Raw genomic sequence first — 144,179 nt, forward strand, 5'->3', positions numbered from 1 at the left:
TTTTCTTTCTGCAATCCCCTTAACTTTGAGTAAACAGTAGTAATTTTCTTTTGCATACTCAATGCAAATTTCCCCAAGACGACACAACACAAAAACAAAAGACCTGTTAGCTTCCTCAGAGCTGGGGGGAAGAATGGCAAGACGAGAGGGGCAAAGTTGATGAATTTCAGTTTCGCCTTATCCCGAGGTCCTGAACCCCCCGTCATCCTGATCTTGCAGAGGTTTACGGACTTTCAGACCCCTTTTGGGAAGGTTCCCTTGCCTCAAGTCCCCTGTCATTAAATCCTCATCACTTGCTTCCAGCTTTTTGGAGAAACTGGACCTCAGTTTAGGCGTGTTTTTCCAGTGGGTAGAAAAGAAGTACAGCTGCTGACGGGAGGATAAATAGTAAACAAATAGGCAGGGGCGTGGCGTGGGTTGTCTGCAACTGGCCCTCTCTTTTCCTTCCGCCACGTGCTCCTTAGTTGGGGTGCAGCGCTCCTGTATGGGGTGCTGAGAGGGGCGAGGGCGGGGTGAAGGGAGATGGACAGAGCAGGCTGTAAGGCAAGGAGGCCCTCTAAGAAAGATCGTCTCGACTGAACATTGACGAGAGAAAAAAAAAAATCAGTCCACATGCTCCTAGTGGGGAGCGATACACCCCACGCAGGCTAGGTTTGGGGGGGTGCGTCGCGGCCTCTCACCTGACTTCCTCCTCCGCTGGCACACACACTATAATCACCCCCTTACCTCCCTTTCTCAAAAAAAGAGCCCAGCCAAACAACGAACAACAAGAGGAAGCCGCAGGCGGCAAGAGGAGGGGTGCGCGAGGTGGGGGCCCTGGAGAGGTGAGGGGGTAGGGTTGGCGGGCGTCGAGAACCGCGCCGCGCACCCCCAAGCACACTCCCAGGAGCCCACACTTACCCCTCGCGGCTGAGGGTCCGGTCTTCGGCGCCAATCCCAGTGCGCGCCCCTCGCCCGCCCTCGTCCCTCCGGCCCGCCGCCCCCCACACCCCGGCCGGCGCGCTGGGAGGAAGCCTGGGAGCGGCGCGCGTCTGCGGCGGCGGCAGCGGCGGCTCGGGCTCGGCTCGGCTCGGGCTCCAGCGCGCTCAGTGTTACCGGCGGCCGCCGAGGCTCCACCGCCAGGGGGAGAAGCCGGGGCGGGAGCTGGGGAGGCGGGCCGGGCCCTTGCCGCCCCGCGGGCCAGCCCGCGCCGCACAAGCTCCGAAGCAGCAGTGACACAGGGTCCGCCGAGCCCTTAGGCGCAGAGTGTCGAGCCGGAGGAGCCGCGGCTGGATGCGCGCCGCGGGTGGCTGCGTGCTCCCGCGGGGGGCGCCCCGGCCGCACCGGTGCGCCTCCAGACTGCGGGCGCCGCGACCGCCGAGCCGAGAGCAGCTCCCGCCGGCCCCTTCCCCCTCCCGCCCCCGCCTCCGCCCCCTCCCTCTGCCCCCCCCGTTAACATCTCCTCCCTCCCCCTTCTCTTCCTTCCCTCGGCCCCGCGCGCTCGCTAGCTCGCTCCTCGCCTCGCTCTCCCCTTTAAACGCCCACTTCGGATGGGGAAAGAAGACAACTTGAAGTCAAGTTGCAATTAACTTCCGCGGCAGCCGCAGCTCCGGCGGCGGCGGCACAGGAGGCAGAAGCCGCCGCCTCGGAAGTCCGACGCCGGCGCTCCCGCACGGGGAGCCGTTCCTGGTCTTCGGCCCGCACTCGACAGCCACTGCCGCCCTCAACGCCCATGCCTGAGTGAGTTCTGCTCCTTTGCCTTTCCTCCCGCCACCCCACTTTTGCTCTCTTATCTCTTTTTTCGGAATCGATCCAAACTTCTTTGTAGCACCCACCCACGACGCCCCCTTGTTGGGGCGGTTCGGCTCCCCGCTCGTGGGCGCTCGGTGGCAAGGGTCTACCGAGCCCCTTCTCTCATGCGGGCAGCCGGATCCCAGAGGGGAGGGCCGGTAGAGTGAGGGAGAACACGCGGGATGGGGGACTTGAAGATGCCATTCGCTCTCTCTCGGGGTGTGGACACACCAACACACCTGCCTGACAGACCCTGACTGAACAAACTCCTTCAGGTCATCAGAGTTACCCCTTTTGGAAGGGGGAGTCGAAAAGACCGAAGGGAGCAAACAGGGAAAGGAAGAACCTTCTGTGCGCCTCGGAACCGGGCTGGCAGAAAGGTGCCGGGCGGCGTAGACTAGGGGAGTGGAAACGTTCCCCGGTCGCATCGCAAGTAAGCTCAGCATCCTTCCCGGGTCCATCTCCGCCTTCCTCCGCCTCCCCCCCCACCCCCCCACCCCCGCCCGCGCGGCTGGTTGGGAGCCGCGGCGGAGAGCGGCCTGGGAAGTTTGAGGCAACTTCTCCATCCCGGGAACGACTCGGGCGCCGGGGCGCCTAAGTTGGAGCCGGGAGTTTGAAAGCCGCGGCACACCGCGTTTCGACCCCTCGCCGGCTGTGTTGAGAACAGTCCTTAATGGGGTTCTGGAGTGAATGTGGGTTTGGAGTTGGGCTGAAGGCAGAAGAGGTGCTGCCCTCTTTGCAGGGACGGAGAATATCACAGAGACGGACTCGGGGTCTCCTTCCTGCGGTCCCGACCCAATCGTAGCGGCCTTCTCCGAGCGCTGCACTGTCGAGGCTCCTGGGGCGGCGGATCATGGGTTTAGGCAACCACGAGGAGAGGAACGAAGCAGGCAGGTGGCAGGTCCGGGGAGTGACACTCACTTACCGGGGAAATTCACTGAGCAGGCCTCTTGGGATGACCCCAAAAGACCGAGAGAGACTTAGGGCTCTTCCTGGAGGTTTTGGCCCGGACCTCCACTAGGGCGTTTACAAATTTCACTCACAAGTGTCAACCACAGGATCGCCTCTCAAAGTGCCCCGGTTGGCAACTTTGACCTCTGCGCCCTTCCTTAGTGAACTTTCTCAGCGGCATTCCGAATTTCCAGGCAAATATTGTACGACTTGCCCTCCACATGGTTGTAAAAGACAGGGAAAACAGAAAGACGTCCTAGTCTCAGAGGAAAACCTTTCCACTCTGACTGGCTGGGGTTCCATGCTTGCACCTTGGGAGGCCATGGGACCTACCTGACTTTCCCAAGAGGACAGAGGAAGGGGTAAGAATGAGTAAAACACAACTGCTGCGTGTCAGGTTTTGTCCTAAGCAGTCCCTGAAATCTGCAGTATTTGTGCTGCCGACTAACTCATCCCGTTGAAACTTTATTGAAATTTACACCCTGTCTAAAGTGAATTTTTTCTGAGACGTCAGGAATGCAAGATGTATTCTTTAGTCAATTGTAGCTGCAAAAAAACCCCCATATTTTAAGACTGAAGAAAGCCAAGGTTGAGGTGTTTGCTCTACAAACCTTTAATCTGCTGTGGGGTACTAGTGCTATGATTTAGCAGCAGTTCTTTATTTCTATTGCATATTATTTTAGTAGAACAGTAGTACATTCATATACTGGCTGCTCCAGTCTGCTGGCAAACATTAGCATTCAAGCTTACATTTTTGACAAATGTGCAGACAGGAATAGCATGAATAGGCATCTTAAATATTAACAACCTAAGCATCTGTTGTGAAACAAATTTAATATATTTACTCTGTTTTTCTCACATTGTTAGAAAAGGTTATAATAAGTGCATAATTTCAACTTTAGTTAGCAGAAGTAACTGGCTGTATCTTTCACTACCTCTCCAAGTGTTTAACACAATCACCAGACATAAATACTTTAATTAACTTGGTTAGGCACATTATTAAATACACTTTAAACAATGTATATACTATGCAACAGTAGCAAAATATGTATCCTCTTTGTGCACATTTTAAATGACTATGTATTTTATAAATATACCAAGCATGTTTATTCTTCATCTCCACTTGACACTTATTACTTCATAGTTTTTTTCTAATGGAAACAGTATTTTAAATGCAGTGTTCAGTCATATGTAATATGTAAACAGTAGCTATAAAATACAAAGCATTTTTAAATTTGAGTATGGCTACATGTAGCAAGATTATACAAGAGAAATAAAAATCACTGCTTAGTTTTGTATTCCTTTCTGAATAATGAATACAAATGATGGATGAAAAAGAACAAATAGGGATTTCCCTCCTAAAGTACTAATGCCTTAAAATGTGTGCGGCGTGGCAGAGAGGGAGCCTGGAGGAGAAGGGGAAAAAAAGAGAAAGAAGACCTAAAGAACTTCCAAAAGTCTGAATAGTTATTTCCAGAATCAATGCATTCCTCATTTTCCCACAAGCTGAAATATGTAATAAATAATAGTTCTTTGTATGTAAAAGTATTCAAAAGGAATGCCTTTTGTTCAGTTGTTGTAATAAATTAATATATTCTTTGGTTGATAATCTACAAAAGTAGTTCTTTTGTCTCCCAGCCTCTTTAACAAGAACAACAACAAAATGAATATTGGCTTATTTCTGCAAAGAAGTCTGTTGCCAGCTATATGAACCTGCAACTGAATAAGATATGATATGCTGAGTGATGGTTAAGAAAGACTACGCTAAATTAGCAAAGACTGAAATATGTGGAGATTTTCAATTATTTTTTTTATGTGACAGGTTGTGGATTGTAAATTAGGCCTAAAAGGTCAGGTGACAGGCACCTGTTCCTCATTATTGTAAAAATCTTTTGGTTACAAACACTATTAAGCCAAACACAACATGGATATACAGTAGGGACTCTATAAAGCACTCTAGTGGTTTTTCATCTGCTCTGTAAATTTCCAAAAGGGCCATACATAGATATGCCCTTTACGCAAACACATCATTTCTTCCAACATGTGTTATCTTGGATGATGCTTATTATATTAGTACTTGGGATTGATGAAGTCCATAAAATAAGTGCATATGACTAAATCAATCTTCAGACCATGTCTAGACATGTTGTAGTCGAATGCTAAAATATTTTAAACCCTTCTTTTCCCTTTACAATCCATTGATTATTAGAATTTGTTTATGTTTTAAATAGAAACCACCCCAAATTGCCTTTTATGCTTTTTAGATAAGATGAGGTCCCATTTTAAATGATGCCATGAAATATTTGCTCGCTACTTGTAAATAAGGAGAAATTTAGATGCCACATACTCTCATAGCTTTGTGGTACATAGAAAATGGGAAGAAAACCACATTTTGTATAAATGCTTTTAGGAAGGGTATCATCATTTGATCTTCAAACTTGCCACTTCTCTCAGGAGAACTCAGTAATATTTCTGTTAGAATTAAGGAGTGTGATTTGATTTTTTTGAATAGTTTACCTTTAGATATTTTAGAGAACAGCATAAGCATCCATATTGAACGGACTTTAAGTAGCACAGGGTTGAGAAATATTGAAGGTGTCAGCTGCTTTTAATTAGCAAAAGAGGACAATTTTGAGTAAATTCTGTAACTCAGATTATTAAATTCTATATTTAAATTTGTTCCTTTTCTGTTTTTGGTTTAGTATAGTTTATGCTTATTATGTTAAGTATTCATTTTTAGCATTTGTGATCAGATTACAGAACAGTCATTACTTTTGCTTTTCAAATTGATTTGGGTTTCAAACTCCGAAACTCTGGGATGATTTTAACAAATTGGTTTACATTTTGACAGAACAGAGTTAAGTTAATTAATAGATCAGGCACGAAAAATCATCCACGGTAGGGTGTACTTTCTGGTAAAATGAAAGTTATGTTTCAGCATGATGAGCATCAGGCTTCAGTAATCTGTTCCTCGTGTGGAATGAACACTTCCTACTTGGAGCTAGCAGGCACCTACTGTTTATTTACGCTGCATTAAACTGACAGCTCAGCAATCAGAGGAAAAATATTACTTACCTTCCTGAAGTAAATACCAGTTTATAGGTTAGTGCACGTATTTATATTCCTGTCACCACTAAATAACGGCTCTGTCTCCATTTTAATATCTACCTGTGCTATAATCCAGGGCTTCAGACTCTTCCTGGTTGGGGGTAGGGGTCGCAAGGAGTTTTTCTTATCATTTCCCAGAGGCAAAAACTTAAGAAGAGCAATTTCATCTTTTTCATTTCTGTCATGTGAGAACCAGTTGGAAGAAATGTTACTTTACATACCTCAACTATAACATCAAACCCCCTAAAGAATCTGCATGCCACTTAAAATAGTCATCTTAGAGCAACCTCAGGACAAATTCGTTCTAACACATTCAAGTGTGTGTTTGCTAAATTAACTTCCCACAAAGTTTCAAATAGATTATATAAATTCTTTGATTACGTAGATAATAACTTTGATAGTGTCTTCCTTTCCAAGTCTTAGATGGAGTATTACAGTTTTTAATGGAGATCTGCAAATATTGATACAAACTGGGACTCACTGATTACTTGGTACTGATGGCTTTCCTCTGAAAATATTCTTACCTCCTTTCTTGTTAATCTGCCAACCTTAAGATAAGGGAGATTTTAACTTTCCTATAATAATAAATGCATTTGTTGTTTTCTTTTTAAATTAAAAATCCCTTCTCTTTCAAACTCCTGGAATCATGAAAATTCTGTTACAATTGAATTCTAAAACTTACGATTAACTTTAGAAAATGCTTATTTTCACTTACATTCTATAGATAGCTCTTACACTCATTGTCTACACACAGTTGTCAATCTTGAATCACATATTCCATTGACATCAGAGCAGAATGTGGTCTTAATACAGCATATAAATCAAATCTGTTACACAAGATTCTTCTGCTTCACTATACCAAATAAAAAGTGTCTACTATGGTAATTTATATATCGTTCCTAAGTGCTATTTTCAATGGTAAGTCTATTTAAACTTGATGTCTTCATAGGGTGTGATCAACACATTAACACACATTATTTAGTACTTTTGAACATATGCCAATGGTACCTTTTGCTGTTTATTTCTTTAAAGTCTTTTTTAAGATCAGATATTTCATTTCTGAGTAAATAGATGCAGATTGTGTGTAGATATAGCCAAGGTGAGATGTAGTAGTGTAGCAATTCTCTAACATATTGGCTATTTTTGTTCTTTCCAGTTATTCTGTATCACTTCCACAGTTGTTGCTGTCTGAGAGTTCATAATAGGAATTGTAATCATCTGTTTCAATGGACTTTCAAGGACATAATTTAGTTTATGTAGTGATCTAGTTTAGTTATGAGATATGAAAAATAGTTAACTGGTAACCCAGCATTTGTGTCCCTAGATTCTGCTGAAATGTATTCAGTCCAGTTATTTGACATTTGGTAGTGAAGTGTCTTATAATTAGAAATTGAGTTGGTTCGGTTTCCAGTGGAGGAAAGATCTTGCTGGATAAAACCTTTAACTGTGCAATATTTTATTACACTTAATCACTCATTTCAGAACCCGCTTATGGTTGCACAAATTTTTTGGTACCTCGGGGTGCAGGTCCCCCAAATGAAGCTGAAATGCTTGCAGAAGAAGTAGATATCAGGCTGCACCTGGTTGTGCCTTTACTAGAATGTCAGTGGACCTGCTTTGGCCCTCCTCCTCTGCACCCCTTCCCCCCAGGTGTGCAGGAAGTGGAGGGCGTTGTACAGGGTGAAGTGGGTGGACTCTACCCAGAGCTATGACCTGATTTGTGACGCACCCTCAGAACTGCAGTAATGGTCCAGCTGCTTCACAGGCAACTGGTAACCACCTCATTTGGAGATGCTTCTGCCTTGCTAACAGTGCCAGAAAGAACTTCGTCATTGTCACCTCATCAAAGACTACTTTTTGAGAGCTCTCCTGTAGGGCTTGATTCAGAGAGCAGCCTCTGATTATTTAGAGGGTAAGTGCCAGAAAAGTTCCTATCAATTCCATATGGAGAATCAGGGCTACAGCCAGGGGGAGAGAGAGGCATTTAGTGTCCGGGAAAGGTCTCTGTGTTGGGATGTTGTTTTTTTCTCAGCTGTAGATGATTTGGGACTAGATACCAACAAAAATTCTTCAATGGGCGTTCTTTTTTGGGTAGTAAAATATGGTAAGAAGCTCCCATGGGAAGTTATTAGACGATCTTTCCTTAAGATATTTAAAGAAAAGGGAATTCTTTAGATGCAGTTTTCCAGGAAGCCAGGCATATAGTAAACTTGATTGCTAGAGGTTCCTTTCTAGTCTTACCTCCGTGGTTTCTGATATGCAGTTAAGAGCATGTAAATGAGAATTCGGCCTTTTAATGTTTATAATGTTAAGGACTTTAAGGTAAAAGAGGTTTTATGTTATAAATATTTTATTGTAATAATTATTATAAATAAAATAGAACCCAGTATACACAGATATCTTTTGAAATGGAAATAGTCTTGAATATAGCATATCCATAATTAGCTGTTTGATGTTGAATGCAATTGAGTTTTCCCTTTCCAGTGAACCAGACAATGGAAATCATTGGGGATTAACACCATGGCTATGTGGTTCTTGATATAGTCAACCTTTCTTTCCCCATTCAATTAGTTTATCAGTGAATGAGGTACTAAACTAAAATACTTACAGTTTTAAATTTTAAAAGAATCTGTAGAATTGATAAACTAATCCAAGTTTTACCCCCTTTGTATTTTCGCCAATTAAAATAATACCTAGATATCCTGTTTATGTTAGATTTCTCCAGACTATGGGAGGAAAGAAGATATTTTATAACTGTGCTTTATAAAACCAATCTTAGAGGTGGGCTCTCTTTTGGGTGGTTTAAGAAGACTCAAAAACAGTTTAGAACATTATCTTAAAAGTTAAAAAATGAGAGCCTTACTTTGTATGCAGTCATTGTATTTTAATAATACTGTACGCTTATTAGTGTTATTAGAGCAGTAGACAGTTAATTACAGCCTTTTCTGAGACACGTTAACTGTATGTTAACAATGTTAAAAAAAAGAATGATGTATATGCTTACATACAAGCTGCAGCTTGCTAGACTCTTAAGAATATTCTTTTAGAATCTATGGAGTCACATTTTGGTCCAGAATCATCAAAATGTTTTCTATTAAAACAACTTCATTTTAAAACTTTTCACTGGGATATAAAATTTTCAACCTTTTTTTCCGCTTTCTTTATAGTTAGTATTGGCTTGATCACTTTTGCCAGTAGCATTAGAAATTGTTGCCCCTCAGCAGTTTTAGCTTTCCCAGATTGTATTTTGAGAGGCCCACATTTTCTTGTTTTCTGATTATTTTGGCCAGCATCAGCCATTAAAAGCTTATTGAGTTGATTTAGCACCTCATCATACTTCTTTTTTGTGGAATAATTTTAGTCACTGTTCCTTTATCCAACTTATGTTTTCTTAAAATTTTCTATAATCTGATGTTTAAGATACATTTGAGCAGTTGATCACAGCAGTAGTTCTAAGACTATTTCATTTTCCAAATTTCAAATCTGGGTTTTTTGCTTTGGCTTTTGGCATGACAGAACAATGGATGACTGAAACTAGAGGAGTTTGAAGCTAAACTCAGCCTTACTTCGACAATTCTATCAAATTAGTTAACTCTTTGAATTCCCTTGGTTAATTTGGATATGTAGACCTTGTAACTTTGCAATAAAGCACTTAAAAATGCACAAATATTCCCATTTTATGAATTTTTAAGGTGCTGCTTATATTTATTTCTATAAGGTAATAAATTACAATAAATTCTGTGTCAGGTGCATGTGTCTGTTATATAAAATAAAAGTTCACAATTGGCATTGTGTGCCTTGCATAGTGAGTCCTCAGTAAAAGTCTGCTAAATGAATAATCACATTGTGAATTTACCTTGTGCTGATAATGATTTAAGGGGAAAAAAGACTTTTCTTTATAATTTTCTGTTTTTACTGGGGTTATCTGAATACTTAATCTTCACATGTCCCAGCTTTCTGGGTGATCGACTGTTTTTCTTCTTGAACTATGTGCTCTGTCATTTTTTGAGTGTAGCACTGGGGTCTGTTTTATCCTCATTGTCTGACCTCAAGGATGAGGTGACTATCTCTGCTCAGGTTCATGGTACTTTGGTGTTTGGTTGGGGAACAAACCGTATTAGAGTCAAAACAGAGCACTCCTTTAGGTCCCTGCAGTTAGGTCACCATGTAATGGTCTTTTTGATATTCTGGGGCCAAAATTCCTGTGGCCCATTGCTGATTGACCTCTTCCTACTCTTTCCTACAATAATGATTTTTTCAGGGTCCCCTGGAATACGTGTCAGCCACGATTACTGTATAAAAAGATACTGTTCATTGTAGCACTATGTTTTTTAAATGTTTTAAGATTTAGGGTCTTGATATTAATGAAGATTTCACTCCATTCCTTGAAATTAGTACTAGCGTTCCAGTAAGGCTGTGGCAGCTGCATCTAAAACATTCTGAAAAGTTCTGGGCATTCTATGAAAGTTATCTAAAAACATACTTCCTCTTTAAATTTATTTTCCTTTAAAAACATGCATGGTGCTATTTGCAAGACAGTCCTATTTAGTTACAGAGAGGAAAGTATTCTTAAGTGGTACACTGCTGTGTGACCTATCACATTCTCATGCACATTCTGTCTCTTTAAAAACAGTCTCCTCTATTTGCCCTATTAATTGTTGATATGTTGCCATCCACGAGACAAAAATTAGAGCTGTAATTAAATAATCATGTGATGCTCCTTAGTGCCAGTGAGAGCAAACTCATTTTTCCAGGCCCTGATGGTCACTGATTATTGTATTACTACTGGCTTGCTTTATTTTTTTAATGATTCTCTATCTGTAGGTTACCTAACTACTGTCCTTCTTTTCAAAATTAAAGAAAGTAGAGAACATTCAGCCAGTTAATCGGCTAGAGGTCCTCAGGGATGTAAGGTAGACATACCTTTTTTTTTGTTTTGGTCACCTGGTAGGTTCTTTGGGGAGGCTACATCAGTGGTGTGGTTGCCTGCCATTTAATTTACAGTGGTGTTTTGGCGGGGATGGAGGCCTATGGGGAATGCCAGGAGAATTACAAAAGGAGCCGGGTATTAAAATTCAGAAATGATTAAAATTGAAATAAAAGGATGCTGCTTCTTTGCCAGTACTCTGGCAGTCATAATGACACATAGAGATTAGTTTCCACCTTCATCTTTTCCTTCTTTCTCATTTCCTCTTGTTTATTGTTGACACGTTTTCCTTATGTCTGTCTCCTTCTCTGTGTCTTTTTGCACCATTATGCATTCCTACTTCTCCCTCTTTCCTTAAGCATGGAGAAGCCTACTTAACCTTATTATAACAATAACAGAATAGGTTATTAATATTTAATATGCACATGATTAAAATTTCTCTCCCTTAAACATAGGTCAGCTGTATTATTATTAACCAGCATGTAATTTTTCATTTAAAATATTCTTATTCTGCCCTTGCTGTTTCTGAAATGTGGTCTACTTTAGTAGTGATTTAATATATAATGTTTAGAAAACTGTGGTCGGCTAGTGAGAAAAGAACTTACCAGTCATGGATAATCAATTATGCATGAATTCAAATGTAACAGATGGAATCTGGTGAGTTAAAGTTTCTCTTTGCCTTAGTGGCTTTTTTTTTTTTTTTTACTATTTGTTTGTTTGACACCTGTCTCATATATAGATAAACATCTAATGTAGTATGTGAGAAATGCCCTTATATCTTGATATTCCCTTTAAATTGAACTTGGTTTTTTTCATTTAAGGGCAGAGAATTGTTTATGTGGTCTTAAAGTTGATCAGATTCTTTTCCTTCACTTTATAGATACTGCTTGATTTACGAAGGTTCACTCAGCCAGCTAGTAGAGGAAGAAGCAAAACCCAAAGCTAGGTTCCCTATTTGTTTTCTCCACTACTTTTCCCACTATGTCATTTATCCTCTTCTGTGGGAGTTGCTTAATAATAGAGGTATTACACTAACTCTGGGTTTTTAAGAACTTCTAATGAAAATTGTGATAAACTAGTTTTAAGTTGTGTAATATTCTCTTGTATGACATACAAATAGTATCTGTGAACATATATCATATTATGCTATATGTATATTATATACTTGGATGACAAATAATTGGATTTCCCAAATCTATAGAGAATGCCCCAAGATTTGGTTTATCTCCTCTACGGCAGCGTATGCGTTTACACTTGCTTGCAGTGTTGTAAATTCTTAGTGACAAAACCCCTATGTGCAAAGCAAAGCTAAAAAGTTATTTTTGAGAGCCTTTTTATCTTCATGAAGTCATAAGTTTAATTTTCATCAACAATAGTGTGAATATGTAGTGTTTTTTCAGGTGTAGCAGTAATAGGACAGAGGGTATTGTCCATCTTTAAAGCAATACAGTCTCAAAATTGTTACAAGTTGGTCCCCATCAGAATTTTTTATAAGTATGTTGTTTGTTTCTCCCCCAAGTGTATTTATGTATACTAAAAAAGACAATACAAATGAAAATAGTCTTTACAGAATAAATAAAAATAAGTGATTAAAAAACAGCCTCAAGGCTCACTAGTTCTGTTTTTAAAGTTATACAGTAGCATTCATTGTTTATCAACTTTTTGCTTCATATCAACTGGAAATTTGCATGTATATTTATAATTCATGTCAGTTTTTAATGAATTAAATTCCACAGTAAACACACTAATAAAGAAAGAGTCACCTGCAAAATAGGTAACTGGATATGCTCTAGCTACAGCTGTACTATGAAATTATTTTTAAGTATTCTATTTATGCTTTTATATGTAATAAATATGTAATTTTAACTTGGCTTCACTATGTATTCATATTTCTTAGTTATGCACCAGAACAAATATATATGTAGGTAAGAACTTCAGTAAGACATAATTTGTACATGAATATCCAATACATTAAAAACTCCATCACAAATATAAAAGTGTCTAATAAAAAATACAAAATCAGTAAGAATAGATGATAGGAAACAGAATATAGGAAATACAGAAAAAGCTGATTACAAACTATTGCATGCAGAAGTAAATATTTTAATCCTAATTGGTATTACTAAAAAGTGATTGATAAAATTAAATTTGAGAGTATTGGGCTTCGTATAACAAAAAATTATATATGTATTTAAAAACTAGAACCTAAAGTCTTTATACAGATATAATTTTATAAATTATTACACTGACTGCATTTATACAGTTTTTACACATCTTTGGCTGTACTGCATGTAAATGTCTGACACTCTAAGTACTGTTTGATCGAAAGGGTCTACTATTTCATGAGTATAGTTAATTTTCACTCATTTGAAAAACATTCAAAAAGAATTTTTGGACTTAAGGTATTCTTATGTATTTATTTTTGTTTCTGCTTTCTCTTCTTTTGCTAAGATACAATAGTATAGAATAAAATCTGAAAAGAGAACCATTTTCTTGCATCAGAGGACCATCAAATTATCTACTTTGGGTGGGATCTTGGTCTCTAATTACCAATCCATGTTAATTATGCTTGGGTCAGGTATTCATCATATGAATTAATCATCTAGCAGAGACTGGACTGTGTCTGTTGGCGGATAAGGACAAAGCAATGGACGGTTGGCTGTGAGGATGAAGTTGTTCAGTGTGTTGTAGCTCGTTTTTCTACTTGGCATAATATTTTCATGATAATATGTATCTGCTAATATTAAGAATAGGTGAGAGATTCTTTTGCTTTAGCTTCTTGTTTAAAAAAATTATTGTGATAAAAGATATATAACAGAAAATATGGCATTTTGACCATTTTAATTGTATAATTCAGTGGCATTAATTACATTCACACTGTTGTGCAACCATCACCACAGTCGGCTTCCACATCTTTTCCACCATCCCAAATAGAATGCACTTTACTTTTGCATTAAACTTCTCCTTTGCTTCAACACATTTCAAGCATTATAGTCATATTTAATCATTGTCCAGGCTTGATGTAGTTGTTGCTGGTGGTGGCTTTTCTTTCCTGATGGACAACTCCTGTCCAGTGCCTGTGGCGATGGACATAGCAGACAATATCAGATATTGCCTATGGCTGATATTCCCCCAAAATGATCTGGACGGGGATTCAGGTCCACTGTAACCTCAAACTGTTTTCCCCTCCAATTAAGCCAGGAAAGATTAGCAATAACACTCACAGCACTAAGAAGATTTGGTTGATATGTCCTGGCAAAAGGTTGATTGGGAACGGTTGCTGTTTGACTTTGTTGGAATTAATATTCCCTGAGCTTCCCGAGAGTATTGCAGAGCAGCTCAGGCTGTGATGCTCTGTCATGGGCTCTTTGGCATGGACAACGTGAATACTTCAGTTCTGCTTAAGTGCAGGGACTTAGTCTGGAAATAAGTTGAACAGTTCAACTGTTCAAGGAGGATCCCACTCAAGGTTGAAGTTTTCTGGGAGAAAAATCATGCTCAACTATGTTAACAAAAGAATTAGAGGAAATCAGGATGGTTCTGGCTCCAGTAATAGACTGGTTTTCGAACTTTACTTCCACGTGTAATTTTGTGGTTAGTTGCTTATGTCTGTGATGATAAATCATATACCTGCACAGGATTTCTGGCACCCTAGTAAATCTCAAGTAAGTGCCCAAATGCTAATTTATCATGGTTCCTCAAACAGCATTCCTTTAATTGACAAATCAATGATCTAATAACTTGTCCTCCACCTTTTTGTTTGTTTGTTTGAAACAATGGCTTTCCTGCATATATAATTCTTAAATTTGGGGTGAGTATTGGTTCCTAGAACGGCCTTAACTTTTCCAAGTGACCTCAGGATTGGGTTAAAAATTACTTGAAAATGTCCTAGCCTGTACATTTGATTTCCTGTATCCAAAACATTGCCTAAACTGGTGTATGCCAAACGTGGCTGTACATTGGAATCACCAAATGTCTGGCTCCCACCCTCAGCCATACTGATTTAATTGCTGTTTATATGCAGCACATTTGGGGAGCTAGTGAGTTATCCTCTGATCCCTAAGATTGCAAGGATCTTCCTAAAATTTCTTACAAGCACCCACTCATAAAAATAGTTCTTGGGTTCCTTTCCTTTTGAGGGCAGCCACTGTGAGAGACTCCAGGAATACAGACATAAATACACCCTCAAGATGCTTCCAGACTTAACAGTTCAGAGGGGCAGACACGCAAATATGGCATACCACACTGAAGGGACAGGTAGTGTGATGGAGCATCAAAAAGAAAATAACTAACAAGTTGAAGAAGGCTTTGGACAGAAGAGGTGTAATCAAACTGCATATGAAAAGATACAGCAGGTGAGAAGGAGGAAAGGTACTCCAGAAACAGTTCGGGGGTGGGGTGGGGGTAAAAATGAAGCAACCTGAAACTAAGTATTTTAGTGGCAGTATCTACCCTGGAAGACTCAACAGTCATCATAGGAATCCTTCTCCCTCCCCACTCAATTTTTGGATCTAGGTTTAGATAGAGATACCAATTTTGATGGAATTATTGCCATTGTGTATTTTCAAGGTTATGATCCATACTGATGATATGTATGGAAGAAAAAGGTGGCTTGTAGATTTTTTTGCCTAATATATTCTTGCTAAAAAAAAAAAAAAAAAGTAAAATTTCTGGGTAAAAGGCCTGGATATCCTGTCAGGTTCTAGAAGCCAACTATGGATATTCATTTTCCTTATCCATCTTTCCCCAAACTAGCATCAACATTGGCCTTTCTTTGCTCACCTTTCATAATGACCTTTGTCTATTAAAAGCATATCACAAATTACCAGTGGGTATTTACAGCCACTCCTATGTAATTAGGAAACAACTTTTGATCGTTATCAATCTGGCTATAACTGAAATCCAACTTACTAGGGAAAAAACAAAAACAAAAAGCCTTAAGCCCCATATTTAGAGTTTATTATCATTTCTCCTTTATCTCCCCTGAAACACATTCAAGGCTTTTGTTACTATTTTGTGCAGTACACCATTATTTGTTTGGTATCTGGATGCCCTCCCAGTTTGAATAGGTACCTACAGTAAAGCTTCCAAAAGAGCCATTTCTAATGGTAACTATGCTTATTTAATGTGGGGGTGGGAGTGAGGAGTGGGAATGGCTGGTTTTTAGCTTCACCTATGAGCTATTTAAATGCTCACGGAAAGCACCATTTGGGGTAGATGTGTGTTATTCCAGATGTAATACAGGACCTTTTCAAATACAGACATGTCTAGAAAGTTGTCCTAAATTTGTGTGCAGCAGTACACAAGCCTCATTGCATGCAACTTTACAGATCTATGGGCTACTTCTAAAATGGAAAATGATTTCAATTTGGACAATACTAGACTGTCTGAAAGCCATTCAGCACCTCTAAGACTCCTGGCCAGGTCTTGGATTTACTTTGTCATCTTTTATTAAAGTTCACTAGCTAAGTGCTGTCCAATAGAACTTTATGCAATGGTGGAAGGGTTCTATAATCTACACTGCCCAATACCCACACGGGGCTATTAAACACTTGAAATATGACTGAGGAACTCAATTATAAATTTTATTTCATTTCAATGAATTCAAATTTAACTGATACAACCACTGTTACCTCCTTCTCATTTCTGCAGGCTCTAAAAGGAATTGTCATTGCAATTAACTGTGGAACTTGGTTGCAAGTGACACTGAGCTTTTTGCTCTCATTTATTTATTCATGATGTAAATATTGCAAGGACAGTGTAGAGAGTCCTGGTAATATGGCAGTGAGAAAGACAGTCTGCTCTCATAGGGCTTACAGTCTAGTACGGGTGACATTTATTAAGCCAATAATTATCCAATTTGTTAATTGATGACTGTTACAAAAGAGATTCAGGAGGTTATGAGAGTATTAAAATGGTGGCCATACCTTCTCGTAAGATTAGTCAGAAAGTTTAATCAGAGTTTCGTTTATTCACTAAAACAAGAAAAGCATGAGGCAGCTTCCCTTCCCCAAGTTCAAGGCTGGGTCAGGCTGGCTGTAGCTCAGAGTAGGGCAGCTAAGTGTGCTGTGCCATGACCTCCAAAGATGTGGGGTCTGTCAGATTAAGCTGTGTGTAGACACATACTGCAAACTTCTATACTTGAGCAAGTAGGTTCTCTCCTAAACTATGCAGTTGTGATGATGTCAGCCACAGATAAGATGTGAGAAGAAGGGTGCAAATGTTTACAGGATATTGCATTTCCTCTCCGATATATGTTTTGACAAAGTTGTTTGGGCTCCAGCCCCAGCTTTTTCCTCTCTGCTCTTACAAATTTGTATTTGGTTTATTCAAGAGTCAGTCCTGACATCTCAGACAGACAAAATGAGACACATGACAGCAAAACATATGGCTCAAATAGGCATCCTTATATGGCCAACACAGACCATATTCCCAGAAATTCATATATGGAAAACACCACCTGCAGCTAAAGCCAAAAAACAAAGAGTTGACACGACAAAAGGAGCAAGATGCTACGTAAATTGTGCTGCTTTAAAAGTGTAGAGAGATAGCCAACTGTATTTGAATTTAAAAAGATGGAAAAAAAATGTCCTTAGAAAGTGCTATGGTGGTAAGCATTGCTTTGCTAACAGTCACTGGAGGAGTTGCCATGTCTTAAAAGCGTTTAAATTCTAAATGCTTTCTCTGTTTATTACAAATGTATGTGCTATTCAGAACTCTGAATATGTTTTAATGCTTTCGGATATCTGCCTGCATATTTATCTTAATATGGTGCCATCTAAGACATGCAGTAGTCCTTTCATTATTTTTTTTTTTAAATCTTGTATAACTGTTACAATATTTTATCTTTGCTACCCTTTTTGTAGCCAGTCTGAATGCCTTCTCAGGTGATAAAAGATTGATGCACTCTGTTTTAACTGTACATCCACATGTTAAATAGTTCATGGATTTGACTTGCAATATTTCATGTTACTGAAGTTTTCTATTTTGATATCTAGATTTATAAAGTTTATTTTGTTTTAACTTTTTAAAATACTTGCTTGCATCTTTATTGTCAAATATAAGATTCCTGTGTAGAATAAGTCGATGGTGTTTTTTTTCCCCCTTCACCATGCTAGTTCATCCTCACATATGCTCAGGAAGGTGGTATTTTCCTAATTATCTTTCTTTTCCTTCTTCTTTATTTTAACCTGCGTTTACAGTGACCAATGCTCAATGGTTATAATGAGTATTCTAAGGAGTAGATAATTTATAGTAATTAAGTTTATCAGTGTACTATATGACTTGGAGGGCATAAACCTCTGTGTGCCACTTTACTTATGTCATTTCTTATAATCATATACCGTAGTTCTGAAATAAAGGATGTGCTTGGGAGAAAATTAGTATGTATATGTGATTAACAGATTCATAATTATACTATATCATTAGTCTTTATAATAAAGTCATTATTAGGTGTCTTTATCTTCATTAATTGTTTATCATTTTCCCAAGGCCATGTCCATACTTATTATACAGTTTTATGTTTTGTATTTGAGAATTAGTTTGTAATTCCTGGATAAAAGGTGCTATTCAAATTTAAAGATTACTATTTTAATTCTCACATTATATCAGCATTAGCCCAGTCATTAGGAGGCTGAGGCAATCAGGAAGCTTTTTGTCTTATTTATTTGTGTAAATGAGGACATAAACATATTAACACTGTTATTCCAGTGTGTGTTAATATTGATATTTTCAGTAACCCTTTTTTAGTCTTTTTGCCCAAATGTTGTTTTGCCCAACAATTTTCTTTCCTCTTTTTACAAAAACATTCAACTTTGAAGTTGCATGGATAATTATTTTGTAGTCCACTATAATTTTTCTTAATTTTTATATTTTGCTATTTTTGTAAATTTATACAGTGTCACTAGAATACACAGTCCCTACTGAAAACCGGGCAGGTTTCAGGGAAACATGTCAGGCATCACCAGTGTGAATCAACTATTAAAATATACGTCTTGGAAATTAACCTATCATATTGCAAACATCAGTCATTATAGAGATACTTGATTGCTATCTGTTTTTCTTTTAAATATTTCTTTTTGATTTTATTTCTTATGTTTTAAAATATTCTTCTCTATATTTTTCCACATTTCAACTTTTAAAAATGTGATATCGTGTGGATTGCCTCATATTTATTTTCTTGTTTGTGATGGCTGTGTTTTGAGTTCTATTCTCACATGTTCTTTATTTTGCTGAAGGGTTGGGTTTATCTGTGCCAAGATTCATGGCTGCCTTCCTCGATTTTGACTAACCTTTCCGGTTTGTGGGTGAAACCTGGGTGCCATTAGAGTGATATATTTTCATTGTGTCTCCTAAACTTGTCATCCCCAGGAGGCCATTATTTCCTATATTTAATTTTCTGCTTTATTTTCTGCTTTTCTTAAATTTCTAATGTAAACAATGTCTCTAAGAGTGTATTGGTAGCTTTAAAGAGCTTAATTTGCATATTTCCCTCTTATCTCAGTACTTGTGCTAACTTGTTGCTTTTTTACGTGTAACAAAATGTTTATCTGACTGATTTTTCTCTTTTCCCTACTAGTAGTGTATTCCGAAAACTAATTCTTAACTACATTTTTGTTTTTGTTTAATGATAAACTGCCTTCAGGGACTGAGATGTTAGTAGTAAAACCTAGGCAGTAAACATTGCATCTCTATTTTGGGCGAGACAGTAATGTTCTTCATTTTTACAGGAATTACATTTAATAAGATTACCTGAATAAGAGGATCATACTTCTGTGCTAACGATCATTTGTCTACCCTAGATTACAGAAATACTCATTGCTACAACTGATATATTGACCCACCCAAACTTTCCCGTCTTTCGCCCGGTGTAAATCAGTTTAAGAATGATGGCATCTTTTCCTTTTTAGTAAGTTAGATCTCTTTCAAAGTGACCCAAATTTTGTTAAACTCGGCCACTGTGGGCCACGTATTTCTTTCTCCAACGTGTTCTATGGCTAAGTGAGGGAGTTTTGAACCTACCTCTGACTTGTATAGAAAGCTCTTACTCATCTTTTTTTGAACGTTGGCTCGAAATAGTTTTGGATTCATCCTCCTTTGAGGATAAATATTCGCGAGAGCATTTTAAGGATCCTGGCCTTTATTCCTCTGCAAACGTTTCAGCACCCTCCGCGATTCCAGGGAGAGCTCTTCCTCCCGGTTGTCCCCTTCAGCCACTTCCTGAAGTCCCCCTAGCTCCGTACTCTATGCCAGTCACCTGCGTGTCCGGGCCCCTCTCCCGCAGGGCCCGTGCGCCCTCCCCCCCTCGCCTGTCCCTTGGGTGCCCGCCTGCGACGCTCCCGACGTATTCCTTTTTGTGGCTTTTGTGGCGTTGTGGGTGGGTGGTTGGTTAGCTTTTCTCCTGGTCCTCGCCCCCTCCTCCTCATCACTTTCATCCCCGCCGCCCCCTCCTCCAGTCCTGCCCCTCCTCCCTCCCAGCTCACTCTCGCACACCTGCCCCAGCCGCCCGCGCGCCGCGCGCTCCCCTCCCTGCCGCGGCGACCGCTGCCAGGGAAGCCCCCTCTCCTCCTCCTCCCTGCGCCCTCCCCGGCGCGCCTGGCGGCGGCCGGCGCTAACCCTCGCACAGCGCCCTGTTATTCTGGGTATTGTGTGTAATAAATGTCGGGCCGCCTCACTCTAATCAAGCTCATTACAAATTCTTGCGCGCCCGGGGCCGGAAATCGTGCGCTCCCCCCTCCCCTTCCCTCACTCATTCACTAGTTACTTGTCTTTCTGCTTTTTAACTCGCCGCCCCCGCCCCCTCCCCCGATCCCGGCCCTCCAGCCCGGGTTTTAATCCCCATCCCTCTTCCGCCTTCTCGGTGCACCCGGCCCCCGCCCCCCTGCCCCCCCCGCCGCCTTCCTCCTCCGCTCCGCACCCCCTTCCTTCTCCTCTCGCTCCCCCCTCCTCCGCCGCCGCCGCCGCCACCGCCACTTTCTCGCTCGCTCCCGCTCCCCGGACGCGGCGGAGGAGCCGGCCCCGCTGGGGAAGGGCTCGGGGCGGCGGCGGGCGGCCGGGAGGAGGCTGCGTGCTCGGGGCTGGGGCTGCGAGCGGGGTGATTTTGTATTAAAATGAGGAGGAGGAAGAAGAGACAGCCACAGCGGCGGCGGCGGCGGCAGCAGCGGCAGCAGGAGCAGCGGCGTACGGGGCTGCAGCCCGGGCGGACGCGCGGAGCCGAGCTGGGCACGGCGGCGGCGGCGACAGCGGCCGGGATGAGTCAACTAATAATTTAATGGGGGCAGAGACGGCAACGAGGGGGAAAGCGAGAGCGAGCGAGGGAGAGAGAGAGAGAGAGAAACAGCCCCGTCCGGGGACTCGCGCTCACACGCACACACACACAAACGCGCGCACACACACACCTCTCCCTGTGCCACCCAGCAACAACCGGCCTCGTCACAACAACAACAGCAACAGCCGCCCCCGAGCTTGCCCGGGGACCGAGCAGAAAGCCTGGGCGACTCCAGAGGACGCTCCCACCCCCCCCCTTTCATTTCGGGAAACTCCTCATCAGTTTTGGGGGTTTCTGGGTTCCTTTCCCCCCCACCCCCAAGTCCTAGTGCTATTGTGGTGCCCGTTGTTTACCTCGGACTCTGGCTGAGTGAGAGCGTGGCGACTTTTTGGGGGGAGGGGGCGGGGAGTTGGTCGCTGCTGAGGCAGTGGAGGTGGCTGGGGGTGCCTTCTGATTCTCTTCCCCCTCCCCTCCCCCCAAACCCTCTCTCTCGCCCTCCTTCACTCACTCGGCTCCCCAGACGCTCGCAGCCCCGCGTCAATGGGTAGGGAGAGGGTCCTCGGGGCTGTCGTCAGCGAGGGCCGAATCAAAAGTGGCATTCTAGTGCTTTTCTGGGGCTTTTTTCGCGACCTTCTGCCCCCCACCCTCGCTGTCCCCCGGTAGATGCCCTCGTTGGGGGTGCGAGGCTGTGGGAAGAAAGTTTAAGGTTTGTTAATATTAGTCGCAATTGTTGGGGAGGGCGGTGGGGGCGATTGGAAGGGAGGAGAGGTGGCCTTCCCCTCTCTGCGTTCTCTGGGGTTCTTGGAGAATAATATTGCAAGTGACAGCCAGAAGTAGACTTTCTGTCCTCCCACCGAAGAACCACAGCGAGCTGAGGGAGGGAGGGAAGCTAGGGGACCTTTCTTTTTCCTTTCTGGAGACCTTGTCCGCAGTAATTTTTTTTTTTTTCTTTTTTTTTTTCTTTTTAAGAGAATCCTCAGTCACTACCTGGCCTGCCCAGCACCACAACAGTGTATAAGCTCATAACGGGTTTTGCTTTGTTTTTACGATTTCCCCCCCAACGAATCACTTGTCAGATCAATTTTATCTTCGCCCTCCTCCCTACGTCCCACTCTCCCCTCCTCCCCCATCGAAAACCCGTTCTCTGAGGTTAGACATTTTACAAACCATATATGTTGTTTTTCGAATTGTGATTTTTTTTTTTAACAGCCCCCACCCCACCCCATGGCTACTCTTGTAGACGTTTATTTCTGCCCTTCCCCCGCTTAGGGGGGCGGGGGTAGGGGAAGAGAAAATAATACAATTTCAGGGGAAGTCGCCTTCAGGTCTGCTGCCTTTTTTTTTTTTTTTTAATTTAAAAAAAAGACAGAAAACATCAGTCTTGAACTTCTCTTCAAGAACCCGGGCTGCAAAGGAAATCTCCTTTGTTTTTGTTATTTATATGCTGTCAAGTTTTGAAGTGGTGAGTTTCAGGTCGGTTTTGCTAATTTCACTCAGTAAAACTGCAGTGTTTCTGTTTCTAGATAGTACTTTGCTTCTTTGTCTCTTTAAAAGGTCACAGTGAAAGCTTGGCCTGGATCATGCCGGCCATATGGAATGGATAAGGGCACAATCTTTTAAAATGTGATTGTGTGGGGGCGAGGGAGGCAATCCAGTAAGGAACTCGTTGAAAAGGATCCCATAATGCAAAAAATAGGTTCTTGAAACCGGATTTTCGTGCTTTTTTTTTTTTTTTTTTTCCTTTTTAAGGGAAATAATTGTTGTGTTTGAGTTCACTGTTTTAATTCAGTAATTATCACTTATGGACTTAGTTTATGGACAGGGAAATGGGATTTTGAGAAAGTAGCCTGCTTTATGTGTGACAACCAGACGTTACACTAGAATGTATTTTAAAATGTGTAACTCAAAAGAAACTCTTCAGCCTGGCATCTGTTGAGACCATAGTTAGTTCCCCTGCTGTCAGTCCAGCAGGCCCCATGGAGACTGCTCTTTGCAATTCCAAACTGAGGTTTGGTGAACTTTAGCCTTGGGCATAGAGTTTAAATGAGTAAATTGGGTGTTTTATGTGCATGTAATTTTGCTTATAATGTAAAGCTTTTTACAAGATGACTGAGTGTTTAATAGACGCTTAGGTGGGTATTCAAAGGACAATTTTGCATGACCTATATGATGTTTTGATTGTCAATACATTAACTAAATTATAATCTATCATTTTCATTTGCTGTACAGTTTATAATGCTGTTAAGCCTCATGACTACTTAGTATGTTTTGTAGCATTAACTTTGATGCTGTTGTCTACTCAGCCCCCCTCCTTTTTTTTTCTTAAATTGCCCCACGGGTTAAGTATTTTCTTTTCAAATCATGTTTTAAAATTCATTTTCTGCTCTAGGGTAAGGCAACCAATTTCAGAAAAAGCAGCTTTGTATTATAAATTCACGTGAAACATTATAAAGAGTGTTTTGAATAAGTTAATAATCATCACTCTCTAATTTTGGCTTTAGTTTAATGTAATGGAGAATAGTAATGTTGATAAAAAGTGGTTAAAAGAGGCACATTTATTCTTAATGAACCTCATAACCAAAAACAGATGGGACCTCTATCAACGGCAAACCTTTAGTTCTCAGCGTGCCACCCTGGAGTACAAGGATAAATAGCCATTATTTCTCAAACTTTAGAGTTCTTCAATTGGCATTCTTAAGGTTGCTTTTAAGCCTACAGATGACCATTGCTCCCTCCTCCCCATTCATTTCTTTTCTTGATTATAATGGACAAAGTAATCTATGGTTAAAGAGAAAAACATGCTTATAGAAATGCCATGCTGATACAAGCTTGTTTTCAATAAATCGGATCTAAATAGGTTTTCTAGTGTAATATTTTGTTTTTAAAGTACAAGTGATGTCAGATTACTAGGCAGCTGGAAGAATGTAGTAATTATCATATTCTGATTTTCCTAAATATGATCCCTTCCCCGTTAATATTGGTAAGCTCAATACTTCAAGTACTAGGAAAGTTCATAGAATAATTCTACTCATCTGTTTTTATCAATTCGAGTTTAACATGTATTTTAGAAATGATTTTGATGTGCTCATTGCTTTATCAGAAACGGTGTGAAAATTGATTTCCATCATATAAGTGAAAATAGTTATCTATTATTTTTTTCTGAATTTAATTAAGATGTGGACTTTATTGCATACTGAGGTTATTTTTGAACACTGGTTTTATCAAAATCATTAAGGTTGGTTTTTTTTTTTAAAGCCAGTTTGGCTTTTGAATCCAATGTGCATATCACAAAGTATTTTCAAGTTTTTTGCTATATAAATTGGCATTATATTTCTAGTGGACTCCTAAATGTTAACTCCAAAACATGTGAGTTATAATGCTTCAGTACCTGGGATATTTGAAGAAATCTTCCACTTCTATCCATTTACTTAGAGGTGAAATGACCCAATCACACATTTGAGCCAAGACTCGAGATCTGTAGCAGGTCACATAACTCTTGAAACTTTGACAGTAGAAAACTTTTTCTACAAATTAACCTACAAAGCCAGTGGGGAATTTAAAAAGCGATGTTTGCTACCTTTTGAGGTGGTATATGTGTGCATATATATTTATGTATGTATATTTTTTCTCATAAAAATTAAGCTATATGTAAAAGGATACATCAAATTTAAATAATATTTTGGGGTGTGGTAACTTTTCCATTCTTGATTAAAGTGTTGCTGTTCTGTAATGAGTTTCTAATTTTTTAAAATTGAGACTACATAAATACAATTTGTTACTTTCTTTTCTAGGTATGCTTGCAGTAATTCTTGTTTTAAATTAAGCCCATTTCCCCCCACTTAGTTTTGTTGGTGGGTGACAAATTACCTTTTATTCATGTGTGTTGGTACAGTTTTCACAAATTATTCAGTTAACTTGAGTGGAAATATAACACTGTTATGTAGAAATATAGTAATATCTGAATTATATATCTAGCTAGGTAATCCTACAAATACCTTATATTTGTGATGAGAGATTATCTCGGGGTAAAACGTTACATTGTGTGTGGGGGTGGGGTGGGGTGGGGTGGGGAGAGAGAAAGAGAGAAAGAGACCGACCCCACTCACCCAATTGTAACATGTCTTCTTTTTAAATTCTGGCAGGTGATCTTTAGAGGGTAACTGAGTATGGATCATTTGAACGAGGCAACTCAGGGGAAAGAACATTCAGAAATGTCTAACAATGTGAGCGATCCGAAGGGCCCACCAGCCAAGATTGCCCGCCTGGAGCAGAACGGGAGCCCGCTAGGAAGAGGAAGGCTTGGGAGTACAGGTGCAAAAATGCAGGGAGTGCCTTTAAAACACTCGGGCCATCTGATGAAAACCAACCTTAGGAAAGGTAAATACTTTCCAGCCAAATCCTGGAAAGCTGTGAGCCCTGTGTCTACCCAAGGCCACTTTGTGTGTGGGTGGAGATGCAGAACATGTCGTTGTATGTTCTTTTCCTTGATTCTCTTTCTGATCTGAAATTCGTTCCATTCCTGGCTGCAGTGGCAGTTCCGTTTTGAAGTGTAGGCTCTGTGCCTGAGTGGAGCATCTTACTCTACTACCGACTGGAATCATTGGACATTTTTGGATGATAAGGGCTGAATTCAGTATACTGGTCTTAGTTATGCCAGGCTTCCATTGAGGAGGTGTTACTGTAGTAGAGAACATGTAGGTGGTTAGTGCTTAAACTCACCCTGATTAAGAATAAGACACTTAGATTGTTTGAGTACCGCCCTAGCTTTTTCATGAGATGATTAGTTGTAACGCAGTTTCAGAGGTAATGGAAATCATATATGATATGATGTAAAAGTTTTCTGATGTCATTTTTTTGTGTGTGTGGTGTGTTTTCTTAAGAGCAAATTTATTATCTAGCAGTGAAAAAAAAAACCTGACGATTCTAGTTTTTTATTTTGCTATAATTGGGTATTTTTGATAAAAGAAGGGCATATTTAGGCAAGTTTATAAAGGGGGTATATGTAAATGTGACTACTTTCTACCAATTTTACATTGAATTGGTTAAGTTGAACATAAGTTTGACCATGTTCAACACTGTTGTTTATGTAAGGCAGTGCCTATACTGGGTGTAATGTGTGTGCCTCATAATGGTCTTTATTTTGTCTGTGAATAACTGTGTATGGGGTTCAGATTTTCCTTACATTTGCTAAGCACAGGATAAAAATGCCATCTTTTAGCAACCAAGAATATTAAGTAGATAAAGTTAGAAGGCAGAGGAATTTCATTGTGTTTGATGCATAACATTTATCATACAATCATTTATTTTTTCCTTGGTTTGGCGAAAACAAAGAATATATTGATCCTGAAATGAACAGACACAGCAGTCCGTATTGTTAGATCTTTATCTATTAAAAATGGAAAAACAGCACTTCAGCAAATTCTTTGGCCTCTACTCATGATTACCCTATTTATTGATTGTTTGCCAAGAATGTATGCATCTTAAGAAAGCCAGGGTAAGAGCATTAAAAATATAATTTATTATGGCTTTTCAAACAGAGTGCATTAATATTGTACTGTGAAGCACTGGGGCTCTATAAAAAAGACTTTCTGACGCCTGCAAACATATAAGTTCCATAAATTCCTAAATAGGAGATTTCAGCTGTCTCTGGTATTATGTGATATTTGCACAGCAAACTTTAATGCCAGGACAGTTTTAGACAAGGATTCTACAGACTTCACTGCTCCTTATGGCAGACGTGCTGTTTACACAGGCTCATAAACCTTCAGCAAAAGCTTCTAAGACTGCCTCCAGGTTTAAATCATGTGGTATTTTTAGCATTCAGCAGTGACCAGTGCACTCCCCTTTTAATGCTGGAAGGTTATGAAGTTGCTGTAGTTGGAAGTCTCGCCAAACACAAGCAAGCACAAATAATCAGACAGTTCAGGGAAGGCTCCTGTTCAGCATTGCTCCCAGTATCAGGAGGATGGCCGTGACAGTTTGCTGGAAGATTTAGCAGCTAGATTTGTACTGAAATGATACTATTGTCACTTTAGCAATAGCCACCATAATTATCTACAGGGTAAATACATCCAAGTAAAGTCTAAAATATATCCAATATATTTCAACAGTTTGAAAAACCTCCAGTTGTTTCAGAGGTCTAAGGAACGGCATATATAGAGCAAGTCTGTATCATCCAATAAGAGGAAAAATCAATGCGTATGTTTTTGTTGCACTAACCCAACTCTTTGAAGACATCAGGACAGGAGGAGGAGAAACCAAAGTACAGTAATTTCACTTCCTGCTCGAATGCATTTCTTTTCTTAAAGCACTGCATTGACAGTGACTTATTTTCAAAATGCAGTTTTTAATTGTAGAAGGTTCTCTGCTTACTTCAAACAACAAAATTACTAAAGCCTTTTAGTGGTGGCTTTTTTTTGTTTTTCCAAACCTTATTTTTTGGGCATGGTTTCTGTTTGACAGGTGCTAGATAAAAATTGTGGCTGAGATGAGAAAGCACTACTCAAGAAAAAGGGGTTGAATGTTTTTGTTTATTTGCTTAGGAGATTTTGCCAAAGTATCTCCAAGCCAAGGAAGAAATCACCAGTTTGCATATTGCTGTTTTTGCTGTGGTCTCCCCAAGTCGTCTTCTGATCCCTGACAGGTTCTCTCTCTGGTATAAAAGAGCTGAATGAATGATCAGAATATTGGCAAGCTCTGCGGCTTGTTTTTTAATGCCTAGCCTGTTGGGTACCTCCGAATGAGTTTGCAAGCTTTTCTAAGTAAACCTAAAGGGTTTTTTGTTGTTGTTGTTTGTTTGTTTTTTGTCAGAGCTAGAATCTCTTATGAACAGCTCACTAAAGCTTTGGTGAAGATGCACATGTAGAAATATATAGCTGTTTTACCACCAGCTTCTGTTCAGCAGAAACAAGCAAATAGAGCATTTTTAAAGGGCATCTCTGGTGTCAGGAAATCCCGATTTTTTAGCTCTGGTTGGCATGCACTAGACATTTTCAGAAGTTGGTAGGATTCTGCGAGTCCAGAGGGCAGAGCTTATAGAGGCATTAATGTTATAGGACTAATTGGGGATCCTGGGTGCCCTGTTAAAGTAACCCTTGTCATCATTTATGCTAAAGATGATACCCTTCTGGCAGTTTGCCACAGTACAGTTCAGATGCATCTGCTTTTAACCCTTTTCCGTTTGTTATTGGAAGTCTGACAGTACACTGCATAAACACCTTGAGTACTACAGCATTCCATGATTTTAGTTTCTAGAAGCCTCTATTCTAACAGTGGTATGACCTGCGCTTATTAATCATCTGTCTACTGAGTTATTACATTGAATTAAAGTAAATAAAAAGAGAACACATTTCAAGTCTATACAGATTCCTTTATCCTAATCTGTCATGATGAGGCCAGCTTCCTTTTTTCTCTCTCATTTTTATCCCATTTACTATAACAAAGATTGTTCATTTTAAGGACATATGGTTACTGGGATATATTTTTACTCAGGTAGATTAAATGAGTAGCTATAAAAATAAATCTTATTTATCTCCATTATGCACACATTGAAATCATATATTTCGAGCATCAGTTTGGTTAAGTTTTGTGTTTCTTTTATGGAAGCATTAGAATACATATCTTTAGAAAGGAAGAAAAATGAATTCCTCAAAGAATTATTATTTGACTAATAATTTTCTAGTTAAAGATAATTTGTTTGGACACCAAAAGGAGAAGTTTAATGGTAAAAGCATGTAGAAAGCATGAAGGTGGTTCTTTTGAAGACAAGTAGAGTGAGTTACGTTTGCACACTGTACATCACTCACAACAGATCAGACAAGACACTTATTTCTCTCTCGTCAGCATTATTATTTGATCAGAAATGTAATTCTGCATTGACTGGTTTTAGTTAAAGCAGAGCCCAAGTTACCATAGGACCAAGTTATGTTCTATTTAAATGTTCCTATTACATCTTTAAAAAATGAAAGACTATATATGTTTGTGTGTGCGTGCCTGTGTTTCTGTGCACTGTCTGCCTTGGAAACACAGTCTCACTGTTGTAAAGATTTATTTTCATGGCTTAGTTTTTCCTCCCCCCAGACTGTATTTCTGAAGATTGTTGGTTTGCATCTCTTTTTCTCTGTCTCTTTGATAGGAACCATGCTACCAGTTTTTTGCGTGGTGGAACATTATGAAAACGCCATTGAATATGATTGCAAGGAGGAGCATGCGGAATTTGTGTTGGTGAGAAAGGATATGCTTTTCAACCAGCTGATTGAAATGGCATTGCTGTCTCTGGGTTATTCGCATAGCTCTGCTGCCCAGGCCAAAGGTAAATAATGCGTATGTGGGGCTGGAAAAATTGTTTGGCATCCTTTGTTTACCTTGCAGAGAAAGCACTGGATATTTTTATTCAAAGAACTGTAGCTTAGATATTACATTGGTTCCTTATAGACTATGGCTTTAAAAAAATTGCCTTAATTCAGTTTGGTTTAGTTAACACGCATTTTGCTTGTGTGGAATGTCGAGGTAGATTTTTTTTTTTTAAATTACTTCAGCTGAATCATTAGTATGCTTATTGACCTTAATAATCTGCTCCACTGAGGACCCACAAGGAAGTGAGGAGCGTATTTGAGCAGATGGACTGTTGAGAGTCAATTTGCATTTATGACTGAATATCTAGTTCTGTTTCTTTTATTCTGTTTCTGATGGTTTTATGGGCTGTAAAGTATTTTTCAATGCTGATTCCCTTTGCAATAGAGAATCTTATCTAAATCGTAAAGCCATTTAGAACCGGTTCAGCTATGTCTTATTAGAACTTCCTGTAAGTTAGGAAAATGGGGCCTATGTATAGGTTTTATTGATGGGGTTTGATTTCCAAAATAATAAACAACCCTACAGTCATTTACATAATTTCACAATTTGGAAAGCTAAGCTGTGAATATTTCCATTGACCTGCCTTTTAGAGAGAAGGGAATCATTCAAACAGAAATAACAATATTGCTTGTGGTGGGGGCCATGAAAAAAAAAAAAGAACCACTACTGGATACATTATCTGAAGGGTAAAATATTTGATGATATATTCTCTCTATCTGGAATAGGGCTAATCCAGGTTGGAAAGTGGAATCCAGTTCCACTGTCTTACGTGACAGATGCCCCTGATGCTACGGTAGCAGATATGCTTCAAGACGTGTATCATGTGGTCACATTGAAAATTCAGTTACACAGGTGAGTCAGGACAGCATTCTAGGGCAAAACATTCTGCATACCTGATCTTTTGAAATAAAGCCATGTCTGGTCAACCTTTAATTTTTATTTTCTCTGTGTTTCAAAAGTGTTAATTCAAATTGATTTTGTTACCTAACCCCTTCTGCTTTATTTTCCTAACTTCAGGGTAGAATTTAAAAGCAATGTACCCTCCCCCCATTTGTAGGTTTGTGCAGGTTATCAAAAGACAAGACTTTTTATATTTAGTCAATTAAATGATGCATTACAAGAAAGCATTTTACATAAAGTTTACTTAAGAGAAAAATATTTTTGCATATCATGAACAGTGCCATCTGTGTACATTTTGTGAAAGAATGGCTTATTCACTACTGCCGCGATCTTATTTATTTATATATATATTTTTTACCATTTTAATTCGTATGAACAGAGTCATGAAAGGAAAATGGTTAATACGTTAATGCATTTCACGATGGCGCATGAGAAAGCAGTACACCTTAAATTGTCTTCCCAAGCGCATCAGAGCAGGAAGGTAGAAGTAACATGAAAAAATCGCCACCACAGGCAGCTGATGTATAATTCATGCATCGATACAGCAGATGTGTTGTATAAAGTAATTAACTAATCGGAACAATCAGGAGACCGAGAGCAATCTCCAGATGCATCTGTTTGATGCGCAAAATGAAATCTGTCTGTCTTAAAGGAATGTTTTGCAGCGGGATGCAATCTTGTAATAATCCCCTTTCTAATCTATGTCTCAAATAGTTGCCCCAAACTAGAAGACTTGCCTCCTGAACAATGGTCGCACACCACAGTAAGGAATGCTCTGAAGGACTTACTGAAAGATATGAATCAGAGTTCGTTGGCCAAGGAGTGTCCCCTTTCACAGGTACTTACTATAGCATGTAATACATAATAAGACATCATGGGCAGCCCTGAGTTGAGGTTTGATGGGGCTCTGTAGTCTAAAGCAACTGGTATCTGAATCAAGAATCTGCCAGAAATGCAAAGGGACTTGACCACTGATGACTTTTTAAAATATGCTTGATTCATTCTGAACAGAGCCTTTACACTTTTTCTCCCTTGGGGAAAAGAGCAAAGGAAAACCAGCTTAGCAGAAGCCTATGCTAGCTTGTTTTTCAGTTCCTTTCCTGAGTGCTCTGAGCATGGAAGCTACATTCTCCTGAGTGCCCTTATTGAAAGGAAGAGTAAGTGGTATAACTTCCAGGAGCCTCTGGTGAGTGGCAGGGTAAGTGTTAACGTAGAAAATTTCGCCATGCTGCCTGAATCAAAAAAGGGTAGCGTTTTCGGATACTTGGTTTAGTACCAAAAAAATAAATCAATCAATGTAAAAGAGAGCATTTAGTAAAAACAATTTAAAAACTAAGAACAGAAATCTCTTTCCTGTAACTAATGGTTGAGTAGTTACTGTTCATTAGGATTTTGTCACCAGTTTTAGGGCATTGTTTACCTGCACCCCAACCCCCCTCTTGAGATGCCTATCATACCATCAGGGATTTTTGAAATGAGACAAAGATTTATTATTATTGTGCTTGATTTTTTTAGAATGAATTTTGATGGAGGGCGACTGAAACTCTAGATAGAGACTGCTCCTGTTTCTAAATGTAAAACCAAACATCATTTTTGATACTGCTCAGCTGATTTCAAATAAAAAGACAGGATACTATGAACCTACTCTTAATGGGCTGCCTGTGTGGTCACTACATAAATGTGTTTAAAATGCCATCCTTTGGTGCCCAAACCCACTGTACGGTCATTCCATGATACAGTATAATTCAAATGTGATTTGGAGTTTTACTAAATTTTTAGTTTTGTCTTTTAATTCAAGTTTAAAATGTAATTCTGAATGTTAGTCTGTCACTCACTTGAACTGTATGACTACTGTGCACATTCCTGCAACTGAGATAGTCTCAAAATGTGTTTCTAATATGATATTCGTGAAGATACTGGGTACCTTTGGAAGGAAGCTTGTGGAAATTTGTGCTACTGTTTCATGGAAACTACATGCATTTCAGGTTTGCAGCATTACACACCATCAGCTTTGATATTTGTTAGCAATTATAGGAATGAAGCAAATGAATTAAGTTTATATTTAATGATGGCTTTCTATATTCTTTTAAGGTAAGCTATAGCCACAGGTAAAATGTTCTCTGCATTAAGTGCCAATTTCTTGAAATTCAGAGCAAACTCTTTTTGTCATTTTAGCTTATCTCCTTTTATCCTCCCTCGCTCACCCTAGGAGTAGAGAGGATGTGAATTTATAACCATCCAATAAAGTAATTTAAATTAATTAAACACAGTTAAATCAATAGGATGATATAATGAAGCAGGTGACTCTTACCTCTGGGACTTTGGGTTTTACAGACAACTTCAGATAATATGTTACTTGGTTGCTAGCATTTGAAAATGTGAAATATCATAGAAATTAACTTTTAAAATGTTTTATTCAGAGTTAAAATATATGTGTAAACACCCAGGATAGGAATCTCATGTATTCTTGTGTTTCTAAATGTCCGATTGATTTGGAAGTGAATTCAGGCATTTACTGTGAGCTGGAGAAGAGGATGCTAGTACAAGTATTTATTGATATAGGCAGTGAGAACTAATTGTTAAATGACATCAACAGTCAGCCAATAAACTCCACCTCACTGTAGCTTATAAATATAATTGTGAATTTACTTAATGTTATCATGGGAAATGAATTGAATACAGGCAATTATAACATTAAACAAAATGACAAAATGAAATTCAGGACTTGGTTTTGGAGTCATACATTGGTGAATTTCTTTAGCGAAGCCTGTAGAAGAATATGTGGCTGGGTGTAGCTGGAGACCCCTCTGTAATCATGCAGTGGTGAAACTCACCTGTAACTTCAACATCAGTTAACTTCAACATCAGCGGTCTTATCTTTAAAAAAAATCTTTTGAAAATATTACGCATATTTTAGTGGTAGCATCAAATATTAGAAATTAATTTAATATTTAATATTATAAAAAAGTGCAACCTGTGCTCTAAATGAGGGACTTATTTTATATTCTGCTCCATCATTTTCTGTTTCTTTCTGTAGAATGAATCTGATACTCAATTTGGAATGGCTTACTAATGAACTATTTTCTATTTGTTCTTTATTTGCCTCTCTGTCATAAGTTATTAATCTTTAACTAATAACTTGAAATGCATTTACCTAATAACGTGAAATGCAGGCTCTCAAAGGTCTCTAAGCCCAAAATATATGCTGAGCTCTTTCTTTCTCCAGTGGCTCAGATTAGGTGATGAAGATGCTGTGGTGAAAAATACCTAGTGAATAAATATTATACAAAATGGGACCCAACACTAAGAAATGCTAAGAGTTCAGACTTTTTTACCCCCATGGAGTTTTGATTCATTCATTTGAGAACTTTCAGCATACCAGTCAACGCACACATTTTACTGCATATTAAGGGTTTTGTGTTGTTTAATATGATAAAAGAGCTCAGTAGCAATTACAGCTCCAGGGTCCCTTAGTACTATGCTCAGAAGAATGTCCACCCTGTGGGCAGTAGTCTCCCTTTACAGAATATAGGCCAAGAGGGCTGGGAGGAATGGGGAGCCAGCAGGAATTTGCCTGTGGTGTCTGACAAGCCTTAATCTCTTGGGAGGTTTGTCCTACACTTGGTAAGCAGATGTCCAGTTCAGACTTGGAATCTTAGAACTAGAAGATGTTATCTTTCCCTGGTTTTTCCTTGGACAGATGAAGGAGCCAGTGTCCCTAGAGATTAAAGTCAAAATGCTGGTTAGTGATGGAACCCAAAAGTCCCTTCCCAATGATAAATTTTAAAGTAAGTTTTCATTTTAAAATGAATACTTACATTTTGGTGTAATAATGTTTTCTTTGATAATATTTGTAAGATTTTCTTAATCTGCAAGAATTCCATCAGTGTGCATGTGGTTTGATTTATAACTCATACCTTTATTTCTGGTACTGCTTTGCTATCATAAGTTGGCCCAAATAGACTGACATCCATTTGTGAAGTTTTTGTACCACGTGTTTGTTTATTTTGTAAAATGTTCTAAGGCATAAGAAACGCTTAGCTCAGTAGATCTGAGGTTGGGTATTGTGTTGTTGCTTGCTTTTTTCAGTGGATGTGGTTAGATAGGTTGGGTGTTTGTTGTATTCTGAACTGCAAGTAATGACAACAGAATAAAATCTGACTTGGGGACAAGAAAACCTGTGATCATAAGAACTTCGAGAACATGGATTCGGGAGGTAAATTGGGAGTTAAAAAAAGGAACATTTTGATTTACAATAAAACATTTCTTTTTGATACTACTTTTCCCAGAAGTTTTAGAAATTGAACTTAAACACTGGTTAAAAATATATACATTCACAACCAGGATAGATTAATTTTAAGTGAAAGGTCAGTTATTACTTCTGTCAGCCTAATGTCTTCCTTCTAAAAATGTTTAGGTCAGATTTTCCTATGAGATTTTAATCTGATATGTGCATTTTTACTACCTGTCCCTATCATGCATGCATACACACACTCACACACAATCACACTCACATCACAACTTTCACATTTTGAAGGGACTGGATTGTTTTCTACTTCATTGTTTTCTGTTTCTCACCTGGGGAAAAGTAAGCTCCAAGCCCAAGTCCTTCATAAAGTAAGTACAAATTGTCATTTTCATTTTTATGATAGCAAAAGCTGTATAAAATGAATTGAAATTTGAACATTTCATTAGAAGTGATATTGAGAAAAACGATCTTTTGGTTTTCCTTTTCTTGCCAGCATTTCAGGATCTAATATATGCCAGCGTTTTCATTATGCATTGGCCAAACAAATAAAAAAGTAAACAATCCTGCCCTCCTGAAGCTTAGCATTTAACCAGGCTGATTCTCTGAAATTTGACGTTCATTTCCATAGACATTTAATAAACCTCTGTGTTCACTTGGTTTTCAGTCTGATTATAGATAACACTGGAGCAACAATTTTAAAAGCCCTGTTATGTTATAGGTATATATTGTTTTAACTGCACTTTGTGCCATCATTCATAATTTTCGGACTGAAATGACATTTTTAAAAGTTTTTTAGTAAGCATTAATAATCACATTTTCAAGGCAATATGCAGCATCAATATTCACATATTGTATTTCTCATGAAAATCTAGCATGACATTTATTCACATATTCACATATTTATTCATTAAAAAAATATGTATTGACAGTCTGCTGTGTGACTGCAGACTCCTATTTCCAATATAGTAATAAGTATGCTACATCTTAATAGTTGAAGTAATAATAGTTAACTTTCGTTTAGTGCTTTTGGCGTATCAAGAGCGTTTCTGTGACCCTAAGTGTTATATAGTTTTATATCCCCATTTTCAGTTCAGGAACCTGAGGCATTGAATGTTCAAGTGAGTGCCCACACTTAACATAGCTAGTAAAGTAGAGGGGCAAGAGTTCATACCTGGAGCCTGAGAGCTTAACCATGTACCCTACTTGGTCACATATATAGATAAAGGAACTTTTTTTAAGGCATTCTCAAACTAATTCGATGTGCTTTATAAAATACTTACATTTCTCTGAACTACTGATAATTTCCTATTCTCACTACTGACGTTTTTCTTTCATATTTGTGTTTTGTTTTTGTATCTTTGATTTTGTATTTTGTACACTGACTTGCTTTAACAGTACCGTCATCTCATGTCCCTAATGTAGAGCACAAGAGGGTGTGTTGTAGACCAGGGAAACTGACTTCTGGAATAATCTGGTATTTGGGAGGTTCCAAAAGGTTTGAATGGAACAGCTCTGTGGCAGTTACTTGTATCCCCCATCCTCACATCCTTCTGGATCAGTAGGTATTAGGTTGGTGCAAAAGTAATTGCGGTTTTTGCAATTATTTTTAACCTTTTAAACCACAATGACTTTTGTACCAACCTAATGTAATTGAGCTAATAGCCCAGTGTTTTGAACCCACAAGATAGTGTTAGGCATTTGCATTGGAAACAGTGGGAAGTTGAATTTTTTGAGTCTCTTTGAAAGTGTAGACCTTAGTCATCCCCTAGCCTGATATGATGGATGAGGACATAACTGTCAGCTCCATTTAAAAATAGGAAGTTTCCTGTTTGAGGTGTGCTTGTATGATTTTGTTCTTGCCCCTTCTTTCCTCGTCTAATATTACAAATTTTGTTAATTATCATGTATTTTGAGGAATATCATGTATTCTTTCTTTTTTTTAAATTACAACGCTTTTCCCACTCCTTACCCTACTGACCATGAGAATACCAGATTATGAATGTCCACTTACCCAGGCACTGAAGTGCTTGATACTAATTGGATTTTATTACCACTTTCCAACAATCGTATTAATGGTGAGACACATAAAGGAAATGGAAAAAAAACAGTCTTATGTGGGTAGTTGTGTGAATTGCTCAACTTACGCCAAATAATGTTTTTCTGCCTCCTTTTTTGAACCATTTTACTTCATTCTAGTTCCTTTTTCAACTTAGTGAGATAATCTGCTCCGTGTTCATGTTGTAATGTATGGAATCTACCATAGAATTGTCCTCTAAATTGCAGGTTTTTCTTTTTTGAATTTCATATAGCAGGCTAATTTTTAGCCAGTTTAGATACACAAAAATTTTACTGTAGCTTGACATGAGTTTTCTATAATCTTTTAGCTACATTAAATCAAAAAAGCCAAACTTAACAAAGCATCTAACTTAAAATGGATTGATTTCAAATATTTTATGGCCACTATTTTTTCACAGTAGTACAACATAAAAGTTTAAGCCATGCCAATTTAAGGAGGGCTGAACAATGTGTACGTACTTCACTTTCACTTAATAGATTTTTACCTATGCTTTGTTTTAGGTATGAACAAGTTTCCTTTGACCTCAGAAATCACTAATGCAAGGAAAATTAACATATCATGAGAACATTTCCCCTATTTTTTTCTGATTTTCAGAATAATAAATACTGCCAAGGCTTAGGAGTAGACATGGCCTGGACAAAAGCCTATTCAATGCTATTTTCTAATTTTGTTGTAAGTTAACCAAATCATGCTAATCAATCTGATTTTCTTGCTAAAACAGGGCTAGTTTTAGAGTGCTTTTTCAGTGTCTTTTTTTAAATTAAATTTATTGGGGTGACAATGGTCAGTGTCTTTTTTTTCACAGTTACTATTTAAATTTCAAGTTGGGCTTTATCTGGGATCGCTTTTTAAAATCTGCTTTATTTCATGTCAGGTTTGGGCCACATACAAACTCATAAACAAACAAAAAAAAAAACCCTAAATTCAGAATAATCAAAACAAACAGATAGAGGCACCCATTTTTTCCCCCTTTCATTGGAATCTGCTTGATCATAACATGCTCTGAGCATAAAAAACATAAGAGAGCCTTTAACATATCAGGAGAGCGCCTCAGCCCGGGGCTCTGCAGCTCATTGCCAATTGAAGTAAGGAACGCTCTGGCTGTTGGGACTTTTAAATCTAGACTTAAAAGTTATTTGTTCTGTTTAGCATTTTTAAAATGATTCTATTAGGAATTGTATGTGCTTCAGTTTTAATTTTAACTCATAATGATTGTAAAGCACCCTGGGATGCTTGTATGAGGGGCGCTACAGAAATATAAGATTGTATTGTGTTCTAATATACAATATTATTATGGGGTGCTGGAGTTTCCTCATGGACAATTCATAAGGTTGCAGAATTCCTCATTGCAGAGAGGGTGGCTGACTTCCTTTAATGGTCTCTTTCTTTCTCTCCTTTTTACTCTCAGACTTTCTTTTTTTTTTTTTTTTAAATATTATTTTGTATTGCAATATTTTCCCACAAAACTGCTAATCTGATTTAGTTTACTCAGAGAGGTTAAAGATGCAAGTCAGATGATATGTGAAAGTTAAGAAAGAGTAAAGCTTTAATTGTTAGCATCATTTGAGATCACATTCTTATCTAGATGACAAGACAGGTTACTCCATCATTGGGTATCACCAGCTGTCCTAGGCTTGTCCCATTTTACTGTCAATCCAGCAAATGTGGAGCTAACCGAAACAAGTATTCACTATTTGAAACTTCACAAATAGGTATTTTCCAAAATGTATTGAAACTCCTGAGTTATGTTAACATAGGACAGAGCTTTGTTTTCTTTTTAGTTCTTAATGGAACTATTTCTTGAAGCAATATATTTTTTCAGCAATTTCATTTTGTTACTTTTTATGTGAGTCTTTATGTGTCATTGCTCTTTGCCATCATTTTGAGTAGTGAACTACCATAGTAGCACTCATTACCTGAGGGTCAAGAATGTGAGCTGTCATTACCAGCTCTGTAAGCTTGGGCCCTGACTGTCCGTGTCTCAGTTTCTTCATCTATAAAGTAGGAAGATAATAGTACTGCTTTTTCAGGGTTGTTATTAGAATTATATGAGTTAATACTTGCAAAACGTTTAGAATAGCATTCAGTTCTAAAGTGTGGAGTAACGTTAGTTGTTTTTCTAAGATGTGGGCATCAAGAGTTTGAAGTTGTACTTGTGGGTGCTGTATGATCTAAGAAACTTTGCTGCTACACAGAAGATTTTGATGTAAGTTTCACTTTTTATGGAAGTAACCCAAAACTTTTCATTTGGGGAAAAAATCAGAGGATTGTGTTATAACTCGTTCTCACCTTTAAGAGACACCTTTAGCATTGCCCACAGAATCATTACAAAGTTCGGATATATTTTAAAATGGAAGTAGGGGAAGACTCAAGCCTTGTGCTTTAAATACGCACATTTGCAAGTTAAGCAAATATGGGACCTTAGACTAGACAGTGTCGAAGAGGATAAAGATGTCTTGTGAGACTGTCGTTTGATGTGAGTTTTTCCCAGTGTCCTTTCCTTTAACTTCCCTCCACTCCCACTCCTCACACTCAAGGCTCTGTTCTCCCTTTATGCACCCATCATAGTACTTTCCACATTGTTTTGAAATTATCTGTGGACTAACTAGGCTCTCCATGTACTCTGTAATTGACTGGAGCAAAGGGACTAAGTTTTATTCATCATCATAGTCAGAGATGCTGGCACACAGAGTAGGATCTCAGGAATATTTGTAAAATTGAAATATCCTCATAGGATTTTCATCATGTTAATTTTATGAACCAATAAACTATGCCAGTGGTTTTATTAGTAACATTTTATATATACTCTTATCTATAGTATCTTACCTTACAAAATATTTTTCCTATTAAACTTAATTCTGAATTTTTAATTTGCCTAATCAAGAGCAAATGATTTCTGAATTTTTTCTAAGATACAAACTGTTTCATAGTTTTACTTATATTTTAATGTTCTTGAATATATATATAAAACTTATATGTTTGTAAGCAGAATAATAGTCTTGGGGATACAAGGGACCCAGAGATCTAAAAAAAAGAAAGCTATAAAAGACCTAATTATACATCACTATTAAGCACAATCTTTAGCAACATATTTCTATGCACATTTAAAATTTTTCTTCCATAATCGAACATGTATTTCAGTGTGGCTAATACTGTTCATTTTTGTCTCAATTGTGTTATATTTGAAATTCACATTTTATTTTTTTACTGAATCTCAAATCCCTTTTAGTTAGTAAAATATCTTTACTAACTTTTCTTAGTTCCATTTGTCTATTTCTCATATTTAAAAATAAAATAAAGAGGGGAAATTTCAATAACAGGGTCAAATGATGGATAGACAAAGATGCTGACGCTGCCAACACAGAAATGCTAATAGTACCAGCCCATGTGAGCTCACAATGTCCATTACTCAATTGATGTTCTGAAGTCTACATTTGGCACTGGAGACTGTTTAGGGCTATAAACATATAATGTGTAAAAGTCAGCTGTATAAAGGTCCAGAATCACCTGAATTTAGAGAGAGCTGCAAGTGTAGATAACTGTTCAGCCATTCCAGAATGGGCTTCAGGGACTTGGTGTGTCCACCGAGCACAGCCCAGCTTGGACCACAAACCTCCACTTATGGAAGGGGCTCATTATTTCATGACATATAACCTGTTCAATACATTTTTACCATTTCACCATAACTTCTAAAGATTTTACTCACCAGTATATGGCATTTTCCTAAACTGTGAAGCAGTTTCATAATCTTGCTAGAGATGATTCAGATTAATTTGTTTTTTTCTCTATGACCTAGGAGTTCAGAGGTAACAATGATTTATATTTAAATCATTGGGAAGGCTTGACTAACAGCTAATAATAAAACTTAGAAATCAAGGACATGATTTAGCCTCCTTAGTCTCCTGTGAAATTTTGGATCAGACCTGAGTGGGGTCCACAAAACCTGTGGCTTCTATGGGTTTGTGCAGATCCTGAAATTATAAGTCACTTTGGAGAGCATATGTGGGTCGAGTTTCCATAGGTTTCATGAGATTCCAAAAGAGAGTTCCGTGGTCCCATCAAAAGCTAAAAACCAGACTGTCTTTTTCTCCCCAATTTTTAGACAGTATGGCATAAAATCTAATAGTGTTCATGTAAAGAAGGGATGCAAATAAGGAATATAGAATCTGTGAAGAGTTATAGATCCTAATTCTAGCATATACTTTTGGAAAAACGGATTGTTCAAACTACTTCAGTTTTTTTTTCTTTTTTCCACTCTGTCGCTTAAAAAATTTTAATAGGCTCTAGTTAGGACCCATAGAATTTGATACAAACTTGGTATCTTTTTTCTGCTGTTTCTAAGCAGATGCTAGAAATTTTAATCTCCATGGAGGATGGGAGATTTAACCCCAGAGGAGCCATCAGAAAAAGAGTCAGCAAACATTGTCCAAGTTGATACAGATTTAGAATTTTAGGAAACAATCTTGTTATAAAATCAAAATCACTGGATTTCAATTTACCTAATAAAAAATTTGTGAAAATCCTATGTGGAGTAGCATAATGTTTAACTTAATGATGAGTATATTTTTAATAATCATAAGCAAGATACCAAGGGACTTGAAATATCCTAAAAATATAGTTGGGGACGTTTACACAATGAGTGCCTGACAATGGATGATGTGTATCACAACGGAATCTTCTTTAGTCACTAAAGGAGACACCATAGGACATCTTTTTGGGAAGACATGTAGATTTCATAGAATGTTAAAGCTGCTAGAAGGGACTTTGGAGATTATCTAGTTCAATTCCCTTCATATTGCAAATGAACCAACGTAAGCTTCTATGTGTAGTTAATTTGAAATAGTACATACTCTTAATACTACTACACCTTTTAACTAATATTTTCTAATTTAAGCTCTTTACTAACATACTCAATTGATTTGAGTAAGAGGGTTTCTGTGTAGTAAGAAAGATCTAGATAGGTGTTTATACAAAAGGACTAGATAGAGAATCTGGTCAAAAGATATTATCTAGTTCTTACGTAAAATTACTTTAATTATGTGGAAAAGTCATATGAACTGTAAACCAACATTTTCTTTAAAAACTATGAATTGCGTATTTAAATAATTAAATAAAATTTGGGTTTGAAATGATCACATTTGCATTTTTAGGAGATGTACTAAGACAATTAAAACCAAATTGGATGTGTTCTCTTTGTGCTTCCTTTTGTATTCCTTTAGAGCTTTGTACTGAGTTTCCATTTTTAGCACATTTTAGTAACCCTTATAGGGTTACTTTGTGTGAAAAATGCCGTTTTCAGTCACTGGGATTGATCAAGATGGCAAGAGCTATAACTATGACAATTGGAGTTTAAGTAAAATTTAGAAGTGATTAGTCTCTTCTCAACAAATTGAGATTCTGAATATGCCCCAGTTGTATCTCCCAAGAGAATAGCTTAGAAAGCAATAGAGGATCCAGAGGGAAAGATTTGGGAACATAAGCTAGCATGCACAAACAGAATATTACACTTAGAAATCCTGCCATTTGCTTCTCATAAATTGAAGCCCATTTCCCTTCCTTCCCACCCCCAAATACCAGATGGGAACTACCTGTTAATTTTCAACAAATTCCTTCCATGTCACCATCTCATATGACGCCTTTTAGAGCTTGTTTGCAGTAGTTGATATCCTTTGGGATTAAAAGAAAACCCCAGTTCCTGAGAATCCCTATTAAAATTGTATTTGAATGTGGCGTTGATTCCATCTGATCTGAAATTAAAGTTTGACCTTCGAGTTTTCCACATGCATACAAAAAAACTGCTGGAAAAATTCAGGCCATAGGCAGATAGAATGTGGAGAAAGACATCAGAGTGTATGAAGTTGCACTTCCCACAAAATAAAAATGTAAAAGAATAGAGAGCCAGCAGTTTGACAGATTGTTCAGTAAATGCTCATTTTATTGAAAATTACAAAAAAGGTGCTTAATGCCTCTGTGCCATTAATACAATACATAAAAAGGTTACTGTCAAGATTAGTGTTCCAGTTCTGAAAATTAACTCTAAGGCTTTATGCATCACTCTGCATCAACTGAGAAGTTAAAGGTTTCTGTATATATATTTTGCATGTGCGGACATTTATTTCAAAAAAGAGTTATTTTAGATTTTATGCCAAAGACATTAGAAGTGATGTGCTTTCATTTAAAGCATGGGTATAACCGATACATATATTATAGACAAGCTAGAACCATGAAAATCGCCTTATAGAATTAAACCTGTGCAAGATTATTTCTCTTGCTGCCTCTCTAGAGTATTCCAATTCAAAACATATATTTCTTCCTACAGAAAAAGATATTCAGATTCCTTAGTTGAAATTAATTAGCATTCAGAAACCAGATAGCATGTTTTTGGGTATTCATGAGATCTCTGTTTGAAAAAAAATGTTTTTAACTTGTAGAAATGTGTTGCAACACACAGATGGGAAGAAAAAGAAAAAAAAAAATCTCTTTAGCAAGCACTGTGTGTAAAAGGAATATTACATTTTGCACGCTCCTGATTGCTCTGTGTAAACAGTTTTTGACATCTGTCTTTATAGTTTTCGAGGAGAGGAAGACTTTGTTAAAAGAATCATTTTTATACAGCAGTCACCATTTCAGTCTTGCTTTACCTGTATTATGAAAGCAGATGGTCTGCATGTCTTTTGAATATTTATAACTATCAAAAACAATCTCTTGCTATTCACCCTTAGGCTTATGAGATGTCAGGACTGTTCTGGTTGAAAAAAATAATCTTGGGTGTTTACAGAAAGAGGATTACATTAAGCTGAAATGACTATACATTTTCCAGTTTAATATTTGTCCATCAGCTGTTTAATCGTATTTAGATAATTGTGTAAATAAGATGTTGTAGCCTTTGCCCTCTCTGCTGATGGAGCCTGAAAGCTTTAAACATGGGTGAACCACCATTTTGTAGATTTTCTTGCTACCTTCTCCTACCTCAGTTAAACCAACAGCAAGTCTTTAGTAAGTTTTGATCATGGTATCACAGTCTTGTTTAAAAAAAAAAAAAAAAAAAAATAGTGCACAAAATGCCAGTTTGGAGATTCCATGAAATGCTAGGGAGCTGCTAGCTTCCGGTACAGGCTGTTTAGTTTATTAGAGTGTATTGTAATATGCAAATATGGTACCGAACTCCAGTTGCCCTTTAAAGATGACATGGCTTTCTCTTTATTCCCCATGAGCTTGCAGAGCATTGAGGGTATTTGGGAAAACTTTTGGTATAGTGGGGGTTAACTGTTTTTTGACTGGAAGCTGAGCAATCAGAGATAACAGATTTTGCTGTGGTTGGTTGATTTGGCAGAAAAGCATGAACAGTTTTGGTTTAAATGATTGAATAACCTGATTAGCATTGTTTTGGGGTGGGTTTTTTTTGTTGTTGTTAAAGGCACAACAAAGCAATTTTAAGGTAATCAGATCACTGCCTTTTCCCAATTGATGAACCTTTTTTTCAGAAGGCCTCACCTTTCTCCAAACCTCTTCGTTGGCCACTAAAATGACCAGGTAGAAAAATAAAACCATCTTTCTTTAGTTTCTGAATCTGTTATAAATATATACCTACAGAGTATGTCCTATTCTAGCAGAGGTTTGAAAGGATATAACATTTTTAAAAATTATGTAACCTCCACCAATTCCTTCTGGGTTTTTTTGTTTTTTTTTTTTGTTTTTCAGTTTTAGAGACCTGCAGTATTTTAGAGCAAAGGTTCAGAATGTTCTAACTGCATCTAAGTCAGGCTTTAGAAAAATTCCACCCTTACCTTTTCACAATTAGAAAGGTTATAAATAATGTATTTGGCTGAAAAGGAAGCTCAGCCTGTGGCAGATGGTATTCTAGAGTGCCGGGGTTTCTGTGAAGATGGCATTCTTTCAGATCGGAACTTCAGCAGACTCCCAGAAAGAACCAAAGCTCCTCATAGGGAGCAGACATGTGCTTTATGGATCTTAGAAAAGCTTACAACTTGGCTCCTAGGATGAGAGTACCGTGTCACACTGGGGTTATGAGACCCATAGCCAATTTCTGCTGCCTTTCAAATTCTATTTCCCAGCGCTGGGAGCTGTGGCCTATTCAGTGTTTGGTGTTGTGCGTAGCATTTGAACTTGGGATTTAAGCTGACTGAGTTTTGTCAGCCTGATTACTTTATTCCCTGAGCATTGATGTTTTACGTAGACTGGCCACTGAGTAGGAAAACTTGTGATACCAGTTGTGTCTTTCTAAAGTGCTTTGGAGAGCTCAAATGAACAGGCACCAACAAGTGAACTGGAATGACATAACTACTGAGCAACTGTGACTTCTGAGACATCTGTGTGGATGCATTTTGAAAAACCTGGGAAGGGATCTCTTGCAAATTAATAGGATTTTTAAACTATGAGTTTTATTGTGACTAAAAGTGATGGATTTAAAAGATTCATTGACAATTAAGCTGCCATTTACCTTTGACCTTTAAGAGAAAAAGAAAGAAAGGGTTTTTTGGTAGCCTCAGTAATGGCTTATTTTAGTGCCCTTTTATTGGTCATCTAATATGTGCCCAGCGCTGTGATGAGTGCCCACTATTTGGAGATAAGACCCAAGGCTCACTGTCCAGTAAAAAATCAACAGCATGACAAGTGCCATAGTGGTACTATATGTGAGATGTTTGGGGAGTCAGGAAAGGCAGAAGTAGAGATACCTGAAATATATCCTCAGAGATGAGCAGCTGTTAGCTAGAGATGGGAGAGGGCACTGCTCAATCATCCAAGTGAGGGAAGTGATGTGTGTCGTCTTGATGTCAGCTACCAAATACAGGCCAACTTTAGAAGATAGCCACCCAATTGGAATATTGCAACAAGTAGAAATACTCTTTTTCCTTGGTGTTTTCCCTTGTTACCCCTTGACCTGACTTGTAACTTAATAATTTAATTAGTACACTTTTCATTCTTCATAAGAAAATGTATTTGACTTAAAATATATCATTTGAAAATTTGATCTGATACCTTTCTGTTATTTGCAGCGTAGTCTTTTGACCTGAAAGGTGATCATACAGTAAAAGCCCAATGAGGAGATGGTAGCAGAGGGTTGGCTTGTCATAGTAATTAACATCTCTTAGGTCCACACATGGTATGTTCCAGGCACTGTGCAGATTTCATCACACTCATTATTTTATTTATTGTCTGTCCAAGGGCAGATAGTATGTCTCATTAAGTCATTTTTGTAGTGACTTGCCCAGTGCTTGGCACATAGTAGGATTTCAGTAAATACATGCTGAATGAGTGAAAAAATAATCCTGGAATGAATAGATTCTCAGAATAACCCCATGGGGTGAGTGCCACTATCTTTGCCATTTAGGATGGGAGTTGTGATAGAATAGGCAATTTGACTAGGGTCACATGACCAGTCTGTGGCACATCTTAGACATAAATGCAGATTTAGTTGATTCTGTTCATCAAATGAACATTTAGTGTTTATGTAATATATGCCAGGCATTTGGGCTGGAAAAGAATATGGAACCCAGACCTGCATGAACTCACAGCCATGTGTAATCTTTTCTTTTTTTTTTTTAAGATTTTATTGGGGAAGGGGAACAGGACTTTATTGGGGAACAGTGTGTACTTCCAGGCCTTTTTTCCGAGTCAAGTTGTTGTCCTTTCAATCTTAGTTGTGGAGGACGTAACTCAGTTCCAGGTCCAGTTGCCGTTGCTAGTTGCAGGGGGCACAGCCCACCATCCCTTGCAGGAGTCGAAACCGGCAACCTTGTGGTTGAGAAGATGCGTTCCAACCGACTGAGCCATCTGGGAGCTCAGCGGCAGCTCAGCTCAAGGTGCTGTGTTCAATTTTTAGTTGCAGGGGGCGCTGCCCACCATCCCTTGCGGGAGTCGAGGAATCGAACTGGCAACCCTCTGGTTGACAGCCCGCGCTCCAACCAATTGGGCCATCCAAGAGGCAGCTCAGCTCAAGGTGCTGTGTTCAATCTTAGTTGCAGGGGACAGAGCCCACCATCCCTTGCGGGACTCGAGGAATTGAACCTTGTGGTTGAGAGCCTACTGGCCTATATGGGAATCGAACCGGCAACCTTCGGAGTTAGGAGCATGGCGCTCTAACCACCTGAGCCACCGGGCTGGCCCATGTGTAATCTTTTTAAATTAATGTCTCCTTTTGATTGACATAAGAATCCCAAGCTTGTATCCTTAAAAACGTGTATCTCTGTACATCCCTGCTACCTAGGAAAATATTACCAACTTTGAATTTTTGTCATTTGTACTATCAAAACAATAGGTGTTTCTTTATGATTTTCCAAATTTAAGACCACAGTATTGAATATTTTTTCAAATGCCACAGGCCCCATAAGATTCTGAAACCTCTCTTCCCTGCCCTTGAAATTCACTAGTGTAGTCAGATGCCATGCTAAGATTTCAATAAGGATTTTATCACAGGAGGAAGAAAAGAAAGCATCTTGCAATGGGTACATATGAAATGTATTGCATATTATTCCAATAAAAGTTGAAGTGACCCCAAGTTACCTGAATTATGGAATATTTACTAGGCCCCCAAAAGCACAGGAAGATAGATCATCTAAAAAGCTGCTTTGGCATGCATCGTTACCTGTAGGGTTAGCCTTTTTATTTATGTCTTGCTTAGGCTCGTATTTACATTAATCAGAGTTGTCCAAGCACACACCACTTGACAGAGTAGAGAGCATTCAGAAAGACACTTAAGGACAGAGCCTACCAATTTAGGATTAAGCAAGGGCAAGGGAAGCTTTGATGATGCACATATGGATATTATTTTTCACATATGGATGGTAATGAACTACATAGCACTATTACATATGGGCTCTAGTTTTATGAAAATATTTCAGACTTTTGTTTCCTACACTATGTATTCTCCCTCCTACCCCCATATATTTTGCTCACCGTTGGTGTACTGATTCACATTAAATTGAGATGATCTGTTTACATATTTGTCTTCCTAATAGACGGTACATTCCTATAGGCAGAGGGTGTGTCTTATCTGCCTTAGTATTCCTAGTACCAACCAGGCACATAGCAGGTGTGCAATAAAGAGCAAATATGATATATAGAACTAATGGCAAACTGAAGTAGACTGGATATTTGTCAGAAACCTCAGCAAAATTTAGATATTCCAAACATTTCAGAAAATTAAGACTTAAGCTACATCTAAAATTTATATGTACTATTATATTAACATTTAAGAAAGTGCCAGAATGTCTAGGTGTAAGAGTAATAATTTTTTAAAAATTGGACCAAAGTGGAAGAACATCAACTGTCATCCATTTTCAGAATCACCGTTATCCATCAGCGATCTCAATAGTTTTATTAGTGTCTGACTTTATTGATCCATTATTACAATAGAGTAAGGGTGATTGAAGCTGACAGATTGTTAACTGGATCAGGTAATCTTCTGGCTCTGGTTCTGGCAACCTTGCTAAGTATCTTTTTGTACTCTGGACTGAGGAAGAAGGCTCTTAGTAAAATTGCAAGCTACTGGATTAATGGCAGGGCATCATGAGCCCATTAAGAATGTCTTTTTAGAGAAATAAAGTGGGAAAAGGACTATAAAGTAGAAAGTGTCAAAAAAAAATAGATGTCACAACGCCTCTTAGGAAAGATAGCCGTGTTTTACATAAATAATGCAACTCTAGCTTATCCTTCACTGGAAGTTCTTCAAGGTTTACATATTATGGGAATGTATTCATATTACAAAATTAACACTGATAATAGATGTCAGGAGAATCCGTAATAACCAAATGAGACTTAAAGTAGCTAAAAGAAGATAATGTCTAAAAGTATTTTTGTCCCCAAACTGGCTTTTCTGGTTGTTCACTGCCTCCCAAACAATGCTGCCTTCTGTAAACTAATTCACCCTAGACCAACGGAAGTCTGAAATGTAAGTTCTGAGGTTTCTGCACCATAGGAACGGGATAGATTGGAGCTCCAAAGTTGAATTGTTCCTAAGACTCAGTTGGAAATTAACTTAGCTGCGACTCGAGAATATGGGTGGTATGGTTCCAAATAACTGTGAATTAAGTCACTGAAATTACCATAACCAAAATTTGCTAGGAAGAAAACACTTTTCTTTGTTGAAAATGAGTTTTAAAAAATTTGTAGTAATACATGAAAATCATCGTCATTTTTGTCTTTTTTATATGTTAAACTGTTGACTGCTTTCAGGGCTTTTGTTAAAAGCAGGATGAAGACAAGTGACAAAATAGGTCATTTTCTTTTTTGCGGTATCTGTGAGAAATTTAGTAAGCATGAAAAGTATATATTTAAAATTTCTATGGTTTGAAATTCAAAATTCAAGCTTTACTGTAGATGAAGCTAGCAATAAGATTGTAGAATGGTTTTTTGGTCTGCAAAGAATCTCTTTGAATATTGGTTTTCTCCTTGAGGCCAACCTTTGAACAGTGTTAAAGCAGTTAATGCATTTCCAATTGAAATCCAAACAATAGGTGTGGAAAGTACAACTGGTGTTTCTCAAACTTTAATGCAAAGGCAAATACCCTCGGGATTTTGCTAAAATGCAGGTGCTGGTTGACTAGGTCTGGGGTGGTGCTGGAGATGATGCATTTCTAAGAAGCTTCCAGGTGATGTTGATATTGTTGGTCCCTGGGCCATACTTTGAGCAGCAAGGATGGTAGAGTACAGTCACTAAACCTCAAAGTAGCACTTATTTATGAATTACAATCATAGAACCGTCTTCACGTTGTCAGCCTAGGAATAGATGACACTGATGGAGGTTCCATAAATACTAGAGCAAAGCCTGTGGGTTTGATAGCTTGATACTCGTCTCAATGGTCAGCTGCTTTCGACTTAAATAAGCATTTGATGGTCTACTTAATTTTAAGAAGTCGAAGCTTTCGATTAAGTGTAAACAAAAATGTATTAGTACTCAGTTAATTAAAAAAAAATTACAGTTTCCACAATTGAAATCTTTTCTGTGTTCCATCTTGTGCTGCTATGTATTACAAATGTTTCTCCCCTCTTCATGCAGAGTATGATTTCTTCCATTGTGAACAGCACTTACTATGCAAATGTCTCAGCAGCAAAATGTCAAGAATTTGGAAGGTGGTACAAACATTTCAAGAAGACAAAAGATATGATGGGTAAGCAAAAACCGTTGCAGTGGTGGCTACATACCATTATGTGTCATTTGGAAGTTTATAAAAGTCACATCTAAAGCCAGGTCTTTTGATTGCCCAATTAGAGATCAATTTAGAATGTTTCTTTGAGGGTGGGGAGTGGGTATGAGTATAATGAGATAATTAAATTCAATAAATGTTTGTGTTTAAATCAGCCAAACTGACTTGGTTGTCAGACGTGCAGGAAATCGAGGCGTGAGGAAGGGAGCTGTCATTTTTTAACATCTCAGTGAAGACCTAACCAGGCCTTGAATAACTAATATTAGCTGTGATTTCTCTCAGAGATAAATCATGCTTTTATGGTTTTTGTTTCTGTTCCACAGAAAAATAACGTGTCTGTTTCTACATCCAATTTTTAAAGATATTAAATTGTATTTATAGTTTCCACAATTGAGAGCCAGTGATTTTTATATCCCTAATCCCTGGCCCCCCATGTAGGCACTTTAGTGAGCATACTGCTTTACCCTACATGCCAGAAAAAATCATTGCATCATTTCTAAATTTTTAATTCCAGTATAGCATCCTATCATAACATGTAACTTTACGTCAATATTTGTTACTCAAAAAATGCATTAAAATTATCTACAGTGTAAAATGACAGATAAAAGTTGTGTACTGTACTTTAGCATTTAGATTATGACATTTTCTCCCTATTGAGTTTGTTAGTGTTTGCAAAAGCAAACACTGTGGTTAAGGTTAAGGTTTTAATTTCTATTAATGTTTTTTTCACATGCTTGTACCTTCCAAATAATATATTTTAAAATAATATAGGAGTGGGATGTTTAATATGCATAGCATTATGCCCTGCTTTAAATGTATTTCTGTTTACTTCTATTAACCTTCATTTAATAGCAACAACACCTTCTAAAGATTTTAAGAGACAAGAGAACCTGAATTTTGAGCATGTTTTAGCTTTTAATATTTGAAGCAAAACCATCCATCTACCAAAACAGATTCTTTGCCTTTTATAGCTTAGAGCTATAATGAAGACAATGCATCATTTTTGGAATAATTGCTTGAATTACTATTTCCTGTGAATGGCCCACTTGGGCTGATATCACTGGTAGAAATGGAAGGTTTCTTCCCCAATTCTTAGTTATATTTTGCATACATCAGTGATCATAGCAATATGATAAGTTCCTCTAAACATAAAATCTGAATATGTAGTGAAAAGAGAAATGATGATTAAAATCCAGTCTATACATGGGAAGTACGATGTGCTATTTGGAAAGGCTCACCTGTTTCCATACAGCACCACGCTCAGCTTTTCCAGTCAAGAGCATCAAACCAGTCTCCTCCTTGCAGCAGCTAAGCATTTGACACACTTAGCGCTGACTCTCAGCCAGAACACTGAGAAATCTAGCCAAGGGAGAAACATTCATCTTGGGTAGGTGGTAATAAATTGCAAAATCGTGACAGTATCACCACTGTACCAGAACAACTCCCTGCCCCTTCCCTGAAAGATTGTGTTTATCATCGGGTGATAGCCATAGCTTCTTCAAGAAACATTTGGGTCTTAGCAACATTGGGTAGACTGGCTTCTAATCCAATAAATCATATACTTCATTCTAAGAAATATTTGTAGATCTACCTGCAGCCCATGATGGTTAGAATTAAATGAAGCAAGCCATATAAGATACTAAGTCCGGTGTTCAATATGTACTCAGATATTATTACTTATCATTATGACCACTTTCATTATTTATTATATTGATTGCTTTTTTTATATTCATGTCTGGGTAAAAATTGAACGTACATAATAACATTTATATCATCTTTTATTCTTTCAAACTTTTTGCCTAGAGTAATAGTTAATATAGATCATGAGAAAATACTTGTATATTTCTTTTTTTCTTTAGTTGCATATGATGTGTTTTCTTAGCTCAGTTCATTTTTTTTGCCCTAGCTGCCTATAAGTAAATGGCATTCTTTTAGAAGCTATCTTTAGTAAACATTGCGTATAAGCCTTCTTGGGGTAATGAGAATGAATAATAGTTTGACCCCAAAACTAGTACATAGAATTTGAAAATAATAGATGTATTTCATGCCTTAAATCTAAACCACATTATAAAATTAGATCAGAAGCACTGTCCCACTTTTAAAATTTGTGGATTTGTGCAGAAGGGGAAAGGAACACAGTGGGTTGAGTTCCATCTTGAAATTTTCTTAGTTTAATTGGGTCTTAGATGTGTCCTGTGCCTACTGTTTCTATTTAAAAAATGATCAGAAATCCCATCAATACCCATCATTGTTGGCTTAACATAATTTTACTTTTTGTCCATTTTAGTTGAGATGGATAGTCTTTCTGAACTTTCCCAGCAAGGTGCCAACCATGTCAACTTTGGCCCGCAGCCGGTCCCAGGGAACACAGCCGAGCAGCCTCCATCCCCTGCGCAGCTCTCCCATGGCAGCCAGCCCTCTGTCCGGACCCCTCTTCCAAATCTGCACCCTGGGCTTGTGTCAACGCCCATCAGTCCTCAATTGGTCAACCAGCAGCTGGTGATGGCTCAGCTGCTGAACCAGCAGTATGCAGTGAATAGACTTTTAGCCCAGCAGTCCTTAAACCAACAATACTTGAACCACCCTCCCCCTGTCAGTAGATCTATGAATAAGCCTTTGGAGCAACAGGTTTCAACCAACACAGAGGTGTCTTCCGAAATCTACCAGTGGGTACGTGATGAACTGAAACGAGCAGGAATCTCCCAGGCAGTATTTGCACGTGTGGCTTTTAACAGAACTCAGGTTAGTTTTGTTTTATTTGTTAATGATTCTTTAGTGTCTTTTTTTGGTCCCATCTATACTAATGTTTATTCTTTTACTTTGTGCTAACATCCTTCTTTCTCTTCATGGGATCAGATTGTCTGTTCCTGGTGGTGCCTAAGTTTTATCATGCCTTTCTCTGTCATAAACCTCCTCTACTAAGAGGAAGCTGTGTACAAATTGATCCTAATTTAGGGGCTTTGAAAGATAAATATCAAAAATGTTTCAAACTAGCATTACCTGTGCTTTTACATAATGGAATCACAGACTGTTAGTAGTGGCAGGTTGAGAAAAGTTGCATGACTTGGTGTCATGCAGGATCTCAGCTCCTGCTCCCCGCACAAGAACGCAGGACATGGTGAGGCCAAAAAGGAACAACGGAGCCATAAATAGGGGAGTCATACCACTATATTCTCTCTGGCGGCTGGGTTGGAGACACAGGGAGCAGGAGCCACACGATGCACAATCCGCCCTACGTTTCTCTGCCAACCAACCCCCTAGCGTAGCCACGGCAGTTATATTAGTGGCTAATGACTAGCCGGTAACAGCTAATGGCCACCCAGCCACAGCGGATGGCCATCTAATAACTGAGTCAGCACCTTTCCATGTGAGGCTGAGAGTCTGGAAACTGCTCTCCTGGACTCTGTCCCCACACTTGGTCAAGGCCACTGGTAGGATTCCAGGCTTCTAGCTTACTGTCTTTCCCATGTTGATACCTACATCAAATATGAGTATATAAATATGCCCTACTGAATTCCTTTACAACTTAAAAAAAAAAAAAAAAAATTCTTGGGACTCAATAGCAATTTCTGCCATTTAATTCCAAGTAGCCATTTAGAAAAAATATCTGACTTACTAGCATAAAATGTTTCTTAGCTTTGTCCCCTCCCCTCTTTACAGTATTAGTGTTCTTCCCAACCTCATGAAGAGGCCCTGGGGTAAGTTTGATCTGCAGGCCTTAGTCTGCAGACTTCTCATCACTGAGATCTGCATGTACCCCTTGGGTCCACGCCTTTGTCCTCCTGGGCAAATTCCTGTGAAGATATTATCATCCTGGAAGAGGTTTAGAGGGACAAGGAGAAAGGGTGATAAGAGATGAGAGCCCTGTGAGAAATATAGTTGAAAAGTCCTGAACAAATTCTATTCAACTGTGAATGAGAAGATTTCTAATTTCTTTTTTTGGAAACTAGTATGGTATATGTGGTGTTTATTTTTGGCCCAGGCACACACGCAAAAACCCCCAAAGAACATGTAATTTTGATTAGAATGAGGACATTATATACTTTCAACTTACTTGTTTTACCACTGTTCTTTCTTTTGTCAATTTTTTGGGGGGACCTGACACATACTTTCCTCTCATATATAAGTTATTTTGCTTATTACATGATTAAAAGAATACAATTCTGGTACAAAAATAATCTAGTATTAATTCCTTGTTGGCATAGCTTCCATACCTGCGAGAATCCCAGCTGTGTCTTATTTTTGGCTTCCCTTAACTGGATGGAAATTTAGGCGGCCTTTAACTCAGTGTTTATTTTCAGTTTCTTTATCTGTTTTTTTGTACATAATTTGCCTATTTAAAAAAAAAACAAAAACGGTTGCAGAACGTTATGTCAGGTTAAAATTGTATGATTTTTACCTAGTTCTGCATTTTCACAACTTTAAAAAAAAATGTGTTCATTATTAGCTGGTAAATTTAATATGGTACCAAATTCAGCTGGGTGGATAATTATTTTAAAAAATCAAGTGAATGAAGGGATGGATGAATGAATGAATCAAAAGTCAACCTTCTAGATACTGCTGTTTCTGGCAGCATTCTTTATTTTTGTAAGAAGCAGTCACTGCTAGTAGTTCTCAGTACTGGGCAAAAAATAGGTCTGTACATAAAAGTTCAATAAAATGCTTGTTGAATTGAATTTAAAAGCCCACAGACAAAGACAACATTGATATAGACACAAATGACATATAGATTTACTGATAAGTATTTTAAAAACTGAGCAAATTATTTCTTAAAGCATTGAGGGAAGTATATTTTGTATGGTGAAGAATGACACAAGTCCAGCTGAAGGATATGAGGGTGACGTTGCCACCCCTTGGTACTGTTTTTCTTCTCTTGGGTTATGATGTCACAGCCATTACTCTAAAGAGCTGACCATTTGTTCTGCCTTTCTCACACTGACAAATTCCACAGATATCTGTAGGATTTGTTACTAGATAAAAGGCCAAACTATCTTTTTATGCCATATTAATCTCTTTGAAAAGATAGTCATCTCTGGTTAACATCAAAAACAGTAATGTTCTTTTTCGGAGGATGAGAGGAGAATGAAAACCTGGTGCAGCTTGATCTCAATCTCTGTTTATTAATAATAGCCAATTAAAAAAAAAAAGTCATTACCAAAATACTGTTTGGAACCCTGGGTGATAGAGGAGTTTGGTTTTAAACCTTTATGTTGATAAGCGGTACTCCTCAGTGGAAGTGGATGTTGAGCCGTATTTGAAGCTGTTTGATTTAAGTAATTTTCCATGTACATTGAATTGTTCACTGTTGGGGAACTAGGTTTTGAACACTCAAGTGTGCATGTATTTTAGCTGGTCATACTAAAAACCACACACATGCTTGTGTGTGCACACACAGCTGCATTTATTTTAATGATTATACATTCATATGAATGCATGTAGTGTGTTTATTTCAAAGTGTATGCATTTCGGTAAAAGCAGGTGCAGAATGAGAGTGTATGGTGTGAGTATGGAGTACGAAAATACGCATGCTAATGCATATGTATAGACAAGGAACGCTGCAGAGTTAAATCGCACATCACACATTGTGTGCACTTATTACAATGTGCAATTCCAATTCCAAGTTTAAAAAATTAATGTAAAATACATACATACAAATGCAGTTATATATGGTCAGGTAAAGACATTGGTGCCTTATAAACAGTGTGGTAAAACATAAGAATAATACATAATGCTGTTATGATGAGAAAATTTGGTCGTTGACAGCTCTATATAACTTTAAAATCCTGGATTTCATGTTTTAACTCTTAATTGGAGAATTTTCTCATCATCTTAATTGGGTGTCCTAAATCAAATCATAACCCCCCTCTTAAGACTTTCACACATGATTATTAAAGAAAAAAAGTCTACCTTTCTGAAAATTTATAGTGAAATGTATATTATTACTTGTTTTAAGGACTTTTTCCCCTTTTGAATTGATGGGCATATGTTCTTTAATTGCTACTGAAGACACCAGCTTTTAGCATGTATCATTCATTCAGTTATGCCTACTTGATATCTTTTTAATGGAAACCTGTGGCTAAAAATAATAGCCAAAGCTTCCAGATTTATACTTTGCTATATATGCCAATTCACTTCTCTGTATTATTGCTATTAAAGGTTGTGATAGAAGAAAATATATTCTTTAGTGCCTTTAAAAAAGTAAAACCCAGAGTTTAACTCTAATCCCATTCTGTGGCTTTTTCCCTCCCCCACCCCCTTGTCTTTGGCACACTTTATTTTCCAGTAAAATGAAGAATGAAGATGGATTATTCAAAACTGATAACAGTAATGGACCATCATGTAATGTTTTATTGAATTTGAGTTCTGTAAATTATGTGGTGGAGAGAAATTTGCCTGCTTAAGTATAACAGAAATTGCTACTGTGTTTCTATAATTCTTCACAGTGTAATTTAAGAAAAGTCCACTATCCATATCACTATTGAATAAAAGGTAAAAAGGTGCTATTACCCCAATGTGACAGCTCTCGTTTAGCCTCCCAAATGACAGAGATAAATGTGTCTGCTTATAACATATTTGGCATGAGTCCAGCCTAGTAGGTGGAGTTTGAAAATAGTCTTTCACCTGGACATGTGATTAAAAATTCACCAAACGACAGAGGCAGGTAGCCTTGAAGAATATTCTACATATTTTCTTTTTAGATGGGAGGTTTTATCAAATCATATTTTCCTTCTGAGGGCTTTGAAGTTCCATGAAACTGATAAAATCTATTTGAATCAGTGATTATGTTCAAAGAGGAGACAAACGGGAGGCCAGACAGGCTTTTTGTTCAGATTGGCAGTCTCTTTTGCTTATCTGCTGTTTTAAAGAATTCATAATTAGCAGTTGGAAGTACTGATAATATTTATTGAAAGTTTTTTTTCTTTCTTTTACAATTACTAATGAATTTTACTTGTAATAACTTGTAAACTCTTTTTGGAACGTAAAAAAGCTTTAGGAATTCATCAGTAAGTTCACCTTTTAATGGAAAAATAAGAATTCTCAACCACCATGTGATGACAATACAAAATCATTTTTTATTTCCATGTATAGAGCACCTATCGAATTAGTTGAAGCTGTGAAGTCCCAATGAAAAGCAGCTTCTCATTTCCAATAAAAATATTCATGAGGAGCTGGTAACTTACTACCGAACAAACATACAAATTCTCAAGTTCTTCTCAGAAACAAGATGGCTAATGATTTTAATTTCATTGAACAAATTTATTGAATACCTATGGTGCACAATATTGATGACTTGTTTTAGTCCTGGTGTTTTAACACATTCTCTGAATTAGCAAGTAGGTACATGATGACCTTGACATATTATTTTTTAGCACAAAGAAGAATTTTTGGTAAGAGATCCCTCCTATTATCCTCTGTGAGGGATTACTACAGATGACCTTGACCTAACTTGGCAAGTCTGAACTGTATTTTCGACTATGGAAAATGGGAAACAGGGGCCACATACGTCTTGAATCCATAAATGCAACTGTTCTGGTAACAGTAACCTCAACAGGACCAAAATATTCATTCCCGTATCCAGAATCTAATAGCAGTCATTTTGCATCCAGAATTTTTCTCAAGTGACATGATTTTTTTTTTTGTAATTAACACATTCTAATCAAAACATTTTTTAACAATATTTTCAAGCATTTCCACCAGGGGGCACTCCCCTCATTGAAAGCCTGGGCCAAAAAATAAAATAAAATTTAAAAAACCCCGAAGATTTCTAAAACACCTGAGATGTCTACACTGGCTGCCTTAGAACTCTTTGAGTGTCCCAGGGTTTAAGGTACCACTTTAGACCTTCAGCATATTACAAGCAGAAAAACTGCACTTGCTCCAATTGAATAATTAAGTGGAAATAAAATTTTGCCCCTAAACCACTTTATATGCTCAAATGGGAAGTCATGCCAACATCAAAATATGGGTAAAGAAATTTCTAAACTCTCTCCCAAGTGACCAACCTACTGTCTTCTACTTTATACCATATACAAATGTCTTATTAGCAAGACTTGATAGAGAACATTATATATTTTTTCACGTTTGTTTTTCTCATTATAGTTCTCTGCTGTCTCAGGAAATATTTTTCAAGAAAGAGATGATATGTTATTATTTTGTTATTTGAAATTTATAAATGTCTAATTTCAAATCTCCCAAATATAATAACATCCTAAAGGTTTATAGACTCTCTTTTGACCTAAGCTATTTTTTAAATTATTGAACACTTAATGTAGATAAATATCTTACAGAGTGCCGCATAACTTTTCATTGAAATCTCACCTTAAGTAAATTAATATTTACCAATAGAATTTACCCATGGATAGCATATCTTGTTTTTAAGTTTCTATCACCTATTTGCGGTTTTTTTCCTTTTGTGATCTGAATATACATAATTAATCCACTTAGTAAATATTTATCACTTACATGGTAGACATTGTGCTGGGATGACAAAAATGAATATTAGATTATTATACTCAAGAAATTTGTAACATTCTATTTCGGTGTATTGTATGTTTCTATCTCTCTACTTCTGTTTGGTTAATATACATCACTTTGCCAAGCACACTTTTTGCTACATAACATTTGGTGGGGATGAGTGGAGATCAAAGATTATTTTTTTACACCTATTTTCAAACATTTTTTTGAGACCTGTATTTTTTGGTTTCGATGTGACACATCAAAAACACAGTCAATCTAATTAGTTGGCCTTGTGAAAATTAAATAGCTGGGTGACTGCCTGTTTGAATTTTAGTTAAATTGACTGGATATTTTGTCTTGTATAAACACAGTTGCAACATTAGTTATCAGTATTAAGAATGAAAGGATACATGTCCTTCATTCTTCAGTCACATTTCTTATGGTGAAACTGAAAGTTTGGGTCCAGTTTCCAGACTTCACTTGCGTACACCAAGTGAGAGATTAAAATTTACTCTTAAGCCCCCTGAGCCTATTGCAGGTTCTTTTCTAATAGCCAATAAATCATTTTTAAAGTGGACAGTGTGTTTTTACTGTCTGCACCCAACTGTTACATTTGGGTAATATGGTACATTATCCCTGAGGAATTGGAGACAAAACTAGGTTTGCACTTCTAGAAAACCATGAAAAAACCCAAATGTCATAATCTTGGGGCTTGATTATTTTGACATGACACTTTACCTTCCCTTCTCCAAATACACCCTTTCACCCTTTCTGCAGGGTTATTGGAAAGTGAAATTTGCAAACTGTATAGAAATCTTGACAACATTTTATTCTTAGCTATATTGTGATAAACAGATATTCTCCCAAATGCAGAAAGCAAATATGCCTTGGTATTCCAGGCATTATTTCATATACAAGATTGAAGAGGTAAGTGCTGCCAGCCCCTATCAAATGGACAGAAAAAATTTCTAATCCTTCTGTTTTATATGATCCCTTAAACAAAATTGGGGAAAACCACCCATTTTTTGAAAGCATTTTTCCAAAAGTTAAAAAAAAAAAAAAATGCTGTATTATTTGGGGGAGAGAGACATCTTAAAGGAGTTTACTAATGGTTTGTAAATTTCTTCTGTCACTAATAAGTATTTTTATGCCTCAAGAAATTTGACAATTACAGAATTTGATAATATTCTTTTCTTTGGCATGCTATGATGGATTTTTGTAATGTGGAAAAGGGGTTATGTATTTCAAATTTAATCTATGGTTTCTGAAGTTCAAAATTGCAACCTGTTACCTGGAGTAATCAGTATATAGTTTCTTTAAATGGTAAATAGAAAGAATCACTTGTCATTGATTCTAGTAATTTGAAAATTACGGAATAACTTAAAATATTTTTGTTGGTGAAAACAGCATAAGTCTTAGATGATGCTTTCCTTAAATTCTTTTTTCTAATATGTTGCAGTTCATTTTCTACGAAAGTTCTGTTTTCTGGAATTGGCTTTGTATCTTTACATATTGGGCTGTTGGCATTCCACTGCCTTTGTCTAGGCAGCTTGAGAACTATACAGCTCAATGCTGTTGTATTATGAGCATTTCATTTATCCTTAACTTCCCTCCATCGTCTCTCTGTGAAAGATTTCATGGAATGTTAAGCTACTCAAAGGAAGGAGATCAATTAGGCAGTTTCAGTTTATGTTATATGTAAAGCAGATGCTTAATAAAATTAAGAATACAATTGAGGCTCTCTTCTCTACCACTTCAATTGTAACTAATATATTCGTATGTAGAATTAATGCTTCTGACTGTTCATTTTCTAAACAGTGGAGAAGAAAAGGGAAGGATCACTGCTAGCTGGGCCGAGAATGGGAGCAAGCTCACTCATCCAGTGTCTGTCATTCCCTGCAGGGCTTGCTTTCAGAAATTCTTCGAAAGGAAGAGGACCCCAAGACTGCATCCCAGTCTTTGCTGGTAAACCTTCGGGCTATGCAGAATTTCTTGCAGTTACCGGAGGCTGAACGAGATCGTATTTACCAGGATGAAAGGGAAAGGAGCTTGAATGCTGCCTCGGCTATGGGTCCTGCCCCCCTGATAAGCACACCACCCAGCCGCCCTCCCCAGGTGAAGTCTACTTTTCCACATTGCCCTTCTTCTTTCGCTTTTTAAAAAAATATCTAATGAAGAATCTTGACAAGAAATTAGAAAGAGAGATGGATAGATAGAGAGTTTAAAAAATAGAATGCAGGTTGTTGCTTGAGGAGAATTTGGTCTCAAATCACTAATTATGATATAAAAACAATAAGCTACTAATTAAGGGAAAGAAAATTGCTTTGTGTTGCTTCATCTTTGGGGTTCTTTGTGGGTGAAAAGTAGTCTTTAAATGGATATTTGTCTCTCCTACTATTAAGTATAGAAGTATTTTAAACTCAATGGGAAAAAAGTAGTAAAGTCAATTTTATCCCTGTGAGTTCTAGAACTGCCATTTGAATCGTAAATAAATAAAAATAAATAAATAATTCCATTTGTATTTATGCTTTCCGATACGAACTGCAGCTGGTACCAATTACACATCATCTCGTTTGTAATCTTTCATAATTAAGTTTAATACAATCCTTGAAGGCAGCTTTAAATGAGGCTGATAAGGAATTCTATCCATATTCCCAGAAATGGGCACATTTTCTATTTTCCAAATTTTTACACTTTTTAGGAAGGACCATTCACCGCCCTGGTAACTGTGTGTATGTGCATCTATATTGTTATTTTTTTGTTTAAATCAAGTTTAAAAGGTAGCCTTATAACTATTATGAGAATTGAAGAAGTTAATTTTCAGTACAGACTATTAGATAAAAGTTTGATAGTGGATTAGACTTATAACCCACAAGCAAATATATTTCTTACACATTTAATTTACAGTACGTACAACTCTTAAAAATAAGGTCAGCTTAGACTAAATAAAAATCGAACATGGAATATAAACTTAAACTATTTTGTAAGCTAATGTGATAATGAAATTATATATTGATGTTATAGTAAAATAGTAAAAAATAATAATACATTTCCAAGTATAGAAATATGGGAAAAGCTCATTCAACACTAAAAACGAAACTTCTACTGATAGTCAATAAATAAGGAAGAGACATAATCTTTAGCCACTGTTGAGGATCTTAGCCTGCATATTATAATATTCCGAAATGATTGTTTTTTTAGGAATGTCACAAAGTCCATTTTCTCCATTTTATTTAAGGAAAATCAATTAGGTCGTGATTTCTGTAGGAGCAGACTGTAAGGAAGTCACTATGAATAAGAAAGTCATGTTTCTCTAGTAGAAAAGAAAGGCATCTGTATACATACATACATATCCACCTGCCTACACACACACACACACACACACACACACACACACACACACACAATTATTGAATTTGATCTATAAAGCTTTCTATGAAACATTTCTTAATGAAAAGGATGAGGAACTCTTTATATAGATGTAATTTTCGCAAGAGTGACTAAACAAAAACTACTGTACTTGGATTTGGTTTAATTCTCAGTAGGGTGTTTAGCGTTCACACACCGTCTTTACTTAACTTTGCTCCTATCATCACTGAAAGGCCTCTGGTCAGACAGCAATCTGCCTTATCACTTAATCTGCAATACTAACAAAGGGTGGATTACTTAAGACCAGCACGAACTTTAGCATTGAGTGGCTCCTTTTTTTACCTTTTTTCAAATTATCCAAATATTTGACTTAGCAATTCTGAATACAGCTTTTGTTTCTAATTTTGCTGGGATTTTAATGTTTTTGTTTTCCAAATGTGATTCTGCTATTCTTAGGTATCAAGTTGTTTTTTTCTTTAGCCAAAGTTACATTAATTCTTAAGTGATATTTGTTTTCATTTACTATTAAGATCCTTTTTAGTAGCTTTCATATATATGTCTAAAGACTATATCTGCTGATAAGTTGCAATAGACAATATAGTTTATTTTGGCTTGAATTATTGATTAACTGATTAAGCCATCCTTAGCTGTATTTGGTCTTTAGAAGAATTGAGACCAAGCCCTTAGCTAGGATATTCAGCCAATGATGAACATATGAACTATGTAGATACTATAGATTCTTAGTGAATCTCTTTCAAAGAAAAAAATTGTTTCTATTAATGTGATATTATTAGCTATCTAACCAAACTCTGAAGTGATTATCTGATATATGTGTATAATTTTATTTCACTGCTATAATATAAATCTTTACGGTATCTTATTTGCCTCACTGAGAATCCCTTTGCATTATTTAATATTATTATAATAGAGCTCACAGTCAGTTTGTTGACCTTTTATCTTTTAAGAATGGTTTAATGAATTAAATTTTAAGAAATTTTTAATGTATTAAAAGCATATCAATGTCAAATGAGTCCTTTAGATTTGGAAAAATGTGTTATAGAGCAGTTGAATTACTACTGTTTTGTGCAGTTGAAATCTGTTGCTTAAACTGGAACCCATACACCCCATAAGGATTTAATATGCTTATTACAAATGATGAAAATAGAAGGGGGGCGGGGAAGGATGATACCATGGATATAAAAATAAACTGCAGAATTTCGTCTTTTTCAATTTTATATTTTGCCAGAGAGGAGTCTATGTGAAATCACTGTGCATTTCATTCCTCCCCCACACTCGCAAATGAAGAGATAAGTCTTGGGCTTGCTTGAGTTAGACCCGAACCCTGATTTCTTTCTGAAGAATCACATGTTGCAGGCAGAAGTCCCTCCTGGCTCACAGGAGATCCGCTTGTCTTTAGGCCTGAAAGACTGGATTCTTTTCCAGCTCCTTCTGTAGAGTTTAGGTCATAGTGAAGATGATTTGGATGTCCCTGGTTCATACCAGACCATGGACCTACACTATTGAGGTACTCAGTATCTGCATCATCTTCAAGAAGGGACTTCCTGGTTTTTGTAAGCCCCTGGTTTTATTCTTAGAAATACCTCCCCTGGAAAAACCCAGACTAGCCTCAGGAATTACCAAAGCTCTTGGCTGGCCCTGACTAGGCGAGATACCTCCTCTACAGACCTGTCCCTTGTGCTTCAGTCGGGGCTGCCATACTGTGAGCTTCGTCTTCTCACTGGGGCAGTGGCTCTGGGCAGATCTGTTTACTGACAGCATATTTTCACAACTTTACATGCTCTCATTCAAGAAATAAGAATACCTTGCCCTTGATAATAGTTCACGGTTTTCTCAACACCTTCACGTACTCCGCAGACCAACATTTTTGTAGGAGAGAAAAATGAGAAAACCAAGTCTAAGGTGTTGTCTAAGTTTTCTCATCCCTGGTTAAGTCTGTTGCTCTTTCCCCTACCTCAAGCCATCTCCTGAAAATACACACGGACATTTTAGAAAAGGGAAAATGAGACTTGGGGACTTTCTCTGTTTCTCATAGAAGATGGGAAGGTTTATTGTTGGGTTAGGAAGAGGAAAGCATATGAGAACATTCTCCTGATATGTTTGACATATTATCCATGGGAATTTCTGAGACTGTGTGGAAAGTTGCCCCTTCCAATCTTTGGTTGTATGAAAATATCTGGGAGAGCTCAACCCCTTCAAAGCTCCCTGGTTTTAAAGGTTTCTTTTCTGACCGTGCTTATCAAATTTTCCAGATAAGCTTATTAGAGGAACTTTATTAATGATTATTTTGCTGGAATTGTCTCTTCCATAGAACAAATCAGTTTTAACTTGATGACTTCTTTTTAGGTGTGTGCTTATTCTGGTTTTATTTGTGTTTTAATATGTGTGACTTTTGGAGTTAAATTAGCAATTTCTGTTTTCACAAGGACTGTTTGAAAGCCTATAATTGTCAAGTTAAAACTTTTGAATTCATTATATAATTATTTTTTCCTTTATTTTTTAAATCTCATGCAGTACTTTAGTTTCTTCTAAAGGAAGACATGATATTTTATAACAATGCTTTAGAAAATATATGAAGTTCATATAAACAATATTCAATTAGTTTAATCTGGTAGCTGCACCCTTCTGTCTCTTAACACCAAATTCTACAATATAATGAAACAGGTCTAGTTATGGGCGGGAACTTAATACGTGATTAAAAGTTTATTTGTTAGGAATCCAGCATTATTTTAAGATCTTAGTTATGTGCTTGTAAAAGGCTTCCCGTTAATAATCATCTTTAAAAAGCTAGAGCATTTTTAAAAGGCCAGATTTAGAAAATAATACTGTATCTACAAAAGGAAGGAAAGAGTAAAAAGATAGAACCGTGATACTCAAGACAGAGTTAATATATAGACATTTGAGAATGTGGAATGTGTAGACATCACCAATAAGAGTGCCTTAGAATAGCACATGTCTTACATATCACTTCTAAGAAAACATTTATCGTTTGCATACCTTGAAAATTACATTCAGATTGGATTTGTAAAATTAATGATAAAGCCACTCACTACTAAAAATTAGAGATTAATGAGCTAAATTTAGCAAAGGACTACCAGCATGTCTTAAAAAAGAATTTTTCCAAATAAAGAAGCTCCCTATGACATCAGTATAGTTGCAGTGGTTTCTGAGGTAAGCATTAGCATCAGACAGACGTTAAGTTTAGTTCTCAGCCTTGCCTAGGGACAAAGTACTTAACCTTTTTGTTTTAAGAGCATCTTCTCAATTTTTAAATGGGGCGATAATCATACCTACTGAGGGTTACTGTACAGGTTACAGTTAATGTCTGTTAACACGATGCCCAGCACATCATAAGCAACTAATGAATGTCAGCGTGTATTATCCTGATTATTATTAAAACTGCATCAAACTTTGTGTGTGTGCATGCACACACGTGTGTGCTGTGTGCTTGCAGGTAATTGCTCCTGCCTCAAGGAATAGTACAATCACCAATCAGGACCCTGGTACAGTTCATATAGTACAGTGTGCATGTCGTATGTAGTGCCTATGTAGTATGTTCATTTTGTAAAATGATTTAATGCGTACTGCAATACATGGAGAAACAAAATCGATTTTGCATGGAAAATGTGTGCTCTACCTCACACTTTTAGTAAAATAAAAAGCAGGCCTTAGTGCTGCACCCTTTCCCCACGTGGGAAGGTTAATAGTAGAAGCTTCAATTCTTAACTACTTCCTCGGCGCCACCGTAATGATGGAGTAGCACACCCTACCTTGATAAAAGCTATTCAGAAAGCAACTGCATTTATTTTACCTCCTGTGCTATTTGCGGAGAAGAGCTGAAGAGTAGTTTGTTTTGCCTGGAATGAACTACTTTATGAATTTTAATGTGTGATATAATATTAAAAGCTAAACCAGGATTAAAGAAGATTTTTTTTGTACTAAGCTAAAATAGTACTTAGTAGAGTGAGGTATAAAAGATTTTTGTTTCCATTTTTACCTGGGGAAAAATTCAGCTTTCATATTTTTGAAAAGCTGTCCAAGTCAGTTCCCCTTAAGCAATAGCTTGTGTTTAGGAAAAAATGTGATTCCAGAATTCTAATAGCTTATCTATGATAAGATGCGTATCTGAGCCAACAAGATGATAAAAGAGAGCTTTTGTAAATCTTTTTTAAATGAGTAATACAGTTTCTTTATATTTTTAAAAGTTGTTGCTCTCACTTTTTAAAAAAAAAATTTTAATGTTTCATGTGTAGTTCTTTTCCACTTTTTGTTTTGATTGTGTTGGCTACTAAGAAACAGTGTTTTAATTTTGTTTTCCTAATTTAAAATTCTTGCTCTTTGGTTCAAGTGGTAGTTGCTTTAAAAAAAATATTTAACCAAAGAAATTTTTAGAACCAAAATCAAGGGTTGTGACAAATGGTTATAGCCCACCTGGAAGATAAATTCTTAAACATAATTTTTACAAAAGAATGCAAATTATTTCAGAAACATAAAACGCCAAGTTTCCAAAGCCTGTCCTCTTAACTATTGCTAAGCAGATTGCTACCAAGGAACTGTTTCTTCCAATGCACTGGACTTCATGCCCCCATTTCCATAACATTCAATTTTCAAAGCGATTGACATGGCTTTTCTTTTCTCTTTCATTTAAGCAGTGAGAAAAATAGGTATTAAAGGGGACCCCGTGGGGTGATCAAATCTATCCTTCTGCCTCAAAGCAAGACCACCCCAGAGCAAAGTTGCGAATCTCACCAAAGCAACTTTCTGGGCAATTTATGGTAATGCGTTAACTCTTCTGGCTCCTACAGTGGTGTTTAGCAGATTATTGCTTCAAAGCCTTGTGTTGGTTCTTAGTGGCCTCGAGTCGTTAATATACCTTTGTAGTGCCCTTGCTTACTGGCGTCACAGAACTAGAAGGGAAACTCTGGAAACCTAGCCTACACTCTTGCCACTCTTGTCTCCAGTTTATAGTTTATGAGAGGCAAATGGGGCCCAGCCCATTGGTCACTTGTCCTGTCTCATCGGCTGTGTTCTCACTCTGGGCCTGTCCTGTAACCATTTCACAGCATTTTCCTTTCAGTGCTTAGGTAGTGTCAAGGTGGAAGACTCTAGCTGCCTTTTCAAGTCAAGCCAGAGGTGAATTATTTTGCTAACTGGCTAAAAGTTTGAAGCATTAGGAGGCAGCTTTTAATGGGTCTCATATTTACCCTTTAAGTACAAAGCCTAGGGTAACCTCTGTCCCACTTTTGATGCCAAATATTTTGGGACAGGGTGAATGAAATAAACGTGGAAGACTTGCCATATGATTAGGAGGGTATGTCATTTAATGCCCCCAAATTATTCATTTATCCTAAAATGCATTTCATTTTCTAGTACTTATAGTATATGTGAGAAATGGTCCAAGATGGTAAACTTCTAGAGTACCAAAAAACCTGTGTTTTGTAAAGGCCCCTAAGAAATTAGGTCTTTATGAATCCCTTTGCTGGGAAAAACATGGTCCTGTATCTGTGGTAACTTTTCATTCACATTTTCATCAGTTCTTCAGTAAAACAGCAGCTGCATAGTTCATATGTAAATTTACCAGACTGGTTAATATAACTGCATAATAAAAATTAAATTTGGAATTTTAAAGGTTAATAATAGTATTAATAAATTTTGAGGATGTGGTTTAATTTTCCCCCTAAAATTTTATGCGGTTTTCTGCTGATCGCTGCTTATCATTATTACCAAAGACTTTGATACCAATTTTTCACTCGAGATTATACATTTTGAATGTATTTTTAAAGTCACTGGTAATATATTTTGTGTAACTTGCAGCAGTGTTCTATTAAATATTGTGGAACATTTTCTTATAGTCTGGTTCCATAAGTCAAAAAGAAATAGTTATATACAGGGGTGCCAGGAAAAGATGAAATAATTATACAGAACAGCTTGGACAAGCACGTGTAAAATGCAACCAGCCTTTATGATAATTAAGCAAGGCACTCTACCTGTTTCATGGATGGATAGAAGATTTAAATATGCAGCTCTGCAAATGGCTTTGTTATGGAAGATTTTTAAAATGAAACATAAGAGGGAAAAGCATTAAAAAAAAGTCTAAAATTACAAAGGCCATAGTATGTAATAACTATTAGTGATGCAATTGTCTATTAGGCACCAGGCACCCAGTGAAGACATAGCACTGTGTGCGTTTTGATTTTAATTGTAGATTTTCTTTGTTAGAATTGCAATGGAAGGTAATTGGGAAACAATTAGGTTAGGGTTTGCAAGTCTTTGAAACTATTCCGTTTTCCAGAAAACTTACTTTATAGCATTATAATTCCTGGTTGTCAGCTGGCAGTTGCTGTCATATTACAGATGCAATCACCTGTGACAATGGAACTTCCTTAACTTAAGCAATCTGATCTCGGGGTAATAACTAATGTTGAATGACTGCACTGTTGACCACCTTGATCATAAAAAGAGCAACAATGTCCAGTTTGGATGCTGAGCCCGAGAAGCTTTAAAACATTTTGACCAATGAAAAATGATAGTCGTGTTCAAAATGTTTCGTAGGTGAAAACAGCTACTATTGCCACTGAGAGGAATGGGAAACCAGAGAACAATACCATGAACATTAATGCTTCCATTTATGATGAGATTCAGCAGGAAATGAAGCGCGCTAAAGTGTCCCAAGCACTATTTGCAAAGGTTGCAGCAACCAAAAGCCAGGTAAGAGCCTCTGTTAGGCGTTGAGAATGTTTATCTGCGATGTCTGTGAAAATTTCATTCAGAGAGGTGTCTATCTTCCATATGAACTTGCATCACTGAGAGGTCACAGTCTTCAGGATTGTTTACAGAGCTCTAGGATGAAACAAAATGTTCTGATTCAGATAATAGACACTTGGTTTTATTTCCTTCAACAGCCAGTCTCCAAACCATTTCTTAGTAAAACCCTGAGTCAATTTATAGTTAATTTGCAAAAGAAGAATATTATAACATACAGGAAGTTTCTCAGTCTGGTCTATTGTACTAGAACAAATAACTTGAGTTACTATTGTTTCATTATTACTTAGATCACCTTGATTTCCATCCTAAAATACTACAAACATTGTAGTTTCTTCTGTTCCAACTCAGGCATCTATATAGCTATTAGGCACATTTATTAAAACAAACTGACACAAACATACACATATCTTTGCGTATTAATGATTTTAATTTTTCTATAGATATATGACACAGAAATTGAATTACAGTTCTATTTTTGATGAATTACAAATGAAAAGAATTGAATTGGAAAAGTTATAAATCCTTACAAAACAAAATAAAAACATAAAGGATATATAATGCAGTTATTTATTTATATAATTGTCATAGATTGATAATTGTTTATCAAAAGCAGAGTCATCTATATGAACAGACTCACAATTATCTATAAACCTTTGTTCAAAGCCAAGAATACTTCTTAATGGACCAGAAGAATACTAAACTCTCGTGCAAAAAGATTTGATAACACTATCGAGGTGAGAATTTAGGGACATCAACGGCTTGGGTGAGATTTTTCACAACTTGAAATTTTAAACACATAATATTTTTATTTTCATTAATGAACCCTCCTTTATAAGACAGCCTGGTTGCTGTCAACTTCTGATAAAAATATACAATGCTGAGAGTATTTACAGTATAATACTTTTTTTAACTTTTCCTAAAATTCACTCTGTCAACATTAATAGTGGTACTTGACAGGAGTTTTGCTTTAGAAAAGGTTGTTCTTGTTTAAGTTATAGGCTGGTTGAAATACTTAAGGGATATCTTGGAAATGTTATATAAAAATGATTAAACTCAAGCTGTGGACTGTAAAAATTACAGCTTTACAGGCCACATGCCTGCCTACCCTTCAATCACTGTCAAAGTGATAATTTCTACAATAATATGTTTCTTTTATTGTGAGATTCTAAACATCCAGTGCTGTTTAAACATTAAACTGAATTGTTTATGTTAGAGCTGTACTCAGCGTGTCATACATCAGGCCACCGTAATCTCTCATGGAATGTAAAATTCTGTCATGAATCATGGCTTGTATATCGGAAATTACTGTAATTTTGATTGGAAATTACAGGGCTCTTGAAATGTTTCTAATTATGATAGAATGTTAGAGCCGCTTCAAACCTGTGTGCTTCTTCAGATGTCTTCATTTACATGCCAAGACTATGCATTAAGGAGAAATGTCCTGGTCTCACTTTACCCCTCACCCACCCACCCTGCACATTCTTGTTGTGGCTCTTCACTCTAGTGATGATGAGGAGCTCATATTTAAATATATATTATTTTGCTTTTCTGATCCTACATCTTTTCTGACCTATCCAATTTATCAAGAATATCAGACTATGTTTTTACCAGGCCAAACACTTTCCCCATATTTCCCAAGATAGATACACAGAGAAACTAGACATGTATTATTGTTTTAAGGGGCAGCCTTAAGCAAACAAACATAAATATTAAAGCTTTTTGATAACTGTCATGCAGTTGCTTCTCATCTGTCATTTAATCTACCCCCCCCCCCTTCCCTTCTGACTGTATAGCTTAGCTCCTTAGCAACCCCTTTGCTACCTTCTTGCTTTTAAATGATATCCCAAATTCTCCCCACCTGGGCTGAGTTACTCATTTTGAACCTATTCAGACAGTGGCTGCTATGGGTTGATAACGTCATGTGAGTGATATTCTGGGAGGTTTTAAATACCCTTGCTCTTTGTACCCCTGTCCTATGAAGCTCCCCATGAGTCTCTTTCAACAATGTCCATTGGCAGCTTTTATGTGTCTGCCATGATGATGTTTCCCAAAAACCCTAGCTTGAGAGAGAATCTAAGGGGCTGGTTGATGGCTAAGGGGTCAAGCAAACGGTTAACTTCATTCCCTCAGATGGTTATTCCTAACTCCTGATTTACTGTAACTCCCTTATTTGTGTAGTTTTCTCTTAGTTATTCAATTTAGATGTTAGCAGTACCCTCTTTATGAAAATAGGTAGCAATATTGATGGTTATTTAAAAACAGGACAGTCCAAAAACTGTATGTATCACTAAAAGAGGAAATAGGACAAGGGAAGGTAATCATTGACTTCTGTTTCCTGCCATGGTTTTTGTAAAAACAAAAAAACCTCAAAACTAGCAAACAAACCAAAGTAAGTACGTAAATGGATAAATAAATAATCAGTCTTCAGGCTTTATCATGATCAAAATTCCTAACTTCTACAAGACTTAATTACCCCTTTTAGACGTGTGCCAAAGCGTGTCAGAATGAGGCAGAGGTCCCTGAAAATGGAGCATGGATAAAGAGGGAAGCACTTAGTCACTTCCATCTTAGCCCGTCCGCTCCATCTGCGTCTGTGTCTTGCCCTGATTTTCCAGGTTGATTTAACATCCATTGCGTTTTTTGTTCTAGACCTCATCGTGTGATAACACGTATATTAATCTACTTTCCATTCTCAGAATAACCCTGTGAGCTAGCGTTGTTTTCCTCATTGTATACACCCGAGGGTCACTTGACTAATAGATAAGAGAGCTAACCCCCAATTCTCGGCATCTGCCCTCCTATGTTGGTGTCTCCTCAGGGTTCCAGAAAGCATCAGTACTGAAGTTATATACCCTGCTCCAAGAAAGAGGAATTGGGGATACTGCACTAATTGATATTGTGGTGGCTTTCCTTTCTTCATTGACTTATTCATGGGATACGGGTTCTTACTAACATATAGGGCTCTTGGAATTTCGGCTTTTTCCTGCCTAGCAGAGGGGCAGAGAGGAGACGTTGTAGAGCACTCAGGAGGCTATGGTCCAGGTTGTGTCACTGGTATGATAATATTGCAAAATTGTGTAACCTGTTTGAGCCTGAGATTCTTTTAACATGGGAGAAGGTCACAAGCTATAATGTATACAGAAAAACTTTTAAATTATACAGCCCTATACACAAATGGCTAATATCATAATGTGTCAACCAAGAGGCTCAGCCCTGTACAAGAGACTTTTATTATTATTATCTCGTCATGTATCTCAAATACCTTTCATTTTAAAAGGTAAAGCTTTAGGTCATTACCCTGAATTACAGGCAGCGTAATTATTTTAAAGTTACTATAGTTCCAGAATGTTATGGAACCAGACACATCATAGTTGTGTTATGCAGTGACTAATGCACAAAATATTTTCAGTAAAAGAAACCAACTCTGTAGATTCCACCATTTCACATGTATTATATTATCTCTTCTCTTTGATGAGTAATAGAAATGAGATTGTTTTTAACTCTAATAGAAATGTGTGAATAAAATATGCAGGTACAAACTGAAGGTAGGCTACCTTTTGTGCTTGGATAGGAAAGCAGGCTAGTGCAAACTTTAAAAGGATGATATGCTTTAAACATAATGTGAATAGCTACAAATGAATACACTTTATATTCTGGGTATTTAAATAAGCAGCAGTTTTTTCAAGTGAATCATATTGGAATTTTATCAAACATTTAGTCTGATAACATTCAAATAATTATGAGAGCAGAATTCGCTAATTTTACTGTTTAAAAAAAATAGTTGATTTGGGTAATAACCATTACAGTATCAAGGTTCAGTTACTGTTCATTGGTTATAGTGTTTTCATATGGGAGATGGAAATGGAATTTTTTCTTTAATGGTGGCAGATGTTGGAATCTAATTTTATTCCGCAGCAAACCCCCTGAGAGCTCTGAGACTTAAGGTGTATGTCCAGCAAGGGGACATTAGCAGCGCTGTAGGCCTTGCTTTGTACATCGGATTGTTACATTGATTTTCATGTTGGCAGAGGTGGAACTTGCAGATACAGTAATGCAGTAAGAGTGAAGGGCTTTTACAGCGCGGCACTGTATCTCCACTTGTGTTTAGAAAATGATTTCTCTCTCGTGCTTTATTGAACAGGGTATTTCTTTCAGGTAAAGCTACTAGATGATGAAAATTGTATTTGACTGAACACGCTTTCAATATAATCTTTTACAATCGCTACCCACCAGTCCTCTAGAGTTAGAGGACCCTGTGGCTGCTACAACTTCAGCTGGTTGATAGGTGTGGTTTTTAAACAGTAGAAAAAGAGGATTTCTGCCTCTCTGAAGATAGCACAACCAGCTAAAGAGATGAAGTAATTTAAAGACTTTCGCTTTCTTCCATCTCCTTTTGTGATATTTTTATCATTGACATTGGAGCCTTCTAGGATGAGAGAGGAAAAGGAGGGGGAAAGAAAGAGAAAAGAAAACTTTAGTGCTCCTTGGGTTTGTAGGTGGAAAAAAAAAATTGTCTTTTTGACCTCTGGATTTGGCCATTCTTAGATGGTGATTGGAATTCTTAAATAGAAGTAAGATATATCATAAAATGGGTTGGAAGTAGGATTAAAAATGTAATTTTCATTGCTGGGAATAGGAATCTGTACTGATAAAATCCAGGGGAAAAAATCATGGAACTGTGATTGCATTCTGTATTTTAGCATATGAGTGAAAGCATCTTTTCTTTGGTTAGAATTAAATTACACTTCATAGAAACTACACTTTGAAGCTCTATGCTGATTCATTCTTTTGGAATGTTCATGTGACAGACTGCTGCAGTGTGATTGCACCTGTGTAGTCTCCGATTTAAGATACACAGGAGGCCCCTGCTGATTTGAGAATCACGGTTTCTGTTATTTCTGGTGCCACACCCTTTTCCAGCAGTCTGTGGGAAGAGCTTTAAGTTGTGTCCTATTCGTAGCACTTTCTCTTGGCAAATAGAGTTGTTGTTTTGTTTTTGTTTTTTCCCACCATGGTCTGAGGAGAAAACAGCCTCTTTACACGTTCTCCGTCTCGTGCTTTATTTTATTTATTTACTTATTTATTTTTTACTGGGTAGAGGAGACTCTGGGGAGATACAACGTAGGTTTCCCTGGAGGAGGAAGGGACAAGAGGAGTACTTACAGGAGAGAGGGGAGAAAAGTAAGACACTCAGGGTGCAGCCATCTCAGCCATCTGCTGTGTCCCTGTTTGACACACATTTTTGGCAGCCCCTCCTGTGTTGCATTCTTGAGTAAAAAGGCTATGGAGTTCCATCGGTCTCCTATTTAAGGTGTTCTGTGCTAGCCAATTGCTAAAAATCCTTCTAAATATTGGGAATCCATATTGCATTTAGTTGCAGACCTCTCTTTATATCTCTATCTAGTTGATTGCTAAACAGGACTATTGGAATTAATGACTTTAAATACATAAATATGGACATACTCGAATAGTTAAGGTACATGATTGTATGTTATATGATGTTGTAAGAGCTAGTTAAATTGTGCATTTGAATATGAGCCCTTTTCACATTTTTACATTAGAAAAACAATCATGTTTTAGTAAATCTGGGGTTTGATCAAGGAGGTCCAGAATTATCGTGTAGAGTACTTAGTTGCTCATCATATTTTTGGCTAAAAAAGTCACATAAAGGAGTGATTTTTTTCCCCCTCATTTTTTCCCCCTCAGGCACTTGATGTTACCTATTTAAACAAGTTAGACAGAAGATTTTTGGCTATCTTTTTGCCTCTTTCAAATCATTTAGAAGTTTCACTCTTTTCCCCTAAATTAAAAATCAATTAACTGGAGTCATGTAAATACATTTTTCTCATTGACCCACTTAATAAGTTAACTGTTACGAATATAGTCATAACTCATTAAGCCCAGTTTCTCCATCTTTAGAAAATGTCATAAGAAAATTTTAGACAAGATTTGAAAAGAATCAATTTATAAATATTGGGCCAACTCTTTAAAGAAGATCATGATGTGAGGCAGTCCAAGGACGGTCCCCACAGAAGTGATCCACTTTAAAGCAGGTCAGTGTGTACTTACTAAAGCATAAGTGTACCAATTCTGTATTTGTAGACTCTGCATTACTAGAGGCCACCTTTTGTCTTAAAATGTTAGTATGAGTTGAAAAATGTGGGCTAAGACTATTATGTGCAAGTTCCTCTTTTTGGACGCTCCTCTATAATCAGCTTTTGACAGTTGAAGAGTTAGCACTTTAAGAACAGGATCAGCTAGCTACAAAATGGGAGTAGGGAAGAGACTAAACCACTGGGGTTTAACTCTTAATAGGAATTAATCTTCAAACTGAATGTCATTCAATTAAACTTAGCACATAACGATAATACTGATACAATCCTTTAACAAGGACCAACTTAAAAGACAGAGTTTTCTCAGAAGTCTCAACAGTTGTCTTTTATGTTTTTGGTAGTAAAGGTAGGTTTTATTTTAGCTTTAGCTCCTTTTTCCCTTGTATGAGAAATGAAAATAAAGGCCCTGTGAAATGAATGAGCTATGAAAATGCATTTATGCAAAATGACAATAGAAAAATAGCTCTGAAAGAAACTGCACCATTAAAATTTCACATCAATAAAAGGTGCTCAGAGAGGGATAGAAGAACTTATGTTGGTAATACGAATCTAATGTAGATTTTTTTCTGCCCTTCCAAAAGAATACCTTTAGTATCTTAAAAGTAACCTTTGAGATTACTCATTTTTTAAACTATAGTTAAGCTTTTACACATTCAGTTCTTTTGCATGACAAAATGATACAGCTAAATCATAGACCATCCATTAAAAATACATGTATAGTAAATATTTTAGAGATTAGTAGAAATATAGCTATTCTAGAATTTATCATGAAATACCTTGTAAAAACAGAAGCTCCAGACCGCTTGTGGAGTTGCCATGCAATTGTTAAACTGATGAAGTTGTCTTCTTTCTAAGTCTTAATCTAATTCTGTTGTATGTTAATAGAGAATCTGTTTTCCTTTGATTTCTTGATTCAACAATTCCAGTTGTCTTTGTGTACTTTTTTTTTTTTTTTAAATAATTCCCTCTTCAACCAGTGTGCTTGAGGAATTGGGTTTAAACACACTGTTTCATAAACTGCCAGCCTCCTCGGCCGCCTCGGTGCCTCTGATTCTGCAAATCAGATCATAGGCAGCATGCTGTCATATAATAAGGTGTCTGATCCTTATTACCAGTTTGTTGATGCACAGACTCCTTCAAATTGACCATTGCAACACATGGTTTCCCCTGAAACTAGCTGTGATAATTAGCGTGGTTCTAATGAGACAGAATGTCACTGATCTTGTGCTGAACTGTCGAGTATCGATGCTACGGATGGGAACTGTCAGAGCCTGCCATCTGTGACAGCGCTTGGCATATTCCAGTGGCAAGGTAGAGCATGCTCAATAGAGTGTTTTCAAACAAATGGCCCTTTTCTTGATGAGGGCTCTGTGTTCTGTTCAACTGGAAGAATGTTTGCCCCAACTTTGTCCTATGCTAAGTCCATTTTGAGATCCAAATGCAAATAAATATTTAAATCTCTGTTAGGTGTTACATAAAAAAGGAATCTTTTGTTTAGCAGGTGAATCTTAAGTGGCATTTCTCCCCCCCCCCCTTCTTTTTGGCCTCTCCTAATTGCCCCATATTGTCAGTTAACAGTAAAGCCGTCATTTAAGATACTTTACCCCAATTTTAAAATTGCCTTGTTTAAAAGAGATTTGCTGGGACGTTGGGATGGCTCGTGGTGATAAAGCAGTCTGATTTAACAGAGAGAAAGGGGAAACGAGAGAAATAGTTTCAAATGTGTATAGGAATACACAAGTTGAATAGAAGAATTAAAATGGACAGGAGAGTTAGAGCTGTAGACTCCAGAGAGAAGTAGAGATTTTTTGCTGGAGTAAAAGTCCAGCGCTGCTTATCATTCCAAAATATGCTTTGTTGCTTTTTATTTCCTCCTCTCTGGCAGACCACACAGGGCTTGTTCTGAAGAACATTTTCACTAATCTGATCAGGCAGCCAAATACGCCGGGAAAACTGCTTTAATGATCCCACTAATTACCTCAAGTCAATATGAACTGTATTATTAGACTGAGGGAAAATATTCCATTAGGTCTCCCCCTTGGGAGTTTCTCCGCTTTGTGATGTCACTGAAGCCTTCACCCTCTCGCTTGTAATTAATTTTATTTACACACGCAGGCACGCACAAGGTCACACCTGCACAACCGGCGCTGGCCAGGGAGCTTGTGGCACTCGGGCTTAATCAGATCTGTCATAATTACCATTCTGCATGTTTCTGACACACGCTGTGAAATATTTCAATTTAACTGCCGCTACCAGCACAACCAGATGTAGTGCGAGTGTGGCTGCATTGGAAATATTATTCCTCAGGATAAACTCTCTCCTCCTTCCCTCCCCCCTCCCCCTTTACAGCTAATGTGGCACAGAAGCTGATGTATCCTGTAAATCTTGAATGCAGCGCTAGATTGATAACAGGCGATTAGACAGTTTAACCACAAACAGCTTGTTCATTTTTCACAAATGAAAACCACATGTGGTGTAACTAAAATTTCAGGCCCTTTTTTTTTTTAAAAAAAAAGAGTTGGGGTATGTATATGTGTGTGTGTTGACAATGTACTTAAATAAAAGTAAAATGCAATGAAAAGAAGTTGTATCTAGAAAAATGGAGTTTCCACGTTATCTTATAAAAATCTTCATCAAATCCCTTTTTTTCCACTTTCACCAAAATTTGAATAGGAAAAAGATTGTATTTTCCATTGGGCTTTCCATTTTTTCTGTAAGGTTTCTTTTCTTTTTTTTTTTTTTTTTTTGGTTTTTGTGTTTTTTTTTGTTTTTTTTAGTGGGAAGGATACTAGCCCTTTGAGCTATGCCTTTTTATTTTTTTAGTGTTAAACCTTTCATTTGAACATAAATTCTGAAAGAATTTCTACAGTTGAGTATATGTAGTTTTTTAAAAGATAGTTTACCTTATTATTATTATTACTATTTTTTTAAGTGGAAAGTCGTTAGTGTAGGCTTTACGGTCATATCTCAGACAATCCAAAAACAATCAGAAAATTTATTTCATACAGAAGTTTACGGATTTGCAGAATCATTTTGAAAAGTAGAGTTGAAAACCAGTGAACTCTGTTTCTGTAGAAATATTGGTGATAACCTGGCAGAAAGTGCAGGCACAGTAGGTAACCATATAAGGCCAAAGTTATCAACAGTCTCAGAAGAATCCAGCAATAAAAACAGTAAGGTATTGGAGCCATAAGAAGGCAAATAAGCTGGTGAGAAACTAAAATTAAGAGAGGAGAAGGAAATAGGAGCAGTGCTGATTTAGAATCATACCTCTGGAGAAGGTTCACAACAATCCACTTTAGAGAACATTTAAAACATAGAGGTAGCCTATTTAAATGTCTTTTAATGCCCAATAAAATACATTCTTTTTATCTTTGTTTTACTTTTTACTTTGTCATAACTTCAGTTATGAATCTCACTCAGAAGCCTCTTAGGATTCTGTGGTGATTCCTGTTATCTAACTGATAAGAGGTGCCATTTCTGATAGAATAGTGGGTGTCCCCCCTTTTGTTCCCTTATTTTATCCATTTTCCTTCTTCCTTAGTTATTTTTCTCACCTTTAAAAAAAATCTTTACAATTTTTCACTGGAACTTGCTTCCTTCTTACCCTGGCTATTTTCTGTGTGTTTTGCGTTTGCTCCATAATATCTTCCAACTTTGAAATCCAGCATTTCTAAACTGTCTCTTCATACTTTCTTCTGGCCTAACTATTACTTTAGAGGGGGAAAAAAAAAGTATTTGCAATTTAGTTAGAACCATTTTTCCATCTCAGCTGCTAAGCAGCTCACATGGTTAATAACAAATCATTAGGTCAGTTTCTTCACAGTGTTAATCTGCCTTTATAGTCATTTAGTGAGATGCAGTCCTTGTGGGAGATTTGTTTCAATCCCCACATGATCTATCTGTCACAACATCATTTCCCATTGAGTGTTTAACACAGAGGTGAAAGCACCCATTACTAATTAGTGAGATCAACCCACTGCTGCTACAGTCACTTGCATTTTAGGATGAGTTTAGGAAGGAAGAAAAGTGGAGGCCAAAGAATACAGCTTATGACTTCATTGCTGCTTGCTTCGATAACCCTGAAGTTTTTGCACAGCTACTTCAAGAGATGTTAGTGATAAGCCAGCGTGCAAATTGAATCACATTTTGCAGTCACTAGTAGAGCTTGCCACTTACAGGAACTTTGACTTGTTCCTTTACGAATGCAACATTTCATTTACCACCTGAAAAACCATCCCTAGTCTTCCATGTTTGTGAACTTTAGTTTTTGGGTGAGGATTTCTTTGTGCCTAGCACACCTGTTGACACAAAAGGGAACAGGAAAGAGAGCAAAGAGTTGTTGAGAGATGCTGTGATATGTATGGAATTTGAGAATATTCAGTATTTTGGGTGTGAGGGAAGAACATGTCTTTCCATTCAATTTAGATTACAGGAATCCCATTATTAAAGGAAAACATAATTGATTTTCGTTATGGACCCTCCTCAGCCCGTCTCAGAAAAGGACAGTTTTCATGTATCTGTTAGTAAGTCACAGTTGAAGATTGAGTAGAAATACAGTTCACGAACTTTATCCTGCCCCCACTCTGTTCACCTTCCTCAGACATTCTGCAGTTACTCTTCATTGCTTTCACATCCTCATGAAAATGTACAGGAAGGAGAACTGGTTCCTTTTAATATTCTGTCCTGTTTTCTTGTGGACCCACTGTCTGCATTTTTCATCATCACGGTAGAGTTCATCAGTGTCGCATTCAGTGTAGCTCATGGTTTTATTCTGAGCTGAAAGGAATGAGAGGGCATGGTTCTTGATTATCTACGTCAGATAGAAATAGTGTTAACTTGCAAACTAACAGGTGGCTTATATACTTGTACATAAAATTCAACTTTCAGAGAAAGCACTGAGGATTGCAGTGTTAGGCTCAGTTCCACTGCTGCTGAGTTGTGTAGCCCCAGGCAAGTGACTTAACCTCTCCGGCATTGGACTTCCCTTTCAAGAAGGAAAAATAGGTTGGGTCAGATTATGTCTCCTGTCCCTTGCAGTTCCAGATTCTGTGAGTTTGTTGCTGAAACAGGTGCACAAGTGTGAAAAAGGGTGCTGTTTTCATTGAAGGTACTGCCAATAGGTGTGTTAGCCTGGGAATGGGTCACAGAGGAGGTAAGATTTTGAATAATGGAAGGGCTCAGTTTGGGGGAACGAAGTGCTATTTTGGGGTCTGTGGCCAAAAAGGATTGTTCATGAGTGGCATGTAGTGAGAAGAATGGAATTGTTTGGAATCCAGTGTATGAACTCCATGTTTTATAATGCTAGATGAGCTCAAGATTGATATAATCTCATGTAAGACTTGCTATTAGAAAACTGGAAGATCTTCCTCTTATTATCAAGGACCTAGCAGAGTCAGTACAGTGTAGAGATGAGATGAGCTCAGTTTGTTTGGGGAATGGGCTTGGCTTAGAATGGGGTGGGGTAGTGGTTGCCAACACGATATGACTTGACGTTTGCTGAAGAGCTTCCTCCTTAAACGTATATTTTTAACTGATCCCTAAAAGTCTAACTTCTCTCCCCCTGCCCGTCTCTCTCTCTCTTTGGGGTGATATAAGTTCTTCTGGGAAGAATAGCACAGTCAAGAGGAAAAAATATACTCGGTCCATGAGAAATCACAGGTTTAGAAGACGTTTAGTGAAATAGGGAGTAAACAAGGAAAAAGGGGCAGGGAATGACAGCTGATCTGAGGGAGTAGCTTGAAGCCCATATTTGCAAATTCATAAATTGGTGCCTGTAGCATTTAATAGCTGCTGAGGGGTGCCCATCCCCAAATGTCTACTTTACATGTTTACCCATTTTACTTATGGTACCAACAGGAGTGCTACTTGTCATGGGTGCTACTTAGCTGATTCATTGATGGAGTATTTGGTAGTTTATATGAAATGCAGATTAGGTAAAAATAAATTACTTTCAGTGAGGTCAAGGAAGTGAAGGCTGTAAATAAAATATACATTCACAAACAGACAAATGCTGTTAGGAAACCCAGCTCAGTCCATGCCAAGCTGTTACTGTCTAAATTGCCTTCTTTCTTGCTGGATTGCAATTAATTTTTGCTTGTGTGTTTGCAGATTGGGGGAAGGGTAACAGCCTAATGGGTAATAATTTTATTTTAGTATTTTGATTAAAGAGACTAAATAACTTGGACCCTGGATAACTATAAGGACTCTAAAGCCTTATCCATCAAGCATATTTCTAGACAGAGTTATATTTCTGGATAAATTTAGCATTCAGCTACATACAGTATAAAGTTATGAGACAGTTATATGCTCAGTTATTTTCTACCTATTCCCCCTACCCCCACATTTTATTATCTTTCCTTCTCACTTTCTTTTCTTTTTTTTTTAAATTTATTGGGGAATATTGGGAACTGTGTGTTTCTCCAGGTCCCATCAGCTCCAAGTCGTTGTCCTTCAATCTAGTTGTGGAGGGCACAGCTTACTGGCCCATGTGGGAATCGAACTGGCAACCCTATTGTTCAGAGCTCGCACTCTAACCAGCTGAGCCATCCTGCCACCCTTCTTTTCTTTCTTTATTCCTCTATTTGACTAGCTTCGTTCTGCCGTGTCCTCAAATCTTAAAGGCAAATACTTTATAACCTTTGTTCTTTTAAAAAGTGGTGATAAGGGCAAGGACCATTATTTCGTTACTCTGGTCTCCTAGGATTTGCATAGTTTCTCCCTCCTCACCCACCCCAATAGCATGCCCACGCCACTATTCCATTCCTTTCTCTGTCTCCATCCAATACCCGCCTGGCTACCTTATCCCCTTCTACTTGGGAAAGCAGGCCTTTTTAGGAAAGCTTGTTAGTGTTCCTCTCCTGGCAGATAGATATTTCTCAGAGGACACTCTGCTAGTATTCTTCAACTTGATAGTCATTTTATAGTATGAAGTGAACTAAGGTAGAATATGGATGCTTTACTCAGAGGTTGTAAACCTATTTTTCTGAGTGTGTAAAAGGACCAAGAAAAAAACAGTGATGTATATATGTACTGGTGTGATTGTCAATCAAAAAATTTTCAGTTGGATAACTATTGTTTTACAAATGAAATCTCATCCAGAACTGAAATATATATATCAGATAAAAATCTTCCCCCATTTTGATTGACTTCAAGATTGGATGGGAGTAGGGCCTTCTCATCAACACCCCATCCTTCATGAACACAGCCAGGGTACTGCTGAAACACTCCTGATGGAAACCTAGGACACTGTCTGGGGACAATTGTATTAGTGACTACCTATTTCCCTCCAACTCATCCCTAAGAGGCATAGTTCTTTAGTGGCCAACCCCCCCCCCCCCCCCAAAGAAGCATGATAAGGAAATCTGTTTTGAATCTATCAATGCCAAAGTTTTCTAGCCTACTAGGAGCTTTTATATAAGGTAATTCTGGAAAAATGTTTGAAATATGTAAATATATACATTCAGTACATATATGTATCTATATGCACACATACATATGGAGTGTATGTGTGCACCCTATTCAAGATTTCTTAATCTATGCACCCCAGGGGATCCATGAATTTGGGTAGGAAAAAAAATTCCATTAACATATTACTGAAATTTGACATTTTATTCAATTATCAATATAGGAAACAAATCACGATAGTGTTAGCAATACCTATGAATTTATCACCAATAAAAATCACAAATATTTTCATATATTAAGTTATGCAGGATCTCAAAATATTATTGTTCTTCACCACTATAAAATTACAGTAGTTATTAGATCTGTTGCTAGATCTTCTTTAGTGTGTTAATAAAGAAGCACATATATTAGTGTATCACAAATTTTTGATAATTGTATTTCATAATCAATTTGATAATTGGTTTCTTCATAATCTTATGTATTTTATTTCAGGCACATAAAAACATTATTCTGGAAAAGTGTCATCCATGGGCTTTACCAGGTTGCTAGAGAGTCCATGACACAAAAAAGATGACATCAGTGATTAGATAAATTTTTGTATAGGAAAAGTAATTATGTTTTTAAATACTTAGCTGAGGAATTCTTGAATTTACCTAGGAAACATTTGTTTGTTATTTATTACTTTTCAGTGTGCTTCTTTTCCAAGCGCCCTTCACTCCCGGAGCATGTAGGCAGGGGTTATGAGCATTGCATTAACGTTTAGAACCACAACCAAAACTAAACCTTACGCGTAACCTTTTCTTCTTCAACATTCTAATGCCACATAAAGTGCAGGATTTTGTGAGACTGCCTTTGACCTTAGACTAGAATTTTTTTTTTTTGCCCGTTGAACGACACCTTTAATATCAACTTACACCTGAAATTTAAGCTGTTCTTACTTTGCTGGACAGTATGTTTTGGGAGAAATGACTCCCCATATATCTGTCCTCAAATCTCCTGGTATCCTACACAGTGGGTGGCCCATAGATGACAGTGTAATTATCTGTAGAAGGATGGAATGATTCAAAAGCAGAACTTCATCTGCTCACAATTTTGCCCTTACTAAAGGCAGTGCATTCCTCAGGGAGTCCAGGTGAGAGGAGAGAGGGCTCTGAGCTCAGAAAGGTGGAGTCTGGTCAGACGCCACTGCTGTTCTCCTGTCCTCCCCCACCCTGGGGTCCTCTCTGAGCTTGCTTCACCCACCCCCTCCGGTATAAAACAGGATCAGTGGTTGTGAGGAGTAACTGAGATGGCCCATGCAGAGAGCCCCAGCCTCCCTTGTCTCCTTTCACTGGTAAAATTACAAACTGGCCATTGTCAGTGGGATCCACCTGATCTCTCCAGAAGTATTTATGCTTTTTTTTTTTTTTTAAGTGCCTATTTGTGAATCACAAGATGTGATCCCTCAGTTAAGCCAATCCCTGATTCGTAGCTTTGTATAATGGATAAAATGATGTGGTTTTTGGCTACAAAATAGGTGTTACTTTATCAGCAAAATCATAAGCAACTTGGGAGTTCATAATGACCCAATTGATTGTTCCTCTTAGGATGTGACTCCCATAACTTTTACAATCCCAACTTGCCTTTCTCTAGTTTAAAAATTTTTGTTTTGTTATTTCTCCTAGACTATCATAGAGGGAAGATTTAACATTTTAATTCCCAGATGCTAAATATGCATAATTGGGAGTATAGCTCCTTTCAGGAGCTATCTGCAATGTTGAAAAGTTTTATATAAATCAATTAAAATGCAGTGGCAGAAATATTTGTTGAAAATAACATGGTAGTAAATCATTTTTCTAAGCAAACCACTGTATCAGATAAATCATCACCTAAACATTATTCATTTTGTAAGTTCATATTTTTACAGTTTTTTTGCACATGGCATGTATGGATATTCAGTGTTTTTCTTTGTGAGCTTCATAATTTTGAACAGAAAAAGAAATAGTGTAAAATTTAAATAGTGATTTTAGGATGCGGCATGATAAGAAATTTGCTTCATAACATTACAGGATAAGAGCACATACATATTCGGGTTGAGGGGTTTGAAAAAAGAGAAGTTTCCCATTAAGCTGCTGCTTTAAATAATCAAATGTATTTGCCTTTGATACACGCTTTCAGTAGTGGTTCCCTGCCTCCTTAAAGCTAGTAAGCTGAGCTCAATTTGCGTCTCAGTTCTTGAAATGCAACATCTTTATGAATACTGTATAAGTCATTGGACTTTGCCACCATACATGATGCCCTCAAGAACTTCAGAGGGGTATACAGTTTCTTGCCACTAACTAAATGGCCCAAATTGTGCCATTTTTATGTCTTTCTCTGTCCACTCCCTCCTCGGTCCCCGCAACTTCCTGCCCCTTCAGTGCGTTGCAAGGAATCTTTTGCTACAATTTTACGTTCACTCATTGAAGTGTGAGCCCCAGGGTGGCTCCAGCTCCTTGGGTGAAGGAAAGTGAAGAGTATGCGATTCAAAGGGCTATTTGTGTTGACATTTGTTTATGATAAATGTAACTCAGCACAGATGGGGATGGACTAGAATAAAGAAACCCATCAGTATTAGTCCATGGAGGAAATGCAGAGGCCCTGAACCAGAGCAGTTAGAATGGAAAAGGAAGTAACAAATTCAAGAGACATTCTAAGGGGTGCAATGGACAGGAATTCATGATTGTTCACTTATGGGAAAAACAGACAAGAAAAATCAGATTTTTAATTTGAACTCTGTGCTATTTTTTAATTAAAAAACAACAACAGTGCATAGCCACTATAGAAAATAATTAAATTATTTTAAACTTACAAGCATAAGGAAGAATATAAAAATATACATAATGCAAGTTAACTAGAGATAGCCTGATTTATGTTCTTTATATAACACACACACACACATGGGTATATAGTATATGTATGTACATAAATATATCTCAAAGATGGGTAAGGCAATTCATGTGAGCTTAAACCTGTATATTTCCCTATCAGGAAATTCCATAGGCTAAATTAGACATGTATACATATCTATGTGTGTATATGCATATATATCTTATATTCATTCATGTTATACATACCTTTGAGTTCCTTATTAAGATATATTTAAGTTATAGTCAACTTTTGCTATCACAAATAATGCTAATGTGTGCATTATTATAATTAAATGTTTGTATACATCTTTATTGATCGTTTCCTTAGGATAAATTCTCAGAAGTAGAATTACTGGATCAAAAAAGGCATTTGTGTTTTAAAGGTGATTGCTAGACATTTCTGCATTCAACATTTTCACATTGCCTTTCAGAAAGATTATACCAATTTATACCTCAAATAACAGCCTTACAGCACAGGTGACTGAGTGGGTGGTGATGCTATTAATTGAGTTAAACTACATAGGAGGAAAATCTAGTTTGTGAGAGGAAAATACTGGGTTCAGGTTGGGATATGGTAACTGAATTATTTTCATTAACTCCCTAGATATTCAAATTCCTTTGGATTATCTTTGTGATAATGATAACAATACTAAAACTAATAATAGCTGACATCCATCACACTGGGTGCTAAGCCCCTTGTACTTAATTCTCACAACCTTATTGCTGGTGGTAAAATTACCCCCATTTTATAGAAGAGAAAATTGAAGTCTGGAGCACTTGAGTTACTTGACCAAGGTTACAGGGCTAGTAAGTAGTACAACAGGAATTCAAATTGATACCAAGGTTTTCTTAGCAAATACATCTTAGAAGTACAGTATATATAGGGGGTGAGGTCATAGTAAGCTGTATTCTCAGGAATGTATAGTAAAGAGCAATAGCAAAAAAATGGTAGGTATAGTCAGTTAGAAAGTAACTGGTCTACCTAGTTTTTCTAGCATATTGCTAATTCTCCCCACTTTAAATATTGCCCATTCTTCAAAGCCAAGCCAACTAAGGTCACTCTTCATCAGTAAAGACTTTCTTGACCATCCCAGCACATTTCTTTTTCCCTTCCTTCCACTTGGGTCCCATTTGATGCCTGCCCACCACTGACCTTTATCACAGATTGCCTTACGCCAGTAGGTGTTTTTGAATGTCAAATCTTCCCCAATATTGTGTGAGTCATCTAAGGCAAATACTTTCAGTTAAGTTCATCAGCTCTTTTTGTACTTACTGGGCCGAATATAGTCTATTTTATTTGTACCAGCCTCAATCCTGTGAGATTAGTCCTATTATTATCTGTACTTTGTAGAGGAGCATCTAAGTCTCAGAAGGGTAATTCACTCAAGTTCACATACATAAATACCTATACAGGATATAACCCTTTATTGGTATACTGAGGTGATTGAGCATGACTTGAAGGAGAGTTAGTATTTGGATGGGCAGGAAAAAAAGGAGAAAGGGCTTTCGTGTTAGAACAGAGGTATGGAGACTAGAATATGAGGGAGTGTGGGGTAACAGCTAATAAATAGTCCCATGAATTAGGACATGAGTGTGACTGGGAGGAGCCTTCAGTGCAGCTCTGGCAGATGTGGACTTTTTCTCTGCCATGGGAAGCCTTTGAAGGTCATTTTTGAGCAGTAGGATATCTTTGGGCAATTTAAAAGCAGAAGACCAGAGCAATGATTTTCATAGCATCCTTTTTCCAAGGGCATCTCAAAGATGGCTAAGGGGATTCAAGAAAACTTGATTAAACTTGTACGTTTACCTATCGGGAAGGTCCATAGGCTAAAGCAGACCTCGTATTTATGTGCTTTTTGTAGGAATCACAACTCTATATGGTAGCAGTTGTTCTCTCATTCCTCACCAAAGCTCTAGTCATCATTGGTGTACTTACGTTAAGAAAGGAAAAGGAATGAGGGCTTAAAAGGTCTTTTGTTCAGAAGTCAAAATAATTGTCCATGGGAAGTAATTAAAAAGACTGGTGCCTAAGAACCTAATTCAAAGTAAAGGTGCCCCAGTACTGACAAGTCAGTGGTGAGCAGAATGGAAAGAAAACAATCTTGATGTAATAGAAACAGAGGCTAAAATTGATGAAAAGTATTATAGCATGAACCTTGGGAGGGAGTATTGAGTTTTCCAGTGACACTAGCTATGAACAATGAGGAGAGAATAAAAACTTAAGTAAATTTTTAAGGCAGAGTATATAAATGTTAAATAGGAGTCAAATCATATCACTGACATTTATGTAATGTCAAAAAGACATCTTAGATCAAGGGGAAAAAACATAAGCAATTCTTTTGCAGAGTCAGGTACTGTTATCAGACTGATAAGCCAGAATTTTATTAATTTTGGTTAATCTTTGAAGAAACCATTTTGAAAGCAGACTTGAAGTATATGAAAAAAAAATCAACTTTTAAATGAGATATTTTCAAAATCAAATGTTTTAAAAGTAAAATTGAGGCTATTTTGGAAATTCTCTATTTTAGGCAAATTAAGAGATCATCTTCTTGATAGCTAGTTTTAATATGTTGTTTAGAATTTCATACTTTTATCTTCATTTCTCCATTTCTCCTGCATGCCCCTTCTCAGATTCTCCCTCCTGAAAATTCTCTTTAAAATGTGAGATCTTCTTGCCTGACAACCTTTTTAAGTGAGAACCAGTTTTATCTACTCTGGCCAGATTGTAATCTGATAATCTTGTTATGGACCAAAAAACACCATATTTATGTGTTCCCTAAAGTCAGTGGCTATGAGAAGGTAGAAAAGAGGTGAACATAAAAACCATAAAAAAAACACAATGATTTTCAACTTTTTGCTTGATTAATTTTTAAACAAAATGGAAAAATAAATGATTTACTAAGGATTCTGAATATGCCTTTTAAATTCACTAAATTTTAATGGGAACTTGCCCCCAGATTGTATAAACATTTCTTTTTTATAATAACAAACCTCCAGAAACTCTGCTAGATGTGTTTAACCTCTTAAAGACAAAATGGCAAAAATTTACAAATGAGAAATTTATGGATAGCTGTTTTATGTCCTCTTGTGACCACAATATGGAAACCCACAGGTTTTGGGCTAAGATATTTAGTCCCTTAAATAAACTGTAGAGTCTGGAGAGAGTTGTTTAAAAGAGAAACAGTTTAGAAGTTTAAAAATAGTCATAATTTAAGAGTATCTTTTTATTTTTATTTTTAGCATATGCAAGTATCATAAGCCACACCTTGAAAATAAATATATTTGGGAATATATATTAAAACCCATCTTTGAGTAAAATGGATGTGATATGATACTGTTAGAGTGGAAAATGCATAGCCTGGTACGTCTCTGTTCAACTTTATCTCCCATGTTTTCTTTAATAAGACCAGTGTTAACTTAGCAGGAAAAGTTATTCGCAGACCTGCTGAGATTCTCTTCACTCTACACAATGCAGATGTTATTAAACTGGGGAGATAGATTAATGTATTTCCTGCTAATTCCATAGAGGAGAACATGTATCTTTATTGATGTTAATGGGCGGCCTCTCATTATGTTATAGAATAATCTGCTGTAGCAAAGGCTTTTCTTCTAAAGAACTTCATAACATTTAAAGGTTAATATGAGAGGTAAAGAACAATATCTTAAGATAAGCGTTTTTATTACAGAACCTGATGGGGTGGTTTTTATTAAATTACATGATGATTTGAATGGGGAAGAAGAAAAAGTGCATCGCTTCTTGCCCTCAACTTTAATGCCTTTAATCAAATAATGACCTTCTGGAAAATAGTTAATTTTAAGCATTTGGAAAGATCAATACCACTTTGCCACCAAAAAATGGCCTAGATGATGAAATTTGATGTATTTAAAGTATCATTTCACCCTTCTAACCTAGTAAATAATTTAAAATGCTTTTAGTATTGCTTTGCCACTGTTTTGTTTCTCACTGTTTAAAGTGTTATGATTATTCTCGACAAAAGGTTAGAAGTTGCTGTGTGAAGCACCCAGGTCTGGGGTTGGTTGTACTTCCATTAGGCCTCTCTGTGTTAGAGCCCTGGAAAAAGTAGTATTATTTAATGCCATATTTGAGGTAGAGTGTAGATGAAGCATAAAAAGTGTGAAAATGCAACCCTTTGGAATGTTAAAGGGATTGTTTAAAACATTATTAGTCACTTTGTATCTCTTGTGATGTCCGTAAACCTTTATGCTAAAGGTAAAAGAATCAGTAGCTCTGACAATTAGAACCCATTTCCCCCATCCCCAGCTTATAGAACATTGATATGAAATTACCCTTGAGTGCTGACAGCTTTGTAAATAAAAAAAAAATTGCCCTCTATTAGCATGTTTGTGGGCAGATTAAAAACTGACTTCATTAGCATAAGTAACACTTACAGATTCTTTTAAAAGTAGAAAATTATTTGCTGAATGATAAATTGCTAGCTTTATAGTTAGTTGTTGTTCAGAATGTACTCATTCAAAATGCCTAGTGTAGTTTAGTCTACAATACTGAATTTTTTGTGTTAGAAGTACTATTTAATGGATTATGTACTTAATCCTTGTTCCTGCTACTTGCTAAAATGTAATTCATGCTTTCCACTAAAATGTTTGTATCAAATACCTCCCTATTTAGATTGATTTCTTTTAATATCATATTATACTATATGCTTCAGAGATTGGAGCAAAATACTCCTGCAAATAACACATAAAAGAAGAGGGGGAGAATAAATACAGACTATAAAATGTTTTGCTTTTTAGAACTCAAATCACCATTCTATTTTTTAAAATGTATTTTTCCTTCTTAGTTGCAGCAAGAATTATTTGTCATTTTCTTTCTTTTTTTTATAGCTCTTGGGTTTAAAATGTATTTGTATATAGTGGTAATATATACGTATCTGTGTATTGTATTAAAAGACTTTTTTACAAAGTCTTTTTTACAAAATACTGGTCTGTTTTCCCCAGGAAAACTAATTGTGTTACATGCTCCCATCTCTGTCACACACTTGGCCCTGTAAGAGTTCTCTTTTTATGTGTGTGAGACTATATAGGTACAATAAATTTATTCGTAAAATGAGGTTACTTTCCTGACCATTAAAACCATTGTGCACCCCTTATCTGTTAAAATGTTAGAAGTGAATTGACTTGAATTAACTGTATAAAAAGAGCGGAGTTGAAATCAGAGATTGAATTTGGTTGGAAATTAGCAGCTGAGAGATGAAGGAAGGTGCCAGAATTTTTATTTAAATGTGGTACAACAAGATTCTGTCAGTAAAGCACATCATTAGAATATTGAGTTTAGAACTGCTAATTTTTCCTTTAAAATGAGCATACAGTCATGTGTTTCATGGACCATAATAAATTGCCATTGTTTTGTCATTGAGTTTGTTTTGCTTTTTTTTTTTTCAGTACTGGTTTGGCAGTCATTCTGCATTTTCTCGTTTCCTTTTTTCCCCCCAGATCTTACATTTCTTTAATAGATCCCTAACCAAAACCAGTCAAAAGAATGTTATTTATTTCATGCAGTCTTGGGTTTAGCATCTTTTGCACCATTTTCTTGCTTACAGTGGCAAGACATTTGCAGATGGTTCTTGGTTAGTCCAAAGTACATAACAGTATTTCCTTTGTGGCAGATGGATTTAAGACTTTTAGTTCTCAATAAATGTAGGTTTACAATACATAACTTTACAGGATTTGTGTTGTATATAACAGGTTTGAACATATTATCTCAGAATTCATCTGCATGGCATTTTCAGCTTATTCAGGGTCCATGCCAGTTTTTTTAAGTAATAGGGGGAGCGCTGTGATTGATAGCAACAGCTCAAGGCGTGATTTTGAATAGAAACAAAGGGTTTAGAACAGAAGGTGTCAAATTAAACTTTGTCAGTTTGAAAAGTAGTAACATCCTGAAAGTTTTACTAATTTATTTACATGTGGCTACTGTTTATATTTTACCCTCTTTATATGCAGTGTAATGTTGCTTGGCAAATTTACTACATTTAAAGTTTAGGTTGTTCCTTGTACCATTTTAGTTTACTGAGAATGGATCCGTCTCATTATTTTGACGCTGTTAGTCTCCTGTCTTTTCTACTATTCAGAACAGTTGTGATCCAATTTTAATGTTGGGAGTAGGTCCCTACTCCTGCCTGTAGTTTTACAATATTTCAAGTCCCAGAGACCGCTCTCAAAAATGTACTTATGTTCACATTTTGCAACAGAGTGTTGTGTTTCATTCCTCTTTTCTCCTCTACCCAGTAAATCTATAAATTTATCATTTAAAAACCATATAGTACTTAGGGGAGTCATTATTTTTATTTGTTAAATGTTACAAATATTCTGACATGTTCGTCTTCCCAAATTTATATGCTCTAACAGTATCTATCACTTATGCAAAAGTAACCTAGAAAATGGTATTGGGGAATTAGAAAGCATTTGGCTTTTTTAGTAACTTTCTGCAAGACATAGATCAGATTACTGTCATCATTAATAGAGTTTCAATCGATAGAATTTGAGGTAGTCACAATATTCCAAGGCATTGAAATAGTATTAGAATAAATTAATCTTATTTTTGCCAGTGTAAATTGGGAATAAGCCAATTTATTTCTCTGCTGACAAAGAACTGACATGTCAAAATATCTGTTCTGCATTAATTTTTAAGAGATATGCACATCAAGTAAAGCAACCCCCCACCCCCACATTTTTTGTCATTTTTGGAATACCCTTGTAGAACTAACAGTTCCCAGCTGCACCGTTAAATATTTTTCTAAGAAGCATCTGATTTCAGTCTCTTAAAATCATCTTGTTTCTTGAAAGGCTAGCAGAGACATGCTTCAAACTTATAATTCATCAAATTATTTTTAGATAAGGAATTAGAAGTATTATTTAAGGGCAGAGGTTAATAGCAAACTACTGGAAATGTTATGTTAGTCATGGGCAATTAATAAAAATAAGGATCTATTTCATAAGTATAGAGACACAGAAGTGACAATATGAACAAAATATTTGTTGAATGAGTCGGGGCTCTTTTCCTGAAATATTTGTTAAACCAGTGTGAGTGTGATTGTTTAGGAATTAGCTATCATTATTAGCCATTTTAAAAGAACTAATGATTTTCTTTTCCAAAGAACATCTGTGATCCACATGTTTTTTTCACATATATCCAAGTACTAACTGATCTCTGCGTTAAAAAGTTTCTAAAGGATTTGAAAATTATTGGAGTTTTCAGCTTTCTCCAAGAAGCTTTTCTTACATGAATCATTCTTAATTTAACTTTTAGCAGTTTTTAGTTACAAGCATTTATTTCTAAAAAAAATTCTTAGATGCTCCATGTTTAGCACTTATTGAAATAGTATAAGACTAGCTAAATTAAAAAAAAATAAAAAGGTTCTGGTATGAACCTTCTAACATCTCTTGAAAGGTAAATAAAATTGCAGTATTTACTGCGTTTAGGCATGGGGGCCTGTCAATTGCCATAGCTGATGAATGGAGACAAAGGGAGAGGAGGAAAGTAATCTTCACCATGGTTAATATTCAAGCCTATAGGCTTTTAAATATATAGCTAAAACCCTCACAGCATCAAAACTTAGAGGTCAAGTATAAAGAAATAGTTTAGACCTAGGAAAATGTGAAGTATTTTCGTGGCTTAATCTAGATAACTAAACATTTGCCAATAAGAGCTAAATAACCATCTTCAGGGCACCATATGCAAGTGGGTCTCACATATTTCAATTCTCAAATACAGTTTTGTAGTTAATTTTATACTCATAAATAGATCTTAAATATCATATATATTATTCTGGAAATAAACATAGAAATGCCTTGGTTAGAAGAGAAGCATGTTCGATGACACTGTAATCACAATAATTATTATTTTTTATTTAGATAATAGTCTTTCAGGTAAACCTTCGATTTACTGCCTGCTCTCTCAGCCTTGAAGTATGCGTTCAGTGGCATTGAATACGTGCATGATTGTGTGACCATCCCCTTGTACATATTCGTTTAATGAAAAGACCTGTTCAGTAGAGAATCAAAGCATCCTTAGAAAAATTGGTAGCGCTCATGAGGGTTAGCAGCAGTCACCCTTGGCTGGTTAGTAGCTGGGCCGTGGAAAGCTCATATATCAGTCCTCCATCTTTTCTTTCAAAATCTCTCAACTAGGCCGTTTGGGGGAGAATAGGCCTTGCTACTGCCCATTGTATATTGCAGTTGGAAGGAGAATTTTCTCTCCAATGGTTCAGTTGAAAAGAAGGTGAGGAAAATTATACCATTCTCACCCCAGAGGTAACATTGCAAACAAAAACAAAAAACATTTTCTGTTTTCTCCTTGGCGAGTTCTAAAAATCAGATAAATAAGAAACTGTATTCTTTCCATTCACATCCAGCTAATTTACTTGGAATTTTCAAGAAGCCCCTTTGTCTTAGGTCGAGTTCCCTGAAGTAGAGCCTAAAATGGGGAATCAGATGCTCCTGATTTAGTGAGGGGACCTGGAAGGAGCAAGGGAGGATAGGGAAGATGGGGTCCAGTAAGAATGTGGTCTTCAGGTAAAGTATCTGTTGATGGGCGGAGGGAGCAGAAAGAATGGGGGAGCCATCTCTAGAGAGGAAATTGAAGGGTAGACTGAGTTGATATTTTGGGGCAAGAGGGCAGAGACTTTGTACCATTGGGTCAGCCAGTTACTGGCCACCCAGGTGAGGGGGTCAGTGAGGAAGTGGAGTAACTGTTGAGGCATCTCTAGGTGAGATGGTCCCAAGACACTTCTCCAGAGAAGAGTGTGGCTGTAAGCTATTAGCAGGCAGCCCAGCAGCTGGGGGTGGTAGCCTTGGCTGGTGAAGGAGGTCTGAATGGATTCCCCTCCCTTCCTCTCCATCTGATTACTTAGCATCCTCATGGCAGCCAAGATGAAGAAGGTCTGAGGTGGTGATTAGAAAACGTTAGGCAGTGTACTATGTTGAACCACGCAGTTCTTAATCAATAATCTGAGGAACAAAAACTGGGTCTTAGGAGGCATCAGAGAAGTTCAGGTTTTGGCATTCATGGGGCATTTCCTTCTCTCTTTGCTTTGGAAATCTATTAAGATGATTGCCAGACAAATCATATGTGTACACTGCAGTGGGCAGAAAAACAGGACTCCAAGCTGTCTTTTAGGAAAGTTCTTCCTTGGAGAGTTTTTCTGACACCTATGCTAATCATGACCCCATGCATTGGACAGTGTTCTTGCTCACAGAACTGCCCATGTCCTTTCTTTCTCTTTCATACACACAGTGACACACATATATACACACACATATTCACACACAGTTTCCTTTCCAAATCAAAAACTGCAAACTTAGGGAATCCTTTTAGAAAAACATTATTCTAAAACCCTATTATATCTCTTCTTAAATACTTTTAGGACTTCAGGTGGCCACTCATCAGACAAGAAAGTTAGGCGAGACTCGAAGGACGTAGCTTTATTTTTCTCCTGTGTCACCTATTGCAGAGTCCGTCGGACATGAGTCTTGCTCGTGGAGTCTGAAAAATATGACCCTTCTTTAAGATGCAAGTCAGAGTGTTTATTAGAAACAGAGCCTGCCTCCTCGACAGCCACAGCTATTCTCTTGTTAACACATTATTAAAAAAAAAAAAAAAGAAAGAAAAATTGTGAAGTGGAGTGGAGTGTTTTGAGTTTATAAAAAAAGTTAACTTCACAGGGTCTTTTCTTTTCAAGCTCCTAATGGAAGCTGTCCGCCCCACCATAGGCATGAATTGACCTATAATTCTCTTGTCTCTAAGGGGTGGTTGTGTGAGCTGTTACGTTGGAAAGAAGATCCTTCTCCAGAAAACAGGACCCTGTGGGAGAACCTCTCCATGATCCGAAGGTTCCTCAGCCTTCCGCAGCCAGAACGTGACGCCATATATGAGCAGGAGAGCAATGCGGTGCATCACCATGGTGACAGGCCGCCCCACATCATCCATGTTCCAGCAGAACAGATTCAGGTTCGTTTACCTGGGCCAATTCAATACAGCACTAAGTCAACAGAGCTTTCACTTAGCAGGGAAATTTATGTTTCTTCTTCCCAGCAGTTCTACACACAGGCTTTTAAAGCAAGAGATAGCAGTGCACTGCCATCTTGCTCGGGGATAAAAGGAAAATGAACCCACTTTGTCCAACATGTGTTTTGCGTTCCTCTCTCCCCATCTCCTCACCCCCAAAGTGGCAGGAACCCTTTTCACACTTCATGGTTTGGCGAGTCTTTCTCCGTTAGAATTTGGTTGTTGGCGTGTGAGAGCTTAAACATTTTTTTTAAATCAGAATTTAAAACATACCACCTATTTTTTAACTAATACCAACATTGCCCCCAAGGAAAGGAATTACTGTTGCTTCTGTAGAGGAATTGTGTTGAATCACAATTTTGTGCCTTGGATTCTGTCCAGATGGAGGAGGGGAGGGAACCCTAATTGGAATCGTTCTTCTGACTCCTTGGCCCTTCCTTCACCTTGTACCTATCTCCCTACACCCTCACAGAACACAGATTAGGCGTGAGTCATGTCTGTTTGTCTTTCCTTTAGAGCCCCTCTCCCACCACCCTTGGGAAAGGAGAGTCTAGAGGCGTTTTCTTACCAGGCCTGCTGACCCCTGCACCGTGGCTCGGTGCTGCTCCTCAGGTGAGCGGGCACAAGTTCCCCTTGCCAGCAAGAGAGGGAGACAGAGAGGGTGGCGTCAAGACCTACTCCCTTGGTCAGGATATTCAGTCTTTCAGAGGGCACACTCACCATGGTGGGGGCCAAAGAACCTTGTGCCAGCAGATTCAGCCTTGTGCTTCACTTGTCATGTCAGTGGACTTGTCCCCATTCATCCTTTGAGGGCACTCCCCTAGGCATTAGATTGGAAAGCTCTGGGATCAGGTTGTTTGTGGCTGCTCTCAAGGCCTCAATTGCTTAGGAAGTTTCTATTAAATCTAAGGGGCTGCTTTTACCTTTCCCCTTTAAGGGAAAACGCTATTGCCTTCCATTGTCCTAAAAGTCTATCTTTGGTGAATCACCTGCATTATTTCTGAGTATTGCTGTTAAAAAATGTGTGTGTGTGTGTGTGTGTGTGTGTGTATATATATATATATATACACACACACATATATATATACATATGTATGTATACACAGACACATATATACACACATATATAGCTAAAAACAATAATAGCATTATCCATCCACTAGGAAAAAAAATGCTTGAGTGTGTATTCAAGATAAATTACAAAAGAGCATCCCTTAGGATATCAAGCACTAAAATAATCGTGAAAGCCTGAGAAACTTACTGTTTAGCAAAAACAAAAAGAGAAAGATACACCTTAATAAAAATAGTACTTGTTTGAAAATGTAAATCGTTTTTAATAAAATTGCTTCTTAGGGGGATAAAAGGAAATGCTTAGGCGCAGTATAAATGTTCTACTGTTTTGCCGCTTCCTCAAGTTGATTTGCTGGTAAGAATTATGGGTATCGAGGACAGGATGTGCCTGTGTCGCCGTTTGTTATGTGTCATTATGTATGGAAATTACAGCACATATACAGATACTAATTATGAAAACGTGTCTGTATACACTAAATTTAAATCCTAATCACATCTGAGTGTACTATAGACAAAACAATTCGCTAGCCATTGTGCAGCAGATTGAACCTTTATTTTTCAGTAAGAAAAAACTTGCAGTGTCAGCCTGGTACAATTTGGTAAGAAATTGTGTGTGTGTTAAATCGGAACTGTCTGGTAGGAAATTCACAAATGTGAGACTCTCAGAAGTCCTCTGGACTCCTAAGAGATCATGCTGAAGAAGAGCAGAGGCTTATCCATTTCATTGGGACCTTAAAGAAAACTGGCTATTCTTGTTCCATGTGTTAGCCATCCGATGACATGGGGCATCACACATTGCTTTGCCGGCTCTGTAGCTCGCCTTTCTAAAATGCCTTTGACATCCTCCTCGATCTTGCTTTTAAATCTTTGTTAATTATTGATGTCATAATTTGCTTTGCTGTCAGCACCTTTGATGCGCAACCTATGGGTGAAGTTGATGGCTCACATTTGCAGAGTGCGTAGTTAACACTTCCCATGAGGCAGACTGAAAATCGAGGGTAGGGAGGCCCCACTGATCCGTAGCCTCCCCAGACTCTGTTCATTTCTCCCGTTTTTAGTTCTTACCACTTTAACTTTTTCCCTGATGCTGTGGGCCACTCTGCGGGCCTGCCACTGGGGCCTGAGCCCATGTCCCCATCCAGGAAGCTGTCTGTGGGATTCATAAGCACATCCTGGCTAATTCTAGAGGGCTTCGCGCGCCCCTGTGCAAAGGAGAACGCAGAGCTGATTGTTCACTTGTTCCTTTCCAGCAGCAGCCGCCTCAGCAGCAGCAGCAGCCGGCCCCCCCAACCCCGCAGCCGCAGGCACAGCAGCCGGCAGGCCCCCGGCTCCCCCCGCGGCAGCCCACCGTGGCCTCGCCCGCTGAGGCTGAGGATGACAACCGCCAAAAGACCCGGCCGCGAACGAAGATTTCCGTGGAGGCCCTGGGAATCCTCCAGAGTTTCATCCAAGACGTAGGCCTGTACCCGGATGAAGAGGCCATCCAGACTCTGTCTGCCCAACTTGACCTTCCCAAGTACACCATCATCAAGTTCTTTCAGAACCAGCGGTATTATCTCAAGCACCACGGCAAACTGAAGGACAACTCCGGGTTAGAGGTGGATGTGGCCGAATACAAAGAAGAGGAATTGCTTAAGGATTTAGAAGAGAGTGTCCAAGATAAAAATGCTAACACCCTTTTCTCGGTGAAACTAGAAGACGAGCTGGCAGTGGAAGGGAACACAGACATTAACTCAGACTTGAAAGACTGAACTAAAAGTATTATTTTCATTCAACAGTGCCACTGGTATTTACAACAAAATGAAACGTCCACCTGTATTCTCTCAGAAAAACCTTTGTTGTTCATGGTTTGGCCAATGAATCTTCAGAAACTTGCACAAACAGGAAAGTTAAGAAAGATAGTACAGACTGCACTAAATGTTTTACTCTGTTTTACAAACTGCTTGGCAGCCCCAGGTGAAGCATCGAGGATTGTTTGGTATTAAAAATTCAAATTTCTGTTCACGGGACGCACCCAGGTGTGTACCCCATAAGCATGATACCAGTGATTTTTTTTTTAATTATTATTATTCTGGAGCCTCAAACAAGCATTATAACTTCTGTGATTATTTCCTTCCTTTAATTATTTCTGTAACACTCCACACTGATCTTTGGAAACTCGCCCCTTATTTTAAAAAGAAAAAGAAAAAAAAGAGTTTGTTACTCTATGTATGTTACAAAAGAACTATAGACTGTGGAATGCAGTTTAAAGATGACATATGCCAACAAATGCCTTGTATTATATGGCACTGCCGTAATTCAAATTTGTTTTTATTTTGGAAATAAAAGTTCACTGTAATTTTTTTCCATTCTCATTGTTACAATAATTTTTTTTTAAATGAAAAGAAAATGTGAAACACAATTTAGTCCTCATTATTTATTTGTAGATCCTGCAGCATCACGTTGTAATTAATTTTTTGGAAGTTTCCGTTAAATGTAATATTGCTTCTCTTGTTACCATACTGATTCTTTTCTATTTATAAATGTATTTTGATGGGCAGTAAAACAAAGTGTCTTAAAAGTTTTAAATAGAGAAAATGTGCTTTACACAGTTGCCTATAAAAAGTGCTCTATGTTATCCAAGCAATTCATACTATAAGCTTCACTCTTATTGTTGTATGCAATTTTTACTATCATGCAAATAAGCTTAGGTAAATAAAACTAATAGATCACCTTAGAAAATTATGCAATTAATGTGAAAATAATTGATGTTTGCAATGTGTCTTCCTTTGGTTTACAATCAATTTTAAAGCTACATCTGTATAAAATTTCTGTATAAAGGTGTATTTCTTTTTTATGAGTTTATGGCTATGAAAACACCAGCTATTTTGTTACAGCTGGCTGTTTTTATAAGTGTATCACAATTTTCTTTATGCAGAAATGTTCTGATTAGGAGTGGTTATTGACTGTAACTACACAATTAAAATTGTTTGTATGGTATGACATGGTAGGGTTTGTCTGCTTATGTGAAGTAACTTTGAAGAGTCAAAGATGGCCCTCAGTTAGGTGCATGTTAATACTTCCTTGATGATATTTTACTGATTTGAAAAAGAACAATTGAAAAGTCCCATGAAACACTGTAAATTTAAATCACAAACACATGCTCATTTTTAAAGCTTCTGAGGATGATAACCTGTTTTTGGTTAACATTTTGCTTAATAAACAGAGATAGCACTATAGTCTAAAGACTCTCCAACAAAAACAGAAATCCAGTCTCTAGCAGTTATGTGCTTGGAATGGCTTCATCTGCATTTATTTCTCAATACTTCAATTATGGCAACACTTTTTTTAAAGCTAATGTATAAATATTTTTAAAGGCCATTAATACTAACAAAATAAGTAAGGAAAAATGGGCCTTCTGTATTAAAAACTCCATAATAAGCAATGTATTTTTTAAAGTTATAAATGGAATATAAGTTAATAACGTGTTCAGTTGGTTGTGTATGTCATAACTAGAAGAACTACATGAAAATAAGAACACACCTGGAATTGAAACACAGTTGTCAAAATTCTTGCAACATAAATTAAACTGCGTCAACTCCAAGATACAAAATGAGGTGTGCTAATGGTCATAAAAAGGATTGAGGCCCATGTTGCAGGTTTTTATTATTATTTTCTTCGTCTTCACTTTATCTTTTGCTTACTCCTCTTAAGGTTTCCTAGAAGTTAATAAGGGTATCTGGGTTCCTTCATACTTGGGTCAGAAATTGTCCATTCTCTTCCTGTCATTACCCCAGGCCCTGCTAAGCTCATTGGTAGGCAACTGTGCTGCTTTAGTGTTCAACTTTTACTTAGGAAACCGAAACGGGGTCATTGAAAAACTCCCAATTCAGCTTTAAAAGTACTATTTACTTCTGAAGCACAGCTGAAGTACTCTGAAGGCAGCTGGTTTGCTGCAAACTTAAAATTGATTGAAAACGTTTTAAATTCTTTTAAGTAAGAAAACAACTTTTAAACATTCTGGCTCACTGGAGCTCAGACTTTCATTTGAGCAAAAGGAATCTGAATTAATAAAATAAAAATTAGATGTCATGTATTAAAAAAGTGAAATAAATAGAAACTAATATGCCATGAAGTATTTAAGAAAACCTTATTCCTCTTTTCTCTGAGTTTAAGGAAAAGGCTACAGCAGAGAGAAGACTTTTTTTTAACCAGCCCAACACTTAACATAAGGTGTGAGGTATGAAATTTAATAATTTTTTTTTTTTGTAAGGAGAAATTGGTTTGCAAATAAGATTTTTCCATTCCCCATAACCTAACTTTTGAAGTAACATTCTCAATGAATTGATGAGTCTCTGTAAGGAATCAGCATAACAATACTAACAAAATTCTTGTTTATACCCTATAACTTAAGCAGCATAATTCTGCTAATAGGATATTATAAACCAAAAAAAGAAAAAAAAGCACATGTCATTAAACAATCATGGAGTGAGCAAAATTATTTTCAGGAAAGATGACACATTTTGGAAAAGATTTGTCTGGGTGATTTAACACATTGCTCCCCTGATGTCATTTATCGCTCACACCAGTCCTCTGGTTGCCAGTGGCGATGGTACAGTTCCTTGAACAAGTTTCATTGTGTCCAAGTATTTCAGAGACTTTTAAAAGCTGGGCATGACATAGCGCTTCGTGCTGTTAAGACCTTAGCAGAGTCAGGTAGTTTACGGGTAATATTCAACCTTGTACATCTGAATGTGTCATGGATTCCTTCCCTCAGCACTTTGCCACTAATTTGTATTACACTCTGTGGCCATATAATACTTGCACATTATGCAAAAAATAATGTTGATAATATCTCCTTGGCACAAAATATGCAGAGTTGACACATAACCTTTGAAAACCAAGGTAACTAATATGTTTGTGTGTGCCCTAGTTGTGTGGCATTTGGTTACAAAGTCTGTACATATTATGTATAAAATGTGTATAGATTAACATTTAGTCCTAATGAATTCTGAGCTTAAACGAAGTGGTTTTTTTTTCAAGTAGTGATATCTATATCTGTGCTTATTTAAAATATATAGCTTGAGTAGAAAACATTTTCAAATGGTTCGATTAAAAATGACAATCCCATACATTCCATTAGTAAATTCTGCCCTATTCCCTACTGTTATCAGCTGATATTAAGCTCCTTGATTGTCACGATATTATCAATAAATGAGGTATTCTAAACTGCCTGGTGATATTTTCAAAAACCAATTAAAATGTACATACCCTATTAAACAGCCTATAGAAATAGGACTGTTTTGTTAAGCCAGAAATTTGCATGGTAGTGTGGAAACCAATGGCAGTCCAAAAATATTAATCATATCTAGAATATCAGAAGATACTAATGCTATAGTCTACCTTACAAATAAATATTTTTGACTTTTTAAGGGAGTGTATTATGGATTCAGTGTTTCTTCTGAGGTAATCCTTTTAATGTAAATACTACTTGCATGCCTTTTTGACAAAAGCTAAGCTACAATCTATTAACATACACATTTTTGATATAAAAGTACCCTTATTAAAGAAATGTGGTGAAGGTGTATGTCCAGAATACTATACCTGTTTACAGTACCAAATGTTAAATAAAAATAATTTGGAATTAATGTTTAAAATGACGAGCAACATTTTTAAGCCTTACTTATATTACCCTACTTACGTGGGTCATATATATTTCCAAATTTAATTTGATCAAAAATAATTCTACAACAATTCCATTATGGCTTCTTGCTTTATACCAAGGTTGTGTATTGTCACTTTCTTCCATCAACTATTCTCAACTGCTAATATTCCTACTGATATTAAAAGCACATGACTTGAGTTGTGTTCTCTGGGAATGCCTTAGAGGAATAGGTTATATTTGTTGCCTTGCAAAATAAACACTCGCAAAGGAACTAAAATAACATATTTTGCACTAAGTTAAATGCCGAAGACTTCTTTCATTCTTTTGCTAGTTGATTCATTTTACTGTTATTGAGTTTTTGCTCTCTATGGTATTTAAAATTTTTTTCATTCCAGTGACAGTCTATAATTCATACCCTTATGCCCTCCAAAAGAAATGAACTGATTTGCCACTCACAGAAGGACCAACAGTGCCTGATAAATGACAATGTTGACAACATTCAAACATGTGTGTCCATTAATTTGTTCAGTCTGTGGCAATGTGATGCAAAATGAGCATTTGTCCAGAGCACAACCTGTCCAAAAGCATCTTAATATGGGGACAGGTTTCACATACTCCACCTTTGTTTCCAATTTTAATTTCCAAATATTTGTTTTACCAGATCTCTCATAAAAAGCTTTCCCACCCTCTGAGGTTCCCTTCCTAACATCACCCTCAAATATGCTTAAAATTATAGCAACAACATTTATGGAATGCTTCATTTGAAAAGGCAGTGCCACAAACATACCTCCATTCCACTACGAGGCATATGTAAGACAGGCACCAAAATTCCCACTTTAAAGACAAAGGAGGCGAAACAGGGTAACTGACTTGTTCAGCTAAGTGGCCACATTGGTCTTAAACCCAACCAAGTCTATCTACAGATTTCTATCTCTACTTTCTCCTTAAAAACCTTTCAATGAAGAAAATACGGAAAAAAATTGAAATTCAAAATTTTCGGAACTATAATATGCATTTTGCTAATATAAAAAGTTCATCACTGAAGTAACTGAAATCAAGTCTATGAAATGTTTCATCATGAAATAGTAATACCCAAACTCTGCTGTCGTGTAAGTTCCATATACACAAAAATTTAAAAAAAGCAAAATAAAAAATCTTTATTATAGGAATTTTCAAATACACATGAAAAAGTAAAGATAATAAAATAATGAACCCCTAAGGATTCATCACCTAGTTCAAGAATGTAACATTTCCCACTAATAAATTATAAAACTTGCTAAAATTAAGATGAAACTTTCATGAAAATATTCATCCTGTTCAATGGTTTTGGTCCATAGTGATGTTATGACTAAATCTTACTTTTTGAAAAGTAATGAACTTTTGGTTTTCTAGGGAAAAAAATTAAAAATTGAAGTTTTTCTCAGAGTCCTCTGGGAATTTTCAAAAAGTCAATTTTAGAAGAAGAACCTGTGAGAATTCCACAAATATTTGTAACATAGAAAACAAAGACAAACCAGCCTCTCTTTATTTATAAACAATACATGCGCTTTCATATCATTGTTGAAACTAAAGTACATAATTTTCAGTTATGCATAATAAAATATGTAATTAAGCAACATTCCATGGTGGATTAAAGAATTAAAAGCTTCAGGTGCAGAAAAGAATTTGTTGGCATTTTCTTTTTCAAGGTGGTATTTTGAGGTGTTACTTTTCATTTTCCTTTGACATCTTGTACACAAATAAATAGACAGAAACAGGTGAGAAGCACAGAAATGAAGAATTGGCTCTACGACAAAAGACCTGAAAAACATAGTGAGGTAGAATATCTGCAACATGCCCAGGAAGGCTAAATTAAAAAGGACAGAAATATTTTTACCCTGGGGAGAAAAAAAAAATTTCTAAACAAAGGGGTGTGCTTCAAGAAATAGAAATAACATCATAAAAAGTTAACTGCATTCAGTACTGCTTATATTTTAAACTACATTAAATTCACACTCCAATTGGTACAGTCCAGTAAACTTACTTTTCAAACGAAGAGCTAAATTTAATCAATAATTCTGTACTATAAACCCTGAGGTTCATAGAGGCATTTGGCATTTATCCTATTTTTTTTTCTTTTAAAAAGGGTAATACTTCCAATAAAATCCAACCACTCAAATGTCAGAATGTGGAAGGATAAGTCTGAAAATGAATTGTTCTGAATATCTACGAAAACAGTAACATTATAGATACGAAACTCTGAATCTAACATGAGTGTAACTTTCATCTATAGTTTTCTATGTGATGCTTAAACCACAGTTCTAATCACCATATGAGATCATTTCAAATATCATATGTTTTTATTACTCAAATTTTACTACAGAAATATATGTTTGATAAATGAATGAATGAATAAATGAGATCAGGCAATTTAGAAGAAACATTGGCTATATAGTATGAACCCATACCCCCTGGAGGTCCTCTTAGTAGTAGTGCATTTTAAATTGACATATGTAAATAGGCTTTTGTTAGCCTTTAACATCTCATGGTCCTGATGAAATATGACACTGTTGTATTTGTGTGTGTGTGTTTGTATACTACATCTTACTACACAAAGAATTTGCTAAGACTTTCTCATATAACATAGGACAAAAAAGAAAAAAGAAAATGTATGCAAAATTTGACTGGAAAATAATACAGAATGAAACATATTTGACAGAAATGCATATCATGAGATTCTATACATTTTATTTAAGTAGGCTACCAAAATTTCACAGCCTTGTTGAGGTATAATTGACATATAATAAATGGTACATAGTTAAAGTACACAACTTTGTAACTTTGACACATATGTTAAATACAAATACACACACACACACACACACACACACATACAACTGGAAACATAATGAACATATCCATCATTTCAGTAGTTTCCTTGTGCCTTTTTTTAATATTCCCTCCCTCCCACCATTCCTATCCTTATCTATGACTATCCCCATGAAACCACTGATTTGCTTTCTGTCACTATAGATTAGTTTGCATATTCTAGAATTTTATATAAACAGAATAATCCAGAACATACTCACTTTTTTGGCTCCTTTCACGAAACCTAATTATTTTAAGAGTCATCTATGTTCATTTCATTTATTATTGAGAAATACTACCTTTCATGTGGATATAGTGTTATTTGTTTATTAAGTGGTTGAATGTTTATTTGGATTGTTTCCAGCTTGGGGCTGTTACAAATAAAGATCCTATAAGCCTTTATATGCATACCTTTGCATGGAAATACTTCATTTATCTTGGGTAAATTCCTAGAAGTAAAATAACTTTTCATATCATAGGTATTAGTTTAGCTTTTTAAGAAGATGACCAACAGTTTTCCAAAGTAGTTATACTAAGTTCCTGTTGCTTCACATTCTTGCCAAGACTGGATATGGTCAGTCTTTTTAAATTTTGAACATTCTAGTAGACGTGTGGTGATATCTCATGATTTTAATTGGCATTTCCATAACACATTGCATTTTCTTACTTGAATATCTTTTCCTATGATTTGCTAGCCATATATCTTCTCTTATAAAGTCTCTATTCTTTTGACTATTTTTTTATTGGGTTGTTTGTTTTCTTATTATTGAGTTTTGAGAGTCTTTTATATATTATGGTTACAAAGTCCTTTGTCAGATATGTGATTTGCAAGTATTTCCTTTCAGTCTATGACTTGTATTTCCATTCTCTTAACAGTGTCTTTTAAAGAACAGAAAGAATTTATTTGATTTTGGTGAAGTGCAATTTAACTTTTTTTTATCTCTTAAAGGTCTTGTTTTCAGTGTTGTATATATGTAATATTTGCCTCATCCAAGATCACAAAATTTTTTCCTATCGTTTCTTTTAGAAGTTTTATAGTTTTAGAATTTACATTTGAATCTGTGATCCATATTCAGTTAATTTTTGTATATGGCACAAAGTATCAAGATATGGATCAAAATGTTTTTCTTTCTCTTTTTTTTTTGCATGTATATGTGCAAGTTTTCCAGTAGCTTTTTTAAAAGACTATTCTATCTCCATTGAATTGCCTTTGCATCATTGTCAAAACTCAGCTGACCAGATGTATGTGTGTCACTCACGGACTTTTTATTTTATTTTGTTGCTATATCAGACTTTCCACCAAGACCACGCAGTCTCAATTACAATTGCTTCATAATAATCTACAGGTGGTCCACATCTTCAAACTTGATTATTCTTCTTAAAAGTTATTTTGTTGCTTCTAGGTCTTTTCACTTCCCTATGAATTTTAGATTGAGCTCATCAATTGATACCAAAAAAAATCTGGAATTTGATTGGGGTTGCTTTAACTCAATAGATCATTTAGGGAAGAATTGGCATTTTAACAATATTCAGCCTTTGGATCCAGGAACATGATATATCTTTTTGTTTAGTTAGGTCTTCTTTCATTTCTCTCAGTGATGTTTTATGGTTTTCAGTGTATAGTTATAGCACATGTTTGTCAAATTTATCTATAAATTATTTCATATTTTTTATTTCATTGCAAATGGTATTTTGAAAATTTTTTATTTCCAATTGTTTGTTCCTAGTATTTTTTTGTATGTTGATCTTGTATCCTGCAACCTAGCCTAAACTCACAGTAGTTCTAGCAGCTTTTTTATCAATATCATCAGATTTTATAGATCGAGAATTATATCATCTGCAAATATAGCTTTATTTCTTCTTTCCAATATAAATGCCTTCTTTTTTTCCTTTATTTTATTTTCTAGAAGGTCCAGTACAATGTTAAATAGAAATGGTGAAATCAGTATCTTTGCCTTGTTCCTGAACTTATGTGCTAGCACTGTTCTAAGCCCTTTACAATATAAATTCATTTAATCAAAATAACAATCATTTAAGGTAGATACATTATTATATTATTATTATTATTATATTGGTAATTAAACTGAGGCACAGAGAGTTTATGTAACTGGCCTCAGTGGATATATCTCCCAGTATTTTACCTCTAAAAATGTAGCCTTAGTTTTTGCCTTGGGATTCACTGTTTATCCTTACTTGTCATGAGGGTCATAGCTTTAACACTCAACTCTTGATTAGATAGATGGCCATGCTAAGCCACAAAATCCTATTTGACCAAAATAAAGTTGAACTATGGAAAGGGAGAAGGAGAAGGACTGTGCAAAAGAATAAAACTAAGGGAAGAAGAGAGCTAGGAGAAATAACGGAGACACAGGAAGAGAAGGATGAATGTTGGGTAGGAAATAGGAAGACTTTGGCTGGTAAGTGAGATTACTCAAAGGGGAAGCATTTGCATACGTTCTGCATATTTCTATATTATGAGTAAAAAAAAATATGGAAACCACATGGCAAACTAACCTCTTTTAATTATTTTAGAAATACTGCCTATTTTTAAATTTGGTAGTTCTAATAAGTGCCCTAATTTTGAACAAAGAAAATATTTTTATATATAATATTAGAAGAGACCAAATATCAATGTCTTAGATCCGAGGTCAGCAAACTATGATCCATGAGCCAAATCTAGCCTACTACCTGTTTTGTAAGTAAAGCTTTATTGGAACACAGCCATGCCTATTCATTTACTTATTCTCTATGGCTGCTTTTGTGCTACAGTGATAGAATTAGAGTGGTTGTGAAAGAGACCATATGGCCACCCAGCCCTAAAATATTAACTCTTTAGCCCTTCATAGAAAATGTTTGTCAGCTTCTGCCCTAGATCATTAAGCTGCGCCTTGGTTTGCAAAGGTAAAGAATTAAAAGAATTTCTGGATAACTTGTGTCAAAACAAAATAATCATTCCAGTATTTTTCAGAAGAGTTGGAGCACATATTACCTACAAAGCTCTTTCATCCTCAACTCCATGTTTTACTTGTGTATGGAGAACATAATTCATTCATTTTACTAATTACCTCATTGGCCTACACAGGAGCGTAAGGCCAGAGATCCTATACCCTGTTGCTCACCAGTACCTATTCTATAAATTTAGAAAATTATTGACAGAAACTTTACCTCTTCTTGATAAACTCAAGAAGTGTTAATATTCTTGGCAAAATTGTTTTTGCACTAATTGCCATATCCATCTGTTCTGTGAGATTGATTAGACTAAGAGAGCATTTGTTCTCTCCTGCAATCAATGCTTCCTAGCCCAACAGAAAGCTAGAGCTGTCTCCTTTCCATCCTGAGACATGCCACTGTCAACTGTAAGTTTTTCCTTTGAAGATTTGAGATTAAATTGGCACTTGGCTTGATGGCCCTTCAGGAAATGATTTCAGTCTAGGGAGTTCTGTTGAAGTAAACCAAGACCACAGGGATTTAAGTGATTCCTTCTAACAGAGAGAATGTCGACTATGTCAGAAAAGCCATTTCTGTAGACCCAGATGCTCGAGAAATGTTCTACTGACCACTGGAGAACTCAGGAGGAGCAAAGGGCCCACCCTCATCTCTCTTAACTCTTGGGCTCTTGAAACCTGCAGAAACTGAGTAGTGCTGTCAGTGTGCCTAGGGGAAAACAGATGCAGAGCCTAATTCTGTCTGGATTGGACCCAATATTTGATTTATTTATTCATTTATTTATTTAGTGCTAAACATACACCTATCACAACAGCCTCTGAGTAAAAAAAAAAAAATGGGGAAAAATGTAAGAAAAACTTATAATAAACATTAATCCAAAAATAGCAACAGACTTCTGCTATTACAGTCCTCTTAATGGACCTTATTGCAAAACCGTATTGGACAATGATCCTAGAACCTGGATATACAAGGTTAGACAATTAAGTTCGCGAACTTGTTGCAACGATGTTGCTAATCATTTTTGATATCAGAGGGATTATTCATTATGAATTTGTACCAACTGGACAAACAGGTAATCAAGTTTACTATTTGGAAGCGTGGAAAGGCTGCGTGAAAAAGATGAAAACGACCTGAACTTTTTGCCAACAATTCATGGCTGTTGCATCACGACAATGCACCAGTTCACACAGCACTGTCTGTGAGGGAGAAAACCTCCAGTAAACAAACAACTATATTTGTTTGGAACACCCTCTCTTCTCACCTGATCTGGCCCCCAATGACTTCTTTCTTTACCTGAAGATAAAGGAAATATTGAAAGGAAGACATTTGGCTGACATTCAAGACATCAAGGGTAATACAACAACAGCTCTGGTGGCCATTCCAGAAAAAGAGCTCCAAAATTGCTTTGAAGGGTGTACTGGGCACTGGCGTTAGTGATAGCTTCCCAAGGGGAGTACTTCAAAGGTGACTGTAGTGATATTCAGCAGTGAGGTATGTAGCACTTTTTCTAGGATGAGTTCGCGAATTTAATTGTTTGACCTTATATTTGAAGGCACAATCTAAAACTCGTCTTTCTGGTATAGCACAGGGAATATAGTCAATAATATTGTAATAACTATGTATGGTGTCAGATGGATACTAGACTTACCAGGAAAGATCACTTTATAAATTATATAACTATCTTACCACTCTGCTATACACCGGAAACTATTAATAATATAAAATAACACTGAATGTCAACTGTCATTAACACATGAAAAAATAAAACTGATCTTTCTGTCTGAAGTTCGCTAAGTGGAGAGGAACCAGTAAGATTGTATCAGCACATCCACATGGGCGCACAAATCAATTTAGCCTTAGCAGACAGGACAGATTATAAATATGGGGCATCATGATGATAAGATCAGTAGTGTTCTTTTCTAGTTCAGTGGACAAAGCCATATAGTGGTGGAATGGTTTGGCCAAACACCCTGAGGCAGTTGGTACAAGTGCAAGAGATATACACAAATGTGTATATATGTAATCATTTCCTGTTCCCACAGGTGAATCGCTATGTCTTGAAGGAACAGTCACTGAAAGTTTGAAATGTCCATTTACTTATGTTGGCTACACCCTTCCAAAGAATAGGCAAATGTTTGATAGTCAAAGAATGACCTGAAAATGAGCAGAATGACACCATTGGCTAGACACAGAAAATTTATGTCTGTACAAAAATTATTTTTAATTGGTAAAAACAGTATGGTGATGAAAGTTATCTTGAAAGTTAAAATCCTCATGTATCACCCTAATTGGACTGTTTTCATTTTGTGCATTTACTATTGGTCCATAAGAATAAAGATTTATTTACTTTATTGAAGTCCTAGCTTACTTATAATTTTGTTTTATGATTTTGTCATTTCTGAATAGTTTTTGTAAGGCCTAAAACTATTATTTTTACAGGATTTTCTTAGTTAGAAACAGACAGATGGATCATTTAATCCAGCCTTTCCTAAAGTGTTTTATCTGCATTTTAATAGGTATTAATCTGATAGAATGATTCCATGATTAAATAAGTCAGTTGATTTGTGATAATGGTCACAGAGACTTGAAAATGGACTTTGATAAGACATATTTTCCCAACCTGTTTGATTGCAGGCCCCTTTTGAAAAGGAGCATTTCATAGGATTTTTGTTTCACATAATTTGTGCTTTACAAGACATTATTTAGATCAGTTTTCCTATCAGAAAACTGAGGCCCAGAGACATTAATTAACACTCAACTTTATACAGTTAATTTATGACAGAATCCAGACCAGAATTTATAAATAAGTTTCCAGGAATAGAACTTCTCCCAAAATCTCCTTTACTATTTTGGCTGAAATACTCTCACACTGCCACCAAAAATTCTCAGTTGATGATAATTCCATGAATATATTCTACAACATAATATCTTTCTGTTGAGTCAGTGGTACAAATGGAAGCTCTTCTTATTACTTTAGAGAAAAATGAAATGCAGAAGACTGAGTGACAAACCTCGGGTCATATTTTGAATGAGCAATGCCTGGAGAACTAGAACCTGACACAAACATTACCAAAATCAATGCCTAAGTAAATGTAGATGCATGCACATTGTAAGTAGGTTCTGTACATGGGGAAAACAAACCCCAAAAAGTGTTACTGAGAAACTAGACCAGGAAAATTTTGAGGAACAAGTTTCCGTTTTTGCTGTTATTTCTAAATGTCCTAAAATAAAACTATTCAAGACCTCTGCGATAGACTATAACTCACAAGGAAAAGAATTTTGTGAAAGAATGAGTCTTCTTAGTCCTACAGTGCTTTAATTTTGATTATGAAACTTTACAAAATACCTGGTCTGCTTGCCAGAATTGGTCGATGAAATCCCACTATATGACAAAGGAATGTATTCTTGGCATCGCATACAGTTCTTTATTAAACATTTTACTGGCTCACATGCTAAAGTTATTTAAGGGCTACTCTATTAGTAATTTCTTAGTTCAAAACAATGCATGCCACACTTTGTCACCTAGAACTTGAAGCAGACTTGCTCCCACCCACCGCTTCACGAAGTTCTTCAGGGAAGTAGTTGCCTGATTGTGGCCCTCAAGCACCTCACCAGACAGAGCCAATCTCAGCCTCAAGACTGAGATCAGAGATGCTTCATCATCCTTCCAGAGTGCTCATCTCCTCTCTGTGTTTTCTGGACTCCACTGTCAACCAAATTCTTCCCTTCTAAACTAGTCACAAAGTGGAAGTCCCTATGAATATCAGTGAAAGCCACTGTGGTGGCTTGGAGTGAGTATTGTTCTCACCAGTCGCCATGTGGATCCCAAGTCAAGTCAGAAGAGTACCCCTTTATACTTATTAAAGAGCATCAGCCCTTGGAAGGATAAATATGCACATTACTATTTATAAAAAGACGCATAAGTAACAAGGGAGAGAGCAGAGGGGTGGGAAAGCTGGGATGAAACCACCTGGAGCATTTATATTGAAATAGCTGTTTCTTGGATATTTATTGAAAGCATTGCCTATTGAACACATAGACTCTTCTATCTCTACTGAGAAGTGACTTCCTTCTTAATTCCTCAGGGTGGAAAAATGCATCAGTATCTTTTAATTTTGCTTTAAATGGCAGAAATTTAAGTTATAAACCAACATCTTCAGATTTAGGGCTGCAATAAAAATCTGACCTTTGAGTTTTTTCCAGTTTTAAAATATGAATTCTGTAATAGAATGGAAATATTGTTGGTTGAGCCATGGTCAGTTGAAAACTTTAATTATATTGGTCAAATTCTACGCCAAAAATTCCTTTAAGCAATTAAATATGATGCAGTCTTTCAAATAAGTTATGAAGTCCCAATCAGTAGAACTGGAATATTTCCAAGTTTACAAACTGGTAATAATCCAAAACTGATTTCATATATTAAACCAATGTATCAACACAATTGTAGCATCTAATATGACTTTTGCTCTGTTTATTTTTTTTAAGTTACTGTGCTAAAAGAAATACACAAAATGTTAAACGTCACCACATAATACAGTAAAACAATTTATTTTGCACTGGGAATTTTCTTAAGTATAAATTATAAACTTGTACTGTCATTGCAGCTCCCAAACATATTATAAGTAACAATAATGGTCAGTTTCTCTGGTTTGATTTAGATCCCAATTCCTGTAGCCTCTATAAAGATGACAAGGGATTTGGCAGTGCAGATAAAGAGCAAGTGAGGGTACAGGAAATATCTCAGAGGTACATTTCACAAGACAGGATGACTGGGTTCCTGTGGAAAATGATTGAGAGAGGTAAGTGTAAGATAATTCCTCTTTTGTGTATTTGCTTGGTTTGTTTTCGCCTTGGAGGCCAGGTGGATTGCAATGCCATTTACCGAGGGAGACAACCAAAAAAAGGAGTACAACATGGGAGAAGGATGAGAAATGTGGTTCTGGGCATCCACACTAAGGATCATAGATCTAATAGTGCATGTCGACCTCAAGAGAAGTCAGATAAGTGATAGAGATTTGGAGACCATCGGCAGAATCGGGGGTTGAAATATTGAGCAAGGATGTGGGAGTGTATTGATAAAGAAGAGATGAGGCCTCACAGAAGAGCCTTAAAGAACTCAGAGATTTCAGAATCAGGAAGTGAAAGCAAAGCCGGAGGAAACAAAGAATGTGACAGGAGCAGGAGAAAAAGCAGGAGAAAATAGGATGACAGAGAACAGAGAATTTAGAAAAAAGAGTAAAGTGGATATTGTTGTTTTGACTGGCAGGCATTCGATTCTCCTTGTATATTGCCTTTTTTGTGAGTAGTGTTGGTGAGAGGTATCGCTTATTTTCTATGATGAAGACAAAGGGTCCATTTCCTTTGTCTTCCTGCCCTGGGAAGACATATCTAGGCTGGGCCAGTAGGATGCTTCCTTCCATGTCTTAACAACCGTTAATGCAATTGGCAGAAGGCAGGGAACAGTTAGAGCTAACTTACCGCAATGGTAGTGTGGACAAGACTGAATCTGGTGTGTGAATATAGTGGTATTTCTTTTACTCAGTTTACCTGTCCATCTTCTTGTTTCTTATTCATTTTTCCAATAAATTCATTTTTACTAAAAATGAATAACTAATGTAGAGTTAAATGAGTTATACCTACAAAAGGTAATCTATAATGGTTTCACTGTATAGATAGGTGAGTAAACTCGGGTTCAATAAAATTAAAATCACCCAAGGACACAGAATTAATTATGGCATAAATGGGACGAGAACTCATGTCTCTTAATTCTAGCCTAACGTTATTTTTTAAAAAAAGTTTGTATTGAGGTAAAATATACATAACATAAAATTTATCATCTTAAGCATTTTTTAGTATACAGTTCAGTAAGATTAAGTACATTCACATTGTTGTGCAATGAATCTCCAGAATCCTTTTCATCTTAGGCTAAGGTACTTTGCATAGTACAATTGCTGGCACACGGCTACCCCCAAAAAAATCTACCTTCCCAGCCTCCCTTGCAGCTACATTTGGCCAATGGGATATATGCGAGTGTGACTTGTACAGCCTGCAGGTTGTATCCTTGATAGGAAAGAACGTGTCCTTCTTTTCCTCTTTTGATTTAAAATAAATGTGGATCATGGGCCATGCTGATTAAAGTACCATTTAGGTATGAAGGCAGAACAAACTTGAAAAACACTCCTGACAACTTCATGAAGCAGAGGTGCTAAGATAGCTCTGACTATTATATGTTAAAGAAGTAAATTCCTATACCAGTTAAGCCACTGTTATTTGGGGGTGTTTCTGTTACAAAGCTGAACCAATTACATCTGATATAACCATAGTGAACCTTATTTCCCTTCCTTTTCTTAAGTATCATAAGAAAAATGTAGGGGGTTTACATTCTTTTCTTCCGAAATGTTAGTTAGGCCAAAACTCACATTTAATATCCTTGGACCCAAAATCTAAGAAGAAGAACATTTAGTTTATCCTGTTAGCAAGGTGAAGTTGAGGGAGACACACATGCTTATAAAGCTACAGGTTAGTGGATGGGGGAAACTGGGGGAAAATCTATTTTTGGCAATGTTTTTGAAGCAAGACCTTTCTACTAAAGCAGCTTACTAGAAAAATAAAGGGAAAAAAATAACCATCTTTTTTATTCAAATTAATTTCTGGAAGATAAGTGTGTGCAGGTGGGGCGGGGGATGAGCAACAAGAATACTGCACAAACATTTTAACGTATTCTTACACTTGTGAAAACTAGGAATATTCACTCAGGAACTGATGGTTCCACCAGGTGGTAAAATGCTAGATAAAGAATTCAGGAAAGAATGTTTAAGGTTTGTATTTAGCAAACTATAAAGAGCCTTGTAAATGTTATTCATTCTATTTGACAAAAGTCTGTAATTCTTATGAAACACTCACTTTATATAAAGATGAATTATAATGCTGTACACTTTCTTCTAGAGGCTTCTTAGATAGATAAATCAATCATGTACTACTTCAAATCATGACAACAAAGCCACTTTTTTTCTTTTTTTCCCCAATCCGGTCACTCCGTGTATTCAATATAGATGCTCAATGTCTTAAAATCGCTTGTCTAAGAACCAGACAGACTTGGGTACAAATCCTGACTTCACCACTAGTTAGCATAAAATTTGAAGAAAGTTGCCTAACTTTTCTGAACCTCAGTTTTCTTATCTGACACTAGAGATTGTCATTGCTGCACTACTATAGGGTGAGATGATTATTAGAGAATATAATTAGGTAAAGTGTTTAGCATATTAACAAGTGCTTAGTAAAATGTGCCTGCTGATATTGTTTATTATTATTATTAATTTTTCTAAATGATAATTTTAATATAATAAGGCTTGATAGCTGTGAGTCCCCTCTCCAGTGTTTCTTCTTGGATTTTCTTGACCCTGGTGATTTCATATATGTTTTTGAATATGAGTATTGAATTTAAATTAGAGAAATTTCAATTAAATTTTAAGGGCGAGTCAAGTTGAATTAGAATCAGGATGAAAATTTTCTTAAATGAAGGGCGAGAAAGAGAGAGATTGAAAAGAAAACCCAGCTCATATAGAAGAATGAAGAGAAAAGGGAGAAAACAATCACAAATAATAGAATGCATAAAACTAAGGTGCCATGTATTTTGTCAGTGTTCAATAAATATTAGGTATCACTAGTGTGAAGTGTTATTGAAAAACATTGGATCAACTTACATAGAGCAAAAAAGTTTTGGAAATACAAGGCATAATATATAAAACCCTATTTTACCAAATTACTTAACCCACCCAGTGTTAAACAGATAATACAGGTAAAAAGTAAATAATGAGATATGGGATTTAAATAATCTAATTTTTATAATTGAATAAAGTTAATCTTTAGACTTTTCCAAAAATATGTTTTAGGAAACTGTAGAACATGTATAAAATTTGTGTCAAAAAAGATCTTTACTACTTCTGAAAGGCTAAAGTTATACAGACTCTCAATTTCAATGCAGAGAAAATAGGAATTAGTACTTCAAGTTAAAATTTAAAGGCCAAACTACTCAAAAAAATTAAAACTCAACTTTCATGCCAAAATGAAAATAAAAAGTAGAATTACAAAAGCATTTAGAAAATAGTGATGACAACACTATGTATTGTGGTCAAAGGTATGCTCTGAGGAAAATTCATATGCTTTCTTTTTCAGATAAGAAAGAATTTAAAAACACAAAGTAGATGTTTAACCCAGGGGATAGGAGGATTTGCTGAGACCCTGAATAGCTTTAATCAGATAATGTGTATCCTGTATCTGTCATTTTAGGTTAAGGTATGTTGAGGTAACAATTGACTCAAAATATTATTGGTTTACAATGATAAAGGTTTTTTTTGAAATTATTTTATATGCTGTGAGTTGGCTGCAGGTCTGTGCCCTCACTTCCATCTCCAACATGCTAATGTAGACATTAGAGGATGGGTCATGGCATAGGGAAAAGAGAGTATGGCAGAACCATATAATGGTTCTCAGAAGTTCTGTGCAGTAGTGACATGTGTGTCTTTTGCTTACATGTCATGACAAAAACTGACTTCAATAGAATATAAATGTTTAATTCAACCACAGGGAAGGACAACAAATATTTTGAACAATAATACAGTCTTACCATAGTCCTCCTCTATCTTGGTCACAAATATTTTCTTCCTTCCATTTGGCATGCAAAATACACTCAGTGGCTCCCTAAGGGAGACAACACAAGTGTCCTCCAATCATCTTATCAGACTCAAAGAACCAGAATTCTTGTGATACTGTCTACACCAGATCTATAGGTGGCTACTTTTGATCTGGAGATGTACAACTGAAAAGGAATCCGTGACAGAATAACTATGGTAAACACAGACTTTTGGAAAGGGATTATGTGGGAGGTCCACAGCAGCCTCTGATCCATGACAATGCTGAAAGCCTAATACACAGCCAGGACCCTGAACCATGCACTGGGAATTATTCCTTGAGTAGGTCCTGGCTCTTCCCCCACAGTAGCTGCCCAGTCCATTATTCTCCATGGCTATTTGTTCTACCTTTGGGAGATCCTTTCTTTTCCATCTCTCCCTTTGGCCACATATAAATACGTTGGGAAGACATGCTCCTTGGAGGCTGAACAGTTCTCCTGACCTGCTTCTCTGTCAAAGAAACAGGGTCTGAGTGTAATCTTTCTGAGGTGGGGGTGAAAGGAGCAGAACATACAAGGTATACCACACATGCTTTATATTTGTTGAAACCTTCCATAGAAAACCAGTTCCACTGGCCTGGGGCCATAATGGATTCCTTTTAGAACATGTGTTTCAGGTTCTATGTTTTTTAATGAGCTCACAACTTGCCCTAGAGATGGATCTTGAAGGGAGGATTATAAGAGATTCTGAGGGTATTTTTTAAACATAGAGTAAGTCTGGTTGTGGGTATAAGTTCACTGATGTTTTTCCTCCTACAAAGTATTAGCCTATGAAATCTGTTTTTCACTTAGTTTGTAACTTTTTTCCCCAATAATATCATTTGATATTTTCTTCTGATGTATTTGCTTTAGCTTTTCTTCATGGATTCCAGTTATTGTACAGTACCTATTTCAGCTTCCTATTCTTTCTACGTAGCTATATATATATTTGTGACTTTCATATCTCTGTTTATTTCTCTGCACTCATGTGGAGGAGCCCAAGTTTGTAGTCTACATGAATTCTGCTCTTTTTGACTACCAATAGCATTTTAAATTCTGCTATTATATTTTTAATGCATCTGCAGTGTTTCCACGTCTCATCCACATCTATTTTTATCTCTTACTGTTGCCTTTTCATGACACCTTGTTGGCTTTCTTCCTGGGTTATTCACACTGAACACATTTCAGCTCCTCTTCATCAAAGTAATTTTTCCTTGTATCAGTTGAAGATGCCAAAGAGTTTCATGATTTTTTTTTTTGGAACTAGCAGTTGATAATTTTCATAGTTACACTCTTCATCTGAAACTTTCCTATTGGCATTCGTTTCTCATAGGCTTACTGGTGCTTTCCTTTCACTTTTGTTATACTTTGGCATATATCAACAAGCAAGATGTATGGTTTCCCTTGGTTCTGTCCAGTTGAATGACGGCAAATTTTCTTACTTATTACGATAACAAGAGGGCAAGGTGCTGAGTTCATTCCAAGTGCTATGCCTACCTCCCGGAAGGCATTTGTCTATTGCAACTCTGCTTTGAGATGGCATCTGCTGTTGCTGCTGTCTGGTTTTATGACGATCTGAACAAGCAGAATACTTGGAACATAATACTCTTTCATACACATTTCCCAGCATTCTGCTTATCTTTGTGTTCCTGACTTACAGAGCTTGTTTATGGGGCTGCATCTCCTAGGATATGAGACATTACTATCAGCATGCTGGTTGTTTTAGCAGTTTCATTCTGGGTAGAGTTGTTTCTGCAGCGATGCAGAATAATGGAGAACTGAAAGGAAAGAGTGGCATTCTTCAGCGAAACAGCTGTAGTGCAAAGAAGAGCTTCTATTTTTCTGTTTGGTGAAGATCTTGGATTCTGAGTAGGGGACAAATAGTGGGAGAATATACAGTATCTTTTTTTTTCCCCCCACCTGGAATATATTTCATAGGGGTGAAGGTTAGGCATTTTATGAACTGAAACTCAAGTAGTTTTGTTTTTCTGTTCAGTTCCTTTTGTCTTCTAGTTAGCGGTTTGTTCTTCCATTAAATAGTTCATAAATCAAAGTTTTTAGAATTGCTGTGAGTTTTCATTGTTTTCTGGTCTTTACAGTTATTTTAATTGAAACTTAGATGAACTGTTGTACCGTGACTAGACAGGATGGCATTGTAACCTGAAAATTTTTCTTGACATTATTTACATAAACAAGAAATGAAATACTTTAAATGCCCAGCAATAGGGGATAAACAAAATGAATTATGGCATATCTTTGTAAAAGAACACTTTGTAGTCTTTAGACATCACATTGTTGAAGCACATTGGAAATGCCCACAATTTATCATTTGTTAAAAAAAATTACAAAACAGTATGAACAATGAGATTCCAATTTCATAAAACAACAACAAAGGGGGAAAAAAACCCCAGGAAAGATATATATTATAAAATTCACAGAGGTTCTCTGGGCAGTGGAATTAGGGGTAGCTTCTATGTTTTATTTTGAAGGTGTTTTCTTTATTTTAAATTTTCTATTAAAATATGTATTAATTATTAAAATAAGAAAAAAAGGAATTTTGTAATTACCAGTTTATGGCTACAAGTTAATTTATTTGCAAAACTACTAAGTATTAATATTATATACATACTGGTTGGGGGTGGGAAGGGAAATGTATTATCAGATATAGAAGGAAGTTTTCCCATCCCTCTAAAAGCAAAGATATGTGAGAACCACAGTGTTCCATATTTAATGTAACACAAGCTAGGTGTGGCTTTGTTGTCCTTCAAAGTAATTGATATATACATATTGTAACGTGTGCATGTACTCACGTACACATGTGTCTTCTAAAATTGATGTGAAGGCATCTGATGGCAACTTTAACAGGATACTAGTATCTTGCATCCACGAGAGGACAACAACTGGCTGCAATAAGGAAGATTAATCTATAGCCCAGTCGATCTAAAAATTCAGTCCCTGGACCAGAGCATCAGCATTTCCAGGGCTCATGTTAAAATGCAAATGCTCAAGCTTCATCCCAGCCCTAGACCTGCTGAATCAGAAGTTCAGCCTGTGTTTTAACAAGCCCTCCTCATGATTCCGAAACATACAAGTTTGACAGTCACAGCTATGGGCATTAATTAATGTCTATTAAAGTGGGCATGACCAAAAGAACAGAAGGCTTTTATAAGTAGGGTCATGAAAAAAACAACAAAAAAAACTCTCTGAGAGGCAGAAGCATCTCTGATACTCAGTTGGCTAACTGCTCAAAAGATGTGATTTATCTCCTGATTAATGTCTGACTGAACAATAGGAAAGTGAGAATTTGGTCTTATTTTCTCTGTTGTTCTGATATCCCACCTATATTTACTATGGAACATAAAGAATAAAAAAATCATGTGTACTAGAAACTTCTTGTGAACCCATCAGTGTAACTTGCATACCATCATCAGGTAAGAATTAGCAGAGGCCCAAAACATGGTACCGTGTGCTTTGGTGGAAATGTTTTGCCAACTGGGTGGAAGAGGGTGCTGATGTTGATACGTCATATGTAAGGTCATTTGTTAAGGTCATTTGTTGGATCATAGCATTTGGTGGGAGAAGTCTGAGTGTAAATATTAAAAGTCCTCGAACTCAGAGACCCTGAAGTAGTCTGGCCCCTTCTAGTCTCCCTTTTTCTTATACATGGTTGACATGATGGAGGGTCCTGGACCATCTCACATTTAGGAAGAGGCATCTTCCGGGGGAAACCTGACAGAGAGGATTCAACACATTTGCTGTAGACTTTAGGGAGGAAATCTCATGCTTTTACCTCCTTACTTGTGGTGTCCTTTGCTGGCAGGTGGGCTAGTAATGACGTATATGACTGGGATGTGGGTGTGTGTCCAGGTGAAACGGGCCAAGCAGGACACTTGCCTTAGGCTTATAGGTAGCCCAGGTACTGGGAGTGCTTTTCTTCTTACGATGGTTGCCCAATTTAGTAAAAACCAAGCCAAACCAAACAAACAAACAAAAAACCCAATGCCCAGTTAAATTTGAACTTTGAATTAACAACAAATAATGTTTTAGTATAAATATGTCCTATGCAATATTTGGGACTTACTATACAATATAAATATATTGCATATATTATTTTAGTATAAAGCATTTTGTATGTATGCTATTTAGTATGTTATTTTAGTATAATTAATATTTCATGTCTGTATGTCTTGTCTCACTATATTGGATGTTTCTGGGGGGACATGGATTATATTTTATATCTCTAGAAGCAATATTTTGGAAATACTTGTACTAAAAGGTTATCTGTTTATCTAAAATTAAACTTTAACGGGATGTTCTATGTTTTATTTGGCAGTCCCATTAGGTAAACTTAGCTAGCTAGGAGACTCCATTAGGATTTGAGACAAAAACATTACAAGTGAAAGAAAGATTTTGCCTAAACGTTCATCATCTTTCAGAAACCTGGCCTGGTACCAGGTGACTGACTAGCTGTGAATTTGGCTGTTCAGTGTTCCTTTACCCCATCTATTCTGACACTATCTCAACACGACTCACAAAGAGCAGTTATACACCAGATTTGCTGTATATTTAAGTCATCTTTTTTTTTCTGGAAGAATTTCCAAATTTTTCAAGGAGTTAAAAAGGGGTGAGGGGTGGGGCTTTGCTCTTTGCATGATGTATAATTAATTTATTTTAAGAAGTATATTTTCCTGGTTCAGTCACAATTATGTTTCCTCTGCATACACTTTCCAAATAAAAGTGATGACATAATTGATAAGAGGGTCCATCTCTAGGACTAGCAGACAAATTTAGCCAGGAGCTCAGAAAAGCATTCGTGATTTATACTTGGTTTTCACATTTCTGCTTCGATGGCAATTTAGTGAACCAATTTTGGTACACCCCCATTTTTTTTTAATAAGAGGAAAAGCCATTTTATTTAAAAAAATCAAGTCTGAAGCTCATCAAAGAAGGTTAAAGGAATTTATTTCATGTTCTTCAACTTGGCCTATTTGTCAGTCTGGGAGCACGTTCTATGCAAAGGCTTTGTGTACTGCAGGTTTTCAGCTGGGGAAGTTGTGTATGAGCTATTGCTCCTCTCCCAGGTGAGAACAGGTGTACACCACTTTAAATTTCCCGTGGATCTGATTGCATCATTTGTTATATTATCCAACATAATGACATGAAATACGTAAATAATAAAATGCCAGTTGCCTGCTGAAAATTTAAAGTGGCAGATCCTTTCTCCTCTGTTGGAAAGGCTGCTATCTGTTGATGGAGCTTTCGCTGCTGAAAAATGACGACCAAGCTGAAGGGAGCCACAGGGGAAAACTTACTCCTCTGGCTGATAAAGTGAATACATAAAGGAACAGCAGGACCTCACCCTTTCCGCACTCAACACAATTGCTGTATCTTCCTGCAGTTATCATATTCTTGACAAAACAAGCTAACTTTAAAGTATGCATTTAAATCATAAGACTAAGGAAGGGAGTATAAGCAAAGGTCAAACGCTCCACTATAAAGAGAGTAAAAGAGGCAGCAACATTTTCCATTTTATATATATATATATTTATATATGTATGTATGTATATATATATATATATATATATTTATATATGTATGTATTTATATATATGTATATATGTATATATATATATGTATTTACTTTGTCTTTTTTTATTTAAGTATAGTTGGTATACAGTTTTATATTGGTTATATTCATGCGTACAAAATACTGACTTTTTTTACTTTAAAATGTGATCACCCCATTAATTCTACTAGTCATCTGTCACCACGCAAATTTATCACAATATTATTGACAATACGCCATTTCCTGTTTTCACCCATCGCCCACTCCTTCCCTTCTGGTAACAATTGCTTTGGTCTCTGTTTCAGTGAGTCTGTTTTTGTTTTGTTTCTAGATTCCACATGCAAGTGAAACCATACAGTATTTGTCTTTCTCTGTCTGACTTATTTCACTTAGCATAATACCCTCTAGGTCTCTCCATGTTGTCACTAATGGCAAGATTTTATTTTTATTTATTGCTGCATAATATTTCATTTCATACACACATGCACACACACACGGACAATTAAGTTTGCGAACTTTCCACTGTGTAAGTGCTCCATACCCTTGTATACCACATCTTCTTTATCCATTCATCTACCAAAGGACACCTAGGTTGCTTCCATATCTTGGCTATATAATGCTGCAATGAACATAGCAGGGAATATACCTTTTTGAATTAGTGTTTTTATTTTCTTTGGATAAATACCCAGAAGTAGAATTGCTGAGTTGTATGGTATATTCATTTTTAGTTTTTTGAGGAATCTCCACAGTGTATTCATAATGGCTGCACTAGTTTGCAGTCCCACAAAATGGTGCCCAAAGTTTCCCTTTTCTCCACATCCTTGCCAATACATGTTATTTGTTGACTTTTCAATAATATCCATTCTGTCTGGTTGAGGCGGTATCTCATTGTGGTTTTAAGTTCCTTGATGATTAGTGATGTCGAGCATCTTTTCATTTGTCTATTGACCATCTGTATGTCTTCTTTGGAGAAATGTCTTTTCATGTCCTCTGCCTATTTCTCCATCAGATTGTTTATTTATCCAAGTGTCCTCTTAATAGGTAAGTGTTTGTATTGGGTAGAATTCATAGCACTGGGAGAGATGCAAAGCAGAATTGGTTGATTGAAGGATTTCCCACAAATTTGGGAATTTGAGGGAAAACTCTTTCAACCATTCCATCTACTGTTTGTCTTGCTACCTAGGGTCTTTAAAATCCAAGAATTTTCCCCTGAACTTTAGTAGCATTATCATCAGATTTCCATATAAACTATAAACAAAATGAACCACAATTTTTCATTTGGTTGAATACAACACAAATGCACCAAGCACCCATTCTGGAAGCTTTATGTGAGGTGCAAGGAATAAACACAGTTTTCTTCTCCTGAGGCTCTTATAGTCTTGGGGATCATTTTTAATATGAATTCAGTTTGAAATCTATAATATCATTTACAACTAAGAGATGAAACATAAAGAAACCTTCATGAAATTGTAATTCTTTACCTCTAAATTCCTTTTGAAAAAGAACAAAGGTGTCATTTTCAGCTAGTGCAGGAATGACAATTGAAGACTAACTCACCAAATGTTTCTAGGTGGTAAGACAAGGCAAGTATTGTCAGGAATAAATAAGTATATGGAATATGAGAAGAAATAGCTCGTTAACAAAGTAGCATTTGTTCTAACTAATATTATTGGGCTTCTAGTTCTGGACTGACAAAGATGAGATGTACAAAATATATTCTGGAGTCCCTTACAGGAGACATAAACAGTGTGGTGAAGGATTTAACAGGGGATTTGGCTATGGAGCAGTTGCTGGTGTGCTGGATAAGGAATGGATGCCAGCACTGTACACAGTTACGAGACTTGCCAGCTCAAAGTATTATCTGCTCATGAATTAAGAATGCATTTTGATGGAGCTCTGCTAATTTGCCTAAAGTTAAGAGCTATAAGAATAGAAAAATCCCCCATACTGGTGAGATACTGATGACCTCAACTATAAGCAAGTATGTATGTGGGAGGAGGAAACATTATGTATTTATATTATTATTGTTTGGGGTAATGTTTTGGATAGTGTTCCATCTGACTATATCTACGCTGACTTAAAACTTGTCATTTGCAACCAAGTGAAAATGAGTTTTTGAGATATTATTCAGAACTATCAGGATGTCTTATGTCTGTTTTTTCTTCGTATACATCACCATCCCTTCCCTTTGTACCTTTCCCTTCCCTCCATTTTCAATCTACTTCCTCTTAGGCATGAGAGTCAGAATGTATTCAAACTGATGACCGCTTAAAAGTGTGAATACGGGTTAATGAAATGTAAATGGTATTTCCCCTAACATTGACTATTTTCAAAGTTCCATTATAGTTACATGGGTACATATCTTATCTCATTTTTGTGTGTTTTTGAGAGCATGGATTTTACCTGATACCCCATGAACCCTCTATAGTGCCTTGAACACAACAGATGCTCACTAAGCATTAACTGGATAAATGAATAATTCTAGAAAATGGGAGATAATCATTCACAGATCTGTTGCTTTCTACGTGTGTTCTTTGGATTAGAAATAGAAAAACTAAGGAACAGAAGTACAGAAAATTGTGTGCCCATAACACAAACTGCTTTCTAGTTCCAAATCTGCCCAATTAACTTTATTTTATTGTAATAGATCTCAATTGTGTCACCAACATGGTAGCACATCAACTCAAGTTTGTAGGATGCTGGCCCCACTTGATCTTGGTCTTTCCATTCAGAGTTCACATTCCATAGCATAATTAGAGAGCTACAAAACTAGTTCTGATATGCTTGGCTGACAGAGGCCCAATAGCTAGAAAATAAAATAGTTAAGTCATGGTGTCTTGCATCAAATGTTCATGGGTTTGAATCTCAGTTCTCTTAATTGCTAGTAACTTGACTTTGGCTCTCATTTTCCTCCTTTATCAATGAGGGAAAATAGTTGTGAGAATTAACTTAGGTAAATCATATAAAGTATATGGCACATAGTAAGATGTTGTGCATGACAACATTATAAAATACTGGGGAAGATATGATCATTTTTCCTGATGAACACTGAAAGTAAATTTTGAGCTGGGCCTTAAAGGATGAGCAGAGGTTTGTTTTGTTTTATTTTAGGCACAGAAACAAGGGAATGAGATTCCAGACAGAGGGAATAGCATGATCAAAGGCACGGTGATGAGAAAATATATGATATCTTCAGGGATCAGAGCATCATTCATATATGGTCCATAGGTGAACCCTAGTGCATAGTAAAGAGTATATAGTGGATGGACAGGAAGATATTCAAAGCCACGGACTTTGTCATAGCACAGGAGGTTCCAGAACCTGTCTCTTGACTTCCAATGAATGATTTCTTTAACAAATACCAATCATTCTGAAACTAAAATTTAAATTTCTAGCAGTTTTTAGTATCTCCAAGGAAGCTTAAATGCAGTCTACGTAAATTGCTGGGTAGAAGATCTTTATGCAACCTTCTGAAAACCAAGAGCCTACCTGTTCTGGGTGAATATTAAAGCCTTCTCAGCATGTGTTGACAATGAGGGCAGATGTTGCTGCCAATATTTTTAGACAGAATTCAGAGACCTGCTAAGAATTTCGAGCAGCTGAGCATTTCACTCTCCACATAGGCTATTACTCATCCCACAGACATATCTTTAAATGCCCTCAGATGAAGTTTGCTTATCTAGATCATTCAATTCCAACATCAGCTGTTTGTGGATGGTTACTTAGTAATTGTGATTTAAAGAAGTACAGTGGGGTCCATTTAGAGTAGACCAACCTATTTATAGACAGGAAGCCCAGAATTACTTCCAGACTGGAGGAAAATTATGGTTCTACTTATAATGACTTTTACTCTCCATTCCACTCAGCTAGTGGGAAATAACAACTGTACACTTTTAACTTCGTGTTTTACTTCACTCTTAGGAGTGCAGTGATTAGCATAAAATGTTCAATAGCGTGTAGGTGCTCAGCATATAGTAGGTGTTCAACAGCATATTACAGGCATATTTTCAATAAATATTTGTTGAATGAATGAATGAATCAGCTGAATCATACTTTTAAATTGTGTTTCAGAAGTGTGGGCATTGACTGAAGCTGACAACCTATGACCGTGTTATTATTGTATGCAAAAAAAGCAAGATATGTTTCTAGAACCATCCATGGGAAGGTGTCAGTTTACTGACTGACCTTGGCCTAGTAATTTAGCTTCTTTTACTTCCTCTTAAGAAAAATAAAGGGTTTAAACTCAATGATAATTAATGTCTCGTCTAGCTCTAAAACTCTATGATTCAAATTCTGGTTTGGCTGAAGACATGAAATGGTCCCTCGTAACAATGGCCCAAAGTTGAATTACTTGCTGCACATATGAAGCATTGCGATCCATCTTAAATTTCATCATGAAAATAATGTCTTCTTTAATGGTTTGCTGCCTTATTTGCATATTCTTCTTCTATGCAACCATTGCACTTTGTACGTGAGTTTCTTGCCCTGAATCATTTTTTATTTTGGTCTCTCCCTCTCTAGCTGAGCATCTTGACAGGCAAGAACTCTGCTTTATTCATGTTTGTGTCCTTGAGGTACCGAACACCATGTCATGCAGAACGGAATCCCTTCTTTACAATACCAGTGTTATTTGTTTAACAGTCATCCTGGAATAATTGTTCCACCCTAATTTGCGGATTTAATAAAATCATCTCTCCCTCCCTCATGTGGCTGCCTTTTGAGTCCTCAAATATGCCAAATTTCGTATGGCTTCCAGGAGTATGTCCTGCCTGGAATGCTTTTTCCTGAGGTCCTCATTCAGGTCTCGGTATCAAAGCCACCATCTCAGAGACAAATTTCTTGGACACTCCCTCCAAGTCACCTATTCAGCAAATACTGCCTTCTCCTTATAACACCACTACCTGAATTGATCATTCAGGTAAATTGTAAACTTGTTTTATTTTTCTTTCCCACTAGAAGAATATAAGAGCTGCAGAAGCACAAAGTGTTTCTCACTTTGTTTTCCCTTTATTGCCAGCAGCTGGGACAGTGCTTGGGCTGTCATAGGTGCTTGTTAAATATTTGTGGAATAACTTAAGTGCCCCCTCCCTCTGCCTTCACTGTCAGCCTCCATCACCTGATATCCCTTTCCATTAGGTCTCCACCATTTTCTCCCCTTTGGCTTTGGCTTACCTTGGTCACTGACCATCACTCAGCACTTTCATGAAATAATCCTCTACCACACTTTATTTTTTCCTACCTTTAGCATTAGCAATCAGAAAGTTCCTTGTATCTGCCCCATTTTATGACTAAAAATAGGAATTGTAATCTATAAACAAGTAAAGATTTCATTTTATCAGGGAACAGAGAAAAAAATCTTTGAAATTTTAATGTGATGTTATTGCTAGACATTACATGATTATAATAATGGGAATGAAGTTGAAGACATACCGGAAACTTGCCAGTTTCTGGAATAAGAGTACGCTAATAATAATTGTTATTATAAGACTTCATTAGCACTGATATTATCTTGGTTCTATATATAGTAGACAGAAAAATAAATAGCTCATCATAAGGCAAGGCAAATAAACTAATATTTTTAAAATAACCATAATCTGATGACATAAGAGAATATTTTGTGTGTATTATCAGAAGAGCTTTTTCTACAATGAGAGCCCTCATGGAACAGTTGCCTCCAGAAAGCCCCATTAAATAACTTATAGGCAGAAGAATAAGTGGAAGCAGTTTCAGACATAATCCTGCTCTACTTTCAAACTTTTCCTTAGATTGTTGTGTAGTCATCAGACTATTTGCTCTGCAATGGATTTCCCACACTTACCCTAACCTGCCATGTGTCACAAAGGACTGAAATGTGTATTTCCCAGTTTCCCTTGCCAACTGGCTTTCAGTTAGACTCCATCAATGGGAGGTGCTGGCAGGATATGGTAGAAGGGGAAAGCCCAGTGTATTTCTCCCCATGTTTCTCTGCTTTGAGCTGTGTTTCCATCAGTGGCTGCATGTTCTCTCTGGTCCAGCCATCTGGAGGGAAGCTCTGGCATCTGGGCTCTGGGTACATCACCTCTTCCATTTGTCCTTAGAGCCCCAGAGATGAGAGCAACTTTCTGCTGTTGTTACACTGTTTAGGCTACTTCACCATCTCCTCTTTCCCTTTTTGTTCTCACAATATCTTTCTAATTATTTCCTAATACAGGTGCTCCTCTACTTATAATGAGGTTATGTCCTGATAAATCCATCATAAATTGAAAATATCCTAAGTTGAAAATGCATTAAAACACCTAACCTAATAAAATCATAGCTTAGCTTAGCCTACCTTAAATGTGCTCAGAACACTGACATTAGCTTAGAATTGGGCAAGATCATCTAACACAAAGCCTATTTTATAATAAAGTGTTAAATATTTCATGTAATTTATTATGTGCCTCACATTCACACCATTGTAAAGTCAAAAAATTGTAAGTTGAACCATCATAAGTCAGGGACTTATCTGTATAAACTTCCCTCTATTGAAAGACCTGGAGTGAGTCCTCTTGTCCTGAATAGATCCTTATTGTTATAATAGCCTAGTAGATATTCGTTTGGGAAATTTTTATTTTTAATTTCTGAACCTATGATCTTTCAAGAAGCTTCAAGAAAAAGAAAACCCATCTTCACCAACTTGGACCATATTCTTTCCAGGCACTTGATGATTAATCTCCATTGAAAAAAAGTAATTGAAGTTTAAGAATGCTAGATAATTCATACATAGTAATAACGAAAGCATGATTTAAATGTAATAATGGCAACTTTAGTTTTTAAAAGACCCATTTAAGTATCTAATTAATAAAGGAACAAGGAAGGGCAATAGAAGGCGCAACACAAAGCAATTCCCCAGGAGCACGAACAAAAACAGCTTTCTTAGAAACCAAGAATGTCGCCTCTTCACAGGATGTGGACATCTCGAAACTCATTTTACTGAACCTTGAAAACAAGCCAAATTCAAAGTCAAATGACACTGAACAAAACATAGAGAGCTATATAACTGCAAACAATATGTGGGGAAGATAAGCAGAAGGGATTCGGAAGGCTTCACTAATGATACAAGCCCCAAAGTCCCTCATTATTCCAAATAGTAGTGTTGTGGGTTCCAGTAGTCAATAGCAGCTACAATAGTGTGGTGGGGTGTGTGTGAGGGCGGGACAGTGTTATTAGGAAATTGGAAACAATTAGACAACACATACTTTGAAAAGTTTATCTGAATCAAATACCATAAGACGTAGACCAAAATCTCTTTCGTGAAGATACAAGAGCTTAAGGAATTTTAATGTCACCTTTCTATGGTATTCTCTGATTTTCAGACTATGCTTTGCTAAAGACATGACCAGACTAAATATACCTCGAAGGGAAATTTCTATGAAAAAATAGTTTAACCTATAAAACTTTGCTTTGCACATTGATTCTCCTTCTTCGAGCCCTCCCCAGCCCACCTCAGATCTTCCCTTTCTGCTCAGGCTGTGGTGGTGTAATTCTTGAGACCATGAAGACACTGTCTTTTTTATGACATATTTTCTCTTGTCACGACATATCATGTTCTCAGGTTTTAAAAAATATGTCATTACAAAGGATCAGGCACAAATATGTCCTGAAGAATATATGATTATTAATGATTCCAAATGCTGCCTCTTCTGGGAAGAGGTTTAAAGGTATGAAGTAGCAAAGCGCCAGTGATTTCAATTCTACCTCCAATGCTTAGCTATCCTTTTTGCAGTATTAGACAAATTACTTAGTTTCAATTTATTTCATGCTTAAAAGGAGCATACTACTAGCAGTACTGGGTTGCTCGGGTTTTTTCAGTTGCAGGGAACAGAATCTACTTTGGCTATTTTAAAGCGAAATTGATTTTAAGGCTAGTAGGCAGTTCACAGAATCAGTAGGAGCAATCAAGTAACAGCCTCAATTCTAAAGTTTCAGGAACAATGAACAATACCCTAAACCGTGAGGAAGAATTAGATGAATGAGGAGGCTACCACGACAGCTGCCTCCTGTGCCCAGGTTGAAAGGAACTCTTCTGAATTCACCAGTGCCACCTGTTTCTGCTTCCACCAGGCCAGAAAAATAAATGCCCCCTTCTGGCCCATGCGGAGCCTCTGAGCTCAGGTAACTCAATCCTGAATGAAGTCTTGCATGGGTGGATCAGTTAGGTTGAATTTATGACATATCCACCATAGCTGCAAAGGAGCCTGGGAAAACCAATGTTTGTGTATACCTTGGGAAGTTGGGACTCATGTAGGGACTTATCAAAGCAATAGATGTCCACTGCTAGTACCAAATATACTTGGAGTAAGGAACGCCTGAGGTGATGATGTACACAAAATGTTTAGTAGGTGTTCAGCCTCCAATACACCCTAATGAAAGGAGCAGTTTTATTAATAATTGCTATAGAAAGCTGGGTATAGACCCAGATACACAAACTAAGCACCAACTAATGGTTTGTCAGAGAAAATTAGCTCATATGACTAACTCAGTATTTACATTGAAAACATCAAGAACAAGGCATGAACCATGAACATGAAGCCCACGAGCCCAGATATGGGGCTAAATACTTGAAAAGCAGGTACAAGGATTCTGTGAATTCATGTGAAGAGACGCAGGGTAAGCCTTGGAAGGACAAATTTGATTGAATAGACATGAAGATATCATGAGAGCTTTGAATGCAAATAAAATCCTGCTTATGAAAGAATTCTTGGCCTTTTGTCACTGTTTCTGTTCTCTTACTTCTAGATAAAAGGTATTTTTGATTATTTATACTTTGGTTGAAGTGTAGTTATGAAAAGAGAATATTATTTTTAATGACACTGTTGAAATATAAAACATAGAATATGTAACGAGAGAAACTTAGGACCCTTACAGTACCCTGAGGGCCCTTCTTGTTTAAACTCTATTTAGAATTATATACCATTGTGTAATACAAAAGATGTTGTTTTTCCACCATCAAATAAGGCGATTGGTGGTTTGCATGAAAGCTTGGATGTTGCCATTTTCCTTAGCTTCTATCCTGCCTTCCATTAGCATACGAGGCACCTTCAGTTTAAAATGCAGATGTTCTTGGTTACAGTTGCTATGTGAAATGTTATGAGATAGAAATTACTGTCATAATTAATAATAGGTAAAGGTTTTACCTTTGATGTGCTGCATTCCACATTTGACTGAGTCTTTTTGATTGTATTTATTGTATGTCTGTATCATCCCATTGGTTTTCTGGCTGTTCGTGGGCTTAGCCTGATGTCTGTTTCTATTTAGTCAAAGCCATTAATGCCTTCAGACTTATTTTTAACTGCTCTGTAAACCCATATGGTTGAAATTTAAAGGGAGATTTACACTATTACACTCTTGGATATTAAAACCCACTTGTGTCCATCTACATTTTGCTGTCCTTAAAAGACATTGTGATTTATTAAGAAAGTATGTATAACTTTGTGCTTACAGTAGCCAAAATAAAAACAGAGACAGTCCAGAAACTAGGCTCTACCAAAGACAAAAATTTTCGTAAAATAAAGATCCCAAATACAGAAGGTGCCAAAAACATGTATACACATTTTGAGAAAGGAAAACTGTATTAAAATTGTAATACTCAATATATACCTATAACAAAAGATGAACACAAGTCATGTTTGACTTCTGCAATTATAAGAGATGCTCAAAGTGGTTACCATTAGCGTCCAGACACTTCTGATTATGGCGAACTGCTTGAGCAATGTTGACCAAAGTGTCCACTTGTATACATTGTTTTTGGCACCCCGGTAGATGTAAAATCATTACTTACAAAACCCATTCACCTATACCACAGAGATATTTAATGTAACCAGTCATTGGGTAGACACTGCAGGCTTTTACTTGTCCAGCATATTTTCCTCTTTCTTCTGGCAATAACATCCTAACTTTGCCTTGGTAAATGCCTCCTTCCTAATTGAATACAATATTGGTGAGCCTTAATCAAGGAGACATGATGCCTCTTGGCACAAGGATGGGCACGCGATTAAGGAGACATTCGTCTCCTTCCTCCTGGAGTGTGAATATTGAGCATAATTCCTCAAAGATCAAGAGTAGCTGCAGGCTATTTATTCTGACCATGCACCCTAAAGAGACTGCATGTTCATTTTTGTTACCTAGCTATCCAGAGAAGTTCTGGTTGAGTATGAGCTATTCCTCTCATTTTAAGGCCACTCTGATATCCATTTAGGAAAACCACACATTCTTTTTACTTAGGACCTTTTGTTTACAATCAAAGAACCCTGATGCAAAAAATCGGAACGGTGTAGGGGACGGCTAACACCACCAAGAAAATGTGTAATATTTGGAATTGGTAATTAGGCAAAAGACACTGAGACACAATGGCAAAATAAAAAGTTTGTCATCACCTCTGAATACTTGGCATCATATGCACATCGAAAACAAAAACCTCCGATATATGTGTCAGTGTCACGGAACAACTTAGAATGGCATGAGGAATTCTGGGACCAGAGTGAAATTAGCATTGGCTATCTTTAAGGTGAAGGGATGACAAATTGCAATACATAAATTCTTGCCACAAGGCTCCAGATGAAATTCAGAGACTGTCCTGACCATGCTGAAAGAATCTCTTGCCTCATATAGATAAGGGCTAAGATCACCAAACTACAAAGCCCAAAGTAAGATTCACAAGGTTGCCAAATTAGAGTGACAGTTGAATTCACAGCCACATAAAGCTTTTTATATGAATGTTAGGGAGTGGCCTGACTCCTGACAACAGGAGTGGTGATATTTGTAGAGACTTTAGAGTGATTGCAATACCCTGAACCCATCAACGTCATCTGAAAAAACTCTCATGAAATATTCCCTTACTTCCTCCATTGCCTGAAGAAGCAGAGAGCAGACTAATAATAAAGAGCTACCTCCTATTTACCTCCATGCCAACCCCTTCAATTGTTTTAGGCCAGTATTCAGAATCTGATTTCAGCATGGACTGGGGTGAAAAATATGGAGTCAGAGCCAAGAAAGGAGTTATACAACTTGCTTACATGTATCATAAAAATCTGTGGCTTATCCATGGGGATAGATTTTGAAGGTACTTGATCTGAAAGCATGTTTAGTCTGAATTCTTTGATATAAATGTGCCTTAAGAATGTTTGCCCTCAACGTGTTAGCTCAGATAGCTGGCTATGGTTCTAAAAGCTCTCTAGGTTGGTTAACGCAAACACAGATCTAATGCTTTCCTCAGTAAGTTATATTGAACGGCCAGAAACCCTGGGACATGATGCAGAACAACGATTCTCAAAGTGTGGCTCCCAGACCAGCATCATCAGCATCATTTAGGAACTTGTTAGACATGCAGATGCTCAGGCTCCATCCCAGACGTACGGAATCAGAAACTCTAGGGATGGGGAACAACAAACTGTGTTTTAACCAGCCATCCAGGAGATTCTGAGGCATGTTCAGGTTTAAGAACCACCAATGTAGGGGAGGCTGAAATGCTGGTTTGTTTCTACCAAGTACTTTCTGCTCACTCACTCCCTATCTATGCTCTTCTAGACAGCCCAGTAGAGTCTCATTCAGGAAGGCTTTGAGCACAAAATCATAGCAAGAACTCTCTTGGCTCTTCTCTTTGGGATGGCATTCCTAGAAAGGACTACAAGAGGAAACTCCCCCGAACTTTAGTGGGCATGATCCTATAGTGACAGAAAGACCAGATGTCAACTGAATACAGGTATCAAGGCTGGTTAGACAATCTAAATTTCTGAGGTTACTTCAACCCACAGGTATTTCTGGATGTGTTTAATTAAACATAGGCTGCAAAGATTAAATTAATAAGCAACCACCCTTAAGTCTTTCTTGATTTATTTAATAAACAATCAAAAACACTCCATGTTTGGTGACTAAAAGTCCAACTTGAGCCATCATCCTAGGACCAACAGCCTTCATCAGATTCCAGAACTGAGTCAATTATAGACCCAGAGTCCGAAGGATTAAAGAAAGGTAGAAACTCAGGAAGAGAAAGTCTGCTATTACACTTTTGCTGTTTATTACATATTTTCCATGTAACCTTTCCAGCAAGGGCTCTGTACCTATATATCAAGGTAACTGCATTGTGAAAAGGAAAAATTTAGGGAGTGTTTGACTCAACCTGCCTCATGATAAATCTAATAGGATCTTGAATATATCCAAGAGTTAATTCCTCAGATTTTTTAATATACCGTTGGAATAGGTGTTGTGAGCATCCACCAGAATTCCTTCTCTTGATTTTTGAGTAAGTCATAGCTGTGCCAGAAAGGGACCAGTTGAACTGATGCTGCGCCCTCTCCATATCATAGAAGCAAATCAAAAGGCACTGAGCATCGGTGAAGAGAGTATGGTAATCAGAGCCTCTGTATCAAACTTGATGAATGTAGGGGAAGTGTAACATTCACATGCCAGTCACTAAAACTAAGGGTGAGTTAGAGCATTGATGCTGAAGATGACCACTGGCATGGCACAGTGGTCAAGAGCATGGACTCCAGCATCAGACTATACCTGGATTTGATCCCAGCTCTGCCACTTACTAGCTGTGTGACTGTGGGTGTCACTGAACCTCTATGTGTGTAAATTTCCCCTGTATAAAATGGAGATGGTAGTACTAATTCCTAACGGATAGGATTATTATGAAGAATGAAGGAGATAATATTTATGAAGAACTTAGTACAGTCTATAGCAATACTAAGTGCTCTATAAGTTGTTATTCAAAATCAGAGAATTTCAGAATTCTTCCTTCGTTTGCTTTTATTTATTCATGATCAATGGCTATATTTGTCCTATAGATCATTGTGTCAAGGGTTTAAGTTGGTTCAGATCAACTGTTCCTATCTAGACAATGGATGGTCCTTTCAGTGCATCTGTATTAGTTTCCTAGGGCTGCTGTCACAAAGTATCACAGACGCAGTGGCATGAAACAACAGAAATTTATTTTCTCATAGTTCTGGAGGCTAGAAGTACAAAATCAAGGTGTCAGCCAGGGCGTACTCCATCTGAAACTTGTAAGAAATCTTTCCTTGGCTCTTCCTAGCTCCTAGTGGTTTGCCAGCAACATTTGGTGTTTCTTGGCTTATAGATGAATCACTCAAGTCTCTGTCTTCACATGGCATTCTCCCTGTGTCCCTATCTGTCTCTTCTTCTCTTATATGTATACCAGCCATATTCGATTAGGGGCCCCCCATACTCCGTTTTCCCTCATGATCATACTTCCTCCCATGACCTCACATTAATTAATTGCATCTGCAGTGATCCTATTTCCCAATAAAGTCACATTCTGAGGTACTAGGAGTTAGGACTTCAAAACACCTTTTTGGGGGGGAGATAGAATTCAACCCATAACAGCATCTTAAAATAAATTTTACTGCCTTTGGATAGGCACGTGTTTTTCATTTTGCCACAGGTCCCATCACTCCATATTGTCTCACACCTAACTTACTTTATTAATCTCTATGACCTGCTTTTCTTTTGCTCTAGACCATAAGTATTAGTTGACAATTGGATCACAAAAAGAGAACAACTTTATAAAAATGTCATATTAAAAACTGGATCCTATTCCATACGCCTAAGAAACTCTCACGTGTCTATATTTAAATGCCATACAGAATATCAGATTTTTAACTTTTTTTTTCTTTTTAAGAGCTCAAGCTTTGGAGTCAGATTTATTTGGGGCCAGATTGCAGCTCCACCACTCACAAACTATGAGTCTAAACTGAGCCTGTTTTATTAGCTAAAAAATGGAGAAATAAATAGTCCGCATGCAGAATTGACCTGATTAGTAACTAGAACCACGTATATGAAGTGTTTAGTATAGTTCCTGGTACATAGCAGGCTCTCAAAAAATGGTAGCATAGCAGTAGCAATAGTTGTAGTTATTCTTAGATTGGTATTAATATCAAAATTGGCAAAATTATTCTTTAGCCATTTTTTTTTTGTTATATGCATTGCTTGCATATTCTTACTCTTTTTTTTTTTTTTTTTTTTTTTTTTACTGATTATATATTTCATTTAGCATCTTTTGCCAAGGAAGCAAGGCCTTCCTTATTTGCACCACGGGGTCTTACCTGCTCTTGACACTGACTGACCCTGTCTGCGCCCAGCGACATTAGTACACCACTTGAAAATTAATTCCATATATTTTTTATATTCAGTTATCCCTTCTGCATGCTCTTAGCATTCAGACTTCACGTATCCTTGGGTCTATGTTTGCATTATTTGTTCACCCCTTGAGAAGAAAGCCAAAGAAAGATTAATTCATAAAAAATGAATGGTTGTTGAAACTCTTCAAAGCCTTGATTTACTGCATAATTAGTAGACAACACTAGAAAACAGAATATCTTTCTGCACATGAATTAAGTAAATTGATTAATTCATTAATTACATATGATAACTCCATAGATAGCATAATTGTATCACCGCTTAACAAAACACAGCCAAAGAATCAAGCATGTTTTGAACATGGTCAAAAAATTAATTTACAATATCAGGTTCCTCTCTCAGAATCCTAATTAAAGATCTCAGGAAAGCCACATATAGTCCAAACACATTTCTAAAGGGAAGATTGTATCCCTTACAAATCATGCCACAATTAGGAATCATTCTGTTTTCTCCCAGATTTTCATCCTAACCGGAAATCACTTACTGTTTCTTTATCATTAACCAAATATTACTGAGCATTGTCTGTGTTTCAAGTACTTTCGTAAGCATTAGGGATAATAGCAATGAACGAATTAAACACAGAGCCCTGACTTTTATAGAATACACATTTGAGAGCTCTTCTGTTCATTATGGTAACCACTAGCCACAAGTAGCGATTTGTATTTAAATTTAAATTAATCAAGATTAGAAATTCAGTTCCTTGGTCTCACTAGTCATATTTCAAGTGACCAATAACCACATGTGGCTAGTAGTTACTATATGGGACAGCATAGACGAACATTTTCAACGTTGCAGAAAGTTTCTCAGAAGTGCTATTCTAGAAGGCGGAAACAGAGAACCAATGATAAAGAAGACATTTTTAGACCGTGATTAAAAACACTGAGGAAAATGAATAAGAGGATGTGATAGAGACCAATTAGAGACTGGGATGGCCATGTTTTATAAGATGATCCGATAGACATCTCTGAGGAGAGCGTATTTTAACTGCAACTTAAAGAATTCAACTCTGTGAAAAGCTGTCAAAGAAAAGGGAACAGCATGTGCAAAGGCTCTGAGGCATGAAAGAACTACACGTGTACAAGGGAAAGAAAAGAGATGAGTGTGGCTGGAGGAATGTGAGAGAGGGAGGAAGGGGCACAAAATGAAATAAGGGGAAAGGCCATGAAAAAGAGTAGGGTTTTATGCCAAGTTCCATGGGAAATCACTGAAAGGATTCAAAAGAAATAATACGTTCTGATTAATGTTTTAAAATACAGGCTTCTGTGTGAGGAAGAGATTGGATGGGGACAAGAATGGGAGGCAAGATGCCTGTTTAAAAGTAAGATATTAAGAAGGTAAATGAGTTAAATGGAACTAGAAATGTGGCAATGCAATTGTAAATTCGGCTGAAATTGAAATATAATTTGGAGGAGAAATGACTGGAGTGATGAAAAGGGAAAAGGCAAAGATGACTCCTGAATTTCTGCATTGAGTTGCTGAGGGAGATTGATCGTGCCATCTACTGAGACTGAGATTCCCAAAGGGCAAGTTTGAGGTAAATTAATGTGATTTCTTATTTGGCTATGTTAAACTTCTGAATCAGAAAGTTGAACAATAGATAGTTGGATAGATAAATCTGGAGCAGAGAAATTAAGATCAGATGTATTTGAAATGATCATCAAATAGATAGTATTTCAATCCACAAGACTGGACGAAATCATCAATGATGAATGGAGGTAAAGAGGAATAAAAGAGGGCCAAAGACCAAGCCCTGGGACACTTCTCCATTGAATAGTGGCATCGAGGGAGGGGAGCCAACACAGGGGACTGAGAAGGAGTAGTCAGGGAGGTCAGAGGAAGGCCAGGAGAGTGCAGCAGGCAATCAAAGTAAGGAGTAAGAAAACTGCTGAGCAGTAGAGTAAAATGAGGACAGGAAGGTGTCGCTGAAGCTATTTTCAGGTCTTTGAAGACCTTGTCAAGTGTAGTTTCAGTTGAGTACTGGGGACATAAATAAGAACAGGAAAGGTGGAAACATAAATGAGATGTGAAGAAGTGGAGACAGTTAAGTGCATAATCTTTTTAGCAATGGGGCAGAAGCTGCAATGGGACATACACACAAAAGGGGACCTCTTCTAGAATGAAACTGATGTAATAGCAAGGGAAAAGAATGATGGAACTAGGAGATAGGAAGGAAGATCTTAAGAAAGCAACATAAGAGGAATACAGAGCATAAATGGAAGGAGTTGTTCTTCTATTGTACAAGGGGAGGAAGAGCCAAAAAGGTGTGTCCAGATGCAGATGTGTAGATGAAGTGGCTTGGAAGGTGAAAGAGCTCTGGTGACACTGCCGGTGGTGTCACAGCTTCACAAATTAAAAAAAAGAATTTTCAAAGCCGCGGTTATAAAATGCAATAGAGCAAATTATCATCTCAGGCTCTGAAAAGAAAACATTTGGGAGTCCTCTGAGGTTATCAGCTGAGGATGCATAGGACAGGGCTTTGGTATCAAATCCTGCCTCCATCTGTTATGAGGCATGTGACTTAGAGCACGTTATTTAAATTCTTTTAGCCTCTGCCTCTTCATCTGTAAAATGGCAATTATCACATACTTAGCCCGTTGTAGTTCTGGATAATATATACAAAGCATATATACATATGAAGTACTTTTGCAAAGACAAGCAAAGGAAACATAAAAGCAGCAATCAGAGACTGCAGTCAGAGATTGAGGAACAAGAAAAGCACAGTATCATGAATGTCAAGGAAGGAGGGAATTTCCAGAATAGGAAGTGGGACATAAACTCATGTGATTCAGAAAGATACTGGAGAGTCCAGATGAGAAAAGGCACTGGATTTGCTCACAAAAATGCCACTGGTGACTTTCAACATTATGGTTTCTCTGACACCGTAGGCACCCAAATCAGAATGTATGGGGTTTGGGTATAAGCGAGCAGCGAGAACACGAAGGCCCATACTGTGACGTCCTTTTCCATAGTTTCAGGGGGGAAGTAAGAAAAACAGGTAAGAGCAGAGTTGGAACAAGAGAAGGCCCTCTTTTCATATGAAGGAAATGGAGCCGTAAGCAGATGGGAAGTAATGACCCCAAGGGAGATTGCCTGTGTGAACAGGAGCAACGTATCACAGGGCCGGCGTGGAGTTAGAACTTTGAAAACACAGATACATTTCTGTTCTTATAGACGGATGGCAAGGAGGGAATGGGACTGCAAGGGATCAGGCTGTTAGGTGGTATGGCCTCTAAGTAGAGAAGAAGAAGAGGAGTGAATGCCAAATGCAAATCAGAGTTATAGGATATTTAGCAATGGATGTTCAGGTTTAACGGCATCACGCTTGGTAGATGGAGAAGTCTTCAAAATTAGGATTTCTCTGTCTAGACGATGGATTTTCCCAAGAGCCAATTAGGGGCCACCCTTCTTGACTTTCACAAAACAGAAATGCCAATTTATTGTTCTTTAGTTATTCTTGTTACAGTATCAGTTCTCAAACAGGAAACAGCACACCAGATCAGGTCTCTCTTTCCTACACTGCAGTTGAGTTTCCAATCTATCATTCTAAAACGTTTCCCGCGTCACTCTGTCACTTTGAGATTTCTTTAGGTATTTCTAAACTTGTGGATATTCCTACAGTTACATAATCAAGTCTACTCTGTGTGGAATGTATTCATTTACTTCTTAGTTGAAAACGTTAGACTGTTGCTTCTATGAAGACCACTAACAGGATGTAGCTGAAAAGCAACCAATTCCCAGACTGATGGATGAGGAGCGCATATTGAGATGAGCAGTCCATCAAAAGCTCTTATCATTCTCTCTCTCTCTCCCTCCCTCCCTCTCCATTGTTTGCACCCCCACGGAAGGCCTGAGCTGTACAATGGCAATGGTCATAAGACATGCTATCTCCATTACGGCCTCCAAGCCTGTACACCACTCCATTAATCAGCTGGCATTCCCAAACCTCCAGGTTCCAAAGGAATCTATTTATGAAATATCTGGCTATAGTGTGTAATCAACAATGCCAGAATGAACTAAAAACAGACTAATTTAATAAGCAATTTCTTTCCCCTACACTGTTTAAATTTACATAATCAACTGGCTATCATATTTAGCATACTTTTAATGTTTCTCATTTGTTTACACTACAATTCTGTGCTTCAGACTTCTGCAATCACCAAAATATTGATTGGTCTACGAAGGGTACAAAACAGCAAATATTCCACTGGTAATCATTACACGGATGTAAAGGAAGTGAGAGGTGGATCTACTGTATTTTTCTTGTTATTTACAAACCTAATACTCTATTAAAATGTATGAGATGATAAAATCTCAACAAACTCTTTAAAGCTATTACTAGCAGATAAAGTATTCTACTGAAGTATTAATATTAACATCATTAAAATAGTTTTATCAAGTGCACATTTATCTCGAGATTGGAAACAATAGCAGCCTGAAGGAGAGAAATGCCCTTGTGTATTGTGGTATGAAAATCGACAGCAGTTCTAGAGCCACATAAAGTCTTCTTGTGGCTTCACAACTAAAACAAACAAACAAAATTCCTGAAGCCGCAGTTATAAGATGTAATAGAGTAAATGAGTCTATTTTTCATCACCTTGGGCTCTGAGGAGAAAACATTGCAGAGTTATCTTGATAAGGAAAGAGCTCAGATATTAAAATACATTAACTATACTTTAATTGATTTAAACAGATCCAGAGCTTTCGAAATGCACATGATGTTATTTCTCCATTAGTGGACAAAATAGATCTGTTTTAGATTGCCAAGCTCCATCTCTGTAGCTCTTGTCTGTTAGGGAGAGGAAAACCTCCTCCTTTTTCAGTCTCTTACAAAACCCAAAACAACACAGGAAACCATATACATTTATTTGCTGCAGCGAAATAATTTCTTTCTTTTCCTTTCTTCAAAATGTCTTTGAGTAACATCAATACATTGTTTTCCTGTAGTTCAGTCAAAGAACAATAACAACAGATAACATGAATTTTTACTCTGTCGCAGGTACTGTGTTCCATATATGTTTACTTTGTTTAATCTTCAAATGAGCTTTAGAGGTAGATCTCATTATTTATTATCTCCATTTATGCAGATGAGGAAACAGAGGCAAAGAGAGGTTGACAAACTTGCCTAGAAAATGAGCAGATGAGATGGGCTATGAAGTCAGCAGGGGGCTCTGGGGTTCTTGCTGTTTACCAAAATTTCATGATGTGGCTTCTGGATAGTTACATCAAAGGCCAAGGTCAAAGTTTCTTCTATACACCACGACAATAATACATTTACATTAACCCCTCCCAGTTTCCAACTGAATTTGCTCCTTTCATCAGTTTCTTTCTCTCTGTTATATTCTTTGTTTCTGCTTCATGATTTTTAAAAGTCAGAGATGAATTGCTGAAGGGTAGGTAGAACCAACTGGAAAGGCTCACAAGATGTCACATCCAATCTCCTATTCAAGATGAATGAGGAAACTGAAACTCAAAGAGAAGAAGTGCCTTAACACAGAACTTGTTTATGGCAGAGTCCACTTTAGACTCTAGGCCTCCTGTATGTTGATTTTTAAACACATTTACAGTGTCCAAGAGAAAAACAAAAAAAGAGAAGTATAGGCTTCCATTTCAACTAACTCCTTTTACATGAGTATTTCAATTTTTGGTCAAAACCAGCAACGATCTCCTGTTCTGATATGAGAAGAATGTGAGACTATTTTGGTGTTTCTCCAGCAGTTGAATTAAATGATGACGCCTCTTCTGTGTCCCTTGGTTCACACAAAATAATTTCTTCTAGAGAGTCCCTGCAGATTGAAGTTCTGCTTTTAATCTTGGGTTCACTAAGCACCAGTCAGGGCCATAAAAAGAATGCTAGAAACTTACGCTGATTCTCAGGAAACTAATGTCCAAGATGATGAATGAAGAAGTACGCCACTGCCACCGCCATCTCCACTCCACACGCGAGGATCCGCAAATGAAAGAATCCGTGTTAGTACACAGTGTGAAAGCCAAAACTCTGTATGTCTTTAATAATCCTAACACAAATGCTATTGAATGGACTGTTTTAAGTGCTTTGTTTGTTTTAGGGAAATATTTCCAAAGGAAGGCTTCCTATGTGGGGACATGAAAAGCTTTTTTATAAAAGGATATTAATTATATGCTGAAAGGTAAAAGTATCATTGAGCAAGAGTACTGCTGAATAAAATACCAATATACCATCTCACAGATCTACTAATTTAGGCTAGTCCTGATCCTAGATTTCCAGCTGAGAACTGGAATTATTTAGCAATTATTTAGCTGAGCATAAATATTTAGAGACAGTTTTTGCTAACAAATCTTGCCTCTAGGAGCCAGGCCCATAACAATATTCCTGGCGCTGGTTTTCCACAGATTAATCAAGCATCTAACTTCACACCTTCTCTATTTCATTTTTACTATTTTGTGTGTGTACCATTGTTCTCTTTTATTCCTGGCCTATTTTTGCACTACCCTGTGGAATGGAAACCTAGCAGACCTCATGTGGTCTGTACTGAGCATCTGAAAAATTGCTCATGAGAAACAGGTTGGGCTCTTTTTAAGTATTCCATTTTGGATTTGTAACATTTATGATAGTTGGGGATTGTCCAGGTCTGGGGTCTTACTTTTATAAAATGTGCTTGCTGTTCACCATTCTCTCTTTCTCTTGTTTTGTGTATGTGCACATGTGTGCACAAATATATGACCCTGATTTATAACATGAAAGGCTATGAAAAACACGGGGCTATTTCTCAACCTGCTATTTCTCAACCTGTTTTAAATGACTGACCAATTTTGAATATGAAATCAAGTGTTCAAAGAAATATATACCCTTCGGTGGTCTGGCGTAGACTTTCCTGTACCTTGTGATTTTTAAGCGTTATGATTCCTGTTAACTTTTATCCCACGAAAATGTACTGCTTCTTAGGAGAGTTCACTGATTTTCCAACTCTTTGCTAAAATTTCATTGGGAGTGTCATTGACAGCAGCACTCCAGCTGAGTTCTCTCTATATGGTAAATAAATCATGTGAACAACAGTCCCCAATTTCACATTAATTGTTTGGAAATCTCCACAACATCAAACATTTTGTTAAAAATCTAGAAAAAAATAAGTGTAGCTCTTTTGTTGTCATCGTCATTGTTTTGCTTCAGAGTGATTTGTTCTAAATACAGCTTAACAGGCAGATGACTGGTTTGTGACTAGAGTATCTTTTCTGAGATGAAAAAGCAATACAAACGCTCTCCAAAAGGATGCCAACCAGGCACAAAGCAACACCGGGACCATGGAATGGGTGCACCTGGGGAAATCCTTATCACAAATTGGATTGACAGGGAGGGCTCCGTTCTTTCCCCAGCACACGTGCCTCTGAAAAGCTGAAAGGGAATCACAATACTTCAGGAACGAGAACTGGGAATTGCCTATATTATGAGAGTTTCAAATTGCTCAGGCATTAAGAGAATAAGAGCATGAAATACAAATATTGCAGGAACGAAGGGGGAGAAGATATGGCAAAAAAAACAAACAAAAAAAAAAACCCAAAAAACCCAAAAAACAAGAAAAACCCCTCATAATCAGTGAGACATAGAAGCAGAATCTGGAGCCATACACTGAGTGGATATGGGGAGATTGCTTGTTCTTCGTGGAGGGCAACTCACCCTCATCCATCTGGTTCACAGCTGACTTCTGCGCATCTAAACATGGAAGATGGGAATTCCCTCAGAATTCAGTGGAGCATGAAGGTGGAAAAGCTATTTAGACCCTTGTTGGTCAAGTTCTTTCTCACTTGTGAAAAAAATTACCAGACTGTAAAGGTAAGTAAAAGCCAAGCTTTATTTGTCTGTAAGAGTCTCTGTAAGGGTTAAAAATTAAGGGCTTTGGTTTTTCCTGCGATGGCCCCTTGGCTCTTCTAGAAATTTAAGATACCAATGCTTCTGTTACCTCGAAGTCTTAACTAGCATGAGTATAAAACAATGAACTTCATTCCACAAAACTCACAGAGACACGTGGTCAGATTTCTTTAGGATTCTCTTATGTTAACTCTCCACTTCAGGGTCTGCCTTGCAGGTAAGATTATGATGAATTGTACCCATGTTTTTATTTTTAGAAGAAGGATTCCAAAATCCTTGTTTTAAAGTGTTTCTATCCAATCGATCATGTCCCCCAAATAATCAGTATATTATTCTCATAAACCCACTCTTTCAAGCTATGGGCATGTGCATAAGTTACTGATTTTCAAAGTTTTATGAACCCCCAGACATATTTTACACAAAGATTTCTGGAGATGAGAATGCTGAGCCCCACTGAGGTGAAAGGACTGACTGAAAAGCACAAAAGCAATTTTAGGGCCAAACCCACAGGCAGAAACAGCAGCCTGGATCCTTTCCACATTCCGTTCTCTCTGTGGTCTCAGGGAGAAAGCAGAACTGGGATATTT

General features: G+C 37.1%; 1 protein-coding gene across 9 annotated transcripts; it reads left to right on the forward strand.

The window, feature by feature from the left end:
• Nucleotides 1-1,440: 1,440 nt before the first annotated feature.
• Nucleotides 1,441-98,882, forward strand: SATB1 (SATB homeobox 1). 9 transcript variants are annotated; one of them, XM_074312791.1, is made up of 13 exons: nt 1,441-1,719; nt 2,046-2,203; nt 25,166-25,400; nt 29,158-29,334; nt 30,104-30,230; nt 30,993-31,116; nt 49,623-49,734; nt 52,058-52,512; nt 60,130-60,342; nt 68,167-68,322; nt 94,572-94,775; nt 95,349-95,444; nt 97,154-98,882. In XM_074312791.1, the coding sequence occupies exons 3-13, from the start codon at nt 25,190-25,192 to the stop codon at nt 97,652-97,654; spliced, it is 2,376 nt and encodes a 791-aa protein (XP_074168892.1). In that variant the 5' UTR covers nt 1,441-1,719; nt 2,046-2,203; nt 25,166-25,189; the 3' UTR covers nt 97,655-98,882. The 9 variants fall into 9 exon arrangements, with proteins under 9 accessions (XP_074168892.1, XP_019581574.1, XP_074168893.1 ...); XM_019726015.2 differs by lacking the exon at nt 2,046-2,203; XM_074312792.1 differs by lacking the exons at nt 1,441-1,719; nt 2,046-2,203 and adding an exon at nt 7,599-7,741.
• Nucleotides 98,883-144,179: the final 45,297 nt, after the last annotated feature.

The sequence above is a fragment of the Rhinolophus sinicus genome, linkage group LG10 (genome assembly GCF_036562045.2).
Source record: "Rhinolophus sinicus isolate RSC01 linkage group LG10, ASM3656204v1, whole genome shotgun sequence".
In the NCBI taxonomy this organism is placed as follows: Eukaryota; Metazoa; Chordata; class Mammalia; order Chiroptera; family Rhinolophidae; genus Rhinolophus; species Rhinolophus sinicus.

Coding starts and splice junctions, on each gene's coding strand:
- SATB1 (XM_074312791.1), top strand. CDS start 25,190: ATGGATCATTTGAACGAGGCAACTCAGGGGAAAGAACATTCAGAAATG. Junction 29,335..30,103: donor CTCTGCTGCCCAGGCCAAAG/GTAAATAATGCG, acceptor TATCTGGAATAG/GGCTAATCCAGGTTGGAAAG. Junction 52,513..60,129: donor TGGCTTTTAACAGAACTCAG/GTTAGTTTTGTT, acceptor CATTCCCTGCAG/GGCTTGCTTTCAGAAATTCT.